Here is a 144179-nt window from a genome sequence, read left to right on the forward strand (position 1 = left end):
TGTCTCAACACGCCTACTGTGTGAGCGGAAAGGCCTCAGAGAGGCAGCGAGCTGCTCTGTCAAAGAGCTGACACACTGGCAGAGGTGGATCATTGTGCTCAGGTAATACACTAAGTGTGTATAACTATGTGTAGCACTGTACAGTGTGTATACCTTCAGGCACAACTTTCCCAGTATACACACGAGTACACCAAATTACGTATGGAGGTCTCTTAATACCCTCTAAACTCGGCAACACCATCTACTATGAACAACACATTTAAAAGTAGATGAAAGAATAAGAACAATATTACAATCAGTCATCTTTTATGGATTTCTGTTTTCTGGTTGAGAGGATGCAAACTAAGAGCCCATTACAGAGCAATTAAAAGCAAAAGCAAGTAAAAGTTGGTCCTGAACTCTTCTAAAATCTAATTTCCCTGAGGTCTTAGTTGTAGAAGTAGTAACTGTTCATTGCACTATACATATATATATATATTTATATATATATGTATGTATGTACAGTATTCTGTGTTACCTTGTCTAACCTGTCCTTGTTTTAAGTGTAGTATGTCAACTTGTGTGTCTGTACTTTGAGAGTTAAGTCAAATTCCTCGTGTACCTTGAGGTGCTCTTTGGATGGGACACATGCAGCCAAAAACAGAAGAAAACTCCAGGGCACTCTCTTTAAACAATTAAAATGCCTTTATTGTTTTGGCATGGTCATGTTAAACCTCAAAACAAACTCTGACACGTTTTGGCAAATTTCCATTGTCAGGGAGTCAAACCACCACCTTTCTGACTCCCTGACGAAAGCATGTTGCCGAAACGCATCTGATTCTGACCAGTTGGACATTCATCCTCCGCTCTGGTTTGCTCACATTTTTGCCTCTGTTGTGACTTCAGAGGAAAAAATTACCACTTTTTAAGACTTTCCCCACCTCAACCCTAAGAGCATGCACAGGCCACAAACTTGGAACTCTGTGTGGTGTCTTTAGGGATTCGAAGCTCAATCCAAAAAGGCAACTGGACTTTCTGGACGACTGGAAGTTCTCTGAGAAGTTTCACATCTCACCTGAGAGGTTCGGTTCTGATTAGGCTTCAAACGCCATGAGCTGGATGACTGAGGACCTTCACAGACACATGTTTAGCAGTTCACACATGCCTGATTACAACTTGAATTCTGTCTCTAAAACATACTAAACATTTAATGACTTATAAATAGGAAACATTACTACTACTCATCATTTTCCTTAAATGGCTTTAAGGTTGTGAACTCAATAAAACAATACCAATAGCATTATTTATCAGCTTGTTCCATTTCTTCAGTGAAGCTTTGTTATGTTTGCAATGGAATATTTCAAACCCCTGAAATGGAAATGTTATCTAAATCATTTCATACACAAATCCCCAAAGTTCAGCCGAGCATGTCTGATGTATTTGCAAAGTTTTACACCTGAACTTTAAACTAAACTCTGTGGATTTGAACAAAGCTAAAACTGGTCTGAAAACTTTGAACATTGTCCTCTAAGGTCCAGACTGCCTCTCTCCCCTCCCCTCCTCCCGTCGCTCTTTCATGTGAACGGGCCGCTAACTGCTGCTGGCTCCATCAGAGGGCCCACTCACTGTCCTCTGAGGGTCCTGCAGGTAACATGAAGGGGTGGGGGGGGGGGGGTCGGGCCAAATGGCCTCATAGGATTAGCAGCATTGTCAGCCATTGTCAATGCTACACCCCTGCTCTAATCTCCTGATGTGTTCTCAATACACAACCGGGGCTGCCAGGAAGGGGCCTGTTTGTCTGCTCTTCCATCCCCCCCAGGCACGGCCACACTCAGCTCACTGTCCTTCAACTTGGGCTGAAGGAGGGTCAGACTTTTCTGCACTTCAGGCCTGATAAATACAAACCGTATGACTGGGAGAGCATGACAAGGTTAATCACAATCAAGTCTCAGGTACATTTTTATGCCTTAGTTGTTTTCAACATAATAGAAGACATTACCGTTCTTGTTTTTGAGTCCCTAAAAGGCTGTTCACAGTTCACCCATAAAACTAAACAAACTGTTAGTCAAGCAAATGTAAAATAGAGACATTAAAGTTTATTTGTATGCCCCCATTCAATGATATATCACTGTTACCTCTTCAAAAGCCTCCTCATTAAACATCTTTTATGGCCAGTTTTCTCTGTGAAAGCAAATGAATGAGAGATGCTGCAGGTCTTATACACACAGAGAGGGAGCCTTCACTCCAATGCATCAGCACTATCATGGCTCATCATCATGGTATCGTACAAAAAGACACTCACGTCTACACACATTGCTGTAGAATGGGGACGGAAAGATATAACTACACCCAAACATCAGGTAATAGTCTTACCTGCCCCCTCTCAGTCTCCCCCAGACTACACCCCCTCTGGAAATTTAGACCCCGCCCTCTCTGTGATGACCAATCAAGTTCAAGGCTCAGATGTTTCAAGGATAGAGACCCCCTGATATGTCTGACCCCAGTGTGGAACACCTGAAAGCAGCACTTTGCAGCGTAAGGAGGACAACATGCAACACTTCTCTGGTAAGTCTGATCTCACTATGACGCAGTCCGACACTGGACTTACTGTAGGTTAAGAAGAAAGCTGACACTGGACTTACTGTAGGTTAAGAAGAAAGAATACTGTTGCTCATTATGGGTTTTAAGTAAAAACATTCAGAAGCATTAAGAATGATTTGTGTAGTTTTATTTGCCTTACTTAGAATTACTTTCTCTTGCATTGCATGAGGAATTTTGCAATCACCAATATTTCACCATTCTTAAAGAGTTTATATGAAGTAAGACTTTAAAGGGAACTCTGCAATATAAACTGCATTACAAAAACAGTGTTAAATTGGTCTGGTTTTGCAGAAGCGTTCATACATGTATTTGTGCGTCCTCCTCACAGACTCCAAATTGAATCCCAACATGCCCCGGTCTCCTCCAGCAGCTGACTCGTACCAGCAGGGCTGCATCAGGATGACTCTGGAGAACGCTGGTCTCTGGAAGTCCTTCGACAACATCGGGACAGAGATGATTATAACAAAGCATGGAAGGTAACAATGTTACAGTTAATTACTTAAATTAGGTTGTCTGACAAAATTTGTTTTACCTACAAGAAACTGATTGTTCCAAGTGTGTCGCCATTATGTGATCAAACTCATTCTGAATGTGTGTTTCAGGAGAATGTTTCCACACTGCAGCATCAGCCTCTCTGGCCTCCAACCTTTTGCTAATTATGTCGTCATGGTGGACATGGTTCCTGTAGACAGCTTCAAATACAAGGTAAGCGCAGCAAACACTGAGTACTGTGTGCACTGTTACACTTCCCCGAGTCCAGACTCATTTTTTCATTTAGTACGAGGATTTGTTTTGCTTGCTTGGGACCAAACCCAGCAGCTTACAGTATGTAAAACGCAGCAGTCTGCAGCCAGACATCGGCCTGCCCACTGTGGGCCGTTCACCGCTGCATTTCAAAGCCTTTCATTGCTTCCTGTTTGTGCGCTCTCGGCTGGAGGCCCAATCAATTAGCATCCCTCCTCATTCACAGTCCCTGAATGAGGAGCAGTCGGCAATCCATACACTCAACGGCTCTTACAGCAACTGCTGCGGCCCATTTGGTCACAGATATGGCTTTTAGCGGGTACTTGAAAACAATGGAGGACATGAGAGGGGGAAAGTACTGTAGGAGAGAGGTGGTGTGTTTGTAGAAATGTGGGATTTTACAATAAAAAAAGAAATGAGCATAAACGACCTGCAATAAGAAGAATAAAAATCCTGCCAAAAACCACAGCTTTAATTAATCATTATAAATACTTTTGATCAGAAAATTCCTCAGGTCTCACAGTTGGTAACCTTTCATGCATCTCCTTTCTGATTTCTCTGTAGTGGAAGAAGGATCAGTGGGAGGTCGCAGGCAAGGCCGAGCCCCAGCCCCCGTGTCGGACATACATGCACCCGGACTCCCCCGCCCCAGGAAGCCACTGGATGAAGCAGTCGTTGTCTTTTCTCAAGATGAAGCTCACCAACAACACTTTGGACCAGCACGGCCATGTAAGACGCCCTCATACCTGCATAATTAAACTTCAGTGCTGTGTTTTCCCACCTTTACTGGATGATGGTTTTGCTCACTCTGCTTATTTTTTATTCCGACAGATCATCCTGCACTCCATGCATCGCTACTACCCCAGATTTCACGTCACCCAGGCAGACAGTCCTTACACGGTCCGCTGGGGCCCGTTTCAGACCTTCTCCTTCCCGGAGACCACCTTCACTGCGGTGACTTCTTACCAGAACTCAAAGGTATCCACTTGTGGAAAAGTTTTTAACAATAACCCAGCAAGGATGTGAAAGTGTTCCTGTTGTACGACCAACTATTTCATAACTTTTCTCTACTTTTGTCCTCGTTTAGATCACCAAATTGAAGATCGACCACAACCCCTTCGCTAAGGGATTCAGGGAGGGAGGCACCCACTCCCACAGTAAAAGGTAGGAGTTTGATTTTTTACAGGGATTTAATGTTTTGCAAGGTGGTTGCAAGCGGTGCTGAGACTGCATTTCTTATTTTTCTGTAGTCTTTGTGTTATAAGAAGCTAAAATGTATCTGTTATTTTTTAAAATTTCAGACAGAAATTTATATCTAAAAGGGCAAAAAGTTTTTTAGCTGGGGGGAGCTGTGGAACAGAGGTAAAGTGCTCTAATCAGAGGGTTGGTAGTTCGATCCCCAGCCCCTCCGCTCTACATGCCGCACAGTATCCTCAGGCAAAATATTGAACCCCAAATTGCTCCCTGAAGCATAGACTGCAGTGTGTGTGAAAGGGTTAATGCTGACATGTGGTGTAAAAGTTCCAGAAGCCTAGAAAGGCACTATATAATAGTATTTTATTTTTCATAGGTGTCGTCCAAGTGGAAGCCCTCCTGCAAAAAGAGCCGCACTGGAGAGGAAAGCTCTTTTCAACAGTCCTCCTTGTAAGTTATTACACACTCTCAATCAGCCTGTATGAAATCATAACAAATATAAACCTGGGTAGTATTCCTTTAACTCAATACAGCAACGATTTTACACTTCATGCAATAAGGTCCAATTAAAGATTGTATTTCCCTGTCAGGCCTGCAGAGGATGCCCTCCACCTCTCAGTCGGTGCAGTCAGAGAAGAGCCAGACGTCCGCGCAGCCGTCAGAGAAGGGGGGCGACCTCTCAGCCTGGGCTCTGGAGCAGGACCCGTCTGAGAGTCTCCACGCTGAGCCCCTGGAGCTGCACGAGAATGACTACGGCTGCGAAGAGCAGATGGTGCCCGCCTCTGTGGCATACCAGCCTTACAGGTATGATAGATAGACACCCAGGATAAGAAATATTAATATATGAACATTTGTAGTAAGCAGTTATTGTGATCACAGGCTGCAGGAATGAATTCAAACATTTATAAACTTATAAATGCTTACATACATTAGCAGCATGATAATGCAGAAATATTAACCATTGCATCACTTTCTTTCCTCCAGATCTGTGGAGTACCCCAGATACTCATTACCCTCCAATGACATAGATGTAACACACAACCCTGTACACCCTCCACCTCACCCGCTCGCCATGGCCGAACACAACGCCCAACAACATGGCTACTACAACCATCCTCACCACCAATCCCATGCAGCAGACTGGAGCCAGTACCCACTCTTCTCCTACTCATGTTGGTGACCTTTGACCTTGGACAATGACGTATTGGAGCAATATCTTAATTGCATATAATGGACCAGTTACTGACTGAAGTATTTTGTGTTAAAAGTGTATAATTGTATATAAAATATACATCCTAGAGCTCGTATGATACGTGAGGGGTCACTTTAACTTTTGTCAGTTTTACTGGACAAAAATCATTTTTCATATGAAGTGGAGGCTTGTGTTTCACACATGCTTGTTCAGTCCGACCTTGCACAGTTGTCTGTGTTAAAATAGAAGAAGTGTGTGTTTTGAGACACTGTACGCTGTATATGATGTGCTATATCCAGTCAGCTGGGAAATAACTTAAATTTAATCTGCAGATGTGATGAAAACACGCCCATATATACTGTACCAGACCTTTAAAGAGGGGATATTATGCTGTTTCACATTTTCAGACATATATATAATTTTACAATGCTGAATGTCCAGACTAAACGTGGGTGAAGTTTCACATCTGTAGGTAAAAGTATGTTGGAGTAATCTTCAGATGCTTCACTTTGTGATGTCACAAAGTGGAGGAACTCTATATATGGGCATCTGCCCGAAACACAACCTCCTGCCCCTGGCACAGTTCAAGGACACGCCCACCCACCAACTCAGTCTGCCTCGGAAATTTTTTCACTCCACCACTCTGCTCATCGGCCCTGCTCGTCAAGTTGGCCAATCAGAAGAAAGCCAGCTTGTAGCGGCGGGGTTTCTTAAAGAGACAGAGCTGACTGAGTCATTTCAGGCAGAGGCTGTATGAGGGCCTGCACAGAGCACCAGTGTGAGAAACCAGTTTTTCTAACCGTAAATTATGCTAAGCTACTCCACAGGTATCACAAAGTGAAATATGAAGCTTAAAATTAGTATAATACCCCCCTTTAATAAGGTTTTTCCTCTCATATTGCTAGCAAAATGCTATAATAATGAACTAGAACTGTATCTAACCCCAGACTGTAAGATAAATATGTATTTGAGAGTCATATCAGGTGAGTCGTATGGTGTGAGAACAGGTTCTAATTAAAAAAAGTGACAAAATTGTATATTGTGTTTAGTTTTATCCCAATAAATGAAGATAAACAAGTAAACGTGTGGCCTTTATGAACAATTTCGGATGTTTTGATGGACCTGAGAGAAGTAAGACATATTGGCTGCGCTGAAATATATTGTTATAAAAAAAAGAATTTAAAGCCACATTAGCATCTCTGTGATGCTTCATTTTGTGACAGTGGTGCTTTGAGCAACACACTTACATCAGCATGCTAACACGCTCCCAGCCACAATGCTAACATGCTAATGTTTTGCAGATAAAAGGTTAATTGTGGCCATGGTCTCTGTCTAGCATGTTTACATTTAAGCATTTTTTAGCGTTAGCATTAAACCTAGCATAAAGAATTGTTTTTTGTTCCCTACTGGCCCAATATTGATAGTTATTTGGTTGACGGAACAATAAAGTCGTTGGGCTACATTTTCCTTGTCCCAAAGAAACCCTGTCCTAATTTTAAGGTTATCCTTCTTATGGAAGTTGAAATATTCCACTGGATAAGCTGCTAGTTTAGCGAGTAGGAAACTCTTCAAAATTTGCAGAACTCATCCTTGTGGAGTCATGAATGTTCATGGCAATCCATGCAATAGTTTTGTTAATATTTCAGTGTGAATCAAAGTGTTGGAGCAACCAAACAACCAGCATCACCGCTCATAGTGCACAGAGCTAGTGTGGCTAAAACCCAGCGCTAACATACAGCTCTCTATTCTTATGACCCTGCTGCTCCAGCAATCTGCTGCTTCAATTTACTGTCAGTAAATCTATTGGATGCCACAACAACAACAGTTTTCATCAACCGTATGTGGATCCTTTGAGCCATCAGCATTACACAACAGAACATTTAGAGGCAACAAAGACGGACAACGATGCAGCCATGAGAGGCTGTCCTGGAGCAGCGAGTCTGACCCGATAAAGCCGTGACAGACAGCTAGTGTGGAATTACCATCACAGTCTGGCATAGTTTCCCCAGCAGAAGGCAGGAGCGTCTGTGCTGTAAATGTTTTACGAGAGAGAGGGAAGCCATATCTGGGACATTCATAAAGCTTCAGGGAGCACACACTGCAAAGGAATTTTCTAGAGCACATCAAATGACGTGTTTTTGTGTGATACACTTTTTTAACACCACTATAAAAATATATACAATGAGGGAAAATCATGAATGGTATCAAACTGGGCGCTGATTTAGTTTCAGTCAATTTGTCTCTAAAGGAAACTTCAGACTCGATAATAACATCGAACATCAGACTCGTCGGCTGTAAGGACGTTTCAAAGTGTGACATTTTGATGACAGCACGCTCGTTCTCACCTCCAGCTCTTCCTGAGGTAGCCTGGGTCATCTGGGTCACCCACATAGCTCATCCTGGATTCCTCTCACCTCGCTGTAAAATGAATTATGGACCGCAGAACGGGTCAATTAGTGTGCTCGAGTTATAATTCCAGCACCACAGGGCATGTGATCATTTCGTCAAGGTTTCATCCAGCGTTTTTTTCTGTTCTGTACCTGGACAATATCAATGCAGAGGTTATTATTATTATCTTGATCTTGGAAAATGGGGCCTCTTTCCTTAAAACTCAGCGCACCTGAAAGCCTTCCTCTTGCACAATATAGCCTTGGAGGCACGTTTGCAATGTCCAGCGACAAAACGCTTTTTGTAAGAGGGCCCTGAAGAAAAATGTCTTCTGATACCTGTTTTTGCACATTATTCTCACCGAGGGCATCATGGCAGAGGTGAAGAGACCAAAGGGAGACAAAAAGCGAGGAAGCTAATACAAGAAATAGAGAGCAAGAGGCTGGACGAGAGTAAATCTCAGACTGACTTTTAAATCGTTGGTGAGAGATTGAATGTGCCAGTAAAATGACCAAATTGTGTTCATCCAAGTATTTTTTCAGTCATTATGAAAAGTGCACTTGTTTGGGGTGTTCCATTAGATGGTGTTAGAAGTGAATATCTATGTATCATGACTACTTAAGCCCCTTTCCCACTGGTCATAAAACCTGCTAACACCCGGCTTTTTTGCTTAGTGGGAAAGGTTACAATCGGCATTCAGACCCGGGTAAGTATCACCTTGGCTTCTATCGGCATTGATGGGAACACAAAACCTGTGTCAACACGCTAATCTCCGCCCCCTTTCCGGCGTGATGCTATGCTCCATCTGTAACTTCTGCGACTCCTTGTCATCTCAGCTACAAATTCCGCCCGTCTCCGTCCGGGCAGCGCCCAAACATCATTCCAAATTTGTTGTGCGGAGTTTGATAAAAAGACTAAATGAGTAATAGATGGAATAAAGACCTACACACCGTAACATCTTCACTGTTTACTAACCCTGTTTCGGGCACGTTTGTGATGTCAGACGGTGATGCAGCAGAAGAGAGACATAGTATACTTCACTGGCAATGGGAAAATAGACAATTAGCATATATAAGTGGGTCTTCCTGGGTCTGAAAAACCTGCGTCAACGTGCTAATTTCGGTGGGAAAGGGGTATTACTAAACAAAGGTTAGATAAAAAAAATGGGGGTCTTTAAACACATTTGCACACTGGTTCAAGGACAACATTGATGTAGGCCTCAAAAGTCAGCATGTAGGCTGATGTAGGTTGATTGTCTACATGTAAGACTCCACGCTCATTAGCACAGTATTGATGAGCACTGATGGTGTCAGTCTTTCTCTGTGTGAGAGCTGTTGTAGCTCCTAAGTCACTGAAAGCTCAGCAGGTTCAGGACATAGAGAGACGGTGGGTTTATGGTCAACACCAACACAAAGGTCGCAAGCTCACGTGAAGAGGCAGTGGTTACTGGTTACTGTGGTACTGTATTGTGGGTTTTTTATATATATATATATGTTATATATATGTTTTTAATATATTTACATGAGTTTTATTCAGTTACATTAGTCATCAGTGCCAAAATGCTTTTTAAAGAAATGTAGACTTATCTTTTAAAAAGTGAATAATCTATCTTTTTAAAGCTTTACACTGCAAAGATTCACTGCACCCACCTCTGTAACTTCAGGCCAAAAACTCTACATCATTGCAGCTGCCATCACAGATAGTTCGAGGGTGGTGGTGGTGGTGGTAATGGACTGTAGGAGGGCCTTCATCGACCACGATACACATCCGTTTACACACACACACACACACACACACACACACACACACACACAGTGCCCTGAGGAGAGGTCAGACTCAGCTAAGTTTGATTCATTATGGTCATTCTCACTGCAGCCACACGGCCTATCACAGCCCAGAGGAACACATCGACTGGCTTTAATGGCAGTTTAACCACACACACACACACACACACACACACACACACACACACACAGAGCAGGAGCATCCAGAGACGAGGCTCAATACAGTTTTCCTTCATCGTGGTACACTTCATAACATCAAACTACTGACACATAGATCAAAACCTTTTGATGATTTTCTTCGCCTTTTGACGTTTTGGTGTGGGACACTCAATCATATGCTGAGCTACAGGCAGAGACAAATACGAGAGGTTAAGGGTGAATATAAAATAAGTTACAAATACATCTGTTTTTAGTTTCAGAATTTAGAACTAGATCTTTTTGTTTTAACATCCTGGGGATAAAGCCCCTGAAACATGTCATCTTTTTATGATGTGGTGGTGATGGATAAGCAAGTATTTCTAGGCTGCTGTATCATCAGAGTGAGCAGGTGCAAACTTTTAGTGTATGAAGGGAGAGGACTATAGCGAACTGCAAAGAAAGGCAGCATTCAGTCATACATTTACTGCCTGTATGTCAATGGGAACAGTTGCATAACTGAGGGTCACTGTGAATGCTTGGCATTATCTTACATTAAAGTGTTGCATGTGTGACGTCCACGGTTGGTAACTCTTGATTTTCCTCGCTGACGGTCACTTTCCTTTTTGGACTGTTTGCCTTCATCTGAGCGTCCAATTTGTTTGTTTTTCTTTGGATTTTCACTTATTTTAGAAGTTGTATCTGTAGTCATCGATCTTTCTTTGTTTGTTCAGCCATAGTAGATAACTGTTTACTCGCAACACTTGCAGAGACTGGAAAAGCAGCCGCATAGCTCCGCCTACCCTCTCTGGTAGACCAACCACTGCTGGGTGATGGAAAATGTGTCGCTAACTCGGCGCTGCTTGTGATTTTTTCAGACACCCAGTCCATAATACTTTCCATCCTAAAAGGTTTCCATCAGTGGGACAACGGCTCAATCGCCATTGTGTTACCTCATCTGGCGATAGATAATACTTAACCGACATTTAACAGAAAATCTTGGAGATTATCACTTTAACATGCAAACAGCTGCATAACCACATATATAAAGCCCAGTGGAGGGTCACTGTGAATGCTTGGAATGATCTGCCATTAAGGTAAAGCACCTGCTTATAATGCTACCTGTAAAACACCAGAAGCCTCTGAGCTGTGATTCATGCCCTGCAGTAGCTGAAGTTGTGATTTTAGTACCTGCTATGAAAGGTGCTGAACAAACAGACACAGAACATGCCCATCTGAATACATTGCCCTTGAAAAGTTTTCCGTTCCCCATCTGTAGGTCAGCTGACTTTCTTTTATTAGCACTTCATTAACATTCATTAATTGCTTCCTTTCTCCTGGGCACAGCCAGAATCAAAACTGGAACTGTCAAAAATTAGAGCAGGAGCAACTGTCCTATGCTCCAGATACACAACCTGTGACGCCAGGCTGCCGCAAACACGTCCACACACACACCCCCATCTGTGCTAAAAACACAACATGCAGAGAGAGGACAGAGCCGGAGCGAGGTAAAGAAGTAGACGTAAATTTTATTTACTTGTTCTGTACATAAAGGGTCAATACCAGCACAGGTGTTAACCATGGGAAATATTAACACATGTAAATGGTATAAGAAAATAAAAGGCACAATTTTCAATTCTTAAGTAACAGACAGGCTTTCCTAGAATATGAGAAGAGAGCACAGTAATACTGTTAATGCCATTACAAAAACAATTTAGAAGCATGAGAAAAGCAAGTTCACCTGAAGGAAAGAAAGAATCAGGGTGTATTGCTTAATTAGTAGATTTCATTACGTTTGATGAGGAAAAACCCACGCCGGCTGGTTTGCGCAGACCAGGTGGGATTCAAATAAAACAAACCTTTATTTAATTATGAAACAAATGACATTAAGCAGCATTTGGCCTGGTAGAACCATCTCCCCAGCCAAGAGGTCATGCACAGAGGCAACCAGCAGGCATTTTTCCCTTTTGTAAATGTCACCATAGGTACTTTTTGTTTATCAACATCACTCATTGTTAACAAAATTGCTTGATTTAAAAAAAGCTGACTATAACCTAGCAAAAAAAAAAAAAGTATACAAAGCTGCACAATATTACTCTGAGTGAACGGCTGTCCAATGGTAACAGAAAGCACTGGGCGAGACGGGGTGAAAGTTCATTTTTACAGCAGGAATCTCGGCGGTCGGCACTTTTTTTTTTTGCACGGTTCAATCCTCGGCTGCTACTCATAAAATACAATTTGTTGCAGCACAGTTGAACAAAAATGCTTTTCACTACTCCAATACAGTCCATTTGCATAAAAAGAGACATACGTGGTGCACAGACCAAAGGAATAAAGCTGGTTGAAATCCTAACTTGACGTGGGTAACATCCAAATAAAAAGTTAGAGAGGGCATGCGCTCGAAGATGCGTTCATGTTACCCTCTGAGAAAAAGGCATTGATGGGATCTCATTGGCTTCGCTGAAACATTTCCTCCTTGCTTGACCTACGCCACTGAGTGGAGTTTCTCACCCCAGTGGAAAGCCCTCTGTCCTCGTGCCTACACTGCATTTTAAGCTAGCCGCGTAGTCAGATGCTTGCGGGAAGTGCTGGCCAGGGCTACTGCTGTTGCTATTTGACTTTTGTAACTGGTTCAAAGCTTTGCAATCCTATGCAGAAAGTTGAAATTTATCTTCTAGTGCTTGGTGCTGTTGGCACTACAAACCTGCTAATCTCTAAGCAACGTCCTTTCAGCTGAACATACTGTGAAGGACAGTTAAGAGAGGTACAAATGGGACATGCAAAGTTACCCCTCTACCCAACATATTCTGCATGAAACAAATTAAAAAACAAACACAAAGAGAACTTCTGTTGATCATGTGGCACAAAGAAGAAACCTGACCTTGTCGTGTCTTATAAACAAAAGATAAATAACTCTTGTCAGCCAGACTTGTGCCAGGTTAAAGAGGGAATCGTCTCTCTTGCTCGATCCAGTCAGACATCACATACACGTCAAGAAACCTGTCAACCTGAATAACTCGTGGCCGATAAGTATGTGTGTGTGTACGTGTGCGCTTCTGTCATGGTTAAGGTACAACAGTGACTTGATTGTTTGGAGAAATAACATTTGACGGGCTGGTTAGTTCCACGTTGCCTCAGTGCTCTCCCAAGTCCATAGGGATATTGCTTTTCCCTACTTCGTACAAATATCCTCACATCAACAAAACAAACACACACCAACACGTTCCAAAGTCCCCACGACTTCAAACATAACTAATATTCAAAGTCATTAAAAAAAAAACAGACATGTGATGGTGAATATCTAACGTGAACACACACACACACACACATGCACTTATTCACACGCACACACAGACACTCACACTGATGCCCAGTGATCTGGAAATGAAAAGGACACTAAAATGCAAAAAAAAAACGCTGCCCAGCCTGGAACCAAGACGCGGGAAAAGGGGACTGGGAGAAGTGGGGTCAGGTTTTAGTTTGGATCCGATGTCCAAAGCTGTAAACAGTCAGAAAGCCTTGCAACGGTTGGCAACAACAGAGGGGTCGCTATCATTGTACCGCAACAAGCAGGCAAGCACGTAACCGTGGTGACGCTGGCCGGGAAGGGTGGAGGCAGCCAGCACATTCAGGTACGGGTGGATACTGGCTAGAGGGTCCAGTCGGACTCTAAGGTCAGTCACTCTCGTCGGGATTCTGGGGGTCTATGATTTTGACGTGGGTGAATGGGAATAGACCCCTCCGTCCGTTCACCTCTCCCTCCCACTGACCGCTGATGTTCATCCGCGTCACCTTGACGATGTCGCCAACCTGAGGAAACAAGGACAGGAGGAGATGTTAGAGGACGTTATACAGCAAGCATTTTAGTCAAGCCTTTGGGTATGAAGGGAGTTTAATCACACAACAATGACATTGCAACATTTAGGGGCTACATATGACTGAAGTGTGAATGTAAGACAAGAATTATTCTATACCAACACGTCACTAAAATCTCCGAACAGCACAGGACATTAACATTTTGAATAAGTCAGAAGGAAACAACCAAACAAGCAAATTCCACATGATGCAACAAGCCAAGTACAACCATGTCTACTTCTCTCTTCCTCCTTTAAACTCTGTGATTTAAATCCTAAGTCAAGAAGACCTTGAGTCAACTCTCACTTTGCCAGTCTGTACTATTTTTTTTAAAGCTGCATCACCGGACAGAGCAACCCAGGAGCAACCCAAATGTCAGGCTGTAAACTTCAAAGAACCTCACATCGTCACCTTCAATGCTGATCATTCAGAAGGTTTTTAGCGGGAGCCAAATGATCTGCATGTGACACAAACAGACCTGGGGAATAAAACCCATAAAAACACTGAATAAACTTGTTTCACAGTAAAAATCTCTTCTGTGATGCTCTTCGGTAGCGTCAGGAGGGTGTTCAGACTAGGGAGGGGCATTTCCAGTAACCTCAATATTTGAGTAATCTAATTACTTTATCAACGAGTAATCGAGTACTCGCAAATGATATTTTTTTTTTTGTTAAAAACATACATACGTCCGACAAGGACCTCCCGGCCCGGAAATAGCATGCCTGTAAGAGATCATTACTATCTAACGCTTTTACATTAATGTAAATAAATAGCCAACAATGGAAAACAAGTGCAATTACAAATGCATTTATTGAACAACCCTCACAGGCCCTTCAATTAGGGCGCTGGTTTAGCTCAGTTTGTAGAGCAGGCGCCCCATGCATAGAGGCTGTAGTCCTCGACGCACTGATCGCAGGTTCTCCTGCCGATCCATATGGTGCATGTCATCCCCCACTCTGTACTCCCCACATTTCCTGTCCCTCTTCAGCTGTCCTATACAATACAATAAAAAGGCAGAGAAATTCTCTTTAACAGGCTCTTCAGTTAACATCGTTGTAACATTCTGTTGTGAAATGACACAGCGGTAGCGGACTGTATGGACTTCTGTTCTGTGTTGCTGAACAGGTAACTCTAAATCAACAGACGAGTCAAACATTCCAAGCTAAAATAAATAACTTAATTTACAGCAGTTTTAGCCGCAGTAACCCTCGGAAATTAAAAGAAATAACATCACGCAATGATGAGCTGTGTATAATATGTTTGACTTAATGGTGACGATAATAATAGTAGGCTTACTGAGCAAACTAACGCTTTCCTCATACATTTTTTCCACTCTCGTAGCTGTTGTCCGGCGTGATGGTGGCTTGTACTCCGGCTTGTACTCCTTCCACAACCCTTAATGGGAGCATATCTCAAGTCACCATGTTCGTTATTAGCAGGTTAATCTTCTCCGCTCTGGTATCATCACAACAATCTTGTGCTAACAGGGCTAGCAAATAATGTAATGCGAGACTGCTTGTCCGCGCGTGTGGTGAAGCATCGAACTAGTATTTCTATGATCTACAAGTTTAACAGCACATATCTTGCACAGCACGTTATCGCCGTCTTTTTGTCAAAGTACTTCCAGACATGACTTTTCCTGGTCACAGCTGCCATGCTGCATGTTAGCTTACTGAGTTAAACAACTTTAGCCAGAAGCAACACATGGGCACGAGTAGTGTGACGTTATTCAAATAACGAGGTCATCAACGAGTACTCGTCCCCATCCCTACTACAGACTCAGCAACAGCTAGCCTGTTTATCACTGCTCAGCTTGCTGTTAGGAGCTGAATTATATATAGAGGAAGTCTCATCCTCTCCAAAACAAACAGACTTGGTAATTAAAACTGGTAAACACACACAATGAAGCAGTTTCATGTTAAAAATCTGTTTTTACAACGCTTCGGGGGCTTTTAGTCGAGCTCCCATAAACTTAAACTCACTAGCTGACTTAAACCCTTCACACAGATTGATGATGTACCTGATAGCTGACCTGTAAATAACAGGAACAATTAGCCAAAGCTCAATATTGATTCGTCGGGTTCAGCCCTATATGTAACTCCTTGTCACGGATTCATTGTCATAGCAAATGATGTAGTGCAGCAAACATAGTTTGTAAACACAATTCTCACAATGCACCTGCTGATAAAATGTCAAAAGGGTTAACTGACCTACATGCTGGTGGTTAACTGTAGCACCAGACCACATTGTGATGATACACCCAAAAAGAAACATGTAGCAGCAGTGAGATGTTTTCATAGCCAACAGATAAAAATCTAAATGCACTTGGCACATAGCCAGCGTCTATTTTAAGACCTGCACCAAACTAAAGTCTGTATAAGCTTATACAACATCCACTAGTTGTGATGTATTAATTCACACCTATTAAAGTAAGTTATCACAAAGTTTATCAGATCATCACGTCCGCGTTCCCCTGTGGTGCACACACATGACAGAAGAGCACGGAGCTTTCACTCAGATGGGTTTGTGACACCGATGGTGACCCCAATCTGTGAAAGCCATATGTTCTGTATCAGGATTAGAAGAGAAAAGTCTCCATCATCAAAACCGTGATTGAAAGCAGAATGTGAGGACACGCTATTTGTAGCTTTAACTTCTGAAAGAGGCTTCAAGGACATTTAGTCCCAGACATACTTGTAACAATAATCTTTCCTGCCGTCCTGGAATGACGAGATTTTTACTGAATGATAAAAACACCATCTGTCAAAGAATTATTAAAAACTATTTACTATTTTCATCTTTGAATTTGTGTGTTGAATAGCTACATTATCGAATTTATAATTGTTGTTATGAATGCAGGTTCTACTTCCTACCATTCTGTAAGTAGAACTACAACTAACTAACACACGAGTACAAGAAAATAAATACAACATAATCAATTAAAAGAAAGTCTGTAATAGAAAGGAGACATAAGAAAAACAGCCTGATATTGTGTTATATATATATATATAGATATATATATCTATATATATATATGTATACAAAGAACCCAGCATAAATATCAATAACCCGATTTCATTTTGTTGTCGACTGCCCGTCTCTGAAGTGAATAAATAATGAGTCATAGCTTCTGCTTCTTGGACCCCAGAGGACCTAAAAAAAAGCCACAGTACAAAACGAAAGGGCTTTTGCTGTAAGCCATGATCTATGCTGAGCCAGAGACCGAGACCGATAGAAGAGACATGATGAGACGAGGTAAGGTATGCGCTTAAACAGTTTAAGATGATTCACAGGAAACAAGTTTCTTTCTAGGGACTGGTGTCAAGGGTGGCTTCCTTTCTGAACCAAAGTAATTACGAAACAAACTAGCAATCATTGCTCAAGTGCAACAATGGGGATTTTGCGCACAAAATTGGAGCTCTAAACGAAAGCTCTTTTTGTTTATGGGCCTTGTTTCTTGTATCACAAAGACATGAAACATTTCCATCAATACACAATATTGAAAGGCAACTGCCAAGATGCTGCTAAATTAGTAAAAATTCTCAGAGGAAATTAACACATTAAAGTGGAATAAAACTATCTCCTATAAAAACTAAGAAGAAACATAATTGTGACACAGACAATGGATTTCAATTCCACATTAGGTTAAACTGAGTGAGGGGTTTAGGCTAGGGTTGATGTGAAAGCAAGTGAGGAACAAAGGGATTCCAGAAGAACAGCAATTGTACCTGCATCTATTTCCTACTCTACAGGGACCATACAGACACCTCACATGACTTTTCAGTAAAATCTTTACTGTAGCAAGTGACAAAGAAAAAGCCAAAAGACATTCTCAGCAAAACTTGAACCTTAAAGTGATAATCTCGAAGATTTTCATGTAAATAAATGTCTGTTAAGTCACTATCTATCACCGAATGAGGTAACACAAAGGTGATTGAGCCTATGGCCCACTGATGAAAGCCTTTGCATTTGCAGTAAATAGTATTATTACAGACTGGGTGTCTGTGGCGACATTAGTGGAAAAAATCACAAGCGGGGCCCAGATAGTGACACGTTTTCCATCAGCCAGCAGTGGTTGGTCTGCCAGAGAGGGTGACGGAGCTAAGCGGCTGCTTTTCGGGTCTCTGCATGTGTTGCGAGTAAACAGTAATCTACTATGGCTGAACAAACAAAGAAAAGATCGATGACTACAGATACAACTTCAACAATAAGTGAAAATCCAAAGAAAAAGAAACAAATTCGACGCTCAGATGAAGGCAAACAGTCAAGGAAAAGGGAACAAAACAAAAGCGGCCGTCAGAGTTAAGAGTCAAGAGTTACAACCTCGGGACGTCGCACATGCAACACTGTCTGGATATCTGGGTGTGTGCTCCCGTAATTACCAGTGTATCGGCATAGGAGCCGCCAAAGAGAACGAAACTGAGATCTTCGAGATTACAATTTAAATGGGGCTGTTGTGGCATCAATTTCTCTCAAATAATTTAATACTTAGTTCTGCCTTAAATTCAGCCAAGACTAGTTGAGATCAGGGCAGTGCCAAAGAACAGGCCTGCAGTCTTAACATAGACATCAAAGCTTCTGTTTCCCTCTAAATAGGTTGACAACAGAGCCTCAGCTACAATAAGTTTGGATGAAGTGCGTCACTGCCAAAATCTGCAGCAATTCTAAAACATGGAACAACTTCATCAACAGCACAGACAACCAAGAACCAGAGCAACCAAAGCCAACTACAGAACTCAAAACGTATGACGGAAACAACAGTGTGGAGGGTTGGCTATTTCTTATCAGAATGACCATTTGTTTAGATTGAACTTTAACATGGAGTTCACTATAATAAAAAACAAATAGACCTTCTACAGCATATCAACGTGTTTGAAAGGCTATGAAGTTAGCGTTCGCAGTCTGAAACTGTTGCAGTAGTATACATAACAGTTTTCACAACTGTGGCACATCTGAGGTTTGGTAATGTTAGCCAGAAAAATGTGTCTAAAAAGGTGGCAACGTGAAGACCTTAACAGTTTAGGTCATTGATGTACACCGAGTTTGCCCACACATAAAGAAGAGCATCCAGTGTTTTAAAGGAGAACTGTGGGGAACTGTTTTTGACAGCTGGCTGAAATGGCCAACATCAAACAGAGATTATAAATGGATTTAATCTCTAGTTGTCCATTAAAAGTCTCCAGTTTGTAACTGTACTTCCATGCAACTGCTACACCAGTGGATTACAATAAATTGCATTACGCAAGTGCCAAATAAAGCCATGTTTCAGTTTCATTTGTGCATCCCCGCCTCGTTTTTCAGTTGTTAAAAAGGAGCCTTAAGTTTAATGGTAAAAGAGGCACATTTTCTGTGGTGAGCAGCATTTCCAACACAAAGATCTTCAATTGGAGGGCGGCCCAGGTATACCAGCCGCCCAAAGTATATTTGGGGACCCATTCAACACAGCATCCTGTAAGGTATCGCTGAATTACATCCCCTCACATACCTGTGTGTCACAAGAAGGGTCTCCCGTTAATCAAACATGCTCTGCACAGAATCAGAGAGCGGGACACACATTCCCCAGCACCATGTCCCTCCTGTAAGAGCCCTGATTGCAACGACACCTCTCCTGTTTAATGCAGGCCCTTGTTTTTTAAAAGCTTGTTGGTACCAATGTCATTCTGTGCCACGCTGATTTGATCGTTTCGATACGCTACATTTTTATTTTCAATATGAACTAGTGTCTTGTGCCGACCCCAAAGGTACACTTTCATTCAGTGGAAAACACTGTTTGTTTACTGAAAAGGCCACAGAGTAGAGAAGACAGGGCGAATGTTTTTTTAGAGGGAGCTGAGCTGTCTAACCTTTAGCATTCACCATGGTTGCTCATGGTTGATGTGTAAGAGTCATAGGGACGATATGCATCACTGCACCATGCTCCAACAGCCTAATTTACTTCCTACACCCACTAACGTACTCTCGTGTCAGTGAATGGAGGCAGCGATAGGCCGAGATACCCTTCATATTCATCTCTCCCCTGGGGGCATCACTACAGCTCAGTTTGCTATCCGAGTGGAGCATTTTGGAGCCCTCAAAATATCTATGTGAAGTACACATTAAGCATTACATCACATGCTTCAACATGTTGACACAGTTAAAGCAGATTCGTATAAGCCAGAGTACGACACTGAGGAAAGCAGCAGGGCTGCTGACAGAGCTGCTGCCTGTTTAGCAGCTAGCTGGCTAGCACAGGAATCAATGGGGCTAAGAGACAACTAATATATATGGGCTTGACTCGCCTCTAGTGAAAATTGAGTTACAATGTGGTCAGTCTAAGTCCCAATTAACCCTCATTAACAGCTGCCAAAGCATAGCTTGCATACAATTTGTAATTGTGAGGAAAACCCTGTTGTGTTTACTACACAAACAACACAGGTCTCCAACAGCTGCACCCTGCCCCACCATGCCTTCCAGAGAATCAGTGTCTACTTATCTAGCACCAAACAGGAAATTCGGCTGGCTTTAATTCATTTTCAATGAGTGATGGCGAAGAGTAGCATCCTAGTATCACAACATCAGCTTGCAGCATGATGCCAGTGACCAGAGCAAGTGAAAGCTGTCACAGAGACCTCCTGGCAACAACAGGAAGCAGGGGGCCCCGAGTGGCTGCTGTTTGGTGATGAATGTTTTTGTGTGACCACACACTAAGAGCTTAATCTTAGACGCCTAACAGAAATGGTAGAAGAGTTATCTTAAGACGCTTTCACACATTGAACCACCAAGACTTCTGTGGTAACTGAAGGCAGAATGGGTGCTTTTCCCCCACTGCCATTGCTCGCAAGTGACAATTGCAATTTAAATGTAGAGTGCAGTTCGACCTTACAAGAATCATTGCAGTGTTACAGTAATCACATTTAGGTGAGATTTGGACATATTTAACTGGACAGTACAGCTTAACAGAGGATGCTAAAGCCCCTAAAATCATGGTGATGTACAGGTAGACTTCCTGACCCTGTAACATCATATTAGGTGTGGTTTAAGGTTCAACTGACCCGGCCTAACTACAGATGTCAGAGGTGAAACAGGAAGTCAAATTTTAAACCAGAGGGGGCAGACAAACATTGATTACCAGCCTACTGTTGACAGGTTCTTTCAGTCGAGAAGCAAGCTGTTCCCCTGGCATTTGTTTGGCATAAGGATCTACTGTACGTTTTTGCAATACAAAATCCTAAAGTTCAATTTAACAATAACCCAACACTATTAGTTGTGTAAAGAACAATGAAATTATTTATAGCATGCAAGATTGAACTTGTCTCCAGACTTTAAATATTGTAACCAAGTCATGAAGACCAAAGTTTACTACAATTCTTTATCTCCAACAACAGCAGCAAGCCATCAAAGCGTATTCATAAACACAAGTTAGGTCAATGTGATCTTCCAGACAGACAGGGGAGAAGGAAAAAAGAGAATGGACGAAAGACACAATTATAGATAAATGAGCGGTTAAAGTGAAATACTACTAAAAAATACCTCTAGAGCAAGAGCTGTTTTGTCGTAGGCGCATGGCACACGTTTCTGGATGGCCTTTGCCATGACGGGGCCGTTCTGCATGGACGGTAGAGGGCTGATAACTGCTCCAGGTGTTCCAGGGGGCAATGGAGTAGGTGTCTGTGGCTGAGCATAGGCATGGACAAGTGCGTGGGAGGGCTCTGGGATTCCATAGCTGTTAGAGTTGCGAGATCCATGGGAAGGCTGGCCTGGATGAGGGGAAGGTCGTACCAATTTCTCCACGTAGGGCACGGGGATCATCCCGACACGCCCATCTTTACTCTTGGCGCTCCACCACTGCTCCTCAGGCTTATCCAGGATAATAAGGATCTCCCCCTTCTTGAAGGGAAGGTCCTCTGCATCGCTGCCAGTGAAGTCATATAGAGTCCGCACATACTCCAGGTTCTCCTCAGGGCCACCCATGGGCTGAATTGGACAACTCACTGTGCTTGGGTACCTAAAAAGATTATAATAATGAGGAAAAAGGAGAAATAATGAGGTTATTTTAGAAAGAAGGCTACACAGTTAATAATGAAAATTAAGACTGAACCAGGGACATGTTTCCTTCAAACACCACATCATTTAAAGATAGAAGGCGATAAGACGAATCTAGACCTCTTGACAGAACATTAAACAGTGGGTACACATTACGTAAAAATAAAATAAAGGCTTTTATAAAGTAAAGATCCAATGTCTAAAATGAAAACAACCACATTTCAAGAGATAAACTGTCATCAATTTTGCAGTAGCAAGATGTAATATCTGCATGTAAGTAATAGAGTACATAAATATATAAATAACAAGTACAAAATGCATGTGCTGGTGTAAGCATCAGTTTCAAACCTGGAAAACTGTATGCTTAATGCCATAGGGCACTGCAGTCTGACTGAAAGTGGGTTAGTTTAGATAAAAATAGAGGCCCCTTGTTAACCTAGATTAGTGTGACACATCCTGGAGGTGTCATGCTATTTTATCTTGGTGTACATCTTCTTACAAAGAATGTAGTTAGTGGAGGGATCTTGGCTGACTTCCCTACCTGGGTGCTGGCTCGATGAGCGTTGTTGTATCCAGGTAGTGGATCTTGTAGAAATCCAGTAGAGCAGGAAGATGCTCAAATTCTTGATCGCCAATCTTAAACCTCTTGCTGGGCAAAGAGTTGATGATATAGTGAGACACTTTGGAGTTCTCAGATACTGACAGCACGTAGTCGCCAGGGCAGGTCGACGAGTCTCGAACAAGAAACATGCCATGTCTCTGTCCTTGTAACCTATTCTGTGCCTCTTGTCGCGACACGGGTCCAAAATACCAGGCGGACCGATCAGATGACTCAAACCGAGCGGTTGACATTTCTGTTCAAAAATAAGTTAATTTCAGTCTACAAAAAAAGAAAGACGAATATTGCAAAACAGAACAGACAATAAGTTAAAACGCGTGTGCGTGGTTGGAATTAGCCAATCACAGCAAATTGGGGGATTTGGAAGATGCAGGGCAGGGCACTCGTCGCCCTGTGAGGTTTGAGAGTGATCTATGCACAGACACTGCAGGCTCCCTCGGTTTTAAAAGAAAAACACCTAACACAAAAACAACCTGACGTTTTCAGAGACAGGCTGCGACTGGCTTGATCCAACTTTGGAGCATAATGTGGTTCCTGTGTTCAGCAGTCAATGGCAAAGTGATTGTTTGAGCGGCCAAAACAGAAATGTTAAAAACTTACGACAGACAATCATCGACGGAGAACGAAGCAACAAATGATCAATGAAGCTTCCCTTTTTTGTTCCGCCTTCCGAGAAAACAGCAGGCTTCTCTTCAAATAATGTGTCTCCTCCAGTCAGTGTCAGCTATGAGAGCGGAAAAGGTGGCCTCAGTTTTTTTTAAATCCTCATGTCTGCAAATTGTTGCCAGTTGCCGCGGGGTCGGGAACGAAACGGTAACTTTGTATCTTCTTGTTCTTACGGTAAGGCACGCGTCATGAAAAAGCGTTTCTGAATCCTCTTTCTCGAGTCGGAGCAGACTTTTGAGGCAGCACAGCAAAAAAATGGCGGCCCGCAACACGTCTTCACACAAAAAATTATTTCACAGCAGCGGCTTGTCTCCTGCGCGTGCATCTCAGGTGCTAGTTCGTTAAACTGTAGCTCCCGCGTGCACCCCTGACCGCTCACGAGGGATTCCGGCTTAACGATGCAATATTTTATACTTTCCCTTATTTCTGCTCGTCCCCCCCCTTACCCGAGCCACCAGAAGTGCGAGTACGAGACCGAAAAATGGCGTCGGGAGGGCAGGTCCCGCTTTCTATCTGCACGTCACTGACGCCTGGAGGGGGAGGTGGGAGGAGGAAGGGGGTGGGCGGGTGACGACGCCGCGGACTGCCCCCCACCCCCATGTAGAGAGCTAGGTGTCAATCATGTTTCCATGACACAGCTACAGAGGAGAACATTTTGTAAGACAAACGATAAAGCAGTGGTGATGTAAAAGTAATACAAATTACAACATTGGCCTATTTATAACAGCAGTATGAGGCTGTGTTGTTTTTTTCCCTTTCCCGCTATGTTCTGTATTTTTTTCTTTTCGGAGCAATTTTTAAGCTTAGTTTTAAAATGCTAAAAATTACTTACTTAAAAAATGTAGCCTATAATATCATAATCACAACTTATACAAATATAAAATATGTGTGGTTGAAGGCAAAACCAGAATAGGCTACTTCAAAACAACTAAAGGTCCTGCATTTAACTAAAACTAAGCAGCAAAATAAATAATATAACCTATATCAATAAGTATCAAAAAGTAAAGGCACTGGATATGCGAATGGCCCATGTGACTATGTATTACCGTATATATTATTGGAGTGTAATATTGTAATATTGTGTAATATTTAATTTTTCTAATTGATTTGTTGATGTATTTTTTTTAATCTAACTTTTAAAATAATTACTAGAGTTCATTAATGGCATTAAAATGTATAAAGAAGGTGTATAAAGTAGCTCAAAATGGAGAGAAGTGAAAAACTGTATGTACACATTTCAGAATAAAGGCCAAACAGTCAAGATCATCAAAGTCCCATTCCTCAAGTGGAATAAAAAGACTTATATTGTTTTCGAATGATAAATAAGTGTCTGTGAAGTAATTCTTATAACTCATTTTCTCAGATGGGTTCCCCGAGGGCTGTCCCATTAAACATGTACATGTGCTAATGTGAATTTGCAATATTAATGACAAGATTTACTTTGTAGCCCATCATATTCGTGACTTTGAGTTCAAACAGTGAAGTAGGCTGCAGTATATTTGCTCAGACAACAGTTATTTCATGCCACCAATTAAAAGTGTGACATATTTCCCTTTTTTCATTTCCCTTTATTTCCAACTTCCCCTTCATTCAATCTCATAAGAATTATCTGGCACAGAACTGTGACACATCGATTTGGAGCTCCCCAACCTACCCACCCAACCCACAACACAATATGCTGAGAGAGTGAGAGTGAATTTAAATGCAGTGGGCAGTGTCTAAAAAGAGGTCTTAATAAAGGGAAAAACAATCGAAGGAATGTGTTAGAAAACACTGACACTATTCACAACAAGCCGTCCGATGTGGCGGAACAACTTCCGCTCATTTGATGGAAGTAAAATATAGAAAGAGGTAGCTGTGTTCCTCTGGTTAGCGAGGTTTCAGTGACCGTGCCTCACCAGGCTGCAGCTGGCACAGAGCAGCTCTCATCACTGCAGCACTGTCTGAATGTTAATAGATTTGAACCCTCTGCTATGCCTGCCAATTCCCACTTTTCCACAAAGACGCAGTGATGCAACAAAAAAACAAAACAAAAAAAGACTTCTGCTCCTAAAAAGTTTAAGCAAAAATGCTGATATCTAAACACTTCAGTAAAGACTTTTGGTTAAGGTAAAACAATAGTTAAACCTTTGTCTAGGCCACACATTCTGATGTTGTTATCACATCACAAGGTATTAAAATTGATCGTTTTTTGGAGGTCATCATTTTAACATATTGATCATTTTTCCACTGTCCTAAATACACAAATTTCATGCTGAATATGAATCAAATAAATACAAACATTACTATGTTGTGTGATTTTGGAAAGAAGCTGAGGTTAGTACCTGTATGTAACCTGCTACTGTCAAACATGTGACTTTATGGATACTCACTGAAGAGATTCTTCAGGAACACCACCATCTAGTGGGCACAAAAACAGTAAAGTTTCTACATTTCCTGTCAGTTTAATCTGTTTACTTTGGTCAGGAGATGAAATGTTACAGGAACTGACAGACAGAGCTGACAGAGCTGTAGTCTTGTGCAGAACCAAGCTTTAACTTCACCGACTGCTGTATAAAGACTGCAGTATGGCCTTGGCCATGGTTGAGTGATAGATTCAACTCTACAACAGAAAACACACGACAGCTCAGGGATATCAATGATTATTTTTACTGAATGTAAAAACATGATCCTGATTGTAATATTGTAGAAAAGAAAATCAATTTGCACTACTTCTTACTATTTCTTAGAGACAGACAGATTGTGTTGTTGAATGTATTAATTCTTACAGGTGGTAGAGGTGGAGAATGCTAAGCCATGTTCATGCTGGGAATTGTCTGCCCCGCCTGGCTGCGTGCAGTTCTTAACCTGCCCTGTGTTGTTGCACAACTAGAAGCTAATATGCGCTAATGTTATGAAATTATACCAGGTGGTTGAATCTGTTGACTCTGATGTTTACACCACTGCAGAGCATAGTTATTGTGCTGAGGGAATTGCATTAGTCAGTTATATATAAAGTTGTGTGAGATTTAAATAGTAGGCCTCTGAATGTGTTACAATACTGTTGCACTGATTAGAACAGAAGGTAAAAAAGTACCTTTGAGACTAAGGTAAACACCCACTTAATTATTTCTCAGTTTTCAGTATGATATATTTTATCTGTACGATACTTAAGTAAATACTTTCTCGTAGTTGCAGCCATAAGTATAAACGTTCCAAATTGTGCATGAGTGTATTCAAAGGAATGGAAACAGCCTTATTCGACATGATAAAAGAAACCTAATCTGGGAACACAACATGAAGCGACATCTATCTGGGACAAGACAAAAACACAAGCGCAGTGGTGCTTTGATTTAAGATAATTTAATACAGCTTTGTATATTGGGCCGAGTGGTACTGTAGGTGCAAGACTTGTAACACTTGGTCAGTACAGTGCTCAATACAATGCAATCTAAACCAATACAAAAAGTGCCTGAGAAATAAGCCTATTTGTGACTTCTGTATTATTTATTCCAATGTGCTGTAAGATACTTATCTTTGGTTGTTTGTGCCGATGTAAGTTTTGAATACTTAGCTGCTTTCAAAGTGACAAGTGATCAGTTAAGCTATGTAGTTATAGGATATAAACCAATCCTGCCATCATTTTGGCAGAATAACAACAAATGTGCAGCGAAAACTAAACTAAAACTCCCTTAGCTAAATATCCTGAATAATCCAAATGTCCTTAAAGTGATAATCTTGAAGATTTTCATGTAAATAAATGTCTGTTAAGACACTATCTGTCGCCGAATGAGGTAACACAATGGTGGTTGAGCCTATGGCCCACTGATGAAAGCCTTTGCATTTGCAGTATATAGTATTATTATGGACTGAGTGTCTGTGGCGACATTCGTGGAAAAAATCACAAGCGGGGCTCAGATAGTGACGCGTTTTCCATCACCCAGCAGTGGTTGGTCTGCCAGAGAGGGTAGGCGGAGCTAAGCGGCTGCTTTTCCGGTCTCTGCACGTGTTGCGAGTAAACAGTAATCTACCAAACTTCAAAAATAAGTGAAACTCCTAACAAAGGAAGCCAATCAAAGTGTCCTCCTGCAATTACAGTTTATTACCAAAGGCGCTGTCAAAGAGAACGCAACTGAAATCTTCGAGATTAGCCCTTTAATGTTTGGTAAAAAAAAATAAATTGAGTTTACCATTCCCAGTAAAAATCTAAATCCGAAAACATTCTCTCCATGCCCTTTTGTGCAAATAGTAATAGTAGTTTCTTTGCCCATTATAGCCATCTTGAAAAACAAAGGCCATAAATACTTCATAAGGATATCCATAGCTAAGAAAAATGAACTGTAAAAGAACAATTGGTTCTTGTGACGAAGGTTTATTTTTAATAGCCATGAAAGTTCTCCTGAGATGGATTTAGCTGATGCGATGGCATCCTGTCAGTGCACTGTCCTTTTGAAGCGGTCTTTCTGCACAGCACGTGTCCTCCTCTGTCTCTCTGCAATGGTGGAGCTGAGGCTCGGTTTCAGTGCTGGGAGCACCACGCCAGACTGAGAGGGTCCAGTCCTGGGACAGCAAACATATGTTGATCAACTGAGCTGGCCAACGTGGTTTTGTGACATGAGTTGCACTCATAGTCTGTATAAAAAGATGGACGACATGACAGCTCCCTAAAAGCAAGCCAAAACATTTTGAGCGCCCCCTGCTGACTGGCTGCAGTATAGGTCATAAGGCCCGCCTCCTCCATGTTAACAGATGGGACATGAGTCTATAAAATCAAAATACCCGTCAAATACATTTTTCTCAATCATGGTTTCTATCATTATACTTAGTTGTTATCATGCTGATTTACGTCCAAGTGTTCATTATTCAGAGAAGTTTAGTTTGAATTAGTTATTTGATGCTGTAAAAAGAATGTTTGACAGATCTGTTGACATATACGGCCCCTGCAGCTGATCTGTTCTGGATTAGCAGAGTGGAGGACGAATGGCGAGAGGAAACGTAACTAAAACAATCACTACAGTCATTGAAGTTTCCATATCTGTGAACGTTAACCTCAGACCAACACAAAGAAGCTGTTCTGCTGTTAAACAAGCTGGCATGTGGGATCCTTAAGTGTGTGTGTTTTGGTTAGCGGAAGTGGCTACAGCATATTTCTACTGAGCAGTTCTGGCTCCAAATGATGTCACCATCGCAAGATGGCAGCACCTATTACGGGGGCTATTTTGTCATCAATTTCATACAATAAGATGGAGACGTGTCTTCCATCTTTATATACAGTCATTGGTAGCGCTGTAAAAGGCCTTGTTACAAAGTGCAGGTGATGCAGTTTGATATAAAGGGAGAGACAGGTTTACATACGCTTTTTCCGGAACTGTTTGAAGACCAAGTCTTGGAAATGATTTTTCTTCTGAAGATTTGCTGAGAAAAACAAAAAAAGAAGAAGAACCACATCACAAGTGTGCCAGTTGTTTCAAGGGATACTGCATGTTGGTGAAGATAAAAATAAGGATATACTGCATCACTTTACCGGGTACCATCAACGAGGTAGGCCTTGGTCAGAATGTAGTTTTCTGGTGTGATTTTCTTGCTTAGAACAATATCTCTCAGCAATGCCTTCACACGTATTATCTATAACAGAAATAATAGTCATAAAGTTATGTAATATTTACACACAGAATAATTTTATTTAATTAATTAATTATTTCACAAAGCTGGGAAGCATATGTATTTTGAGTGACATTGTCTGATGAGGCACACTTACTTCCTGAGACTGTAGACTGTTAGCACTGTAGAGCTGTCGAATGATGACCTCACACTCCTGCAGTGTGGGAGCACGGGGTGGATGCGAGGGACTGCTGTGGATGCGTAGAGGCTGTAACGAGGTGATGAGGCCCCCCTTCACCTCCGGGCCATGGTCCTGCCTGGTAGATCCCATAATTTCAATGCTGTCTACAAGACTTCTCCCAAGTAGTCAGTGAGATTGTAACAATGATAAGAAAACACAGACATTTTTTAAGGCAGATTTGTTGTTTCAACTAATCACTCTACATCAGTGTTGAGGTAAGTAGGCTGGTTAAAACTGAATAAGAACCAGATGTAGCTGGACGGGGATTCACCTTAGTGCTTGGTCCTGTGAGGATCGCAGGTCCTGTAGCTGCTCCTCCAGGTAAAGCCCCGAACGGGCTTCACTTCCCTGAGTTGGGGGTCTAATGCCTCGCTGACTGTGTGTTGTTCCTAGTTATTTCCAAGGAAAGAGGACCCAAGAAGAAGATAGATACAAATTGTTAACTTCTCTGCACTTAATGTTATTGTTAGTTATACCTCATTATAACATCTAGTTGGGCTTACATGGGTTACTTACAACTACAAGATAGATTTCTGGGGATGCTTTTGAACTACATTAATGTTAGAGAATATGATGACACCTCTATAGATAGTTATATAAAGCATATATCGTGATAGAACATTTGATCCATGCGAGAACATTAATAAACAATATTAAATCTTACCTTTTCTACCTGTCCTGGGAGGCTCCATTATCAGCTTATACTGCAACTCTGCAACAACCACATTAAGAGGATTTTAGCGTATGATATACTGTAGGGAGGCACATAAGAGGCACAATCTTGTAACACAGCCCCAGCAACGAGCCCCTGTTTCCATGGGGGCCTGTCTGCTGTGATGGCGCGAAGACAGATGACTGGGGAGTCTCCTGGTGGGTGGTGACATGGGGTTATATTGAACACCATGTGCCCTGTTCAGAAGCGTGACACCGGATCTCTGTCCACCTCCCACTGAGAGCCCGTAAAAACCCTGGAGTTGCCATGCGACCACCGTACCTAGATTGAATGTCTTTCTTTTCTGCACCTTATCAGAAAACAGCCAGGTCTTTGGCATTAACTTAAATATATTACATAAAAGGTGTGGACACTACAGCAGGTTAAGTAGTTAAGCCCTTGTACATGAGATACAATGGCATGGCTTAGGGATGAATTTGTTGCCCTCCCGGGACATGTGTCACTTGTCCTTAACTGTATCAAATTCCCTGATGAATGCCATATTTCTGATCTGGATACATAAACAGAAGGAGTTTCTTCTTATAGTGTCTTCCTTCTTTCAAGCGTTGAGAATTTGTTTTAGAAAGTTAATAGTTAATAACTTTTTACTTTTTACTCTTGTGATATCAGCATGATTGACAAAATGCTGTGGTCAACGTTATTGACCTCTATTTTAATTCTGAACACTTATTACCACAATAATTTGTGATTATTCTAGATTATTAGGTTTCTGATTGAAGTAACCTCCTTGCTTTACAAAACAGTTTAAGTATTAGTAACAACAGATAACTGGCGTTAATTCTCCAGACATTTTCCACCTCAAACTAGTGTCTTCACCTTTATTCTCCCGTCTGAGATACTCTATCTCTGCATGCAGCTTCTCCAGAGTCTCCTTGTGTTGTTGCTGAAGGAACTGGATATTCCTCTGCATTGATGCGACGCGGGGGTCGATATTGCTGTGACAGGACACCTCTGCTGCTCGCCCCGCTCCTCTGACTCTGTCCTCCGGCGGGGCAACAGGCAGCGGCGGCAGCTGGTTTGGAGGTAGACGCCGTGGAGAACAAGACTTCCCTAGGCGCCCTGCTCGGGTCCACTGTGGCAAATGCCGCACCGATGGAAGGTTATTGCTTGACATTGCTTTGCTTCATTCAGCTAAGGGACCATTCTGTTAGCCTTGTTTGCTAGCAAGGCGGCGGCGACTTGTTTCCGTACAAACTAACTTAGCTGATTAGCGAAAAAACTAGCACCTTTAGCTAACTGTGTTTCCTCTGACCATTACCTAACAGTTTGGACAGGTCAGCTAACATACTTATCAACAGCAACAAACTAACGCTAAGGTAGTCCGCTAAGGTCTGTGGGTTGTTAACAGCTCAAGTACCATTGAATTACTTTTGCACTCATCTGACATGCGCTCCAGTCATACACAACGTTGCCGTGGCAACGAGGTCTTCTATTTTTTCTTTTTGCCCTGACTTAAAGCTCTGCAAAAAGTCCCGCCCCCTTGGTTTCGATTGGAAGCGGTATGGGTTAAGCGTTCAAACAAAGACATTTGATTGGTGGAGCGTGTAAGGGGCGGGACCTAACTCGGAAGAGATGCCTTGCTGGGTTAACTCGAGGCATTATGATTTTGATGTGTTTCAAAAATGTTTGAGCATAAAATTAATTTAGATTTTCTTTTAAAGCTAAATAAATAAAATAAATGGTAAAGGAAATGTTATAATTTAAAATATAAGATTAAAAACATCACATAGGGGAACAATTAAAGTAACTGGAATGAATAGAATCCACTGGCTTCACAGAATGTCAAAAAGTCTAAAAAAACAACAGTTTGTTAAAAAAATATATATATATATACAGCTCTAAAATACATTGACCTGTGATGAATTGTTGAAACCATGCCAAAACACTGGTGTGTTCCCTTAAATAGACTTAATGTAAAGTCTCTGGTATCCAGTTTAATTGGTTTTAGCAGCGGGTGTAATAGGTCAGCACGGAGAGTGGCTGTCACTACCTTGCCAACCTCACTTGTGCTGTGTTATAAAGGTACTAGCAACAAGCTGATTAAGAAGGCCGGCTCAGTCATTGGTTGCAAACTGGACTCATTTACTGAGGTGGCAGAGAGGAGGACACTGAACAAACTCTTGTCCATCACCACATTATCAAACTGTTATCCACCTTTTTATACATAGAAATATCTAGGTTTACACCTAGATGACAAGTTGGACTGGTCCGTTAACACAGACGCACTCTACAAAAAGGGCCAGAGCTCTTTTTCCTAAGGAGGCTCAGATCTCTAGACATCTGTAGTAAGATGCTGCAGATGTTTTATCAGTCTGTGGTGGCAAGTGTTCTGTTTTATGCTGCAGTCTGCTTGGGAGGCAGTATAAGACACAAGGATGCAAGGCGACTGTACAAACGGGTAAAAAAGCTGGCTGTGATTGGAGCCAGGTTGGACTCACAGGGGGATGTGGTAGAGAGATGCACACTGAAGAAGATTGAGGCCATTCTAAACAACATGGATCATCCCACACCTTGATGGACCAAAGAAACAACGGTTGTGGACGGCTCCTCTCTCTTCGCTGCAGGACGGAGAGATATAGAAGATCTTTCGTACCCACAGCCATCAGACTTTTTAATTCTTCAGTAAATGGTAGATGAGATGCCAGACAAGTGAATTTACCTTTGGATAAAGTTATTGTTATTGGTATAATGGATACCCCTGACCACCCTCTCTACCACCTGCTGGACAGACAGAGGAGCACCTTCTCCCACAGACTGGTGCGTGTCTGTCACAAGGACTGTAACAAGGACAGATACAGGAAATCTTTCCTGCCCAAGGCAATATCTCTGTACTAACAGCTCACCTCTGTCGAGCAGGGGACTCTCACCCTGATGTCTCATTCAAACTGCACTCTGTTCTGCTAACTTGCTAATTATTCAAACTGCACTTTAAGCTCCTGCTAAAATTTGAACGATTCATTTTACTGCTAAACTTTGCACATGATTCATCTTGAACATTTATTACCACTTAATCAGTGTATTTGCACATTAACATCTCTGCACACTGTAATGGCACATTAACACCTTTAACGGGACAATCTGTCTGTCTGTCTGCTGGAACTAATAAGCAATTATTGGTAAATGTTTAGTTACAGTAATGATAATAATTATTAAGTGATCTGGATTTCCCAAGGCCAGATTGAGCGCTGTGAGGTTTATGATAGAGTAGGGTTCAGGTTCAGGTGTTTAGGATCCTACCATTTGTCACAGTTCCGAGGAGCTAGGGTAACACTTGAATCTCCATGAGAGAGGTGTGATTTTTTAGCAAAGGAAACTCACATCTATATAAGAAATTGTACCTTTCCTTTCACTTTATTCATGTTGCAACTCTCAAACAGTAAAGGTTACATCACAAACAGGGACACTGAATAGTGTGGCTGTCATGGATATGACGACATTAAAATGCTATTGCAACAGCAAGAGACGATGTGGAAGATCAGCAGAAGGCCTGTTCTTTGGAAATGTAGGTGGTAAGGTGCTTTTCTCTCCACGCCTGCAGCATCCTTTACACAAAAACAATAACTTAATATACATTATTTACAGGTAATACAGAATAAGTAGTGAAAACACAACATGAGAAACATTCAGGTATGTTCCAAGCAATGATACAAAAAAAATAATGACACATCTAATATGGGAGTGCAGACAGAAGAATCTTCATGTGGGATACACAATGTTATCTTTATGTCATACTTGCCCTGGAGCTGAAAGGGAGTCAGTATCTCGCTCAAGGACACTTCAGCAGAGAGGATACTTGATTGACATAGGCCACTGTTCCAGCATTTCCTACAATAACCTGCCGTTTATCATCACTATTCTCCAACTATTTAAACTGCTGCACAATTTGTGGATGGTTGATAGCGATGATTATAAAATAAGAAATGACACATGCATCAGTTTTCATGTCATCACTTTCTGCTAACTATCTTTAGAGGCATCACCACTACATGAGTTGATATTAGGAATGTACACTGAAATAAACTGTATAAACACAGAATACTCTGCTTAAAGAAGAATCTACGGCAATTTAGAAAAAATTCTTTGACAAAATACAGAAGGCCACAAAGCGAATACACAAAATGTATATTTAGAGAAAAGCCTCTCCTCCATTCTGTTCTGCCGACCTTGCTACTATATTGGCTTCTTAATCTAGAGTAAACTATCTTCAGCTCTGACCACACACCAACAACCTTGTCAAAGTTCACTCACAATCTTCATTAAATAGAAAAAGGCTAAATACACCTTGCAGACAGGAAGTAGTACTGGACGTGGCGGTTGGTTACATCAGAGAAACTCTTGGCTTCTTTGGATGTTTTTGTTTCATATGTGAAACAAACCAAATTCAACAACATCCAAAATCATTCACATCTTGCTACAGATCAATGTCTTTAGTTCTGTACAGAACAAATCCAACTCCATTAATACATTGAAACACCATCACTTCACGCATGCATGCATGCATGCACACAGGCTTCTCTTCCAAACGCAACCATCCCAGATTTGACCCTTTTTCCATTGGCCCACAATTTAAGAAAGTAAAGGCATCATATTGGGGTGTATGGCTGAGGTCAATATCAACGATATCAACAAACTATTTTTTTTTTCAGGTAAAACACACAATTTAAACTAGCAGTCCAAAACAAAGCTACACTTTAAAAATCACACACGATCATCACACACTGGCTACTGTGAAACAGAACACAACACAATCAATGCAAATTAATTTTGCAGTGTAAAACAATTTTTCTTGTCCTTTTTCTTCTTAAAGATATCTTTCAAAGGTTTCATAGCTTATACCATCTTCGTCAACATTCTCACACCCAACATACCGTTTCAACAGTAACGTTAACACAACTAAACTGCAATAAAACTATGGGTTTTAAAATCCCTAAATAAGTAAATATGTCTAGGTATCTACAAAACTGGACCTTTCTATACAGTACTTAAACAGTGCAAAAACATTCAGACGTTTGCCCCGGAATAAGACTAAAACTTGGTTATCCAGCACTTGGATAATAGCAACGCTGTTTCTTTGCCGTCAGCCCTACATTCAGATTTGATTATACTTGCTGAACTCCAGACATGATTGATTGATGACACATACAAATACATACATAATATGGAATCGCGTGAAGAAATTACCAGCAACAGCAGCATCTAAGCTTCTATATCCCTGAAGAATGCATCCAAGGTTATTGCAGCATCTTTAGCATTAATGTGATCAGGGATGCTAAGAGACCAGTCTTAGTCCATCTTGACTTAAAAGCTGTATTTTTCATGCAGCACGGGGGTAGCGAGTGCTTTTTTGACGCACTCTTGAGCCCGTTGCTGAAACACCTGCAAACATTTAAAAGTCTAAATAACAACATTGTTTCAATTCTGGGTGATTAAGCAAGTATAGCATCAGTAAAGTGTCAAACACAGGCGGGGGTTCTTCCATAATTTACCTATAGTAGATCTTAAATAAAGTCTAACATAATTTTGGCAACATTTTTTGTAAGAGTTTGAACACACTTCCAGCCACCAAATGTAGCATTGCGATTTATACTTCCCTTCAGCAAGCAAGTAACAATATGATAAGACAAGAAAAAATAAAGCCAGGAAAGCAAACAAGAGGTATGAGACAAACGCACATTTGATGAGAGAGATACTCAACACACAACCTTACTGTTTGTGTACAGCAGATACTGTACCTTCCCTTCAGCTACTCGTCTTGGTAAAAGATAACATTTTGTCCTTTGAGTTGCTATTGCAAATTCGTCCATCTTAAAACACTATCTATTTAAGGTTAGATACGTTCTGTATGTGGGTATGTGACTACTTGGCAACAATGCTCCTGCATGTGTTATGCCTGGTGAGGGGAATCTTCTTCTTGGCAAAAAAAAAAAAAACGTATCTAGTGCAGAGAGCAAAGTCCTCTCACGCTGACGAGAGTGTTGACATTCTTTCACGGCACAAGCGCTTCATGTCCAACAAGGGTACACGTTTAGTGTCGGTGAAGTCGCAGCCGCTGTCCCAAAACTTGAGATGAAGGCGAGCCATTAAGAGAGCTCCTAATGGCTCTTAACCCTCGCTGAAGATTCAGTGGAAACTGAAGTCTTGTGGTTTTCTTGTGAAGCATTTCTAAGTGAAAACCATGACGTGGGTTGAGATCTTATCTGTTGAAAATGTGCAGGGTGCAAATGACATCAGATCCACGCTCCGAGAAGCAGCTCAAACACAGAGTCCTGACTGCAAAGCTGTGAGGCGGCGTTCAATGCATTCCTTACCTGCACATGCAAAAGAAAAAAGATGAAGAGAAAGAAAAAATAAAGATGTTGGTTTCCTCAGTTGCTATGATTTCTAGTCTGAAGACGTGCATTATTTTTTTGGCTTCCTTCCCAGACAGAAACATTGATTTCGAATTACTTCGTAGACTGAACATCCTCAATTCAAAAGAATGGAAATTAGATAGCAAATGTGTTTTGAAAAAGGAATCATAAAAGAGGATTTTTAGCTGACAGACACACTCACATTTGCTAACAGTGAGGAGGTCGTCCTGTTCAGTGAGCAGCAGCGACAGGCCCTCCATCAGCAGGAGAGCTTTTTGGTAGCGTAGGGCGGAGGCTTCCCCTTGGTGAAACACCTCGTCCAGCGCAACAGCCTGAACCTGAGATGATAACAGAATCCTCAAGTTAATATAGAATAATAGTTGGCAATAGTCATGATTACAATTAGGGATGCACGATACTGGATTTGTTGCCGATAAGCCGATATTTTTCAACCCTTTTTTTGATCCCGATATATTAGGCACGTGTTTTTTTCCACCTAACTGCAGAGAACAACAAGTTTCCACTGTAGTGGAATTGATATAGTGCCTACTCTTATTGTAGTGGCCAAAAACTTCCATACCGCAGACATCTTGCACCCTTCTTCACGCTTGATGGAAGAGGCGTTGTACAAAAGGTCACGTGTCTGAGCGCTCACGTTTCTGAGCGCACGCTCCCGAAACAGGGCAGTGAGGGAGACATGCCCGGACATGTTTACTGCACCTAATACGGAGACATGAGTGATCGCTGACGGACTCTTTTTATCGTGTGTGCGGCCATGAATGTGTAAGTTAGTGTTGCATCGATGTTTATGTTACACTCTGTTAGCGTCGGCTTTGGCCGCAAGTGTATTTTCAGCGTGATAGATGTTGTTAAGTCCGGTAACATGACGTAAACCGTTAGCTAGTTAAGAGTTGAGGAAGTTGTTTAACTTCTATTCATTGGCTCGAGTTTCTGTGACTTTTTAGTCTTTATTTGTATATTGTCGACAACTTTGCGCAGGCAGTGCACGTGCATTACGTCAAGCTTTTTTAGTGAGTCGTCGAGCATTTGGGCAGAATTAAAGCGCTGTTTCATTAGCGGAAAATATCAGCAGAAAAATTACATATCTGCCGATGCCAATATGTCATTTTCAAGCCATAATCTGCAGATACAGATATCGTGCCGATGTTGTGCATCCTTAATTACAAAATTAATATAATGCTGCTGGGACACGCAAAAGGTTCCAGAATTTCCAACTTTGCTTTGATTGTAGCTCTATCCTGAGCTAATATACAATCCAAACATACACATAAGACATTACTCTCTTATTATCCTCCCATTTACCTTAGTGGTTTGTAATAACTCTGTCACCATAAAGAAAATGCTTGGAGCCTAACTTCAAAATAGAATGAGGAGCAACAGGTGGGAGATTTTGGCCCTACATGCACTTGAGTTGGTAACAAATGCTAGAGCTTATCATTTACTGCATGCCCACAGAAACAGTATCTGACTCATTACGCTGTGGCCTTCTGGTCAATAAACCCCGTTTCCTTCTGTTCTTTCCAGCTGTCTAATTCTTCCTCCAATTTACCATCTGCACAGTGTGGCTGAACAGCAGCCGCTCAGCTGTGATGGAGGGCATTTGGTCCATTAGACGGTGCTTCCTGGAAAAGAAGCGCTCCAGACGAGTGCTGAGTGAGCGGCAGGACGCCACGCTGGACTTGTACAGCTCGTTCAGACTCTTCACGACTGCACGTGGACGGGACATTTGAAAATAAATAAATAGTTAATGGTGCATTCTGTTAAAATCTAAATTACACATATAAGACACTTAAACAAAATATCCTCCTTACAAAATAAAATGGCTCATACCTTCTTTGACTGTAGTGGATGGGTAGAGTTTGCCCTGTTTAAATCGCTCCATGGCTGTGTGTAAGGCAGTGGACAGGAGTTCTGCAGTCTTCAAATAGAGGACCAGCTGTTCTGCATGACTGATGAAGGAATCACAGACATGAACAATGCAATGTTGGCATTAATGAATGTTAATGACTTGTCGTTTTTATAGATTTGTTCAGCATATAGACATATAGGCGGGAATTCACTAAGAATGAATTGCGGCTGCTGATAGCACCATAAATTGTGCATAATTTACCCCCGCTATCTGCTCCGTTTCAAGGTCTGTTTCACAAGGCAAAGTGCACTCATGATATTGAAGCGCAAACTCGCCCATGAAGTTTCGCAGATCCGTTCAGTTTGCTCTTGTCGAGTGTCTGATTGTGGAGAGGAGCTGTCTGCACCTCCACTCTGCTGCACTCTCAGGCATTAGTCGAGCACACACTGACAGATCTCATCTCCATGCACAGATCGATGATGAGCAGGGAGAGGAAGGGGCAGCTCTTTTATCAGTTTACTGTAAAGTCCAGACTCGACAGGTGTTTGCTAGTTTAACTGTCTGTAACGCAGCTTCATTTTGTTAAACAGCAGCTCATCCATATAATAATCCCCATCCTGCGTAATGGCTCCAGACCGTCTCCACACATGTGGATAACTGTGCCCGTGTACCGGGATTGAGCCTTACACACACTATAATAGTAATGACAATATATTATCAATAGACTGTATTTACAGATACATTTTTACAAATACATTTTTTGATCACACCAAAGGTGAATTGTCCTCATGATTACTAGAAACTCTAAGCGTGACAGCCCTTGTAATACTATGCCGCAGTTACCAACAGTTATCTGCAGACGGTAATATTTTCACTCTAACTGCGCGGTGCTGTTAGCGCTGGTGTTTGTGAATGCCACGAGGCTCATTTGCATAGAAAGTTTACCCTGAATGTCTGCATAATGACTCATTTAAATAGACGCAAACGGCCCCGGAGCACAGAGACGCTGTTTGCTTTGCAGCGCACTTTGGGGTGCATTCAACCCTCTGCGTGTGCTTTTTGTGTCATTTGCACAGGTTTAGCGGGCGCAATCCTTTAGCGAATTCCCCCCTTTGAGTTATTCAACAGTCAAAGGCCATCACAAGTGAGGGAGTACATGAATGCAATTGGCGACTTGATAATAACTTGCATGGTGCATACAGTATCTCGGACTAATTGTCATGCTACAGTTAAAGCGGCTCAAAATCTCTGTGCAACCTTCCTCTGTGTCTATATTTATATTTATGGCAGCATCTCCATGTTTACAAAAATGCATTCAAGCGTTTAAAATCAATTTTTTCACAACCTACCTGATTTATAATTTGAATTGATTTTAATCCCACTTATATTTTGCATTTCAGAAGGCGTTAAGATGCTGTGATATAAAAATGTGTGTTATCATCCAGCTCTTACTCAAGCTTGAGATTTACAAAGCGATCGGCTCTACAGATCTGCTACTACAGCAAAAGAGTTTCTTACACATCTTGTTGCTCAGTTTCACAAATTAACAGCTGTTCTTTATCTTTTTTTTCAAACTATGAACGCTATCAACAAATGACTACGACGACCTACTGTAGTTTACGTGGTCTTACCTCCACTCTCGGCTCAGTGAGCTTATCTGATCTGCTACCAGGCTCTGCTGCTGAAGGAGGGATGGATGAGAAATGTCAAGCTGCTCCTCCATCACAGCAGCGCCTCTCGCTCCAGCCACCTCCATCAGACAGCGGGCGAAATCCAACGTGAAGCGCAGGCTTTGCACCGTGTCTGTGTGCTCCTGCTGCACTCCGATAACACAGACAGATTGAGAAAGATGGGAGGAGAGATGGTTTGGTGATGGAGGACACCAAAGTGTGATTTCACATTCAGTCAGGAACAGCTACTCAATGCATTTTAATAATCCAGTCTCAAAAATCCACCTAAGGCTATTTGGCCGCTGTGACTTTCAACTACATGAATGAACCCAATTGATGTACACAATACTTGAAGTCAGAGGCAGAGCATGTGAGTGATGACTCATTTTTCGCTCCTGTCGGTTCTTCTCACCTCCATCAGCGTCTCCTCAGGCAGCTCGGGAGGCTCGAAGGTCACATGACCTCCCATGTTGGCTGTGATAGGATCAGTGAAACTGAAGCGAGGACTAGAAGGAGCCTCAAAGCCATCCAGATACGTGCCTGCCTGGGGGAAGCGGCTTGTGAAGGAGCCTGCAGGGCTGACTGACGTGAAGGAGCCTGCGGGAGTCAAATGTAAGATATTTCATTTTTTATCGTGTTTCACATCAATCAGTTATTTAATACATAACTATGTTTTACTCAAGTGCAATGCATTTTCATTCTTGTATAATACATAGCAAAATCAATGTTGCTTGGTCTTTTGGCATACAGATTAGTTACTGACCACTTCACAGAGAGCAGATGCGTTCCAGTTAATGATCCACATGCGCCAGAAGCTAAATTAATTGTTCTTTTAATAAATACTCTAAGTGCAAATTACCAACTGGAAAATTGTGTTTTTGGAACAACAGTCATTTGGGTGATTACTCCCTAAATGGAGCGACGTCTCTTTGTAGATTTAATCTTCATAACTCCGTGGCATTGAATAAAGTTTCCACATCAAGAAAATGGCTCTGTATGGTGTGCAGAGAATAACACTAATGCTGCTGGGTAAGTGGAATTTGATTCTCATCTCATCCCTAAGTATTTAGCTGCGTTAGCATGTGTGTGTGATACCTGAGTATTTCCTCTGCCTGGAGGTCTGAGGTGGGGTGCTGCTACTGGGAGGAGAACCCACAGTGAAAACTACTTGCGCAGGGCTGATGGAGCCAGGAGCAAGGCCTCCCCCACCACCAGGGGGCACTAAAGGGCAAAAAAGAGCACCAATTGAAGTTGGGGAATGCGATACCTTACAGTAATTCACAACACAATCTCTTATACCCCCATTCCCACCAAAAATTTCAGACCCGGGAAGACCTGCTAATATGTGCCGATTGTCTCTTTTCCCATTGCCAGTGGAGTATACTCGTCGGTCTCTTCTCTGCTGCGTCACCGTCTGACGTCAGAAACGCGCCCGAAACAGGGTTAGTAAACAGTGAAGATCTGACAGTGGTTAGGTCTTTATTGTATCTATTACTCATTCAGTCTGTTTATCAAAATCGGCGCAGACAAATTTGGAACGATGTTGGAGCGCTGCTCGGACGGAGACGGGCGGAATTTGTAGCTGAGATGACAAGGAGTCGCAGAATTTACCGACGGAGCATAGCATCGCACTGGAAAGTGGGCAGAGATTAGCGTGTCGACAGGGGTTTCGTGTTCCCATCAATGCCGATCGGACCCGAGGCGATAATTACCTTGGTCTACTGCAGAGTCATTTGACTCGGGTCTGAATGCTGATTGTAACCTTTCCCACTAAGCAAAAAAGCTGCGTGTTAGCGGGCTTTTTTGACCAGTGGGAAAAGGGCTTCATTCAGGGGCTGCATCCCTCGAAGGATGCAGGCGTGAAGGATGAGTCATTCGTAGCCTGCGTAGAACGCTAAGGCTGAACTGAAATGACACAGACTGGTCTATGGAGGACTTCCTGTTTGTGACGGAAGAGTAAGGGCGGGAACAGCTGGTGACGCAAAGCGATGCTCCTATCAACTAGCAACAGGTGGCTAACTTGCTAACTAGCTAACATAACAAATTCAGAATGAATATGAATTGCAACGTATGGCAATTTATTCTCTTGCCATTTATAAGAGACAAAATAATAGGTGGAGTCACATATATCAAAAACTGGTACATTTATTCATCTATTCCTAAAGTAAGCTTGTCACATGTCAGAATAAACCACCTAAATACACTGAAACCCCAAAGTACATACATATGTTTGTTAATGTAGGTCAACAAACATTCCCACCTGTTATGTCTATGGCTTTTTCAGGGATCAGGTTCTCTGAGCTGCCTCGGTCTCCCACTAGTCCAGCTGGTCCAAAAGCAGCCATGAGCAGCATGTCAGACAGACGACCTGCGCTCTGAGACCTGCGTCAAAGAGACAAGGAACAGAGGCGCAGAGCAGAGAACACAGAGGGAGAGAAAGCGGTATGAATTATAAAAATATCCCCATTTAAATACATATTTGAACCTGCTGGCTTTTTCCTACAAGCTATATTTAACAGGCCTTCTCTCCACTCACATAAAACAAAATGCAATATGTGATAAAAGTGTAATCAATGTGCAATTCAAGAAGGAGGAAGATACACGCAGCCCTGTCTCTCAAGTTCCTCCTGGATATCCAGCATCAGCAGGGTAAACAAAGCAAATACAAAACAACAGCAGGAACAATAATCTCACCTTCCAAAGCCCTTGTTTTCATTATTCAGTCTGTGGATGCAGTGAGCAGGTTGGGTAACTTGTGCAGCCACTTGTTGTCCTGGGTCTCTGGGCTCTGTTTGTGCAGTCCTGCTGCCAGGCGAGCCGATGACCAAACCCTGCTGTGTCAGGAAGGTCACAAGGTTCGGAGAGCTGGGGGGTTTGGGGAATTCAAATGGAGGGATGGTCTGAGGACAGAGACAAGAGGGACAGGAGAGAGGGAGTTTGTTTATAGTGCTTGGTAGTCCTTTCTGGGATTCTCAAGAGAATGAGACTTCTCTCTCTATCTCTCTCTAACATACACACGCACAACTGACTCACCCTGGAGGGGGAGCCGAGGATGGTGGGGAGAGGGCTACGCTGCATCAGCTCACTGAGTCTGGGGGAGGAGTGTAGAGGGCGGATAGTCATCAGGCCTGCTGAGGGAGCCACCAGCGGGTCGGAGTGCTGCTTCCTGATCTTTTGCCTGCCGCCCCCACTGGCACACTCCAACAAACAGGGGGCGCTGTGGAGCCGCGTGCCCAGTCCTGTCGCGTGTGGGTGTTGATGAGAAATCGGCTGGGGAGCTGAGGGACAGAAGACGGTCAGAATATTTCTGCTTTCAGACAGGAGGTGGCAGCGCAAAATGAAATGTCAGACAAGACAACAACACAACAAATGTTCTGAGAGACTGCAGAGAGGGACAAGTCCTGTCTAACTCCCCCGCTGCCCCGCTGGTACATCCAGACAGCTGAGAGACAGTGCCAGTGTGAGGTACGCAGCAGGAGGGAGAAATTGGTGGTGAGGAGAGTGTTTGTGTACGTAGGAGGAGGATTGTTCTTTTTCTTAATCAATAACTTTCAAAACTATTGACCCGGGCTGACTCAGAGATTCATTCGTAAATGTCAAAAACACTTTATTTCCGTGCGTCTTCAGGCACCTAAAAGAAGCCAATCGTCTTTCGAACACTTTCTGCACAACAAATCTTTTATAGTTCACGTTTATTAGCTGATGTTTTTAAATTTCAAAATTGACAACACATGTGCTTTTGCTACCTGAAAAGGGACAGATTTTCTCAGTACTATAATGCTATTATGGGGAGCTAATGCCATTATGGTAGGAAAAAATGCAATCTCGCTCTGTGCCTTTGGAGGACGCTATCCGCCTCCCCAATGGGGCCTGGAAAACCTCCGGCAGATGACGCGTTTTCCGTAGTCTGGCAGAGGTTTTCCAGTATTACCTAAACTGTAAACATCCATCGAGTTTACAGACCGACTTAGATATTTTCATGTTTTCCTGTGCTTAAAGGGCCAGTTCGGTGATTTTCGACCTCAGTCCTATCTTGCTATTATGGGGAGCTAATGCTGTTATTGTATATGATTATAGGGCTTTGGAGGACACTCGCCGCTTCTCCAACGGGCCCTGGAAAACCTCCACCAGACTACGTAAAATGCGTCATCTGGCGGAGGCCAGGGAGCTCCCCGAACTACACTTCCTCAATCTACGACGCCCGCCTCCGATGTCATGTCTCGTTCAAAATCGTCAGGTTTCAAATGTAGACAGTAGACCTGAAGATTTTTTAGTCGATCCATCTGTCCTGCTCTTAGCCATCAATGTCCTTGACTGGAAAACTGTACTATTTCACTCCAGTGTCTCTCGCTGGGTCGTTCCTTTCAGAGGGAGGGGCGCAATGCACGCTGGGTGTTGTAGGAATGTAGAATGGGCAAAACCACGAGCTGTTTGTACAACTTTCCAATTTCGAATATTATTGCTTCTATCGATTACAGAGAACACCAGCTTTGACTGACAGTGGCTTTTTCCAGGGACAAATTGCTCCTTCAAGAGTGAAATGCAATGAATCAGAACCAGAGACTGCTGAGTGTTTCCACTTCATAAATGACAGAAAGGATAAATTGATATAGCTTCAAATCAACTTATCTAGTGTTCTAGGACAAATTGGAGGGTTACAAGATGACTAAAGACATAAAGAACAAATACAATACAGTTTAGTTTTTCATACTTTAATCTAATCTGGGCATTTTTCTCATCTAACGCACAATACTTTCAGCTTAAAGTGTTTTAACAATACAGGAGCCAACCCATCAAGCAGTTAGCTTCAAATTGATCATGCTAAGATATCCACATTCATTCGACATGTAGCTACAGTATGGAATAAGCTGTGAACTGCATCTGTGAAAGTGGGTCACAAAGTGAGGAGCCTCTGAGCTACCTTGAGGTGAGAGCTGGAAAGTCCTGGCGCCTCCCAAGGAAAGTCTGCGATTGGTGGTTACAGCTCCCTGCCCGTGTGGTGGTGAAGGCCCGGTCCGCGCAAAGCCCGGCAAGCTCCCACTGCTGCAGCGCCGCACTGGTGTCGACAGCCTACTGACAGAAAGATCACGAGTCACTGCAGTCCACTTAGGAAATGTAAATACAAATTTAAATTGGCAGCAGTTGGGTTTCTGTGTGTGTGTGTGTGTGTGTGTGGATACAGACCGTGCTGAGCCATCTTGTTTGGGTGAATGGAGGTTCTGCTCCATGCGCTGGTAGTTCTGTAGCTGAGTGGGGACTGGGATAGGCAATGACTGACCACTGTTTCCATAGTTACCACAGTTAGCTCCAGAGAACTCACTGGGCCTGCCAACAACAGTGAGAGGACAGAGAGTGCCAGCGGAAACAGTTAGACAAGAGACGAGAGTTAATGTGTGCGTGTGTGTGTGTGTGTGTGTGTGTGTACGAAGTTAACAGTTTTAACAGGACCACCAATTATTTTGGAGTACAAATTATCTGTTACTGACAATCCTGCCAAACTTGTACAGTGTTTGTGTTGTAGGAACAAACATGAAAGTAAAACTAACTTGTTTGGACATGCACCGTCATGATCGCCATTGCAGCCCCCACCCTCACAACTATCAACGTTACCGTAGGCTGCCAGCTACCGTTAGCTACAGCACTGGTAGCTCACAGGATTTAAAATAGATGGTAGGCTGTAATTTGTGTGTGTTTTGAATGTGTTAAAAATGAAAAATAAATTGGAATAGTGTTGAAATAATTTGTATACATGTTTAACTTTTCACTGGTGGGGGTCTTTAAACATTAGGGCTATTGAGCTCTTAAGAACTATTCCAAATACCATACTTCAGCGTATTTCATCTCTTCCGGCTACTCCAATTGCTGCTTCTCCTAACGCTAAGCATTTCCCTATCTTAAAGTGCACCATATGTATCTGTCAGCCCAGCGTTCAGCTTTGTGCTCTTACCTGACAGGACAGGGAGACCCGCTGTAGGAAGGTGAGTGTGGCGGTGTTTTGGCTTGGCTGCACAGACCAGCAGAAGCAAGAAGAGAGCTGATTAACCAGGAGAAGGAACACAGAAGACACATCATCAGGACTTTCCGTGTGGAAAGGAATACAGCACATGATACAACTGTTATATGTAACACTGTCACACAGCTACATGACATAATTCTATCTATGAATAATCAGTCGTTGCTTCTTACCCGCTGTTCATCAGGCTGTCCTGCAGCACTTTACTCTCACATGTCAGCTCACCTGCTGGAAAACAAAAACAACAACATAAAAATAAGAACAGCAAAGTCAAAGTAGAGCATTTGCAAGGAGCAAGGATAATTTAAAGCTACAGTAGAGGACATTATTTCAGAAGAATTTAGTTAAAATGACAAATTGTGATCATCTCTTTTCCCTAACAATATTAAATTGAAATAATGTTGATGGCTGATATGTGACTGTGAGCGCCAGCCCCTTTGTATTTGGTTTGTCAAAAAATTCATCCGGTCTGAATCAAACAACCAATCCGGGTTAGCTTTCCACGTAACTAGCCAATCACACGTGACTTGTGTCGGCAGCGTGCAATCAGCGGTTGTCAGTCAGGGGCTGTGGCAACTTGCAGTAAATTTCCTGTACCTCCTTTGCTGACAACGGCGTAGACTGCCGATCGGAGCCAATGCGATAGACTGCTAAAGAAGCAAAAAGGAAGAGAAGAGCTTGGAGGAGAAAGAAGCTACAAAGAGGACACTAAATAAAAAGAGGGATCAGACGAGTGGGAGTGTGAGGGGCTGAAGAGCGATGCAGAGGTTGCCACGTTCCTTCTTGACAGGTAACGGTAGCTTTTACGCTAACAGCTAACGGTAGCACAAAGCTACAACACCTAGAGGTAAAAGGCGGTCCACACCAAGAATCATAACTATAAAGATTGTAGTATTTGAACATTTTGCCAGCAATAAGTGTACTTTTTTGAATAAACAGCATCTCTCCTCTCTCTCTCTCTCCTCGCCTCAGTGCTGCAGAAAGGCTCACAGCACAACGGCTGCACAGCACACACCAGTCGCAAAATGCGCGTGCATGTCTGGCATAGAGTATTACAGAGAGGAGGAATGTTTTTTACATTGGAATGTGCATGCTGCTTACTGCCACTTTAACACATTTGAAACATAGACTGAAAGCATTACGTTGAGAAAGAGTCGAGCTCCAGTTAACGACACTTCCACAGAACCAGAGCCAAAGCTAAGACTACGCACAGCTAAGCACATTAGCATATTTCTTTCATTGGGGAAAAAAAAGCTTCTTACTGGTGAAGTTAGCAGGCACCATCACAAAGTCATCCGTGTCACAGGAGGAGGAGTTCTTGCTGCTACCGCCGCCTCCAGACGAGTCCTTGAGGAGAAAACCAGTGGCCTCCTGGGTAGGGGAGGCCAGAGCTTTGGCACGCAAATGCTGAACCTCAGCGAGAGACTGCTGCAGAAACAGGGAGACAGAACGTAGTAGATAAAGAAACGCAGAGGGTATAAAGGAGCAAACAGCTAGGGAAGGCCTTAATAGGCGCACACTTGGGTGGGATCTGTGACTGCACATAAAACACAGCCTCATTACTGAGGCAGAGACGGAGAAACGGAGAGAAATGAGGTTTTTGCAGAGATTAAAAAACATACCGGTGGAGAGGCGAGGTGAGAGGTGGACGAGCTGCTACACGAGCTGGCTGAGGCAGAGCTTGGAAAGCAGGTCATGGACACAGTAGGAGTTGCTGTAACAAAATGCAAAACATTCATTAAGCCGACTCCGAATACACGCAATGCGGTTTGGTGAGAAACAGTGAATGTAAACAGAAACTTTCTGTGTACAAGAAAGGTCAACAGGGCCCCTATCATGTGATATATTTATGTTTATCTCACAAAAAAACAACCCTTTTTAAATGTTTGCAGCACAACCTGGCTGGCTCCATTTGTATAATAGAACAAGTATAATTTAGATGAAAAATGAAGGCTCGACATCTTATCAATGCGGCATTATTTTAAGGGTCACATTGTATTTTGAGACGTGTGAGTAAAATACAGATGCAGTCCTGAACTGAAGTAATACTGACAATTATACAGCCAAGCTCAATAAAGAAGCGGATTGTTTATTCTTACTCTTTTTCATGGATGAGCTGGCCTCCAGGAAGGGATGAGAGAACACATCATCTAGCAGCAACACAAGAAGAAATAGTATCAGTAGGAGGCAGTGAAGCAGAGCAATATTTCCTCCATTAAAAATCTATGATGATCACAGTGTTGTGCGTACAGTAATAGAAACAGACAGACACAGCCTTTCTCCGAGGGTCTTATTTCTGCATGCAACACTTCTGTCTCAAAAAGGAACACTACTGTCACGAGAATACAGGTAGGTTATCCATGCAGATTTGCATCAACACCAAATAGTGTTTGATTCGTTTCTATGTACTCGCTGTTCACTTACCAAAGTCCATGCGGTCCTTGTGGTTTCTCTGCAGCAGACCCATCAGCAGGTGCCTCAGATGGTTGGAAGTCTCTCTGGGGATGCTGTGAACAAATAATTCCACAATGAGAGAAAAAAATGATTAGACGTATAATACAACAGAACAATGGAAATACAGCAACACTTCTATCTTCACGTGCTTGCTATGTATGAATGGTGCTATAGAAATAAACTTACTGGAAACATAATTATATTTAAATATGTATTCCTCTGAAAGATGGTGATTAGGGCCTGTGTCTACAAACGCCGCTCTTTGCGCTGGCAGCACCCACAACCTCAATTTCAGAGCGCTTCTCACCAGCACTTACTGTTGCTAGGTTACGAAAGTGATCTGTCTGCTTTTAATCACTCTGTATGCTGAATATTTGCTTTAATTCAACATAATTTTACAAAGTAAACATGAAAACGATGGCAAGGAATGGTGTCCTGGCGGCTCTACACCTGGAAATTGTACCCTTGGAAAAACCAAAATGATCCGCTTCTCGTCCGCCATTGTTGTTGACAAAGTTGATGTCATAAGTCCCGCCCCTTCTTGATTTTGATTTGTCAGTGAGGGAGAAGTGACATTGACGAGCACAGTGGTGTTCCAGTTCCTATTTTGGAACAGCTGACGCCGAGGGCGTTTTAGCGCTGAGGACACCGAGTGGCTGAAAACACTGAACTACATTGATTTTGTATGGAAATAGGCGCTGCCAACGCAAAAAATGCAGTTAGTGGACACAGGCCCTAACATTTAAAAAAATATTCTACTCTATCTATAAAAATCTATTCTGGTTATCAACATTCTGGCAAACTGCAGCAATGATGAACTGAAATGTTAAATCTTTACAGACACTGAGTGATGAAAGAGAGTGTTGTTAAGGTTCATTTGGGGCTTTTCATCTCTAATTGTTGAGTTAGAGTTGCGATAAGAGCTTCACTTTTTTATAGTTTTTTTTTTTATTCATCAGATTTATTGCAGCAAAGTTTTATACAAAATCTACTTAATTAATATCTTAGCGCGACTCCTTACTTGGGGCTGAGAGTCTTGTTCTTTTCGTAAAACAGCCGGAGGTCCTGGGGACTGCTTGCCTAAAGATGACAAAAAGCCACAGAGAAAGTTGAAACCACATGAACGCTTGAACTGAAGTTTAGTTACAAACATGATGCCACTGTATGCTGCGACTGCACAGACTAAACCCCAAGCCAGACACTGTTAATGACACATCACCACATGTTATAACATGCTTGTCAATGAATCGAAGAGTGAAGCTGCTCTGAGAGTTTCAGAAATGCCGCAGGACCAGTTTAAATACGGTGTTATGAAAATCTAGTATGTGTTTCATCTTTTACAGCATCACTGAAGTCAGCTGAGGCCAACTGCTGGGTTTTTGTTCCAGCTCATCTTTCACATGATCTGGAGACAAGAGATTGTTTGTGTACTTCTAACAAACAGACTGAGCTGAAGTTTCTTGGAAAGGATGAAAATGAAAACATGACAAAAAATTTCTATAATGTTCACACAATCGTAATGTGGAAAAACCAGAGAAACTAGATACGCAACCAGTCTCCAAAATAATGTCAGAGATACATCCATACAAAACTGTGCATATAAATACTGTATATAGTATTTACACAGTATAGTATATAAGTACTCATACTGTGTAAATATTCAAAAAGCTGTCTCTTACAGAAATGACAGCAAAAGATAAGTTTACGTGATCTTTAGCCTGAAGCATATCTGATATATGTTTGCTGTTTGTTTTGAGTTTTGGTGGCCCATTTCTCAACTTGTGAAGACAGCGAAAAAAACATGAATGCATCCAGAACCTGCAGCCCTGAATCAATCTTCTTACAACCTGTCAACGTAGTGTGTTTACCTGAAAAGGAGCCTTGCCAGTCAGACACTGAAACACTATGGTTCCTATGCTCCACAAGTCAGCCTTGGCATCATAGTTTTGGGACATGATGACCTCAGGAGCCTAGTGAGGAGGCAGGAGTGAGATGAGATGTGAGTATTATTGCTGTATTGTTTTAGCGAACACTGTAAACTAGATCCAGGCTGATGAAAACATTGAATTGACAAAGCATCATCCATTTTTTTTCCCAAATCACTAAACTTTCTGAGCTTATAACAGACTTTGTCAACCTCTGCTCTGAGTGAAAACCGATGTGTATCACAACCAGCCAAAACGTTTCATTTTGTTGGCATTTTTTCCACTCGTATCTACAGCTGTGTCCCAATCCAGGAGCTGCAGCCTTCGAAGGAGGCGGTCCACTAAGGATGCGTCATTCACATCCTGCTTGGACCGTTAAAGCCCAACTGAAATCAGAAGTCTGGTCTACGGAGGATTTCCTGTTTGTGTCACCAGCTGTTCCCGCCCTTACCCTTGCGTCACCAAACGCCGCTCCTGTCACCAAGCAACAGGTAGCTAGCGGGTTAACTAGCTATTATTTTAAAGATAATTTGTTTCAATTTGTTTTTGTAAACATGTGTAATGCTAGCTATTCGATTGAGTTGAAACCAAAAAGTTGTACATTTTAAAGTGTTTTCCTCGAGTCCGCCATCTCGTTTGAATTGCCGCGCAATGAATCTTGGGATACGTTAGGAAACCCGGGAAAAGAAAGATGCATTTGTCAGCCGCACCTGAAGGAGCCTTTGAATTGGGACAACCTTTGATGAGCTGCTGTGATACACTCAGCCTTCGCAGCCCCTGAATTGGGACACAATCTATAAGCTCACCATATACATAGGAGACCCGCAGAGTGTTGCAGCCATCATGTTGTTCTGAAGGTACCGGGCAAAGCCAAAGTCCGCTGCGTAGAGGGAAAGGAAGGGAGAAGGATGGGTTGCAAAACAAACGAAAGAATGAAAAATAGCATGAGGTAACTTTGGGTGCCAGAGGCAAATGCAGCTGTCACGTCAAACAAAACTTGTTCATATCCTGAGGACAACTGCAATAATGACGAAAAACTTATGAAATAAGAAAAGCAAATAACCAAGAGGTTGAAAACATCAATATGTCAAACTGTTACTTTAAATCTTCTAACAGAATCACACAGCCTTTTGAACCATCATGTGTAAGTAAGTAAGTAAACCAGGCCACTATGCATTTGTGTGTCTATATAGGTGCAAAGAGTGTACAGTATGTGTGTCTGTTCATCCTACGGAGCTGCTTTTCCCACACTCATGAGGATTATAACATTCTGCAGTGACTGGGACAGGCACGAGCCTCACACTTTGCTCCCACACGGCGACCAGCTCTCTCCAGAGGAACAAGAATTAATAGGCTTAGGGATTAACAGAGTTTCCAAACAGCTGAACAAACACTCGCTCTCTGTACTTGGTCTTGACACTTATCATTCTGGTGATTGCGCCTTTGTCAAATTCAAAATTGCTTAGACACGAACATCGTGTATCTGTGAAATGACTCGCTCTTTCTTGGTATTTTTGTGTGTGTTATCTGATGAAGAGTATCAACACTGCAGAGGGAAGATTTGGGATTTCATCAAAACTAATCAGTTTCCTCCAACGAGTTTGCAATCTAAGTGAGATAAATTACCTTGGGGAAATCATTATTAGGTCCTGTTGCGTAAAACTGTCTGTAAAGAGGTTGATTATAGCGTGGGGAATTCTGTGCTGCTGCATGAAATACGATTAGTTTATGCTCCTGTAGATGGTCCTGGTGCTTTATTATAGATACAAACCCAAACAACTGCCTCATGTTACAATGTTTGTCCTTTTTAATTCTTTATATAATCGTTATTTCCATATGGATTATTAGACATTTCAGGGTAGGACGTCAGTTCTACATAAAAACATCACACATTTCTTCATGCTCACAGACTCTCACACCTACCGATCTTGATGCAGGTGTTGTTGGAGTGCGACTTGCGTCCTGCTGGGTAGGAGAGCAGAATGTTCTGGGGTTTGAGGTCTCTATGGATTATGCCTTTGGCCTGCAGGACCCTCATGGCTCCTGCAATCTGCTGCAGGAAAACCCGAATAGTGTCCTCACTGAGCGTGCCTTTAGCTGCAGAGGAGCGAGAGGTGGATAAATTAACGATAAGGAAGTACACAGTAACTTTTGCGTGTGCAGAGTAATTCTTATGACTTAAAGTGCATTTGAAACTAAGTATTGATGTAAGACCATGGTTCTCAACTGATGGGTCCGGACCCAAAAGTGGGTCGCGGAAGTGTGCTTGAAAAAAAAAGTTGCAGCAAAAAGTCGATGCTGCGCTTTTATTTTGAAGGACATGGGTTTCCTATGACTTGCATGCAGTAAAAGTGCAATTTATTCACACTCCATGTATCCACTGATTGGGTAATCCCAGTTACAATATTTTCCTCACACTGCTACAGCCTGGTCATTTTGTTTGACATATAGTGTTTTGTAATGTTGACATACTGTGATGTTTCGTTCCTTCTCAGGTCCAAACTGCATCTTTTTTCATTAAATTAATTTAAGTGGTTGAAAAATGTGGGTCGCGATCTGTCATTTAGGAGGTGGTGGTGGGTCGTGAGGCTAGACCAGTTGAGAACCACAAGTGGGAGAATAGCAGACACTCAGGCCCTGAAAAACTTTTCCCGACATGTTTTAGTCACACCATCTCATTTTCTTCTAAAAATACCTGCAAGAAGTATTTTTTTCCCTCTGTCCCCTCACATCACCCCACTGACACCTCCTGCTCCCTGTACTTTCCTTCCCTCCAATCATCTCCCTCATCTCAAGGTGGTGCTGTACAGTGTCATGTCAGTGTGTCCCTCCCATGTCTTGGATTTCTCTCCGGCACCGCCACCCTTCCAGCGGACTTTCTAAAAGCCAGGCTCAGGCTCGACTTGGGCCAGGAAAATACAGCTTTGTGTGTTGACCACAGCGGGAAGTGAGCCCAAAATCCACCACGCAGAGACTATCATTGGAATGAGTATCCTATTTAGACTCTGGGTACCTGACGGACAAAGATGGTCTGAACGGTGTAAGTTGTGGGTCATCTGGAGGAATTGGGACTTTATTTTTACACCATGATTCTCCCAGTTTGTTAGCATAGTGTTGACCCAAAAGAATGTTTGCTAGAGGAGGTGTACTGTATGCATGTCTCCCATATTTTATGTGTAAACACAGAAGAAAGCAGCATGTTCTCTGTGTTGTTATTACTCTATAGATCAAAGTCTATTTCAAGCCTTAGGTCCCGCAAAGCTCCTGAACACATCTCTCTGGGAGCAGGGCCACAAATATAGGACTGCTTCAGCACTGGGGTGTATATATTACTGTAAAGTTTTTCCCTTTTATTTGCATCCTCTCAGTATTTTTGGTAGATGAATAATTGGTCTTCCTCTTACTGCTTGAAGTCTAAGTTTATTTTTTAACATCATTATGCAAGGAACCAAGAAATGCTTGTTAGATTTTTCAGGATTGGATTTTGTATCCAGGTCTTAACTGAGTGCTTGTAGCATGTCAATCAGGAAGTGGCAGATTATTCTACTGGTGGACATTGTAGCTCATTGTAAATCCGTCTTGTTGCACTTACAGTGTAAGTAGTCGGCAAGGTCACCCCCATTGCAGTACTGGGATAAGAAAGAGACAAGAAGAGAGGAGAGATGGAGGGGTGTAAAAAAGAGGCAGATGAAAAGGAGTAACATTAGAAAACACCGGAAACATGGACGGCTCGTGTGTTACCGTTAACCGCTCTCTGTCGGGACGAGAAAGCCAAGGAGATCGGGGCATTGATTTGCTGAAGAGAAATGTGTTTACAGATTGCTTCTATTCCCAGCATCGATACGAATGGAGCCCGGAGAGGACAGGGTGTGCTATGAAAGGTAGTCATTTCCTTTTCTATGGCGCTGAGATAAGCAGGAACAATGAAGGTAATAACAAAGGGAACGAGTCAGGTAAATGTACCTGCAGTCCCCTTTAAGCATTTTCACATCTCTCACTCAGTACTAAACAACTTTAATACTGCATCATTATTATTATTTTGGATTTGATTTATAAAACATGTCCTTTTGAACTGTATTTGGACCCCAGGTGGCCAAGTACAGGAAGCTACAGGGGATGCAACTAAAGACCCAGACAGATGATTCTCACCATGCAGGTCTGATAAATATGTATGAAGCATGATTTTGAGCACAGTGACACACATGTTGGACATCACTGATGATCTCTAAGTTTTGTGTTACTTCCTGCTTCTCAGGTAAGCAACGAAAAAGCAGAAAAAAATCAAAACATCCCTAAAAAAGAACATCACTAAAGTTAAAGTAGTAGAAGTTTACGTTACCTGTGGCTCTTTATAAAGTAAATAGTATAACGCCACAGTACAAACCTAGCAGCATTTGGATGTTAACAGGAGGGCATTTAGCCCCGGTTGATGCCTGAGGACAAACCTAATTATAGCCCCGGCCTTGTCTGCAAAATTAGACACAAAACAGTGCTGAGCAAACACGGCAAACATTCAAGCAAAGCTTACCTCCATTACCAGGTACACTGAGCTGGCAGTTTCCTAAAGAGGGAAGAGATAAGAGTGGGGGTAAACAAACACACGTCAGAGACAGACACAGGAAGGAACAGGTGCTGCTGCTGCTGCTGCTGCTCACAATAGTCTATATGGCTGCAGAGAAATCAAGGATTAACTGCGAAGACAAAAAAGACCTGGAGTCACGCCTCAGAGATGCAGGAAACAACAGGTGAAAGCTTTCCACAGAAGCATTTCACATTAATATATGCAGTTTGTAAAACTGAATCTTTCCCAGACTCCTGCGCCAATGTTACTTTCGTTTCTGTTAATATTTCATTCGTTTTAAAAAGTAAAAGCGTGCCTGAAAACATTAACAATCTGCTGTGCTACACTGATACTGAGCCAAAAACCATCAGAGGATCAGATGGTCGGCTCTGCTGTCAACAAGAGCACAATGGAAATCATGGATAAATCACAAACAGATCGCAAACAATCACAAAGTGAGAGACACAAAAGTAGTCAACTGTCTGAAATACCCTTTTCCCACCAAAATGAATGCGTTGACGCAGGTTTTTCAAAACCGGGAAGACCCACCTATAAATGCTGATTGTCTCTTTTCTCATTGCCAGTGAAGCATACTCCTTTCTGTCTCTTTTCTGCTGCGTCACCGTCTGACGTCACAAACGCGCCCGAAACAGGGTTAGTAAGCAGTGAAGATGTTACGGTGGTTAGGTCTTTATTGTATCTATTACTCATTCAGTCTGTTTATTAAACTCGGTGCCGACAAGTTTGGAACGATGTTCGAGCGCTACTCGGACAGAGATGGGCGGAATTTGTAGCTGAGATGAGTCGCAGAAGTTACCGACAGAGCATAGCATCACGTCGGAAAGGGGGCAGAGATTAGCGTGTCGACACGGGTTTTGTGTTCCCATCATTGCCAATCGGAGCCAAGACAATAATTACCCGGGTCTTCTGCAGAGTCATTTGACCCACGTCTGAATGTCGATTGTAACCTTTCCCACTCAAAAAAAGCCGGGTGTTAGCGTGTGTTAGCTGGTTTTCTCACCAGTGGGAAAGCAGCTAAACTCACAAGCTCCAACAACAACCCCAACAAACACTAAATAGCTTTTCATTTACTTAAACCTTGGAGATGTTTTGATTGTGGGATTCAGAGTTCCAACAACTTTCCTAACATCTGATCTCTACTTCCTTTTACGACCCCCTCTCTTTCTCACACGACCTATCTGAGGCACAAGTTTCGTAAAGCAAACACAGCGCGGCCTGCTTGAAAAAGGTCTTATCACATGGCAACAGATGACTACAGGCTCTCGCTCTGACCTCAGTATCTCGCCCCATCCACCAGTCAGAGGCCAGACTGTTTTGTGTAGTTGAGCTGAGTCAGGCCTTTTACACTCAGTTGTCTTTGGCCCTATTGAACGTGGACAGCAACCACACAGTCAGCCAGTTTCAGCCAGAGTGCCAAGCGTCTGGTTTCCACAGGCTGTCTCTCTGCTGCATTTATTCAACAGTGACAGCACTATTCTTTTTGTTAGATAAAAGATGTACACAAACATAATGCCATACAATACTGAGATCACCAGGTTACTCCTGTACTGGAGACTACTTTCTGTTTCACGAGGTGGAGTTTCCTCAATCACGGGAGCCGTATGTCTCTCTATAAGTGTATTTAAATAAAACAATGTACCAACTACTTCTGGATGAATGGATTGTCCTGTACAATGTCTAATTTACTCAAAACATGCAGCAAAGCCTTACATCTGAGAAGCAGGATGAAACATGGATGATTTAAATGTAAAAACAATTTTTAATCTATCTTTATATTTGCTCTCTTTAAATCAGGGAGGAAAAAGGAGTTGGCATTGAGACTGTCACACTTGTGTTTGCCTGCAGCTGTAAGACAATCAAGAACAACACAATGAATCGACTCTCACACTCATTATAAGTCACTTTAGGTGGACAATCAGATCAAATGTAGAAATCAGAGTGAATGCATCTCTCTGGTGTTCAGTGTTTGGTTTCACTTTCCTCCTGACCTAATTAGATATCTGGATGGTCGGATCCCCTGCTAAGGACTTCAACACCGTCTGCTGCTGTGCAACAACAAACCGGTAATCTTAGAGCCCAGCTCACCCAGCCCTATCTTTGAGGCCCAGAGAGAGGTGCCACTCTGAGTCAGTGGGAAGATAAGATATTGGAATATTCTTGAGTTCTGCATGGCCAGAGGCAATACCTCTGGCTGCAAACACTCCTCGTTTCACTTTTGTCAAAGAGCTTCCAGGCAGAGCAGTTAAACCCCCATTTTTCCAACCATACAAGGTGACTGTGCTGGGGCGGCTGAGCAGCCAGCATTACTCAGCATATGATTGTATGCATCAGTGGTCAGGGCTTTTTTTGCAACCTTCTTTGCATGATGACTAAGCCTGACAGAAACAGATAAGGGTGGAGGATGAAAGGTCGACTTGAATCAATAGAAAAAAATGTCCAGGTCTGGAAATGAAGCCTACATTATCTGCTCCCACCCAAAATTAATATGCAATTGTCAAATATGAATATCTCGAAACTAAGCAAACAGTGAGACCAGAAAAATGTTTGTCAATCTGTGGCAAGACAAGGATGCATGTCAACATACCCACTACATGTTATGCAACACTTGTAGACATGTTAGCATTTTTTCCTCCCAATATCATACCTATACTTCAGCATAAGCTAATATACTGAGTACCCCTGTGATACAAGTGTGATTAAAACATATACATAGTGTTGCTGCGAGTTTTGACAAACATTAACCCTCTGTTGTTCGTTATTGTCGCATGATAATTCACCTGAAACCAGTTGAAACCATCACAATAGCACAGAGAGAACTGACCGCTCTGCTGCAGAGTCTGTGTGGCACCTGCCTGTAAACACACACATACTCACTGGTACATCACAGATAATGTCGTGTGTATTGCCGTGATCAGCGGCACCTCGTCCCGGCGCACGTTTAACGCTGAGGCTACGTAAACGGGCTGGCAACAGAGCAGACGTGCAGGGGAGTGTTTACTCGTAGCGGCTACTCCTGCAGTGCACACACAGCATTAAGGTTGCACGTTTGCCAACAGGAAGTAGGATACGGTGACCTTTACCGTCACGGGGCAGATCATGCTGATTGTCTCTGAACCAAGAGTGATAAAAATAGGAGGGGTTTTTTGTTTTGTTAGGGGAGTCCCAGTTAGTAAAAGTTAGTAAAAGTAAAAGTAAAAGTAAAAGTAAAAGTGATCGTCACTTTTTTCCAATATCGTGCAGCCCTAGCATTGGAGTGCTGCTTTGACTGGCATGGTCACCAACACCTGATACCACATTTTACCTCAGTATTAGAGACTGATTCGATATCAGCATCGCAACAAATCTCATCACTTGTATTATAAAATGTTGTAAAGCTTAGACAAAGACATCTGTTCCTTATGAGTAATACATTACAACTTTCCTCTGCTCATTAGTAATCTACTGTCTTTTGCGTTATTAAAGCCCATCAGGTGTTGTGATTAGCTAAATCTGTGCGGTACATGTTTTTAACCAGATGGCCGTGTGTCAGTCATTGACCAAAAAGGAAACACCTGGCGGGGTACGTGCTCGTGTCAGGGCAGGGGGTCGTGTTGCCACAGTGTTAATTAGAATGGTTTCTAGGCTGCAGGTAAGAGTGTTGCTATGACAACGGATTCTAATTCAAGTGGTTAATACGAGAGATGCACCGATCAGGATTTTTAGGACTAATACGTTACGTTCAGCGATTTAAAAGCATTTTTCCAACCTTTCCAAGAATATAAAAATCATAACACAGAGAGAGAAATTAATACATAGGTGCACGTATGTAGACCTATAATGCAAATAAACAAATATATAGGCTATCAAATTTGAAACCTGTAGGCTCTGCAATCATATTAAACAGGGCTCTCTGTATCAACTCTGTCCACAAGAGACAGCTCTAAAACACTGAGCCTGACAATGTTAAAGAAAACTAAGGAGAAATTAATAATAAAACCCAAATGCGTAAAAACCTGAGAATGGAGAAGTACTCTGTGTTCATCCAGTTAAAACGACTAGTTTAAAGAAGAAATGAACCCGTAACCAACAGCAATATTCCATCAGGGAGTCAAAACATGGTAAGTGCAAACAAGGAACTTTAACAACTTTAACAGGCTCATGTGTGTGTAATGCCTGCAGTAGGTGATCTCATCTAATTATACTTCCGTCAGTGACGGATTTATTTTTAACAACGATGGAAAAATATTAAGTCGTCCTTTGGTTTGATAAATAAGAAAACTGAGTTCAATCTAGTATTTTTAAGTCATTCACAGCCTGTCCTGTTGGTTGAGTGTGAATATTATCTATTTATTTATTTTATAGTGTTTAACGGACTGCTGTCTTTGGAGCGCGCCTGTGATGTGATCACTGCGGGTCACAGAGCGGAGACGCTGCACCACTGAAACAGGAGGAGCGCATGCTGCAGGATTTCCTCCTGGTAAAGCGAGTGCTTGCATCCGTTGAGTAAATCTTGCTAACTAACCACTTCCCTGAAATAAATGTTGCCCAACTTCTAAACTTGGGCTGAAGTGGCGCTGGTAATCCCAGCAGAGCGCTGGTTCAGCCTCAGAACATGAGACGTTTTCGGTCTGATTGTCCGTTTTGGATCGGCGTCCCCAGTTAATACTGGTAGTAAGCACGCACAGGTTGACCAGGAGCATATCACCTCATCTAAGCCCTCAGCTGACAGCGTGTTCCCGGAAAAGGTGATAACATGTCACTAAGAGACACTACACCTCCCAGAAAGCCTTACGACAGGAGACCAACAGAAGCAGGCCATGTGACTGTAGACAGAACGCAAACAGAGTGGATGATGATGATTGAGCTCAACAAGGCAGAAGTATTAACTGAAACTTTAAAGGGATTTGCTGAACATGGGAGAGCGGAGGAAAACATGCCTGAACAACAAGAAACAGAAACGATTTTTAGGAGCAAACAGATGCAACGAGGCTCATTTAACAAGAAGGGCAAACAAAGCTGCATGAGGCAGAAGTGGGTCATGTGGAACAGACACATCTAACAACCCAGCTGCTCTACTTTGTGAGCATAGGCTGATGGGATAACTGGGACAATAAGAGGTGTGATAATTACATATGTAAACAGCAGACTTGACACTGAGCTGTCAGCCTGCTTCTGACATGATCTAGACTGTTTTTGTGAGTGTTGTGTTACATACCTGAAAGTCCAGTAATGCAACTATGTTCTCATGTTTCAGTTCCTGCAGACAAGACAAAGGAAATCATTATTGGAGGGTAATACTTTTTTTAAATTTATGTTTAACTCTAACTTGACTTGTTTAGTCCACACTTTGGTCTCCATAGAGTCTGCAGGAAACTTAATAACATTTACTTTCACTATGAAATCCCGCAATGTTCACGGAGATGATCATTGCTCATATTTCACTCCACACTACTCCATCTCTAAATCCTAAATTATTCACTCCAACAAACCACTGTGTAAAAGGTATAATGAACACTATGAAACATCAAGGGGACACACAAGTGAAACAGCAGAGTGATTCTGAGAAAATACTACTGCTGGTGGTTAAAAGAAAGTGCTGTCTTCTTAGTGACAATTATACAGATGTTTATTTATTTGCAATATTACCAGGGGGGCAAAACATGTGGACCGTGCATTCACCCCATTCAGCCAATCAAGAGAAGCCTTAGCTAGCTGTCTGCTACCCTCAGATTCATTTGTGTCAATTTGGTGGCAACAACTGCAAAGTTAGCATTATAATGAAGAAGGGGAGAATCTTTGGTTGCAAAGACCTTGTGGTGAAAAAAAGGGCAATCCTGATTGTTTGTATTATTATGCACTCAGGGGGGACTTAGGGGGTTACAAACCCTGTGCTGTGCAACACATAAGGAATAGCAGAAAGACAGGAACTCCAAATTACTACATACTGTATGCGTTTCTTATCAAAATGTTCGAGGTTCATATAATAACATTATAACTGGAAACCTATTTGTAAACAGTTCTTTCTAACTTACCTTTAGGATTTTGATCTCTTTCCCCAACAGTGTCTGGGATTTGGCCAAGTTCTTCTTGTTTATGCACTTAACCGCCACCTCCCAGTCATGTTTCTGGAAGGAAACAAATTCACGAGTGGTTAAATGTGCAAAGCAGTATTTTAAGTATGTTTGGCACAGTACCTTTGAATGGTATGCAAAGATCTACTGTCTTTGCTAGTTACATATGCATAGACTATATAGTGTTTTGACAAAGTCCAGAATTCCTGCATTTCTATTGGACATGTTTGGTCTCCAACTAAAGAATATAATTGTGGACTATTGTTAAAGGATGCTCCAGCTGTTCATGCTATTGGTTAGAATAGTTTCCTCATGGAATTTGGTACTGATTACTTATCACCTTCTTCAGCTGTAATCAGCCAGGCGGGCTGGTAACTGTGGTAGTTGTGTAGAGCAGCCAGTGCCTCTTTACATATATAGTACATCTCCTACAACCCAATGCAATGCCCTTGTCAGTGCATTTTCTAAACTTTTAGCACATCTATATGAATTCTATTATGTACACAATGTAATTTATGTTAGGGTTAGGGTTAGATTCCCTTTACCGCTATTACCAATTTGTTAAAGGAGCAACAAAGATGCTAAGGGCCTACATTTTATCTTACTTGTTTTATAAATCTAACCAAATGTGATGTATTGAATTACTAGTCATTTATACTCAAAGATTCCAGGGATAGGACATGTTTGAACATGTTCAATAATGCCTCAGCATGGAGCTCCCTAATGAAAACAATACATCTCTGCTGCTCCACATTACAATTTGACACGATTAAGGACGTGCATCATCCTCTTTATAACCCTGGGGAGATATAAAGTCAATCAAAAATGACAATCTATGCACTGAGTCAAGGTTTTACAGGTATTTAAAAAGTATTTCATCATTTCATCCATAACTGCCAGCTTTTTTAAGGTACATCCTGTATATGCTCCCAGGCCTCTTAAGGCCGTACAATGAAAACAAACGCACCACACGGACCATAATACGCGATTCTCGGCTAATAATTCAACTAAACCATCAAGCGACCTTTCCTTTTGTCTGTGTTTGCATTGGGATACATACATATATGTTTTTAAAGCAATATAAATAGTGGACGAGGGCAATACTCACCTCTCTGTGTCTGCCTTTAAAGACGACAGCAAATGCGCCATGTCCTATAAGGTCTTTGCGACTGAACTCAAATTTTCCCACCGTCTCCATATTGAGCCAAAGTCTGATATTGTACTACTTAGACTCGGACAACTAACCAGGAGACCTCAGGTGAGCCTTCTTGGTAGAAAGTGCTCCTTTCCTGTGTCAAATGAGGGCAGCAGCAGGGATGTTCACCCCCTACTCCACTGGCCATGGGCTGCCTTCCTGAGAACAAACTGTCCTCTGCTCTCATGTTCGCACGCAAATGGTTTTTAGGAGTTTAACTCCTAACAGAGCCGTATGGTGATTTCCATCGCTGACAACGCGACTAACATAAAGTTAGCTAACTTAATAAACGGGAATGGGACGAGTTTGGCTGCAGCTGTCTTTGACGTGCCACCTTAAAACGGAGCTCGCTGCGTTTTGTTTATATACAGAGGATCCTTCCTCTGTCGTCTGAAGCGGATCCACTGCAAACAAGCACTAACTGCAAACTTGAAATAGGTTAATAATGTCTAATAACCAGGAAAGACTGCGAATATTACTCGATATCTCTTGCAAGGCAGCACAGTCGCCGAAAGTCCCAGCATCGATAGTTCCAACAAAGCAGACAGCGTCAAGCCTCCGCATAAAATGCGCATGCGTGCAGAGCAATTACAGCTGTTTCTTTGACGTAGGAGGGGCAGGATCCTCGAAACGTGTAAGTTTGTTTTAGCTTCATTAAAATAGTTTAGTTAACTTAAAATTTTTAAATTGGACTCTTGGTTATAACAAGGTGAAAAAATGCATCATGATACAGCATGTACCTTTCGGCTTGTATCTTTGTAAGCTGAATAATGAAAGTTGGAGACGTAGGCCTATGAAAAAAAGAGATGAACATGCCTACGTCATGACGTCTATGACGTTTTAATAGTAAAATGGCATGTATTAGTATAAAAATATATATAAAGATATATATTTTCTTTACACAAATACTATTGTGATGTGAAATTTTTATGATTAATAAAAGTAATTGTTTTATAGTATAATACAATTATTCTATAGACCTTGCATTAAAGTTGTAAATGTTGAGCTCAATTTAATTTAATCATCATCATCATCATCATCATCATCACTGTCTTAATGCAGGGCATAGGAAGCTATCAACCCCATATTTAAATTAGCTTTCTTTGTTGTCTGTAGGAGTGTAATAGGTGCATAATTATTTTTTTAAGTTTTTAGGGATGAGAAAAAAAACAGTAGAATACAGAAAAGGAGATGGGAAAAGGAGAAATTTAAAAAAAAATGCCCTCATGAAACACAAAGCTAAAGAGATCCACATGTCCAAAGGGAAGAATAAGCAGGAGAATGTGACAGTAGAAAGCAATTTCCATCCTCATTTGCCAATTATGGCAAGTGAAGTGAGAGGGAATGAGGAGAGGGACAACTGTTTCATGTCTAAATGGAGAAAAATGACTGGTGAGAGGATGAGACAGTAGCAGAGAGAGGTTGAGATGATAAGAATTGAACACAAACTGGGGGAATCTGGGAAACGATGGCATCAGAGACATAAGGAGCAGTGGCAGATCATCAAAGCAATTAGGAAAAAAAAAACGATAGCAAAGCTGCTGACAGCAAGATCTAAAGGGCTTTTGTGAGAGGATACCCAACACTTACATTATGTGTGAAATATATATCCAAATTGTTCCAGTAACCTCAATTAGTGTCTGTGTCCAGATTTATGTCAGCTGTGTAATAACCGTTTAATCAACACTGAATTCTTCAGAGCAGGCAGCTTTCCAAGGGCTCTTTTTAAAGCATAAAAAAGAGGCTATTTAAGCAGAGGATAACAGAAGTCTGACATGTCTTATTCTGCTTTCTCTTCATTCATTTGTGTAACAGGCCAAATGTAACTGCCTCCCTATGGGTGCAATATTAATACGTCCATATTTCCTTTATTCCAATCTTTTTACCTCTTGACACATTTGTTTGAACTTTATATTCACATTACTCTGGGTTAGTGTCCCTTTTCTGTAACGTTAGTTTGCTTTGAACCGCCATTGAACTCACCCAATTAGACGTAGTTCTATGCTTTAACCATCACTGTCTATGTTACAGTACAATAAACATTCAGTTCACCCACTTAAGTGCCCTTCAGTGTACTCATAAATGCAGCGCTCCACTTGTTGTTAATTGGGTCTCTCGAGAATTCACTCATTTAATGAGAGGCTAAATCTAATGTAGGATGTATTTGTTTCTCTTTGCTCTGACTTGACTCATCTCTGACAAATACAACTTAATCACCATGTCCTTGAGAGGAAAGTCTTTTCAAAGTCAGGTGCAGATGATAAATGTGCACATTGTTCAACAATGCAGGGATAGCGAAAAGCCCGCAATATGTATGCAGAACACAAAAGTCGCGAGGTCAGTGCGCTTTTCTTCTTATAAAAGATCTTTGAATAAAAATGGGTCATTTAATCAATATTTGCAGATTCTTTCAACACAAAAACAAAGCAGTTCATCTGTGCAGCTTAGTGAAAGATGTGTTATGATTTGTACATGAAAGTACCAGAAGAGGGCGACAGAGGACTGCAAAAGACTGCATGCCGATGACACTGTGATGGCATTGTTCTTTTTTTTTTGGCTCAAAAGTTAGTAAAAAAAAAAATGTTCTGAGAAGTTGCAGTGGGAACATTGTTAGCTCATTGTCACATATTCAAAGGAAGATTACTTGTTAGGAGTGACATTTTTCCAGATGTTTCGCACCCAGCTGAGGAACCTGTAAGATCACCTTAATCATACGCTCAGCCTTCTCTCACTGGCAATCTGAACTGCTGAACCCCTGCGTCTTGATTTAAAGTGAGATGGCAGCCCAGCATTGTATAAAACTGGTGCTGTATTGTCCTGGTGCATGCCATCATGAATTAGTCATAGCGGTTTTTCCCTGTGCCAAGAATCAGGCTTCATTCACAGCACTGTGCAGAGCTGCATAATGATGCTTCTCTGACAACAGGCTGCAGACAGGCTGATACAGTGATGTATATAAAAATATGTTGAGTCAGATTTAACTATGCAACTCTTCACTGAGTCAGAAAGTTAGACTATACAGGACAGTTGGTGTATTTTGCTGTGAGGGCCCAACAGCTCCCGTCACAGGTGTCCACTCTGCAGGGGTGTGCTCTGGTTCTGAATATTTTAGCGGCTCTGTGTTTCCCTTTGGAATGATTGATCGGTTCTCTCTGGCCCAAATGAAGTCTCTGCTGGTGACAGCTGGTGCAAAGGCCTTCAGGAGTTAAGTCTGGTTAGTGAAGAGGCGCCATAGCCAGCAGGGTCTTAATATACTTGCACACTGCATACAAAACTAAATGCAAATTATCTGTTAAATTACACTTCTAATTGAATATTATAACACTCCACAACGTCTGCAACACACATGTACTGACACCTACTGATCGCACATACAGAGGAAGTGCAACTCATCACGCCCATGCAAGGGCATAATGACCTGTTTTATCAGTAAACGCTATGTTTAATACATTTTAACAATGTAAACCTTGTAATGTCCCCTCAAGGACTAATATGCATGTGAATAAGGAGATTAGCTCATGAATACAATGTCATTGTATAAATAGTATTTAGTCACATTTTCTTGCACAAAAGCCAAATTAACATTGGTTGACTTTTTATTCTACCTTTTCATCTAAAATGTATCATATTGTGTTCATCCGTACGTTCTTTATCTGGAATAGAATGGATGAAGGTCCTTTATGTGTGGAGGGAGAGAGAGACACACACATGCACACATAAGGTGCTTTTCGACAGCAGGAACTTTCCCCAGGAACTAGAAACTTTTGAGGAACTTTGCGTTTTGACAGCAGGAACCAGGGTCTAAATTTAATTCCGGGATAATTGATTTACCCCCTGAAAAAACTTTCCAATTGTCCAGGAACTGTCAGGGCGGGGCCTGCAGTGCTGATCGTTTCTGATTGGTCAAGTACTCGCCATGTTTAAAAGACTGCAGCTGCACGCCCTCTGTTATCATCGTGCTTCGAGATGGAGTCAGAGAAGAAAGTCTACGACAGATGGACCGACGACGAGGTGCAGGCCTTTCTGAGCATTTATGTGGAAGAGGACATCCAGCGAGAATTGGAAACAGCGACCCGAAACGAGAAAGCGTACCCCAAGATATCTACACGGTTGTCTGAGCTCAACATGTCCACACCGCCGAACAAGTCTGAGAGAAGCTGAAGCTGGACTACAAAAAAATAAAGGACCACAACAACCGCAGTGGCTCAGACCAGCAAGTGGTTAGACCGCCTCAATGCTTTGCTTGGGCACCGGTCGGCATTCTCTGGTACAGGAACAACAAAGGATTCGGCCACTGCGTTACTGTAGCTAAAAGCTAAAGGTGGCTACATGCTAAAGCTAACACTTGCTAATGCTAACCGCTAACAGTGCATCACCGTGGTTTGTAAGGCATAAAGGACATTAAGGGGACTGCACCAGGAGGACCAAACACATAGTCTCCAGAAGGTGAAGCCAACTGCTTAAGGTTATGATTTGCTTTTTAGATTTTAGAAGATTTTCATGTAAATAAATGTCTGTTAATCTTCGAGATTGTCAGTTAAGGGGGCTCTCACATTAGGGACCCGGGTCTGGATCTGAGTACACTTGACTGAGTACCCAAAGTCCGGTTTGTTTGATTAGTGAGAACACACTCAAGCATGGTTCGTTAATCCATGCCTGGGTCCACTTGAAAAGGTGGTTTTGGGTACTTGGGTACGGTACACATGAGATGTGAAAGCTAACCGTACCAAACCACGGAAGTGGACTGCTTTTGATAAGGCCTCCTCCCAAATCCACGTATGTGTGCAGCACCGCCGATATCATCCTCTGAACTGCCCGGCCATGGCTGATACCGTAAGAATGTAGGTGAGAGGGTCGTTCTTGAGATTTTCTTTAAAATATGAACAATCGTAGGCATAGAGTGAAGGTCGGCTCTATTGTACGGGCTTGGGATCATGTGATTTGCACACTTTTCGACACTGGAACGACAACATAAACAATGTTCCACAGTTGATGATACTCTTCTTCTCTTTGTTTTTTTGGTGCATTACCGCCACCTTCTGCCTCAGAGTCCTGCTCTAAGTGTACTTGGGTATGGGACGAAACTACTAATGTGAAAGCTGACTGGCAGGAGGGGGCGACCGTACTCGGGAATGGTACAAAGCAATCGTACCGAATATTAAAACACCCTAAGTTTAGAATAAGACGTGTTTCAATGAGGCGAGGGTACAATACAGCAAGGATTAGCCTTCAGGAAAGGAATGGCAATTTCTCCAAAATTGAGAGGAGCAGAATTGCTTGTGTAAGTGTGTGTTTGCCTTTCTGATATTACTCTTTCTTCATCTCCTGGTCTTTTCATGCAGCTTAAACTGATCAAGCTATGCAATTTATCTCCCGGCTGTCTGATCTCTGAATCAAGTAACACTTTTAAAAAACTTTAAATGTTCACTTTTTCTTTTGCAGGCAAATCCATTGAAGAAACAGGTTTAATGAATGCACAAATACATGTTCCATTTAAAACATTTCTTTCCTGCTGTATTCTCTTGTCTCCTCTTATCTTAAACCACTTGGCACCCTGTACATTTATAGCGTTATAATTTCATGAATCATGTTTATTATGAAGGAATGTACCTCCTTGACCGAGGGCTAGGTCGCTCTCCACTTAGCTAATATCAAGTGTTGTGACATTGTGCCCTCTGCATCTCTTCAGTCTCACATCACACCTTATACCCACTAGGTAAAAAAAAGCCGCACGGCTGAATGGTAGCCAGATTCTTCATGTAGATGGATAGCTACGAATCTCGCCGTGAAGGTCACTACTTTTTCAAACCCATCAGCGCGCTGAAATGAACTTTTAGGACTTGATCAGCATAATAGTTTTGTCTGCAAACTGCATTGCAATGCTCGCGCGTGTGATCCCAGCCAGTAGGTCATGCCAGATAATTAAACTGAGAAGCTGAGGGAAATTCAATACACTCTATTACAACTGAGGGAGTCTTGGACTCCAGGGAGACTTTGGTATTCATAGACTGGATATAAAGCTTTTTTTAAAGCATCAAGTAGCTCTGACTTCCAGTCAGAAACACAAGATATTAAATGTGCCAGATCAGTGGTGTCACATTACAAATCAGAACATTTTATAATAGCTGGGAAGGAACAGTCTGATAAGTGCTGCTGCTCATTCTCCTGAACCTTTTACTTCTTGTACCGACTCCTTTCATTCATTTTACATTTTTACGAGCATCCTGATATGATGAAAAGGACAAACTTACTTCTTACTGAATCAAGGATGAGGCCATGCGGGAAACACAGTGACAGTTAAATGTGTTTAATATTCTCAATAACAGGAAATTGATTTTAACAGCTAATTTCAAGGGCTCTACAAACAAGTACTTCAGCCATTTATCAGTGAACTCCTGTGACATTGATTTTAAAAAGAAAAGATCACAAGCAATGCAGCAGAATCAGAGATAACTTTATTTTTATTGCATCACATTCTTCTTTCTTGAATGAACTTGAAGCCTCCGTTACCCATAATGCAGCTCCAACACAGAGATTGCTTGGCATACCAACAGTGTAACTTCTGGCTACTGTAGCCTCAAGCTGCTGGGATAAGGAGGTGTGACAACTTAACGTTGACTTAAAGACATCACTTGAGGCGATGATGTAAAAAGTTGGCTTCAGTCTCCACAACTAGCGAACTATTTCGGCGTCAGCCCTCACAGCCAGAACCTCCCTAATCTCTTCGTCTCTCCAATTTGCAGACATCTTTGCTATTGTTGTCTTGTACATGATCCTCGTCCTTCAACCTTGGATGTTTTTAATCATCCTGTTACTGAACTTAACTTCCTGTTTGTGTTGTTGGAACCTTTTGGACATTTATTCATTCAAAATTTGGACAATAATCGGTCGTTCTGTGTGATTTATGGAACTTATGAAGCTCCATTGATATATTTTTAGCACTAAGTAGCAGGTATTGTGCTCGCTATGGCTGGGTTGTTTGCCTGTTCGGTGTAACAAACATTCATTTAATCGACGGCCAGTAAATAGGAGTCAGAAGTTGTTGGCTTCTGCCCGGAGAGATTACAGTGGACCGTAGTGATGACTATTTTAAGTTTCCCGTTACCTGTCGTTCACCCGCTGCTATCTCAGCGGGCGAGCGAGCGAGTGTTGAGTCTGCTACTTCTTTAGTCTGATAAATAAACACCTGCAGTCAGTCACCGTCACAAACAGAATCTCCTCTGTGGGAAACACAAAGTTAAGCTAGCTCATTCATTATTTATACAGTCTATGGCTAATAACTGCTAGCTACACTGAGAAGCATATAGCCTAGCTTCATAGCCGTAGCTGGCCTGGTAGCATCGAGCTAAATGGGCGTGTTACAGCAACAAAGATTCACGCGGCCTGCCCATAGGCCTCAGCTCATTCCGCCTCTTTGCCCGCCTCTGGATTAGCCGGCTCTGGCATTTCCAATATGGCGACCGCCAGCGCAATTCGGGCTGCGAAACGCTTCTTCAGAAACCTATGGGTGACATCACTGAGACTACGTCCATTATTTATACAGTCTGGTTCACACATCGGCTCACCCTGACTTCTTGCAGACATTTTACTAGGAGGCTGGGAGGAAGAAGTCCTCATAAAGATGGGATGAAAGATTTGGCCGTTTGCGTTCACACGTGCAGCCCACCCAGACAATGTTGGGAGATTTTCAGCAGTGCCGTGCATGTGTGAAAGGGGCTAATGCTGCTCTCATCACTTTACCTTTATGTCATAATAACATCATCCTGAGTATGCTCTTCACTGAAACTGTTGCAGGATAACGATGAAATGGCTCACATTAGGTGAAACATTCCAAGTTTAGACAAAGGAAATGAAAAATAAAACATAATTTATAGTCTATTCGACTGGTCTTGCTTAAATATTCCACACATGTTCCATCAAGGTGAATCTCCTCGTCTCCGGGCACTCAGTCACACCAAGCATCAAGATTGAAGGTGATGCTTCTGCTCAAACTTTGGAGAGGAAATGAACAGGCTCGACCTTCATCCTGCAGAATCCCTCAGCCTGTGTGGGCAGGAATTGAATTGAATTTGACCTTTTGAGGAATGTGAAGCCAGGCGGCTGCCAGAGTCCAGTCTGACAAGTCTACCAGAATATTCTCTCACCCTGCAAGTTTGAAGCCGCTCCTTCTGCAGACCCTCCCCTCAACAACATGGCCATACGTCAACTTGGAGCCGGGCTCTTGACAGCATCACTTCAGTGGAGTGACTGTGGGAATGGCTTTGCATCGGCGCGTGCATTGCACACTCACAATTACATATACACTCTGTTTAATAAAAGCACTCCACAGGTCGGTCCTTCTGCAACAGGGTAACACCCTGCACTGCATTTCAACAGACTCGTACCCAGAGTCTGTGACTTTGGCTAGCTCAGTGTGAAACGTTTGTTGCAGCTGCAGAACATGCAGCTTGTGTTTGGCAGCTCCGACCTCATCGCAGATTATTTTACATGCAGAGAATAGAGGAGTGGTGAGATAAGATCTTAATTTCTTTAGGTAATTAAATAAATTGATTAGTTGATTTATGCACGTCTCCCTGCTTAAACCCAAACCTCATTATCACAGACGTATCAGTGGTTTCACTAATGTCACAGTTCTGCATCACTGCTCACCTGCCCTCTTCCAGTAACTTTCCACTCACCCCATATTGAGTGCTAACCTGGTTCTGGACCTGCTGCTTCCCTGACCACGTCCACTGTTGTGTGATGGTGTTTAAGCCACCACCAAAAAACGCTTTCATTGGGTGGAAACGTCACCATAATTTTGTCTTCAAAGGAGAAAATGAGGCAACATCGCAGTACAGTCCAAGATGCGCCTTCCAGCTGTGAAAATGCTGTCATTATCCAAGGACTCGACATCTAATGTAAAGAAACATTTACGATTATAACCGCTAACGTTAGCTGCACAGAATTCCAGTTAAAAATGTTTATGTTTATGGCAGTTCACTTGAAGTTTGAGTATGAAGTAGTGTGAACAGCATACTTAACAAAGTACATCTAAATGCGCATAATTATCTCTATTAATTTAAACCATAGACTGTATTAAAAGATGGACGGCATGACAGCTCCCTAAAAGTGAAGCCAAAACATTTTGAGCGCCCCCTGCTGACTGGCTGCAGTATAGATCATAAAGCCCGCCTCCTCCATGTTAACAGGTGGGACATGACTCAAACTATAAAATCAAAATACACGTCAAATAAATGTTTCTCGAACATGGTTTCTGTCATTATAGTTAGTTCGTATCATGCTGATTTGCATGCAGCTGTTCATTTTTCGGACAAGTTTATTTTTAGTTAGTTATTTGATGCTTTCAAAACGATGATTGACAGCTCTGTTGACAAATACGGCTCCTGCAGTCGATCTGTTCCCACGAACAGAGGATCAGCGAGAGGAGACATAACTAAAACAATCACTACAGTCATTGAAGTTTCCATATCTGTAAACGTCTGCTTCAGACCAACACAAGAAGCTGTTAAATATGCCAACATGTGGGATCCTTGCTGTTTTTCGGTAAGTTAAGTGTGTGTTTTGGTTAGTGGAAGTGGCTACGGCAGCGCAACCGCAGATCTCTACAGCGCAGCTCTGGCTCCAGATGACGTCACCATCGCAAGATGGCAGCGCCTATCACAGGGGCTATTTTGACACAATTCCGCACAATGAGAGCAGATGGAGACGCGTCATCCCTCTATATATACAGTCATTAATTTAAAGGGACATTTGCGCATTAAAAACGTATTGAAATGTCTTTTCTCTTGTCTTTATTTGCAGATTTAGTATTGAAGTAATCCAAAAGTAACTGAAAGTTATCAGTTACGTTACTTTAAAATTGTGATACTTGGATCAGGTTACTGATTACATTTTTTAACAGGTAACTTTATCGGAATACATTTTTAAAGTAACCCTCCTTACCCTGTTTGTAATGAGTTGGGATTTTACCGTAGATCTTCAAACATGACTCAGTGACAGTTCAAAGGCCTGAGATGACACTGAAAGTTGAACAATAAAAAGCTGCCTGTTGTTCGACAGCCGTGTCACTTAGGACCAAGTCAGGTTGTGATGCCTTAATTAAATCCAGTGAATGTGGAACTACTGATAAAACTGAGAGGATTTCAGCAAAAGCAATAACTTTAAAATAAGCAATTATATAAAGAAAATACAATTTGAGATAAAGCTCGTAACACTTCTGCCATTAAAAAACCTGCAACACACCTGTTACATTTCTAATTTCAACAATTAGGTTTGGTTTGAAGCAGCTCAAACAGCATCAGTGTGACAAAGTGCTGAAAACTGACCCGTCCTGCCGCTTGCTGCCCCCTGGGAGCAGGTGCTCTCTCAGTGGCTGCCGAGCCACACTAGTTAATTAACACCACTCAAGTGTGTCAAGAGGAGGGAAGAAAAATTGCCGCCCTGGCCTGCAAGACGTGACAAAAGGGAGATGCAGCGGGAATAACAATGAAGTCATTTTAAACTAACATGATAACAAATAAGCAGAGTTTGAAAAAAAGGTATATTGAATAGGGGAACAGAAGTACAAGCTATTACAGCAAATAACAAAGGCAGTTTGTGCATGTAATCTGGGGATGCAGAAAAGAAAATGAAGTAGTAAACAGAATAACGCGCAGGAGAGTCATTACAACAGATGTAATCGCTTGTGCTTCTTTCAAATTAGTTTACCTGAAAAATGAGAGGGATTTGGTTGTGCATGTTCTGCTAAATGTCCTCTGTAGCCTCTTGGTTCATTAATCTGCTTTTATTTTGAAGTGAGGGTTCAGTGTGTGATAGTACACAACGTTCCTGCGCTTTTTAGTTGTTTGCCATACACAGTTCACTATCTCTCCAGCTCGGCAGCATCTGAGCGTCGGAGTATTTCTGGATCAGGTGACCTTATTTCTCTGATTTACTCGTAAAAAAAAAGTGTGTGTATATGATCCTCTGCCAGCAAATCTGTTCATAAAGAGTGTGTGTGGTTTGATTGACACGATGTGTCTTCCATTCCTGATGAACACCAGTGACCATTATGAGAGGAAACACGCTTAAGAAGAACATCAGAGCAGCTCCCAGTTGGTGTCTGCAAGCTGTCATGTTACCTTCATCTGTCTTCAAGGCCGGGCTCCGTCTCAATTTCACTGAATAATTACACCCTCTGAGCGCTCTGGAATCAAATTCATGTCAGCACAGTTAGCCGATAAAGTCATTCAGATTCATTTATTTTTATACAAAAATATTTTACATTAGAAAACACACCTTGAAATTTAATATACACAGTCCACTTGGTTTTGCAGTAACCATGGAACGTCTCAAATATATCTGTGTCTATATTCAAACTGTAGGTAAATATATCAGCGAGAATAAATGTGGATGATTTTCACCAGAAAGAAGGAGCTGGGATTGATGACGGAAATCAGCTGGCGGTGAGGGAAAAAAGGCTCTGTGAAGTATCATTTAATCAATGTGGAATCACAATCTATCCATATTTATTACAAAAATACAACAAAACAGATACTGCCTCTGGGAATGCTTCTATAACGGGCTGGAAAAAGATGACTTCATGTTGAAAAATGAGCAGCTAGTTCAGGTGAGGGGGTTTAAGATGTGATCGTGGCATTAAGCGACATTTAGAAACTTTGATTCTTGATTTGCTGTCTTGCAGGAATTCATTAATTTGTCTATCGTTGTGCCCTTTTCTTCGCCTAGACGGATGGCATCGGATGGCACGGCTGGATGGCACTCTTCCGTCTACCTGTTTACAGCTCGAGTGCCGTTCATCTTGCACTCGACTTCCCAGCATGCCATTCATTTGTCTTCCTGTCAGCATCCCATTCATCTGTAAACCTAACAATCTATCTACACTACATCCCCAGGTGCTCTTCACCTGTCTGCCCAGATACATGCCGCGGTGTCAGTCACCTGTCGTACTACAGTATCTATATCCTGAGATGTCATTCTTTCCCCTGGTTTGAGTCTTTCAGCGACTCATCCTGTCGGGCTGAATTTAAATACTGTCTCTTTTTCTGTTACTGATCATTGATGCAAAACCCAACCATGGACATAACAGCAACAATATCGAAAAAAACAGTGACTTAAACATAACCTTTGATTGGTGGAGGATGCTAGGAGGCAGCTAGCAGCCCGACAGGAAATTCTACCTGCTGGATGCTCTTTACGGCAATATTTCCACATTTCGGGAAGTCCATTAAAACGGAGCGTTTAATAAAAATAGAAAAAAGATCAATACTATTCTCAAATCTGTATAGAAAATATCAGCCTACAGCCAGGGCCTGGTTAGCTTAGCTTAGCATAATCTCTATTTGCAGATTCTACATAGAAATGTAGAATCCGACCTCCATTCAACAAACAAGCATTTTAAATGTATTTTTCTTCTCCTCTTGACGACAGACCTGACAAAGCTTCATTTTTACTTTTTACTAATCTGCATCATGATGTTGAAATTTCGGCAAAGGTAAGACCAATGCAGCACACAGAAAAGGAAGTAGTTTATCGCTAACCGCCGGCATACATTCCGGCATGTTCACAGGTGTGCCCAGAGGCTATGTCGTCGTCAGACTATAGCCGATGGGATCCGAGATTGAGCTTAGCAGAATGAATAGACACGGGTGGAAAGTGCTAGCCTGACTTCATCTAAAGGTAACAAAACCCACCAGCTAACACTTAACTGCCTGTAAATTACATAGTTCAATTTAACACACTTTTTTGTCACCATGGACAGAGCCTTGCAGAGTAGGCTGTTTCACATTTTCCAGCCACTATGCTAAGCTAAGCTAAGCTAACCGGCTGGTAGCTCTCACTCAATATTTACCAGATGGACGTGAGTGTGTAACTGATCTTTTTATCTAACTCTTTGCTAAAAAAAAAAAAAGATAAGGTGTATTTATAATCTGAAATTATTGAACTGTTTCTTCCAAATAAAATGTTAGCTTTAACCTGTAAATAAGGAACGACTCAGGATGCTAATGCCATTTTCTCACTGACCTGCATCAGTCCATCAAAACCATTCAGTATTGCTGTCAACTTTTTATACATGAAGAAGAAATGACTACGGGAGCTGATTAAATGTTGTTTTTCATGTGACAATATTTGTACTAAATTAGCTTTCTTGCACTAATAAGACAGTTTAGCCATTCAAGAACTAAAAGATAGAACGTGTGGTTCCGTTTAATGCAGCTGTAAAGCATGAACTAGCAATGTTACTGTCAGTGGACTACTACATGTTCCCTTGTATGATAATATGCTAATGTCTGTATGTATTACCCATACTGCAAGGCGCTTTAAATGACCATTAAATGGCATGTAAAATAAATAACAGCAAGAAATTAACAAAAACATATCAATTAATATTTATATGAACAAAATGTTCCAGTTTGTATTCAGAGTCCTCTGGCCCCCCCATCAAAGAGTCGCTTTGTCCCGTGCTTTGGCATCATAGCGGTTCAGAGCGGAGGGCCAGCAAGAGCGTCCAGAGAGGTGGCAGCAGCCACAGGGGAGAGGGGGAGGGCCGGGCACCTAAAGGCGAGGCGGTGTCAGAGGTGCAGGAGCACACCTCGTATCCGTTCTCCGCGTGGTCCGGGTGATGGTGCACGTTGCCTCTCGTCTCCGTGCTTTTGGGCTCCGTGTCCGGAGAGTCCGACTGCATCTCGGTGCACAGCAGCCAGTCTTTAGCGATGAGGCGGGGGAATCCCGCCTCCACCTCCATGTCACTGCCCGGCACTCGCCAGTACTCCTTCCCCTTGAAGAAATAGGACGAGCCTTCAGGGAGAGAAAGCAGATTTAGTTTATTAGCTGTGATATAGAGTAAAATACTAGAGAACAGCATGGATCTGATCAAACTACTGACTTCACTTTGTTTGTGCCCTTAAGGTAGAAGAAAACACAATGTTGATGCAAATTAAGTATTGATATACAGCAAACATTAATATATTAGCAGGATTATTGAGAAAGACAAAGGTATAACCAACAAAACAGATGTTGTTTTGCTTCCTCCTACAACAATTTTCTTCCCCTCCAGCATTCTTCCCATCACACCATCTCTCTCCTCCTCTCGGCACATTTTTTTATCCAGCTCTAAAAAGCTGTGATTTCTCCATCGCCTCTCTTTCCTTCTCACTTACTCTTCACTGTGAGTTGTCACCAAGTCTTCTTCATTTTTCACTCCCTACATCTTCCCTCTATCTCACTGTTCTTTATCCCAGCAGCCTAAAGGCAGATAAAGGCTTTGATACGTCTCCAGTTCCTCGGCCCGAAAGTGTGTGTATGTGAATTTCTCTTGTCCTTATATTTTTGTCTTTCTATAGGATTCTGGATTTTGTTGGGACAGTCTCCTTTTTTTGTTTTCTGAGTGTTCACACACACACACACACACACACACACACACACACACACACACACACACACACACACACACACACACACACACTCACACACATCAAAAGGCTTGGAGCAGGACCTCTGAAGCTGGCGGAAGCTCATACACAACACAGACCTCTAAACACCTGACAGGGAAAAGAGCCTCCACGTGTTCAGCTGGGAGATGCTGCAGGTGAAAGAGGTGATGTTGCTCGCTCCCTCTGAGAGCGGCCTGAAATAAACTCAGTGTACCTGCTGCTAATTAGCTGTTCTCGTGCCAGATTTGAACATCTACAAGTGCTTTATCAAAGCCTAATCTGCACAGCCAACTGGTGGAGGCATTTCTTAAAGAGGTTTTTCCCGGTTAAGGCTGCCAAAACAATGCCAGACAAAGTAAACATTATTCGCTCCTAAGGGAAGGTAATAAGTTGAAGCATTCAACCTTTTCTAATTGCTTAGGAACAGAAGGCAACCTTTCTCAGGCACCTGGGGACTCACTCCACATAAGGCTCTTGTCTAGTCAAAGGAAATGTCAGGACCAAGCTGCTATAAACATTTGAAAACAGAATTAATTTATTGTATTTCTAATGTTGGATGTTTTATATGGCATACAAATTAGACTAATTATAGCAACACTAACATGTTACAAGGCTGCCAATTAAGAAGCACTTGTTAGAGAAAAATGGGGTCTTTATTATTAATCATAGAACATTTTTCTTAACTACCTCGGAAGCTTAAGACCAGTCTAGCCAATAGCCAATCCAATGGGTTGCTATGTTAGACGCATGACTTGCCGCCCTGGTCGAATGAATAGGCGGCCTCTCATTTAGCACCGCCGGCCTCTCAGTTACCAGCGCTGGCTCTTCACAGCATGAAGTTAATCGCTTCGTCTGACACCGACCCCCTCGCCAGCAGTTTCAGGCATTAAAAAGAACTATATAGAAATAATCAATCTTGTCGCTGATGGTCTGGTTTGCTTTATAGAGTCATCAGAATAAATTTCAGTCTGTTTCATAACCAGTGAAAAACTCCTCACAGGAGCTTTAAGAACAAGGCCTATGATACAGTATAGCCACTTTCCCACTGGTCAAAAAACCTGCTAACACCTGGCTTTTTTGCTTAGTGGGAAAGGTTACAATCAGCATTCAGACCCGGGTCAAATGACTCTGCAGTAGGCCTAGGTAAGTATCGCCTCGGCTCCGATCGGCATTGATGGGAACACAAAACCTGTGTCGACATACTAATCTCAGCCCCATTTCCAGCGCTCGAACATCGTTCCACATTGGTCGGCGCAGAGTTTGATAAACAGACTGAATGAGCAAAAGATACAATAAAGACCTAACCACCTTAACATCTTCACTAACCCTGCCTCTGGCGCGTTTGTGACGTCAGACAGTGACGCAGGAGAAAACAGAAAGAAAGGAGTATACTTTACTGGCAATGGGAAAAGAGACAATCACCATTTATTAGGGGGTCTTCCTGGGTCTGAAAAACCTGCGTCAATGCGCTCATTTTGGTGCGATCAACACTAATACAAATCAGTTTGTGAGTCTAACTAAAAGACTGGACGTAACACTGGCAGTGAACCTGCACTGTGGAATCATTATTATAAAGAACATGAAGGTAAAATTGCTGATGGACTTTTGAAATATCCACTTTTACATGTGTTTCTTCTACATTCAAAGCAATGGAAAAACAGGGTCCTGCTGTTCATTACTACTTCTATTTAAAGACTTTGATTGATGGTCTAACAGCTGCCTTTTGACATATTCCATATTTTGTGACTGGTTAAGTCTCGTAATCCCCCCACATCCTCCCGTGCCGCACAGCGTTTAAATCGAGTTATGAAACAGGCTCTCAGCTTAAACCTATTTAGGAGTCTAAATCACACTGCGCTTATTAATTTACTTCGCAATGTGGCACGACTGGGCGAGAAACGGAGTAAAAACCATAAGCTGTGGAGAAAGATTGCGTGTTATAAACAATATCAAAACACAATGAAGAACATTTCGTAATAAACTTTTCAATAAAACAGCTTCTGCAGAACTCACCCCATCTGCACAGTATAGCTCTTATGCTAAGCTATGTCCATACAGTGTAATTCTAACTGGCACATTGTGATTATTTTCACTTATATCGCTGTTCATTCTTCAGCACACAATAATTATGACTCATCATAAAGGGCAATGTCATGCTTATGCCACACATAATTACACAGGGCCAGCTGTGCGCTCACACACACACACACTCCCGCTCCTGTGCCGTATATGCGTGGGGTTTCATAGCAGACACTAGACATTTAATAGAAGCTGAAAGAACAGACTGTTTTACAGGCGCAGATGCACATAGACTGTAAAGATTACTGACATGGCAGATTCAGGCGTGACATGCTCCAACAATGGCCACATTACCCAACAGCCTCGTATGAAGCGGGCCCCATGCTGAGTTGTGAGATGAGTACAAAGGGAGGGGAAGGTTATAGCAAAGCTTTAAAGGGGAAGCACAGAGAGAGAGAGGAAACACACGCATCGACAAGCACACAAATTGAATAATATAAATTATATATGTTTTGAAATAATGCATTTTATTTGTGTATCAGTTGTTAATTTAAACTGTTGTGTTTGAATATCACCTTGGGCGCTCTTTAATGATCGGCCCAGTTTTATTGACAAAGCGATTTCACTGAGTTGGACGCTCTTGTGTTTGCCTGATGGCAGTATTTTTAAATGGGGGAAATTACAACAGCCAAATACTAAATGTAAGGTAAGCACTTTGTTTTTAAGAGGGCATGTACTCTCTCCTGCGAATGGTTCTATTATCTTGATCATTATGTTGCCATTCAGTATTCTGTGAATGTTTTTGCACTAGATTAAACTGCTTCCTTCCAACCACTTCAGCTTGTTAATTAGAAACATTCAACAAAGGCAGGTAAAACACGTGTCCCTGCTCTGAGGCCTGGTGTTAATCTCTATTCAGTGTATAACTCACGGAGTCGGAAATCTATCCAGATCTGCACGTGTCACGCTGTCTTAATTCAGAGGCTGCATCCTTCGAAGGAAGTTTTTAAAGTAATAATCTCAAAGATTTTCATGTAAATAAATGTCTGTTAAGTCACTATCTATTGCTGAAGGAGGTAACACAATGGGGATTGAGCCTATGGCCCACTGATGAAAGCCTTTGCATTTGCAGTATTACAGACTGGGTGTCTGTGGCGTCTTTTGCAGAAAAAATCACAAGTGGCGCCCAGTTAGTGACGCGTTTTCCATCACCCAGCAGTGGTTGGTCTGCCAGAGAGGGTAGGCTGAGCTCAGCGGCTGCTTTTCCCATCTCTGCTTCGGCTCAATCAAATAGCCAGCAACACAAAAAACGAAATGGGCCTTGAAACGTCAAACTATCTCTAAAATAATCGGTTAATCTACATGACGTTAGTTATGTTAGCTAGTTACCAAGCTAGCTATCTGTTGCTAGGAGACAGGTGTGTCGCTTTGCGTCACCAGCTGCTCCCACGCTTACTCTAGCGTCACAAACAGGGAGTCCTCCATAGACCAGACCTTCTCATTTCAGTTCAGGCGTAGCGGTCTACGCAGGCTACGAATGACTCATCCTTCACGCCTGCAAGGACGCAGCCCCTGAATGAAGCCCTTTTCCCACTGGTCAAAAAACCCGCTAACAACTGTTTTTTTGCTTAGTGGGAAAGGTTACAATCAGCATTCAGACCCGGGTCAAATGACTCTGCAGTAGACCCGGGTAATTATCACCTCGACTCCGATCGGCATTGATGGGAACACCAAACCCGTGTCGACATACTAATATCCGCCCCCTTTCCGGCGCAATGCTATCGTCAGTAACTTCTGCGACTCCTTGTCATCTCAGCTACAAATTCTGCCTGTCTCCGTCTGAGCAGCTAAAAGTTTGATACATTTGCTAATTTAGGTGGGAAAGGGGTACGAGACACAGCTAGTATCTAAAATTCCTTAAATACATTTCCCCCTCTTTTCATAGAATATTAGTGCTTTCTCTGTATACACAAGACGTGCCAGAGCTGCACTGACAGGTCAAAGATCATAAGTGGCTGATTTATGTTTGAAATGTCTTCAGTGGTGGGTGTGAAAAAGGTTCAGTCGCTTACTGGGTCAGTGATTGGCCTTGTGTCAAAAACAAGTATGAGCCAATGTGTGGTGTTTAGCAGAGAACAATGCTTGTCCATCTGGCACTGACACTTCTTCCCTGATGTGTTTGAGAAATTTCACACACTACAATCACATCCGGAAACATGTTGGGTTGTGTTTGAACAAAAGGAAGTGCCCATACTACCATGACTCTTAAAAGGAGAAGTCCTGGCTCTGGTCACTGAGGATGAGTGTGTGAGGATGGTGCTCAACATTTCAGGCTGAAGGTTGAGATGAGCAGAGACAACTCTGGAGCCGGATAAAATGGCTGTTTTTTCTAGCTGAGGCTGACAGAATGCCCGAGCTTTTGTGCATTTTATTTCCCGCCAGCACACTGACATAATGGCAGAGAAATCATGGGGACACAGATATGCAATCACACCACAAATAATGCCGTGCTGAAAAGGTTTGACTACTGAAAGCTGCCTGTAGCTGGATCTGGATTTTAAGGATATTTTCAATTTTTTGATCACCACTGTTGTTTCTGCATGTGGGAGTCAAGCATGAGTCGCCTTATGTACTCTCTCCACAAACGTAATTGCTAGTTGCTAGTCTGCAATCTAAAGCTGGGCAGGTAGATTGCTGTTGTAGAGCCTTTTCACTGGAAACTGCTGCCTGTTACATCTGAAAACCAGGTTGATGAAAGCTTTGAGTGTGAATCTAACACTGAAGTCACAAAACGTCGAGTTTAAGGATGCTAAAATGCTCTGTAGAGCTGAGAGGAACCAAAGACTGGTTATATTCCCCGTGGTTGGGTTTGGGACTATTATACCTTTTTCCCTCCTAAATTTAACGCATTGACGCAGGTTTTTCAGACCCGGGACGACCCACTTATAAATGCAGATTGTCTCTTTTCCCATTGCCAGTGAAGTATACTCCTTTCAGTGTCTTTTCTGTTGCGTCACCATCTAACTCATTCAGTCTGTTTATCAAACAGGGCGCCGACAAATTCAGAACGATGTTTGAGCGCTGCTCGGACGGAGACGGGCAGAATTTGTAGCTGAGATGACAAGGAGTCGCAGAAGTTACCGACGGAGCATCACGCTGGAAAGGGGGCGGAGATTAGCATGTTGACCCGGGTTTTGTGTTCCCATCAATGCCAATCGGTCTACTGCAGAGTCATTTGACCCGGGTCTGAATGCTGATTGTAACCTTTCCCACTAAGCAAAAAAGCCGGGTGTTAGCAGATTTTTTGACTAGTGGGAGAGCGGCTTTAGGGACACACTTCCATATGACAAGATGTCAACTGCTGGTTGAGAAGTATTGATTTATGCTGTTTAAATCAGGCAAACACATGTCTGCATAAATTATTGAGTAAAAATACATGTATGTTAAAGTCGATAGTGTTCTAATTCAGAAAAGAAACTAAGCTAAACTAATAACAAACACACAACAAAACTCAAATATTACTGGAATGATCAGCTCAAATTAGTCTCCTTTTGCATACTTGCATGTTTATTTAATGCAACATGGTTACATTGCATCTGTACATGTGTGTCTGTGTGTTAGAAAGAGGCACAATGGGATGGTGCTAGGAGGGCTGGCTGACGGCTGCAGGGAAGTAGCTGCTGCTGGTCAGACAGTGTGAGGACTGATGCACTGAAGCCGTACGCCAGTGGGCAGTCTGTAAAATGAATACCTGCCCAATGGGGTCAAATCTGAACTTTCTTTTATGTACTTTTTTCGTGGTGTTGCCTAGGTCTTACAGAAGACACCTGCAAGCTGACTGACTGCTCAGACTTTGCTTTTATCTTGGGGCAGGAAAAGGCAGAGTGCTATCAGAAGATTGATCTGTAGAGTTTAATACAGGAGGGGATTTATGCATTAGACCTTCCTGATTAGATTAACCATCTTATCATCTCATCTTTGTGGTTTTTCATAAAGTATGCCGCCCATGAATCCGGGAGTCCACTGGCTCACAGCTTGAATTAGCACCGGGAGACCGGCTTGTGGATTCATAACACCCAACATGATTCTCCAATGTGTGCAGTGTAAAGGTCAAGGCTGTTGTTGGCAAGCCGAAGTGCCAGTCTTACAAACTCTTCCTGGTACACTGAGTCTGTGTCTTTAATTCATAAAGTTTTTTGTCTGGAAACTTGAGCATCTTGCATCCCCTGAAGGCAAACGTACAGCTGTAGAGTTTCCATAACCAGCTCCATAACCAGCGTACTTTTTACGCTCACTGATCATTTCTTACTGAGTTTGTACACATCATACTTTCCAAGAGCCAATGCTTCTGTATGCCCTCCGGTGTGGTGCGAGATTTCAGAGCGAGACTTCACAAAAAGGATCTTACTCTTTAAAAAAAGTCTTTGTAGGGATCATTTCCGTAATGTTGTCGGACACCTGGAGTAACAATCTGAGCCTGTCAGTGGCAAGAACAAACAGTGGACGTACTTTGATCGGGCGCAATTGCCCCAGGGGATTATGTTGCAGCCATTGTGGCCGTTTCGCGGCTACGGCAGAGGACATCTACTGGACCGATTCCAAAAGTTTTAGTTCCTTCGAGTCATTTCGACACCCAAATAATAAAATAAAAAAATAGGGCCCAGGTTTAAAAATACCAAACTTCTCCTTTAAATAAACAAAGCAGCGCTCTCAGTTTCATTTTGTGCAACATTCAACCTCATGTACAAATTTTGCATCAAACTAAGACTTAAAATTAGGTTCTTAACCTGAATTTGGTACACCTTTGCATTGTTGCATCATGGGTAATTTCAGTCTGTCTTTGGGAGTTAGGTGGATAGGGTGTCGGGCTGTACAGCGTCGCTGTTATGGATGTCTGACTTGACGCTGGACAAGGATGGGGAGTAGCGACGTTACTCCTCCATCATGCTGCACTTTGTGCTGTTTTTTCAGCTACTTGAACAAGTTGTGTTGCTTTGTGGCGCAGACACCGGTTTCATTCACTCTGTGCATATTATTTTTTCTTTCTGAACACCACTCAACCTGGAATAGCTCCAAACAATCGATGATGAGCTGTTTCGGGGGAACAGTGTTTCGGTTTAACAAGTGACTTGCTCTCTTCCTGTTTTGGTGTAACAACAAGCTGCGTTCAAAAAGTGAGCGTTAGTAACCTACATGACATGTTTGCACAAACAACATTTCAAAGATGTGACAGATAAGTATATTTTGAGCTTGTAATGAAAAACAACAAAGAGGCATTCAAGAGGACATGTAAGTATTCTCTTCCTGTTTTCAACAGCTGCTGTAACAGCCACAGTCACCAGTTAACATGATCACTGGTTGAACCAAAACACCGGTCTCTGTTGTTTACTCTTCCACTCTTGACTGCCGCTGCAGGGTAGGCGCTCATGCCAGCTCCTCCAAAAGTGAAGCCAAACCTCTCCATCGCCCCCCGAGGGAGTGGCTGTTAGTTTTGGGAGCGCTTGATTTGTTATGCAGCAGAGTTTTCTGTGGGCGAAGCAGGCATTTTAAACGCCAATATAGTTTAATCCTGAGGGTGATCTGGATTAATATTTGATTAATTGTGCAGCCCTAGGTTAGTGAATAATTTTTATATGTCTTTGATGCTGTTTGTAAGAGTCACAAAAAGGGTCACTAGTGTCAGTAAAAGCTTCCAAAATGTTCCTGCAGGTAATAACATGGGTTGAATTCAAAACTGTTTTAAAACTCTGTGGCATTCGATCGCTGGATTTTACCCCCACCTTACAACAAGCTAATTTAGCCCAGGTAATATGAGAAGTACAGACAAATAGGGTGATCATTTTCATGGCTACTCACCATCAGACCACCTCATGGCGTCGTCCAGGTTTGGCGGCAGCCCCTTCCACAGCGTGCTGTCTTTAGGGTAGCCCAGGTCCATTCGCCTCAGGTGGTCGTCGTAGCGCCAGTAGTTGCTGTCCTTGAAGAAGTAGGTTTTGTCGTTGTGGAGCCAAACAAAGGCGGCATCCACGCCCTCCGAGGGGAGGCCAAAGTCACTGATTGGACGAGGGTATCCCTCCTCCACATTATTGTCCTTAAATACCCAGTACTTCAGACCTGAAGAGGGTGGAAACAGTGTCTGTGTCAGTTGGGCTTGTAGGAAGAAGAATCCAAACAAACAAATACAAATGGAAAACAAAAGAAAACTAAAATCTAGCTGTGATATTTACCTTTAAAAAATACTATCTTGTGGTCCCCAGGCCTCTCGTACACAGCGTCCACACTGTCCAGGTTGAGCGGGAGGCCCCTCCAGAAGCGATGGATCTGAGCCGGGCGCAGAGACACCAGGTGCCTCTCTCGTGTTAGTCGCCAGAAGTACTTCCCTATGAGAGACGGGGGCAGGTTAGAGCTGAGGACTTCTCCAGAATATCATTAAAGGGTGCCCTACATGAGGAAAAGCCAGGTTTAGCAGCCAGGTCATACAGTCTTAATTCTTTAAATAGACTAATTAAGGCTCGAACCATCACCAAACATTATGTAAGTTTTAGTCTAACCTCATCTGGCATGTTCTGTCTATGAAAGCTCTCTTGTTTTGTATAATAAACTAACCACAATGGCCCATAAGCCGAAAAGATCTGGCTCAGCAGATAGGCAGTATACAGCAGCGTCGGCCCTATGGGACCACTTTGTTTAGACCGCAGAATATGTGACAGTGTGAGCGTTCGTGATACGAGCCCCGGGGAGCCACACATGAGCTGTCTTTCTATTGATCACTGGAGCCAACACTCGTCCAGCCCCCCCGTCCCTTCCGCTTTCCCTTTATCTCCTCTCTGTTCGCCACTTTTCCTCTCCTCTGTCTCCCTGTCACTCTCTATCTATCTGTCTGTCCATCTGTCTCTCTTGTTTACTTTCTCCTCTTAGGCTTGAATACCTTTGAAGAAGAAGGCCTCCCCTCTTATTTGCGCCACTGCATCAAAGTGACTGGTGCATCTGTCGGGGGCATCTCGAGCCAGCCTGAGAGGGGGAAGATATAAGACGGGAGGAAAGACAAGTTTAAGTCAACAGAAAGCTGGAAGAAAAAAGTTGTCTTTGTTAAAATGACACAAAAAGACATGACTGGTAGATTAAAGTTCTGAACAATGAGCATTTGTGGCTGTATCTGACTTTCTGTAAAATATGCAGCGCACAAAAAAAGAGGAAAACCAGCTGAAACCATTTGCATACAAAAAGAAAAACAACTGTGTGATAATTAGAGCCACCTACTGAGAGACAGTTTTAATGTGTGCATGTATGTGCATGTGTTTCTTTCAATTAAATAGGCTAAACATTAGGTGAAATGCTCTCCCGCTGACACGATGAGGTCCCCCAGTGCAGTTCTCCCCGGGGCTAAGTGATTTAAAGCACTGACGTGGTCGGCCTGCCAATGATGAAGCCATTAGCACCACAGGGCTGCCACTGTGAGTGGGAGGCCGCCACCCTCGTTTTATCAACAAAGATCTCCATTCAGAGCTCTATTAACACGGCACCTCGGCCTAGCGGTCAGCATTCGTGACCTTCGTCGAGCCTAATCCAGCTTTTCCACGCGTCACGACCAGATGGAGGTGGTGAAAAATGAGTAATGAGGCCGCTGAAAGGCCGATACTCTTGAGAAAAAGGAGGTTTTAAATGCCTGTTTAGTTAAGAACTGCTGCATGTTAGTGTGGGTGTGTGGGCAGAGGTCGGCAAGCTGCCCTCTCTTAATCCTTTTAAAATAAGAGACCATTAAAACACATTTAATCCATTAGCAAAGCAAGCAGACTGTGTTTTTGTTTCATTACAACTAATACATCCAAATTCATAAGGTTAGTTCCCTGGAGTGTTTAATAAAATACGAAGGACTGTTATTCTGTGCATACATGTTCAAAATATTCATATTCATATCATTCAAAAAATTCATATCCCATGCTGGAAAGAGATGGATGATTCTCTTCTGCCCTGCTCGTTGATATGAGTTATATTCAGACATATGCGAGACCCAGACGCATGGATCTAAAGATAATACTAATAAGACACTTCCTGGTGGGGAGGAGAGATACTGAGTCTGGATCGTGCTGTAGGGAATCATGTGAAAAAGCAGATAAAAGTCCTCCTGAATCCAGGTCATCACTCAAAATTCACTTATGATTTATGTGCTGTGTTGTCTGACTGACACGCTGCACGGCTGCGAGTACAGGGTGGGTCTGTTTGTCTGGCCAAGTCTATTCTTCCAGATTTAGATGTCATTACAACTACAGCACCTTGTAATGGGTTTTTTGTTTGATTGATATTCAAGCTGCACAGACGATGATCCCAATTATTCATGTGGCCATCACCTCTACTCAAAGGTTTAATAAGTAGGATTTTCCTGGAAAAATAAAATATAGACTTTTACATATATAATATAAATCATCACGTATGGGCCTCTATACATGTGTGTTGGTGAGTGTGTGTGCAGACCCCAGTGAGACCCTTCCCTCTGCATCGACTCTGTTGTTTTGCTTTGCACGGGAAGTTTTCAGGAGGGGCGCTGTCGTGGTTCCCTGAGCCAATCCCAGCGTATAGGTGAGTGTGGGCGTGGTTTAAATTAGCAACTGTGCCCCATTCAGCCCGGGGAACATGGAGAAAGAGTGATGCAGAGCTGGCCTTTTTTCTGTCGGACAGGTAGGTGCCTCAAACCGGGTAGGACAAGCTAACAGGCGTTAATATGCTAGCGCAAAGGTAACTGGCGGTTAGCATGCTAGCGCAAAGGTAACCATGATGCTGTCGGTGTTAGCTCGGTGGGGTGGGTGTGTTCTCGCACAAGAGAGTGAGCGTGAGCTTCTGGTGACGAAGAGCCCAGGAGGAGGGGCCCAGTTTGAATGTGTTGTTGAAAAAAATGCAAGGAAAAATCCTACTTATTATACCTTTGAGTGCCACCCTCATATCTAATGGTCAACCAAGGATGAACCTGTACATGTCCACTTGGCACATCAATGCATTTTTTTTTACGCTGATAACTCTCGCTCTTTTTACCGGCCTCACACCAAATTATCATCAAATGCCAACATGGTCATAAAACGTGCGGCAGGAGGATGAAACCTAGTTATTGTGATGATCAAAGCAGCACATTTCCATTAGACTGAGCACACTCACGGTGAGCACTGTCTGGAGATGAAGGGCCATTGACCTGTGTGCGTGGAAAGCTTTAGCTAATCATTTCTGATCTCCCAGAGCTGCGAGTCCCAACCGGGTACTTGGAACAAAGTGGGGTACTACAGATGACAGGGAGTACATAGACAAGATGCTCATTAATTTCATTACATATGAAAAAAAAATCTCCTTCAGCTGTAACCTGAACACTAGGTCCAAAAAGAGTGCAGAAACAACTAGTAAGAAGTCTAAACACAGAAACTGTTTAGGTTGAAGTGATGGATGCAGCAAAATCTGATGGATGATGGTTGAAGAAGAAAGCTAAAAGTAATGGATAAATAGCAAAGTCACACCTACAGTAGGCTAATAAATAAGCAGTTTAGACGGTTTATCTTAAATGTTGACACAGTGAGCTAAAGGAAAGGCATAAAAGGCTGAATAAGCTAAATGGATGGACATAAACATATGAAATAGTTAGCTTAATTAATGCAAAAACAGTTGCAAAAATGATAAATATTTAGTTAAAAACAGTTCATGTAGTTGGCTAAAACATTCAAGCACAGATCGATGATGAGCAGGGAGAGGAGGGGGCAGCTCTTTGAACAGTTTCTTGTAAAGTCCAGACTCGACAGGTGTTTACAAGTTTAACTGTCTGTAACGCAGCTTCATTGTTTTAAACGAGCGCGCAACAGCAGCTCGTCCATATAATAATTCCCGTCCTGCGTAACAGCTCCAGATCTGCCCGTGTCCGTCTGCCTCGCACAGCCCCGGACTGATTGGTTTCCCGATTCTAATTATAATGGCAAGGTTTTATTGACAGATTGTTTTTACAGACAAATACATTTTCTGATCACACAAAAGGTGAAATTGTCGTCATGAATCAGTCAGTGAATTCCCCCTTTAAAACATTGTAACTTGTTGCCAACATAATAAATAAAACCTTTCTAAAAGTTGATTAAATGTAATAGATTAATAGTTTGGGCTCGTGCTGTCGCCTCACAGCTCAAGGGTTCCTGGTGCGAATGAAAAGGGCCTTTCTGTTTCCATGTTCTCCACTTGCTTAAGTGGGTTCCCTCTGGGGTTCTCCGACTTCCTCCCACAGTCTAAATAAATGCTCGAAAAAGAGGGATACCAGGTGCTCACAGTAGCCAGGTGTTAAACTCCAGGTGAATGCCAGGTGCTCTTGAAGGCTAAAAAGTAATCTGATGAAGGAGGGAAGCCACTGGGCTTTCTTCAGGCACACTTGCACCGAGCCAAGGATGTAGTTTAAAATGCCTTTATTGAATCAGGGCATCTCTCGTGAGAAACATCAATATCAAAGAAATAAACGCTGATCGGTTTGGACTAACAGGGCGTGGCTAGGAAGAGTCATGAAACAGAATGTAAGATGAGCTTCACTGATATATTGTCAAGTGGCCTGGAGAGGAATTTTTTATTTATCAAAAACTTTTTTGTTAATTATATTATAAACTCTTGAATCATATTTTCTATTTGAAGTGATTGTGATTACAATAATCATTAATGTTACAAGTATTTAACTTGCTGAGACTATTTATTCCTTGTCCAATGTTTTCCTATTGACTATTTATAGCAACACTTGTTTTTCAGAATGATGACTTATATCAAATATTTATGGTATCACTTTTGTCCATGTTAACTATTTATTGTCTCTTCCTAGCCCTGAGGAAGACCCGATGAGGGTTGAAACTGTTGGTGTTTATTTCTTAAATGTTTTTACGAGAGATGCTCTGATTCAATAAAGGCATTTTAAACTACGTCCTTGGCTCGGGCTCGGTGCGAGTGTGCCTTGAAGAAAACCCAGTGGCTTACTTCCCTCGACAGTTTACTAAATAATTGCTTGTTAGGTTAATAGAACATACTGTATAGATAATGGATGAATGGATAAATAGTTGAAACTGTAGTTTGCTAAGTTTAATCAATTAATAGTTAAAATAGTTAGTTACAACAGGTGAAAGTTTGTGAAATGTAATGCATATAAAGTGTTGAACTTGTTTAAATAGCATAGTTTTAGTAACAGGCTAAAACTTCTAAATAGTTAGCTAATAATAAGAAATTAGGGAAGCCCTTAGCGGACATGCATCACTACATTTTATAACGACAACGAGGGATCTCAGCTTATTTATGCGTTATCTCAAGATAACAGCGCTGCACCATAAAAGCACAAAGCAAACAGGCTCGACTTACCTCATTAGTGTGGCCAATGGCAGCATGCCATGTCCTGCTCTATAATATCACACTGACCAGCCTGTTGTTTTGAAAATGATCCTGTGGTTACAAGAAATCCAGCCTTGTTATCTCGAGATAACGAGAAAAATAAGTCGAGATCTCGAGATAACAACCGGAAATTATGCCAGGAAAACAGAGTAAATAAAATGTATGGATGCATGCTAAGGGCTTCCGTAAAAAATAAATAGTTAAAATATTTTTTTTAGTGATTAATAACTAGCTAACCATGCAGATACCGCGACAACTGACTCTAACAGTACTTTTGAGTTAATCTTTTGTATGATTGCAACATCCAGATTAACTAGCTATACTACTAGAACTATTACACAGGCAACATTTAAACATTGTGTAGTTTAAAATCAATTGCAGTGAGCACACAGGAGAGATTGTCTCAATGAAAAGGCTCTTGAGTTTAACAGGACTGTGGTGGAGCCTCTTTCTAACAGACAAAGTTTGGGATCCCGGCCCAGAGGCTGCACGCTGCAGCATTTAGTAGGTCTTTTTCCTTTTGACTGTTTTTCTGAGTTCATCCATAGGGGGTATTTATTACAGCCTCTGCTCCAGCATCCGCTAAAGCAGTGGACAGAGTACTGGCCAGGGGCGCTCGGAAAAAAAGGAACCATGAGTGTGTGTTTGAGGAGGCCAGGATGAAGAATTATTGCTGTGGACAGAAAAGCAGTATATATCTATTTGAGGAGAAAAGAGTTCTTTGGGGACCGTTGAATTCTACTTACAGGAGGGTGGATCTGTTTTCAGGGAGGTCCAGCAGGACGGGAGGTTCGGCCGTCTGGGAGGGGATGCCCGGACGATTTGTGTGGGACACTGAGTCTCTGACACCTAGGGAGGATGTGTGATAAAAATAAAAAAGATGAACACACAAAAGAACACAAAAAGTGTGCTGTGTACATCATCATGAAACTCTTAGTTTTGTTGTAAAAGTCTGTTTAATTCATCCCCCTCCCTCACAGTCCCGGCCTTCAGCAATCTTTCCTGCACTTCATTCTCATCTTCATGATCATTAGTCTCTCTCCCACAGTGCTACTCTCTATATCAGGCTGTAGTGTGATAAGGTCATATGCTATAAAGAGGTCCAATTAACTCACTCCATGTTTTCATTAATCAATAACCTTTCTCTACAGACCTCATCAATTGCTCTCCCTCTCTTTCTGTCTCACACACACACACCCAGAGCGGTGGAGAGATATTCCCTCGTACCGTAGAGCTGCCAGACGCGGACCTTGTCTTCGTAGGGGAGGTCGTACTTCAGAGGGTCTCCCACAGGACCCTGGTAGTACGGCCGCATGATGGACTCCATGGCTGAGGTGTGGACCAGGCCGATGGCATGACCGAACTCGTGGACTGCGACCGCAAACAGATCCATCCCGTGAGAGTCTGAAGGAGACACAGAGAGAAACAGAAATCACCATTGTATATTTTCTGGTGTTTTCTGTGTTCAGCTATATTGATTATATTGGCCTTTAGTTGAGATATTCCAAAAGCAAACATCAAATAATCGTTCTGTAATGCACTTGCATTAAAAAAAAAGAATATTTGGAATTGGAGTAAAACCCTCCAATTTTAAAAATTGCATTTTGCCTTCCTCATTTATGTGAGCAGTTCAATCAAAGAAGCAGCTACAGAATGCTGCACACACGGCACATTTTCCTGTCCCACAATCTTTGCTGTCCAGCCTAGTAGTAAATTACTTGACTAGAAAATTGCTCACACAAAATCTTAAGACACAGCTCCTGATTCCTCCCTTCACGACGCTTCAAATAAATGAATCTGCACCATTTTGGGGCTGTAAGAGGAAACAGCAGAGAGGCAAATATTCCATGAATCATCAGCTTGAGCGTTGGCAGAGATCACCTCGCTGCATAAAGTTTGTGACTTCTGTAGAACCAACACAAACCCTGTTTGCCTGTTTATCCCTTTTAGGAGTGAACTCTATAGGTTGCAAGTTAAGAGGCGTGACAGGCAGCTCCGGTGGCTGCGAGTGCTGTTAGGCATGTGCAGAAGTGAGATAACTATGGTAATACTGCCTGAGCCTCTGGGCTGCCAATCAAAACCTGAGTGCGGAAAGACACCTAAAGGGGCTGCAGGCTATTAAAGCACATGTCCCTTGATGTACAACTGAAAAAGAAAAGGCAAAGCCTCCAAAAAGTCCTTGTCTGGCTCAGCTAAGCAAGACAAAAACAGGGGTTTAGAGGTTTAGATTTGCAAAAGTGTGAGTGCTCGTGTGTCGAGCCAAGCTAGCTTAGAGTTCCTTGGTGGCCGGGCTGAAGCCCGCTTTCTGTTAACCTCATGTTGGCCTTGAGGTGGGAACATCTCAGCATTGGGCTCTGTCAAAAGACAAAAGGACGATTGGAGACATGCACTTGTGCTCACAACGCCGGGGATTTTCTGAAGCCTGATGCCAAGTCTAATCTACAGGAGCACACGGTGCAGAGAGGAAAGGTGGATAAAAGAGGGATCGAGGGGGAGAGAACAGGGATTCAGAACAAAGTAGGTACCATGTCATGGTATTTACAGTCCATCTGAGGTTGACAGAGAAAAATCCTAATGCCCGCGGACAAAGTCAGAGCCGAGAGATTTGGCTGGATGAACGAGAGTCATCGAGTTAGACACCCGTGGCAGAAAGACAGAGAGAGAGAGAGAAAGAGAGAGAGACACACAGAGAGGTTTAGACCAAAGAGACAGAAGAACTACTGCATAGTAACCAACCAATGTTTTCATGCTGTCATATTACATAGAAAGATCTCATCACTTTACGCTAAATATAACATGTTAATGAGTACTTCTAGCTTGAGGATTGCATGATACACCCACAATGCTACAATCGTAGCCTGCAGTACTGAATGAATAGTTTAATAAGGATTGGTAGCGTATGGTAGGTGGAACACTGTTGGCCTCAGGCTATCCTTTTCTTTGATGTGAAGCCGTGTAGTATCGTGACCGTGCTCTACCTCATACCCGATGACTCAAGAATCAATGTTTCTATCAGAATGTTTGAGGAGCATTATTGCTTTTTGAGATGTTTAATGCAGGTCAAAGCACGCTGGAGCGAAACAGCACGTCGACTTCACTTGATGACGCAGCAATTCCAGCTTACTCCCTCCCAGTTTGAATCACAGGTTTAGAAATATGTTGGATTTTAATCATTTAAAGTATGACGAAAACCGCAGTATGAGTAACCGTGCTTGCAAACACGGTCTTCAAAAAATCCTATTTTGCAGTGACACAAGGTGAGCAGCCGCTTTAGAATATTTTTGAAAGTTTTTGGAAGTTTTTATTGAAAGAATTGCTCAGGCAGAGAAGGTGATGCTTTGTATGATCTTTTTCCAACACTATATATTATGAGTTCAGTAAAAATCAATTAAGGAAAGAGGTGGAGGTACTTCAACCAGGCAGCACAGAAGATCCATACAATCACCCCAGTTTCAAGGTGGGCACCAAAGCTTAGTGTCACTAATTTAGTATCTGACCAAATGTGAAATACGGTCACAATGTCCCCTTCTGTTCCTGAGGCGTTGAATAATAGCCAGAAAAGTGTTTTTGCTGAACATTATACTGTCAAGGAGAAGTTGACCTTTGATCTTTTGGGTATAAAATGTCATCACTTTATCATCTTATCCTATTTTGTCATTTGTCATACAGTAATTAACGTATGAAATCTTTGGTTGTAGCCAAAAACTTGTCATGTGTAGTCACAGGGACCTTGACCTTTGACCAACAAATTCTGATCAGTTCATCCTTGAGTCGGAGTGAACGTTTGTGGCAAATTTGAAGAAATTCCTTCAAGGCGTTCCCGAGATATCACGTTCACAACAATGGGATGGACGTGAGGGCACAGTAACCTTGACCTTTGACCGCCAAAATCTAATCAGATCATTCTTGAGTCCAAGAGGACAAGTGTGCCAACTTGTATCATAATTAGCGTAGAACATATTTTTTGCGAGGTCACAATGACCTTGACCTTTGACCTTTGACGACCAAAATCTAATCAGTTCATCCTTGACTCCAAGTGAACAGTTGTGCCAAATTTGAAGAAATTCCCTCAAATCCTGGTACAGACCAAGCATGGAATTGGGGCTGGCAGCTGGAGAGGTGCCAGTTCCTCTCCTTGGCACCGCCGAGGTGTCCATGTGCAGCCCCCTCACTCTGACATCTGTCCATTAATACATGTCAATAGCATCCTGTTTGTTCATGTCTGTATTCTGGCCTTTGTGTGTAGCATGTATGTACTAACAGAGTGAAAAAATCAGCGGGGTGAGAAAGTAACTAGTACTAGTACTTTTTAAGTGAGCGACTTTTACTTCAACTTGAGTAGAACATTTCAGTACTCTTTACACCTTTGATTATGGATTAGTTTACAGGTACAGTGAAGGTGTAATTTGATATCATGCCCCAGAACAGCTCAGACCCTCACATTTATGTGCCAAAACGAATTTAAGAAGACAAAAATATGTCAAGAGAAATGAAAACACTTTGCACTTTGAAGTATCTATAAAAGTTTATTGAATTGCATCTACGCCCAGAAAGGTGTAACTAAAACAGAGGACTCTCATTCTTAAATTATGGGGTCATGGTACCTCAGATCTGGGATGTTTTAATGTTGAAATATGTTCTAAGCGGGGCATTTAATATTTGAGCACCCTCTGGTGGACAACCATATAATAGCCCACATGTCAATGGGGCTCTGTTATTAACTGCTTTAACTTTTCAGCTAGTCTGTATGTGTTCCGTGACACTTTCCCTCTCTGTTATATTGTCCTGCCCAAGGCAAAGTAGATACAAAGAGCTATTATGTCATGTCAAAAATTAATTGAGAGGAATGGGAGTCTGCATCAGCTCCTTTTGTGAATATTGAGAGTGTTAAATTAGGCAAGCTGGAAGCTCCAGAAAAATGATCCTTTAAGCCATTCGAGCGACTGGATGGCTGCTATACAAAACAGGAGATGTGGGACTGTCACGTCAATGATCCACATTTAAATAATACATTTTGAGCGTGCGACAATGAGCAACAATCAACATATAGTTGCATCTGGCTCTTGGCCATCAGTGGGTCACGCTTGGAAAGAAAGAAAGGATTCAACGTGTTGGATTGTTCAGACTCAGACAGCATTTAATGACGACAGAATAATGCTTCTCTTGTTTTCACGACGGTTTAGAACGTATATAAATCAATTGTTCTTTATTGTCCAGTTTAAGTTTCAAGGAATCACCAACACTATCAATACGTTATGTTTACTTTGAGTCTTTTTCACCAGCCTGCGAGTATATACATTTTTATTTATTTATTTATTTCGAACATGTTTAAAATGACAACATAAAAGAAAAAGAAAAAAAACATTCAGGCAAATCGCAACAACCACATTCTTTCTAAAGAGTCTCAATTTATAACTAAAGTCTGTTTGGAAAGAGTGTAGGATGAAGTGATCTAGTCCTACCCCTTCTTTCTATAAACTATATTCGGTCTAGGCCGAAGCATACAAAATAACACTCAACAATACAGATTCCTAGCTAACCAGACAAAAAAATGTAACAAGCAAATAATATTAATTACACAAGATACACAGTAGTGATATTAGTCCAGTTAAGCCTTTTGTTCTTCTGTTCTGTATCTGTTCAATATGTTAGTTTTAAAGATTTGTTTAAACTTGCTTAATGTTTTACATGTTTTCATTTCTTCACTGCAGCTTTTCCACAGATGAACCCCCTTTGTTGTAACGCAATGAAGTTTAGCACTGGTTCTAACTACTTGTATGTTCCTCTTAGATTGTGTTTAGTTTCCCTCAGTTGAAAAAACCTCTGGATACAGTTTGGTACCTGTTCATTTGTTACCTTGTACATGATTTGAATAGTTTTGAAGTCAACCAGGTCCTTGAATTTCAGTGTATTTAGTTCGATGAAGACTGGGTTTGTTGGTTCTCTATAATTTGATTTATTAGTGATTCTTATGGCTCTTTTTTGAAGGATAAAAATTGGGTCCGTGTTTGTTTTGTAGGTGTTCCCCCACACTTCCACACATTAGCTAATGTATGGTAGTATGAAGGAGCAGTACAAAGTATAAAGTGATCGTTGATTTAAAAGATCTTTCACTTTATATAATATTGACATTGACTTAGATATTTTTGCTTTGATATAATTTATGTGTGATTTCCAGCATAATCATCAGTTTCTTGCTTGAATTAATTGATCGATGTCCGAATATTATAAATTTAGTCTTGCTCAAATTTACTGTTAGCTTATAGGAATCAAACCAACTCTTCAGTTTCTTCAGTTCCTATTCTACTGTATCCAGAAGTTTTTCTAGGTCATCCCCACAGCAAAGTAAATTTGTGTCGTCTGCAAATAAATTACATTACATTACAATATGAACAACAATTGCCCCAACACTGAACCTTGAGGAACCCCACACTTAATCGTCATCAGTTGTGATTTAACCTGATTTATTTGAACATATTGATTCCTATCGTGTAGATAACTGATTAGCCATTTGAGTGCTACTCCTTTTTTTCCATATTTTTGAAGTTTTATGATTTATAAGTTGTGGTCAACTGTATCAGATGCTTTTTTTTTTTTAGATCCAGGAAGACTCCTAGAGCATATTCTTTTGTTCTATGGCAGTTGTGACCTCTTCCACAAATTCCATAAGTGCAATCGAAGTAGTCCTATTTTGTTTAAATCCATATTGCTGATCATACAGTTTAGTGTGTTTAGTGATAAAGCTGTTTAATCTTAAATAAAATATTTTTACCAGTATTTTAGAGAATTGTGATAGCAAAGAAACCGGTCTGTAGTTAGAGAAACGGTGTCTATCTCCCGCCTTATATATGGGTACGACCTTAGCGGTTTTCAATTTACTTGGAAAAACACCTGTTTTCAGGGATTGATTGCAGACATATTTAAAGGGTTTCACCACACAGTCAATTATACCTTTAACCAATGACGTGTCAATATTGTTCCAGTCCATAGAATTTTTACTCTGAAATTGTTTGACAATGTCAATAATTTCTTTTTCATCTGTTCCTTTTAAATACATTGTCTCTGTTACATGTTTATTTTTACTTTCTACTTCATTCCTAATACTGATGCTAGCAACCTCTCTTGCCAGACTAGGACCAACACCAACAAAAAAATAATTAAATTAATTTGCAACTAATAATATTAATAATAATAATAGTGTTAGTGTTTGGATTGGAAATAGTTTGGGTATCCTGTTTTCCCTGTTCTTTTCCATAAAATTTAATTTAGCACTTTCCATGTGTTTTTTATGTTACTGTTGTTTTCTTCTAGTAAATTACTGTAGTAATCCCTTTTACTGCTTCTCATAATCTTTATCAATTTATTCTTATATGTCTTATATTTGTGTTCAGCTTCATTTGTTCTCTTCTATAAAAAGTCTTTATATAACAATTTTTTCTTCTTGCACGCATTTAATATTCCCTTGGTAAGCCATGGTTTTTCAGCAGCTTTCTGATTGACTTTCTTTATTAGAGTACAGTGTTTTTCGTAAAGAGCAGTGACTATTGACAGAAACTTGTCATATGCTTCATCCATGTCTTCCACATAGACTTCGTTCCAGTCGTGGCCGATCAAATCTTTTCTAAGTGAATGAATTGCCTCCTCAGTTTTATGTCTAACTATTTTTGTTGCAGGCTCTTCTTTTGTCCCTGTGGAGCTCTGTATTGTTGCAAACACCGGCAGATAATCACTTGTGTCATTTATAATTAGCCCACTATTTACCCTCCTATCAATTACAATTGTAAAGATGTTATCAATTACTGTGGCACTGTGTGTTGTAATCCTCGTTGGGCCTGTGATTGAGGGGTATAAGCTACACTGTACATTGAATTAATGAATTCAGTAGTGTTTTCTTGTTCCAGTGGGTTTAACAGATCAATATTAAAGTCTCCACAAATGAATAGCATTTTCTTGTTATTTGTATTCTCATACATATCTAGCAGCTGATCTCTAAAGGTGTCGATACATGACCCTGGAGTTCTAGACACACAACTTATCATTATATTTCTGGGTTTATTTATTTCTATTTCCACTGTGACACATTCCATAATATTATCCACTACTAGTGACATACTTTCAGTGCTTTTACTTCTGTATTTTTTGTCGATGTATAGTGCACCTCCTCCACCCTTTTTTGCCATGAGGTCTGATAAAAGAGTTAGCCACTTATTTTCTTATAAAACTTTTCCAAAGCAGACTTGAGCATTTGAAAACCTTTGTTTTAAACCATCTATGTTTATAACCAAGCAGTTTTCTTGTTTCCTCCTTTTTTGGGGGGGCATTCCTGCATATTTTGGTGTATTACTGCCAGTGGAATTGTGAGATTCCACCAGTAGGAATAACACTACCAGTGTGCCTCCTTGTGCCCATGCTACTACTTCACTGGATCTGCTACATTTCAGTGTGCTGGTGCCCTGACCACCTAACAAATATGGACACTTCACAATATGTTTTTATGTAAGCCTGGAACATTAGTCGGTTCGCTCTGTTTTATCTGTGTCCAGTAGGGCTGCACGATATATCGTTTAACCATCACAATTAGTGATGTGCGCATGTGCAATAGTCACATCACGTGCATTTGTGAGGCAAATTAAGTGAAACACATCAAGCTGCTACTTTGTCGTTTAGTGCAAAACGAAAAACTCGTCAGTTTCTGGTTTCCCATCACTAATCTACAGTAAAAGTCAGTCTGATATCACATTAGTGCAGCTCTTCAGCAAAGCACGGAGTGAGCTGACTGCTGTGCAGTAGAGTCTGTGTGTCTCCTGCCTGTAAACAGTAAACATGCATGCGATGCTGCTGCCGTCACAGATCCTGTTGGCAGGATGATCGAGGCAGACGCTCTGTTACGCAAGGTGGCTTATAAGTGAGTGTCTTCCCGTTAACAACGGCACCTCATCCTTGTGCTGGTTAATGCTGTGGTTACATAAACAGACAGTTCACAGAGCAGACGTGCCGCTGATTGTTTACTTTTAGCTGCTTTCCTATAGCGGCCACTAGTGATAGACCGATTAATCAGTCGGGCCAATCAATCGGGCCGATTAATGACATTTTGACATTATCGGCATCGGCCGATGTCTGCGCTCACAAGGCCGATTAAACAAAATATGTCTGCATACACAGGCAGCCTTGTCTGTGTGGCTGGCTTGAAGCATGCGCTTCACGGAGTCTGTTGCAGGTCACTACACAGTCTACACTCTCTTTCCATAACAAGCCTGCCAGACGTCACATGACGTTTACAAAGTTGAGTTTTTTTGATTACCAGTGGGCCTTTATTAATTAGATATATATATATTTTTAAAATAAGTTCACTGCAGACAGAATGCAGAACTACTTGCAGATAATGCAGACAACAGTGTTAAATCATTCAAGTTCGGCAATTTTGTGTCTCATTTGTTATTATAATTAAATTGTTGCATTTTATCAAATGCAAAATAAGTAACAACATGATATTGGCCTCATATATCGGCCATCGGCCGCCCTGCCTGTTAAATATCGGCATTGGCCATTGAAAAACCCACATCGGTCAACCACTAGCGCACACACAGCGTGAGGTTGTGTGTGCCGACAGGAAGCAGGAGACGTGAGCTTTAATTTCCAAAAGTAATCTTCACAGGTCAGATTGCGCTGAAGAAACATACATTTCAACACTGTTAGAAACTGTAGATGACGTACCGTATAAGTAACAAAACGTCAGCCTACAAGTCTAGTATTAATTTTAAAAAGAAACGTGTCGCTCCACCTGAACGCTCTCTACTTTTTAATGAGGCTGTCAGAGTCACTGAACCAAGTGTGATAAAAGAAAGAGAGAAGTTTCATTTTGTTAGAAGAAAATAGATTGTTAATTGTTCATTCTTTATATGTACATGAAAACACACTGCGTTTACCTGGTATAGTTTCCTGTATTTTTTTCAATCACAAGAAAAATCGCAGAACATAAAGTTATCGCAGTGTTATTTTTAATTAATAATAATAATAATTTATTTCCAATATCGCGCAGCACCAGAGTCAGGCGATTTATTTATATTTGTATGGGCCATGTGGTAGTAGTCACTCTTGCCGCTGTTATTAAATTAAATTGAGTGCTAGGATAACTTTTAAATGGCTCTACCAGGTACAATTACAGCGCACTACAGGTACAATTATTTACCATCTAGTGAAAAAAGCGTGGCTGTCGTGGTTTGCGCTGGCGCGGACGGAGTCCAAAGACATGCTAATTAGGTTCATTGAAGACTCTAAATTGCCTGAATGTGTGAGTGTTAGTAGGTTATCACACATTATAGATGAAGTAGATTAGCATTACTTAAGCTTACTATTTGCAACCCGTCTGTAAAGTGTTGCCCATTTCTCAACATGTTGATATTTATTACATTTTTAAAGTAGTACATTAACATTTCTGGGATTAAATGACACTTAAATATTCTAAAAAAAACAACAAACATTATTACATATTACAAAATGTTCATATAAAAAAATTAAAATTGACAACTAAAACAACTACTTATTTTCCCTTGGACCCACTCAAATGACAACCTTTGACTCCCTTGTTCTCACTACATTGAAAACCTATCAACATCACTGGTTGTATAACATCCACAGAGAGTAATGACTCTGTAGTTACACTCAGCTCTACACAGAGTCTCAGGGTCTGTTAGCATTGTTATGGTTTTATTGGTCACAACTTGATCTGTTTCACCTTTGTCACTCTCATAAGTTACATTTTGGTGTTGAAAAAGCTCTAAAGCTTTAAAAAACATTGTGTACTGCCTCGTCAGCTCCACTCACAATGGCAAAGTTTAAACTATCAGAATGGAGAATCAATCATTCTTAGAGCGAAACTTTTTCTAAGGAGTTAGAAAATAACTGGAAAGCAAACATTGCCAGCAAGGGCAAGCTCAATTATGGTAGCGATAGCCTGCCATAGCACATCTAGCTACCGTGACCTGCCGGGACCTGCCAGAGCTGTAGTGGCACTTCTGGGGACTGCCAGGAACTGTTGGTAGCTACCGTGACTTGCCAGGAACTGCCAGATCTGCCGCAGCAGGTAGCTACCAGACTATTATTAGTTCTATTATTAAATGATAATTAATTATATTATTAATAATAGTCATAGTAATAATTATAATAATAGTAATAATATAATAATAATAATATTAGCTGTTTGTGCTATGCTAGCTTTGTTCAGGGAAGCTCTGGGGGGCAGCTGCCTCTCTAACAAGGAGCTTAAACTGACAGATTGCCATTGTTGCCATTGACTGCTGTTTGTGGGGGGGCTTCCACTGACTGACTCTGCAACACCAGCGACAAAGACAGAAGCTGCAGTGGGCAAATTGACAGTGTGTGCCTTGGAGCTGTTAGTATCCAGTGGACCCAGTGCCTCGAGGGTTTTGCATCCTTCGATGTATTTTCTGCCCCCTAAGTTGAAGTTATGTTGCCTACACTATAAAAACATCAGAAACAACAAAAGCATTGGCAGAGATACAAGTGTCACAGACTGTAAGAAGCACCTTCTCTTAAGGTTTCCTTACGTCTCGTCTCCTGACAGCATTGTTGTCCTTTGGGAATAAAGTCGGTCTGGTGATGACAGAAGACGAGCTCACCGCTACCTCTTACACACCTGCTTCACTTCCTGCTCGAGCCCTGCAGGCCAAAAACTACAGCCCAAGCGCCCCATCATGCGTGTTCACTCTGATGCACGCTCTTTCTGATACGCGCAGAAACAAAAGCACTCACACGCTCACACACAACAAAGAGCTATTATGATTCCTTAAACATAACCTGTGCCACTGACAATCATGCTCACAGTATTAATTCAGACTGTCCAGTGTCCATTAAGCATGCAGTAGAGAATATAAAATAAATAAACATATATGTTTACAGCCGACATTTCTTTGATATTAAGCACACAGAACGTCCGATACTGTCGGCGTGTCTGCAGATTTCTATGAGAAATTAAGTGGCGCTGTTGGGCGTCGTGCGTAGATGTACATGGCGTCTGCCTTAATTTGGAAAGGTACTCATCATTTCTGATGTTATGGGATTGCTTCAGCGGGTATAACTTCAATCCCAGCATCAGCATATATCTGTGTATAGCTGTGTGTGTGCTGCGTGGGGGCACGATGAAGAAGAGAAGTTATATGAGCAGACCAGAGCTAAGAAGGAAGGCTGTAATCCACCATGGGAGCAACGCACCTGATTCAAACACGTATGAATAATCAAGCGCATATTGTGCGCCACTTAACTAGCAAAAGGTAGTGGGATCAACCTAATAGACTTTGCACCATGCGCTTTAGACCATGCGTGTTAGATCGCTTAAATAGGGCCCAAGATCTGAAGTTACCCAGATGCTGTTGGCTATTATTGTTGTCGGTTTTAGCGGTTCATATATCGATTATGTCGCATCTTGACCTACTTTCGGAGTGCCCCGAATTTCCAAAGTTTGCGAGGACATTCAAGATAATTTTGGCTTCATAACAGCTGTGAAATAAATATCTTACCAGGTTTGAAACAGTTGTTATGTCTTTTGTTGTTAATAATGTTTTAAATCAGTATTTGTTATTCATCTACCACCTGATCGGTTTATTCTACCTGAATATTCCTACTGATTATAATGTAGGACATTTAAACACATGGGAAATAGTAGCGAAAGGAAAAGGTAGCGAACTGTTCCAAGATCCTGACTCAAAGTTGCGTCGGGATCTTGGATCTCTGGCAGGTCCCGGCACCTACTGGCAGTTCCCCTGGCAGGTCCTGACTGCCACTAGAACTGCCACAACAGCTCTGGCAGGTTGCGGCAGTTGGAAGTTTAATTAGGCAAACATTTCTCAACAAGTCTACTGTATCAACTTTTATAATATCTATAACATTCAGCACTTCAACCGAGTAGCATAAAAAAAAAAAAATCATCTAATGAAAAGAAACAAGTAGCAGATCTCAGATGTAGATCAGAAGGGCATGCAGAGGGTTATTTCTACTCGTCGGCTCTTAGTGCTGTGAAATGACCTAAATGTCAGGCTGAAACATTTGAATAGCACATTGCTCTTCAGTTACACAGTTAATTAAGCAGTGATTATCCTTTCGAACGCATGAGAGAGAAAGAGAAGATTTGAAATTGAACAATTAGGACCTTGGCCTGGAGATAAGTCCCCAATTGCTAAAGGAATTGAGAAGAGAGTCTCAAAGCAAGAGTCTGGGAAATATTGCAGGGGCAGTATCTTGTTTTTATAGCTTACTAAATGATGTTGTCCCAGGTATGCTATCTATATTTGAAATCACATAAACCCAAATTCTGCTGTAATAGAATGCGACAAAATCAAAGGCAGCAGCATACAAGGCAGGGTTGTTTTTACTGCCATTGATTGGACATAAGAAACAGAGAGCTTTAGTGCCATCACAGACAGCTGAAGAGGAAGAGGCCATCGCTGTGAGGGAAAGTAACCTTGAAAACAGGAACATCTAACAAGGTGAGATGATTCACAAGTTGCTTCTTTTCACTCTGTTTTTAACAATATGGCTGTAATCCATCAGACTACCAGTGCTGTTGAGTCATTGATGTCTGGAAGAGAAGTCTTTGCACTTTAATTTCTTCATATCTCTGTTTTAATCGTAGTTTGATTTTCAAGAGAGAAATAGATTGGGCTCATTAACCAAACCAACTTCTACGCAGATGATTCTGTAAACTACTACAGCTTTACGCCATCATGACAAGAAAGTTGTGCAACATGCTGGGAGGTCAAACTGAAACGAATTGAACTGCTGTTTCATATAATTCACAGCTTTTTCAGAGCAAATGCAAAGAATGGAAATACACACAGGTCCAGTCTGCATCACAGATTCAGCAATTGGTACAGTCGGCTTAACCTACAACTCCTGCCACAAGCTTTATGCTGCGTCTCTAGGGAGCAGGACAGCATAGTGAGCCTTCGAGCCCAGAGAAGCCTGTTATGCAGCTTGAGGTCTTTCTCACAATCAGGAGTATGCGGCATGAAGAATTGTGGGTTTACCAGAATAAAATCAAGTGATCACTGTGGTATTGCCATGTAAGGCTCAGTTTTCTTGCCATAGAAGCTGTATAAATACATGTCTCATCTGCGTAAGTGTAATACATTAAACAGAAAAAGTATTGTGACTCTTAACCACTCTCAGGGAGATCTTTTAGAGTATCTTGGAAAGGAGAAGTGTCCAAACCCCACAGCTTATCAACAGGGGTGCCTCAAGGGTCAATGCTCGGTCCCCTTCTCTTTTCAATATATACCTCACTTGGTGCAATCATGGTTTCTAATACCATTGCTATGCGGACGATACCCAGCACTTCCTGTATTTCCCACCAGACAACACTACAGCCTCAGCATGCCCGATCGCACTTTAAGCTGTTTGTTTGGACTTACTGACTTTGTCTTCTCCTATCTTGAACGTTGCTTGTGTTGTATTAACTCTCAGATGTACGTCACGTTGGACAAAAGGGTCTACTAAATGAAATTGTAACATTGAAAAATCGTAACCTCATGGAGATGTTGGACATTTTGTAAGATTTTACTAATAAGCTCTCTTGCTAAGATCTGGATAATCTCTGATACTACGCACATGTCTGTATGCCAATTGTGAAGCTACAGCTAGCTGCTAGCTTTGCATCAAGGCTAGAAAGAGGTAAAGAAAACCATATTAAAATGTTTTCTTTGGGCAGATTCAGGCTAGCTGTTCCCACTCTTTTACAAACTTTGTGCTAAGCTAAGTTGGCTAGCTGCTTGTAATAGGTTCAGATTTACTGTACAGCTAAGTCCATCTTCTAGTCTAACTATTTTTAAGAATGCAAGTGTATCAGTGTGTAGCACTTTCACAGTGTAAAAACACTTCACTACAAATTAGAGTGGTGAAAACTGTACTTCAACAAAGAAGGTAAAGAAATGGGCTATCAGGTGCACAAATGTGTGTTTAAAGTAAAATTGTGCTAAGTATATTATATCATGCTACATTATTAGGATATTTTGTCTCTGAATAAATAGCATTTTGTAGCTGCTTCAAGTGTTGCTTATTTTATTTATATTTTAAACAGAGCCGTGAATTTAATAATATATCTTGTGTCAAATCTCAATCTTGCAGCTACTACAGCTGTCAAAAAAGTTCCTATTTACTGAAAAGTAGTGGGGAGGAAGTACAGTTAAATGGAAATACTCAATACTTTATTTTTCTCAAGCTTAGTACTTGAGTAGATGAACCCTCCACCACTTCTCCTTACTAGGAAGGCAGACTGATATTTCTGCACCAAACCATGTATCCACAACCCTGCAAATATCATCACTGTGTCATTTTGTCCAAATCACTCTTTTATCGATTGCCATTGGAGCAGCTGTTAGTTGTCATCACAGATTGTAGTGTTGCTTCAAGGTCTGTAAGAGGCATTTTCCTTTTTTCTTTTTATCGCTATAAATCAAAGGAAACATCTTTCTGTAAGGTAAAATCACTGAATCACTTGTATCATGGTGCTTTTCTCTCTTTTTTCCCTTCCCAATCATTTGTTTAGAGATGTTAAATCCTCAATTCTGGCAAAAACCCTACGGCATAATTTCAACAACTGGAATCACTTTAGGTCAGTAGTAAACTTTGATTTCTTTTGCGTATGGCTATAACCAAGAATATATAGGCTATCAGTGGCATATAAGAGTATATTGTGTTTGGCAGGTGGCAGTAATGAAAGGACGCCATTTATGCCTCCTAATAAGCTTGTGATTATAATCACCACTGCTTGAGTCACAACTCTGAGACCTCAGATGTTATATTCATAGTTCTAACATATTAAATATTAATTACAGAATCTGGAACATGAACAAAGGGTACTGTAGAAGCACAGCTTGGCTCCAAAATACAGTTAGTGCTCTAGTTTTGGATAAAGAAGTCTTGGAGAGTGTGACAGTTCAAAACAGCTTTTCATTTTTTACACACTGACTGTTTCAGTCTTCATAGTTATCTGCTTCGTTCTTAGAAATGATACGTTGAGATGTTTCCAACAATGTCACTTAATATTTATGCTACCCCATCATTTTTCAGTCATCTACCCTCCGTTTGATGTAGGCACACACTGTGTTTCAATAATTAATTATCTACATGCATATGCAAGCGCATGTGTACAACACTTGACACTTAAAAGCAAAGTTTGTCACCTGGGGATCTGAAGGTCCAGGCCTCGTCATCATCAAAGTGCGTATCCCCAGCTGTGAACCTCTCTCCAGGAAAAAATGCATGCGCCACGGTGCCTCCTGGCCCGTCAAAGGGATATCCATCATCGTGGTCCGCCTTTGTGAAGTCAATTTGAATGTCTGCATCACTTCCTGCCACCTCGTGGAAGTTAAGTGGTGCAATGTCGCTCCAGACTTTCAAAGCGTAGTACATCAGGGCTCGAACAGTGTCCCTGCCCAGTAAGGCCGAATCCTTAGGGAAGGTTCTTACTCTGAGAAGAAAGGGAGAAGAAAGATGCGTTACATAAGAGAAAAAAAGAAGAAGAGGTAGGGATTTTCGGTCTCAGTTGTGTTGTTTGCCTCCTCAGAAAGCCCAGCAGCAGTTTTGTGCATCCTTTCTGAGTAGACACCATTTTACACTTATCGGAGCAAAATTCCCAGGAAAGTCCCCCACACAACAACACCTTTCAAGTTACCTTAATCGACCTTTACCTGATAAATTATATTTGAAACTATGCCAACGCATTGTTCGCCATGTAACAGAAAGTTGATGCTTAACATACTCGAACATTAATGGCACTTGGTAGACATGACCCCAGTGGGGCAAAGGGAAGTTTGATGTGGGCTTTGTGAGTGGGCATGGCTGAATTGCTCAATGGCACCCCCCTACAAATTTATAGAAATTCAGCCCCTGCAGCACATTAAACCTTTATGAAATTATCCCATGCGGTAACGCCAAAGGTAATACTTAAGAAAATACCTAAAGGATGAAATGTTCATGAGCTTGTGTACAATCCACAAAATTGAGTGGCCGTGGTGGCTCGCCTAAAAGTGATGTCTCGCCATAAAACAGGAAGTTGTTGTCTTATCATCATTAAACTTCACATATTTTTAAACAGTCTCTGCCTGAACAGATCTACATGCCAAAAGTCAGTCTTTATCATAGCGCCACCTACTGGTAACAAGTTGTCAGCCTTGAGTGATGTATCATTCACTGAACTAGAAATTATACTTCGTCGTCAACACTTGATGTAGTGTCCAAAACCCATGACAATCAAGAGCAATTTTCACTGTTCTGTGTCTGAAAAACACACAATGGCTGCAGCACACTCTGCGGCTGGATCACGGACGCTTCCTGATGTGCGCACACGTGTCAAGGGCCCGCTCAATGCTGCTTGCAACTAGACTTTAGTGCCCTTTGTGGCTCTAAAAAAAGGCCAGTGCAGCTTTGACAGAGATGATTACAATACATTTTCTGGAAAATTGACTCACTGACACGTCAGAATTAAGTGCTGCTCGTGAGAGAAACTTGCTCATTTGTATTTGAAAAGAAACAGTCCAACACCATAGGTTAGATACATGTGAGTGTTAAATAAAGCTCAAAACTGACAAATAATTGGTCTGTCGATTGTAATCATTCAGTCTTTGAAGTATGCATTTCATTGAATTTCTTTTACTTTGAAAATGAATTTGACAGTTACTTTGCTTCCTGCTTTGATTTAAGTTGAGACTCGTACCTGTACTTCGCTGTTTGATTCATCAAGGACAACACTCTTCAATAAAAATCAATATGTAAATGTAACACATTTACATAGAAGCGACTGCAGTCGCTTGGAAGGTTGATGTTATACATTTCTTTTGTGTTGTGTGTATGTGTGCTTTTCAGTTTCCCAATCATACATATTGCTTATTTTTCACAAGAACATTTAGAAGTAGTAGTATAAAAATGAACAACTCCTAATCTGCTGCAGAGCAGAGGCTGAGTTAAAGATGACACAGTCCTGATGTATCGTCCTCATTGTTAAATGACTCTGCTCCCACAGCCCACTATTGCAGATGTTCATAGTTATGCAGATGACACCACAGTTTGTGTAGCTTTAACTACCTTTGTCAACATGGCATATTTAGTGGACAAGCGCACCGACTTCTGGCGAAACCTGCATCTGAACTTAATTTGAACTTCATTGAAAAGATAAACAGCTCTGGATGTGACCCTTCAAGCTCTACTATCAAAATAAACAAATATCTTTTGTTAACGCTTTTATCCCGATGACCTGCTGAGTGTTTCACCGCCTCTGAGGATCATTTCAGAGTCAAAACAACTTTTGCCACGAGCTACATTTCAGACCTTTCATCCCCACATGAGCCAGACGGCAGCTGTTGCTACGGCTTGGCTTGTAGCGGCGGTTGACCGGACCTTTACTGTCAAAGTCAAACTTGTGAGCACCTGCCGGAGGAGCTCACACCAAGCCAGATGTCTGTAATCTTTTAAATCACTACTCAAGGCACTTGGACGAGTAAGTCATGTGTGGTGTAATCTGTTTCAGTTAGGCTCTGATTCTTCACTGCTTTCTTTTTAGCATTTCTTTATCTTAAGAAATAATATTAACAAACAATTATATTATGTATATATATATATGTATGTACACACACACACACACACATACGCACACTTATATATACAGTATATATATATATTTATATCCTATCTCACCTTGTGAGGCCAGCATTTTCAATTTGCTTTTACATTTCCGATTCTTTAAAGGGATCCAAGCCCTACAAGTGTCGGGACATTTTTTACTACAGTAAGCTTTTTGTCCACCTCTTTTTTTGCGCTCACTTAATCAAACGTCATAGACGGTACTTTCTTGAACCACAGTGGCAAATTATTATATGACATAAAAGCAGCTTTTATATTTGATACAATAAGGTAAATAGACAGAGGCAAACCTAAGACAAAAGATGTCTTTTGTAATTTTGTTTAACTTACAAAAATAAAACATTGTTTATTTCTTGACTTCAACTGTAACAGTTAAGAGTTAAAAAACAAGTTTAATTTATGCGGAATAAGAAATACTTAACTTAAATAAGGCCAGCTACGTCTGTATTTATCAGAATCTTATATAAAATCATATTTCATATCATAATCAATTCAGAATTGTAGAAATTAGGAATTGCGATTCTAACATGAATTAATTTTTTTCAGCACCCCTAATATTTTCAGAGTTACAATGTGTCACTTGGCTGCTCTATTGTGAAACAAGTCAATTCAATTCAATTCAAGGGAGCTCTATTGGCATAGGAAACATACGTTTACATTGCCAAAGCAAGTGTCAAAGGAAAAAAAACCCATACTAATTCAATAAATACAACAGACCGACGAAGTAAGTGAAAAGCTGAACATAGTGGACAGTAAGGCTGCTAACAAGCCCTCTAACTTGTCAGGAGTTGGTGGAGAACAAAATAGAGGTAAAAGGAGAGTTAACTTAATATTTAACGTCATTTTGCTGTTAGTGTAGACAAGCAAGACTCTGAATGAAGACTGACTTTGCTCTGTATGTGCTTAATGGATAAACAGGTAACTTTTTGCTAACAGGTCATCATAAGTCAGTGTTAGTTTAAATGATGTCAGCAGTTTAAGCTTGTCAGGCTGTCACACTCCATAGTACAACTATTGCGACTATTGCTACACATTAGACAGAATAGAAGTGTATTCTTATGAACCTCTTTTATGCTTGTAAAAAACAGTTGGAGATGAGCATAATGATATTTATTTATTCCCTACTCTGTAAAACCGTGGCCTCCCACATCACTTTTCTCCGTTTTCCAAGGTAATCCTGGTCGCTAACCTCCGTAGCTTCAGTATACATTAGCGGATATTTCCCCTGCTCCTCACTGCAGCGAACGCTTGAGCTGCCTGTTGTTCATGAAGTCTTTAACTCACCCAGCGATGCAAATGAGTTCATTAGAGCAGCTAATTAATGTAGTAAGTACCGAATATGTCTCTGTCAACATGTTGTCACAAAACACATGGGTGGTATTAGCAGCGTTAGCTTAAACCAATAAGTAAGTGGTAGTTTTAAAATGAGATTTACCTCATTAGGATGCAAATGAATGCAGCTATGGGCACTTCAAGTCTAATCAGATCACTTGCTCTGTAGGGAGACCTGTAGTGTACATTTAGTGGGATTATTTTCTTGCCTTGATTTGCTCACACAAATGTGCCTACACAGTCCACTTATTCATACTGCCAGAGCGCCCGGCCCTCGCTCCAAACCACAGTTAGCCAAGGTCACTGCTAATGGCTAAACCTCCACAGACAATTCACCTGCTTATTAGTCTTAATTCAGACGGACGAGGGTGGGTGCTTGTGTAAGTTTGTGTTTGTGTGTGTTTGGGGGAATGTTGATGAGGTAGAAAGATGGAGAGGCACGGTGCTTAGTTTTGTCAGTGTGTAAGTGCGTATGCGCATCCAACAGTGTGTGTCAGCTTGCGAGTGTGATTCGAGGCAAGTCCGCCAAGGTCAGAGCTTTCCTGCCATGCATATCAGATGTACTGAGCGGACCCAGGGAGCTGCTTGTGTTTACATACAAGAGAGTATAGATGCATTTAAATGAACACGGTGTCATGTCCCTGAGGTGTTTCCTGTTAAATCTGGTTACAGAGCAAGTCAGGGATCTGTCCATGTGTCAATCTGGCAGCTTACTTTAAACAGCCTAATTGATCCTGTTTTAATCAGGCGACCAACAGGGGTCAGATTCAATGTTTAATTAATGCTTTTTTTAAGTCTTTAAGTCCAGTGTAAACTATATAAGCTGTGTCTCAATTCGGGGTCTGCATCCTTCAAAGGACGCGGTCTATTGAGGATGAGTCATCCGTAGCCTGTGTAGACCACTAAGGCCGAACTGGTCGATGGAGGATTTCCTGTTTGGGCCACCAGCTGTTCCCGCCCTTAACTTTGCGTCACCAAACGTGGCTGCTGTCGCCTAGCAACAGGTAGCTAGCGAGCTAACTAGCTATCATAACTAACATCACGTAACTTATTATTATCTTAAAGATAATTTGAAGTTTTAAGGCCCCATTAGTTATTTTTATCATTTTTATCGCTAGCTATTTGATTGAGTTTAAAACAAAAACTTGGACATTTATAAGTGCATTATTGGCCACTTGGGAGTACGCCATCTCATCTGAATTTGCAATGAATCTCGGGATACATTGGGCCACGAAGGATGCACCCGATGGATCCTTCAGGAGGACGCATTTGTTGGTTGCATCTGAAGGAGCCTTCGAAATGGGACAGCCTTAAAGCTGCAGTAGGTAAGATGGAGAAGAGAGCGACTTTTTTTGTCATTGTTTTCAATGAGAGGGACGCTTTTTTGAGGAAGCGCCTCAAGTTGAAAAAACTTTCAACTCAACGCAGAAAAGCGCCCAATGTCATTGCTGTTTTTTCTCATTGTTCAATCGGATGAATGTAGAGGCGGACCTTCTGTCAGTTCACACTATAACAGTTAAGCAGTAACAGGTAGCTAATTATTTTGTGGTTGCCTTAACAACAGTAGAAAAAAAGCCGAAGCAAGCTGCTCTTTTTTTTAACCGTATGCCTCAACAAAAAAAGGCAGAGCGGCGCGCCTCACGTTTTACAGCCTGCAAAACGCGTTCTGTCTGATTAGGCCCTTACTCAGTATCATTTATAATGCTTTCAGGTCCTGTAGCTCTCTCCACCTCAGAAATTTCGCTCCAATGTTTACTCTCGTTTCGTTTCAGTCTCGGTCCAACTCTATCTTTTCAGCTCGCCTTTTCCCTTTTTTTTCTCCTTTGGTTAAACAGTCCCAGAGTTGGCATTGGAGGGATGGGCAGTTTTTCATTCCTGGTGGTTGTTTCTTAGCCATTGTGGACGCAAACCGGCTGATGCTGCGCACACTGAAGAAATTCAGCTTGACCGTGCGAGCATGCGCGGAGGAGTGGTGCTGCGCAGCGTGTGATTGACAGCAGCCAGAGAGACTGCTCGGCTCTGATTGGTTGTTGTGTTTCCGGAGCGTTGGATTCTTACAAATGCCATTAGGAGCAGTAGGAGGAGCCAGAGGAACATGATTTTTTTTTTTACAGATTATCTGTCTCATGCACTACTGCATGTTTAAAGTGACAGTTTGAGCAAATATGACAAAAAGTTAGTTTTAATAATGTTACCCACTACAGCTATAAGGCCTTTTCAGATGGGGGGCGATTGACACGCTTAATGATTCACTTTCAAAGAGGGGCAAGCAGGTAGGTAGGGAGGCGGGGGCAATTTGACAGGCAGAGTGACTAAGCGACACGCAGTAGCAAAACTCACAGTGGATGAGAGACTGATCCTTGTTGTATGTGAGTTCACGGAGATATATAACCACTTTGTAAACAGTTACCGGGACATAAACAGCAGGGCTTTTGCATGGCAGAGCATCAGCGCAAGACTGGATGCATCAGATAATGTAACGTACAACTATGCTAACTTAGCTAGTTGTTATAGCCTATAGAGAAAATACAGTTGAACCGGCAGGGATACAGTAGTGCACAGAAGCTGTTTCCATGGTTACCACAACCAAAAACTTTGGTTGTATGCGCCGTTTCCCCCCAATTTTAAGATCAAGTTGTTAGATAAGTGCTACAATGGGTAATCAGAGCAGGTTAATTTACTTTATATCAACCACAATGCATTGCTTTACTTGACGTAAATACACATTTTGTCAGTGAGTGAATTTAAATTTAATTTATACGTCTCGTCTTAATATGAGCTTTTCCTGAAGGATTTTCTTGACAAAGACTGAGATTAAAATGAAATTAAAATGCTGTAATGAATCAATAAAATTGTCCTTTAGGTGATTACATTTCTTTTAGTGTCATATACTAAATTACATATACAGTTGTAGGACCACAATAAACTGACACCCAGTCATGACCAGGAGCGAGTGTATCGAGGCCAAACAAGGCGTAGACTTTGTAACTGTACCATGAGAAAGGTCTGACTAAAATAATCAAAGGGGATCAGAGAGGTGAATTTTACAGGTTGGGAATTTTTCTGTTTCTTTTTTAAACAAAGAAAAAGAAACCCCAACCTGATATCAGCTTAACTATCTTTAATAAACACACCTTTTGATGGTTTATCTAAACTAGTAAATCCTCTTACCATAACATCACCGTATCACATCACCGTATTTAGGGATGATTTAACTTCCACTGAAAGAGGATTAATGTGTATTTTTCTAGTATATAAGTATCTAAAACCCTGCGTGGGAAAGATTGGCTGATTAGGACATTAAAACACACAGGCACTAGGGTTTGTCAAAGTTTCTGAAAAGTGCCTAAAAGTTATTTGATCTGTTGCTGTGAATCACAAAATCCCCACTCCTATAGGAACACTGATGTCTTCTAGTCTTCATGCTAAGTTAAGCTAACGGCATGCTGGCTCTAGCTTTATATTTACTTTACAAACATGGAAGTCGTATCCAACCTCACATCTGACTCTGGGCAAGACACTGAACATTCATATAGTTTTAAGCCAAAGTCTGCTTACTCTTTTGTTACCACTAGCCCAACATCATGCTAACACTTGCTGCTAGCTGCCACCGCTGCTAACAGATATCCCCCACAAATGAGTCTATGCTTAACTTAGCTGGTATATTAGGGTCAGTCTGCACTCCCTCACTCCAACATGGGAGGGACACGGTCAACAAACTTTAACTGTGCACTTGGGTTGGGCTGATTGACGATGCCATCATTCATCACTTCCCTTTACCATCGTAACCTCATAATTTAGATGCCATTCAACTCTTTTTCCTTTGATTCATATCAGAGCAACACAGTCCTACTTTAGCCCACAATAGTATATTGTATAACCTGTGACCAATGTTTTAATGCCTTTCTCCTTCATCAGTGTTAGGCTAAAACACCAGAGGGAGATCATAAGACTGGATTGCAACATAAATTGCGCATCATGGTGTGATTGCGGTTCAGCAGGTCCGTGCAGTTTGCTCTTGTTTTGTGTCTTGTTTTGGAGAGGAGCTGTCTGCAACTCCACTCTCTGGAGAGAGGCGCTGTGCTCTCATGCATTAATGGAGCTCCAAACTGAGGAGGCTCATCTCTATCCACAGATCGATGATGAGCAGGGAGAGGAAAGGGCATCATTTTACCAGTTTATGGTAAAGCCCAGACTCTCCCAGTGTTTTACTAGTTTCACTGTGTTTACTGAGCTTTGTTCTTTGAGCAAGCCCGCCATTACTGATCATACTGTATAATAACCCCTGCGGATGTGGGAAAAGTGTGCACATATATGTGTGACTAATCTTCTAATCATAAAGATAATAGCAAAATATTATTTTCATACTGTATTTACTGACATTTAAACATTTTCAGTCACTCAAAAGGTGGAACTGTTGTCATGATCACTGGAAGAGCGTGACAGCCCTTATAATGCTGCGCCACAGTTACCAACAACTCTCTGCAGGTGGTAATAATTTCACTGTAACTGCACAGTGCTGTTAGTTAGCGTGTGTGAATTAGACATTTTTGCAATACGGCTAATTTGCATAGAGAGGGTCAAAATTTAGCTGCATAATAGCTATATACACGCTAACAAAGCCGGAGCACAGAGACGCTGTTTGCTCTGCAGCAGTCTGCAGTGCTTTGAGAATGAGGCAGCGTTCACAAGGATTCAGGTAGACGGTAGACAGCAGGCGGATAACACCTTTTGGACGGCATGGGAAAAGCAAACAAACACTCCGACAAAACGGCAGGGCGGCAAAAAGTTGTTGTTTTTTTACTTACCATTACCATTGCCGGTAAACAGCCTCACCTCATTTTACCGTCGTGCTCTTGTCCACTAAAATTATATCTGATTCGCCGTCTACCGTCTGCCTGAATCCATGTGAACAGGTTTTTGCGCAATCCTTTTGTGAATTAGGCCCCAGATTTCCACTCAGCCACAGGAAGTAGAAGTGCGTGTCCATCTCATATCCTGATATAAAATCCCAGTGCCCAACATCCTTTCAGATAGCAGCAGCATGTTGTAATGTTACGTTTCAAACGTCTGGTTCAAAACTGGTTGAGCCGCCTTCACAGATATTCATCAATCACCGGAGCAGAGTGTCAGAGCAGGCTTCACACTAGAGATGTGCTGCCCTGCCGAACCCTTTTCTCCGTCTCCATCACTCTTTCTGCTTCGTACACTGTGGTACACTTCTGCTTTGTGGCTTGTGGTCTTTTTGAGTCTTAGTTTTCAAAGTCAACAAAAGTCTAAGTGTTCACAGTCGCTCTGGTTATCGTCATAATCCATCCTTTGTAAACTGTCACTTCAGTGAGAACAAGTAAAAACTAAAAAAACTTTCTGCTGCTTTAGTCAAAGTTGTAGTGAAGATTTTGTCAGCAGCAAGGAGGTCAGAGGTCATCAAACTCCCTGGTTTTCGCAGCTCAGGAATAAACTTGTGGCTGATCAAGGTGATGGCTCTGTGATAATGTTTATTCTCTTGAAGTGTCATGACCGTGACTGATGAGCAGTTATAAAGACACAAGCACATGAGCCAGCAGAGTTTGAAGAATAAAAGTGCAGATGTAAGAGTTTCAGGCTGCAGCGTAAAGCAGGAATGATCAGCCGCTCGGTGGCTTGAGGGCTGTTTAGTAGCATCAGAGCTCCTGAGTGTGCATCATTGACTCACAAATAAATATCTGAGTACAGAGTGTACTGTCAGACGTTTTCCACATCAATCAAATATAATACCTCCATAAAGAACTGCTTACATCAAAGAACAGGCTGACACTACTGAGCAGGCAGAGCCGGGCAGAGTGTGAATCTTTGGCTACGGTGCTTAACTGACAAACAGAGGATGGAGGAAGAGAAGGAGAAAAGAGAAAGGGATTGTTATAGACGGATGGGAAAGAAGGAGCGATAAAAGAGAGACTGAGCAAGCAAGAAGAGAAAAAATATGCAATTTAGAGTCACAGTTATCTGGATGATCTGATAGAAAAGCAGGGAATGAAGATAATAACTTGTTTTAATTTAAAAGTAACAGACTAATTGACGTCTTTTAGAGCTAATTTCTAAGAAATTGGATTTGTGAATGCGTTAGGCTAAAAATTAAATCTTCCATTCAGCAAGTTGTAACTAGTTTAAACAGGTTTAAGAGACAGCTCACCTTTAAACCAATAAAGGGAGGGAAAAGTTTGAAAAGAATCCATGTGTAATGCATTACGAGGGCACATGACTGTCCTCCCATCCCAACACATCCCAAGTCTTCATGAAGCAGCAGTACATTCAGGGACAGGGAGAATACACCTTCACACATATAACAATACAATACATTATTTGAATAGGCTGCAATTCTATTGCCACATCTGATGAGATTCACACGAGTCAGGATAACGGATGGGTAGAGATCTTCTTCACAGTTACAGCGCGACTGTGTTTTTGGAAGTTCTACATCTTCTCTGACACATTAAAACGTCCTTTACTGAAAAACGTCTGTGAAACCATCTTTACAAGGTCATTAGCCAAACTATGTTATGAATATGAAATGAGGGAGGAAATGAGATTTTCCACTCTATTATGCAATGTTGCCTCGCTGCTTCAGTACACCTTTAGAGGATTGACAATTTTAGACCATTAAGAAGTTGTTTAGGTTTTTTTCCTGAGTGACATTTAAGTGATTTTAAAGTATTTGCGCACAATTCAGCACCTCATTTGAGATGGATATACTTTTATGAAAGTTCGGCTCTGTGCCTTTGGAGGACGCTATCCGCTTCTCCAATGGGCCCTGGTAAACCTCCACCAGACTATGTTAAATGTGTCATCTGGCGGAGGCGAGGGAGCTCGCTAAACTACACTTCCTCAATCAGGGACGCCCGCCTCCGATGTCTCGTTCAAAATCGTCAGGTTTGAAAGACTGCAGACCTGAAGATTTCTTTGACGATCCACCGGTATATTCTCGTCGTATTTCGTATTCTGTACCGCTCTTGAGTCATTGGCTGCAGCGAAACGGTAGTATTTCACTCCAGCGTCTCGCTGGGCCGTTCCTTTCAGAGGGAGGGACGCAATGCATGCTGGGTGTTGTAGGAATGCAGAATGGGCGAAACCACGAGCTGTTTGTACAACTTTCTCCACAGCTATGGCTCCAATATCAAATATCATTGCTTCTAGGGCAGGCAACACGGCCAAAATCCTTTATCAGGATGTAGGATTTTTCATATCTCGATAACAATATCACGAGACATCATGTTTTCTGGTAATTGAAAAAGTAACTAGTTTATATGAAAGAATCACATGGTAAAGCCCATTTTTGGATAATTCTGTGTAAATTAAATAGTCCTTTTCTGGACTGGATTGCAAGGATTAGAACGTAAAGCGTCAAAATGACGTAAAAATGCTGATCCCAATAGAGACGAGATAACAAACACATACAATAGACGTTTTCAAATTGTTTTAACGATATATACTGTCATATTGCCCAGGCCTAATTGCTTCTGTCGATTACAGAGAACACCAGCTTTGACTGACAGTGGCTTTATCCAGGGGCCAATTGCTCTTTTAAGCGAGGTGTCAACGATTCAGAGACTTTGGAGAGGAATAAAGGAGCAGGAGACAAAAGAAGGCACGTATTTGAGAGCGTATGGGATGTTTCTCCACCTCACAAAACAGTCATTCTCAATAAAACAACAGATGGTATCTATTTAGTAATTAAGTAGGAGAGCAAGTCCATAAAAAGAAAGCAGAAACATTTTCCACATTAAACAAAATACCTGTATTAAAAACTGCTTTCGTTAAATCACTCCGAGAGACGCAGTTCTTACAGAATATCGATGCTATATACATTGTGATAAACAACACCATATGGAAACCTTTCCAAATGTGACTGAATCAGAAATCAAAAAAATAATCCACAAGTGTTTATAATAAAACCCGTTAAATTAACCATCTGTTTCTTGGCAGGAGCTCCAGGCTGACAGAAAAACTCCACAAAAGACACGAGGTCTATATATCTTTATTTCAGTGAAACTTGGCTGCGAGCCGCGAGTGGAAAGGTTGCTTCACTGGACTGAAAAGACAGGCTGACTGATTCTGCAGGCCGAGCGGGGCCGAGCTGCAGGCGCGCACGGCGAGTGATCGGCAGTAGGAGTTTGGCAGTTGCAGAATGGAGAGAGGGGGAGAAAGAGGGAGCGAGTGATAAGGAAAAGCAAAACGTTCCAGTCATAAAACAGCAGGTCCTCACAGCGGCGTGTACGCTCGTCTCCTGAAGCAGATGTGGATTCCGTGCAACAGTTTCAGGCTGGGTTTGCTGACACGTGGTTTTCCAGGTCAGCTCAGAGCCCTCATGCAAACAAATCTCAACCGACCCCCTGTAAAATTTCTGCACCTCAGACTGAAACCTAACAGATGAGGAAGGCAGTGCCACAAGGACAAAGTCAGCGGGTAATCTGTTATCAATAAGCCATAACCATACCGCCCCCAGTGACAAGCGATTCGTCCTTTAAACTCGGCCCTCGAGCGGTTACTTTTGCTGCATCAAACCAGCGTGAAAAGGAAACTCAGAGCCCTATTCAGAAGAAACTTACTCTTCACAGTCGATGAACCAGCCCTGCACTCGGAAATATACCTAAATTGGAAGATGCTTTGCCTCTGAGAGAGAAATAAACACACAGAAGTTTCAGTTTTTGCAAGATTCAGCATGAGAGTGCAAGAATGTTAATCTGTGTACCAATCTTCTAAAATTCCCTCGCTCACTAAAAAAGACAGACATTTTTTTAACCTCAAGATTCTACATCTCATCTTCATCCTGCTGCCACAGCATCCCCACAATCTCCTCTCCGTCCGACCTGTACTTCCTCTCCTGTCCCACTCTTACAGTAACTACCGCAGCCTTCCCATCGCTCCTGCTTATCGACCTGTTTCCTCAATCCTCCAGTGTCCTGATGTCCTGCTTTCCCTCCGCATCTCGCTTCTTTCTGCTTCTGTTCTTCCCTTTCTTAAGATATATATTAGGCTACTCGGCTCATCACTCTCCTGCAGGCTGGCCGGTTGCCCGCTCTCATTATCTTTGGCTGACCTGGACAAAATGAAGTCTTTCCTCAGGTACATAAATACTTGTTTAACTACGACTTGTCCACCCAATCGATTACTGCTCCCTTTGATCGGCTCTAAATATGCATATTGTAGTTTACTTGATGTGTCTGGAAGTTTTCACGTTGTGAGTTTACAGTGCCGACACCTTTTCCATTATACTGAAGCGCTGTGAATATTTTCTTGATAAACAATATCTCGGCATCACGTATTCTGAAAGCGTAGTCAGTACTTTCACAGCCAACCTGTCTGTTTCAGTGTGTTCCTGCTGTCAGGTACGCCGCAGCTGAACTGAGAAGCCGCGCTGACCTGTCAGCAGTTAACACCCTGCTTCTCATCCAAACACAAGCAATACAACCACTTACAGTGGAGAAGGGCGGCGTACAGTAGGCCTATAAGTCCTGCTTTGTTTTGCAGAGCAGGATCAAATGTTGCTATGGTAACTTCAAAGTGACAACTTCACTTTCGGTTTCATGTTACATTTGATTACCAAACTGTCTCTTTTGCATAAAGATATTTATACGATCTGCAGCTGTTATGTGCAAAAGTTTTAGTCATAGTATGAAGCAGCTTTTTTATGTTCAGTTATACACTTTCATTTAATCACTGGCTGAACAACCACAACTACAAGCCAAAATAGTTTTGTGTTGCAGCTGTGCAGAATGTTGAATGCCGAAATAAACTGCAAACTATAAGTTGACTGTTCCTTGATATTCATCGAGACTGACGGGCGAGTTAAAAAAAAAAGGGTTGCAATGTGTTTAAAGCTCCTGTGAGGAACTTTTGGTTTTGGTTGATTTTGGCGCCCCCTGTGGACAAAGCTGATTTTGTCCTGTACATGCTTCAAGGACCAGTTGCCGATTTTCAACCTCAGTCCTATCATGCTATTAAGGGAAGCTAATGCCATTATGGTAGGAAAAAAATGCGGTTTGGCTCTGTGCCTTTGGAGGACACTATCTGCTTCTCCAATGGGCCCTGGAAAACCTGCGAGATAAAGCGCGTCATCCGGCAAAGACGAGGGAGCTCGCTAAACTACACTTCCTCAATCTAGGACGCCCGCCTCTGATGTCTGCAGTGTTTAGTTGAATAAACCACACCACACCGTAAAACGCTAGTATCTCATTACATCGTCTCTCGCTGGGTCGTTCCTTTCAAAGGGAGGGGCGCAATGCACGCTGGGTGTTGTAGGAATATAGAATAGGCGAAACCACGAGCTGTTTGTACAACTTCCTCCACAGCTATGGCGCCGATTTCAAATATCATTGCTTCATCGATTACAGAGAACACCAGCTTTGACTGACAGTGGCTTTTTCCAGGGGCGGATTGAAAACTCCTCACAGGAGCTTTAATGTCCCTTTCTATGCAAACAAACCTTATTCCAAAAAAGGAAAATTAACAAAGACAGTTGGAGTAAAAATTATTGGCATCTCTGAAAGTTGGTGGTAACAAAAGGGCAGCACTTATAAGAGGTATCACAAAGTTGTCCAAGCCTCGACCCAAGCATGCTAGGGGCTGCTTCTTTCAGATGTGTGGACGAGGTCTGGAGCCGGCACACAGGATGGTGATGAGAGTTATTTTATCTGGACAGCCTGCTCTCGCTGGCTCGCCTCAGGGAGGAAGCCGTGTTACAGATGGTGATGCTGGTATTATTTCCGATGAGTCCGGGCTTCGCAGTAAACTGGAAAAAGAGCTGCCTCCTTCCCTCACAGCTCACCATCTATCTGGGGGTGAAATTGACCTCATGTCAGCACGAGAGCGCGGCTCTCGCAGCAGAGAGCAGAGCTGCTGACAGCTCCTGTCCACAATCAGACACATAACACGGGCAAATTGCCCAGTTGCAAATCTTTATAGGCATGTTTGTGTCATGTTTGAGCCCTGCTTAGTTTGGTATTTAAAATATTCTAATGCTTTCATTTCCTGTTTAATGCTGTCCTTTCCACTACCTCTTCTTGTATGATGTTCTACTTCCTGCCTTTGTGTTTTCCCACTTCAGTGAGTGTATGTGCCTCGCCCTCATTGCTTTCACCTGCTCCTCGTTAGTCGCATCTGTGCCTGATTACTCTCACCTTCCCAGTGTATTTCCCTTACCCTGTCTCTGTGCAAGTTTGTTCATCTTACCTTGGACTGTGTTGGGATGCTTTCTTTACGTTTTTGCTAGTCTTCCCTTTTTTCCTTTTCTTCTATTGGATCTTTAATTTCCCCGGACTCATCAATGTAAGCCTTTTCTTATTTCTTTATGTGTAGAATAAATTCTCGTTAAGTCTGCTATTGGGTGCTCCCCCTATTTTATTTAAACCTTAACGTGACAGTTTGTGTGTATCTTATTAGTACAATATTCTTTGTGACTCGGACCTAAAGACGAGGCAGGTAGCAATGGCAAGTGAAGCAAAATTCATGTTATCTGCTACTCAATCCATTCTTTGGCCCTATCCCAATCTCCACTCAAGGACTTTGAGGTGCGTTCCTGGTAAGTGCATAAGGGCTCTGATGCAGATTTAACAACGCCAAATTCTGCACTTTCCGTGAGTCCACATATCTGAAGACTTTCCTGTGTTCGTAGTGAATTTATTGATTTATACAAATGTTAGCGTGGACAGTGATGGGGAAAACTGCAAGTAAGTCTATTTTAAGTACTTAACCAATCAGATTTAGTCTCCATTTCTGTCAACCAATCATCTGCTGTCAGATTTTAAATCTGTCCTCCTGTCTCCGCAGACCGTTTGTCGTATCAGCTCGATCATTGCGACCCTCCTTGTCCCCATTCACCTCCAATCCAACTCATCCTCAGCTCATCCTGCCATCTTCCTTCACCACCACCGCCAGTGACTAGAGTCCATCGGGGGTATCCTATCCTGCTCTCGGCCTCACTCCCCCTCCAAGTACATGAAGACGTCACGATGGGGTCTAATCGCTAGGAGATTTCTCATCTTTCCAACTTGTAAAAAAAAAGTTGTTCACTCATAATGAAGTCTCTCTGATTGAAGTGTTGTTAATCACTTTTGTGGTTATTTATAGCACGTATGTAGAGTTGTTTGTCTTTCACGCTAATATTGTCAAAGGATCAACATTGACTTTTGATAGTTTGCTAAAATATGTAATGTTAGACACACATGTACACTGGAGGTTGCTTTTTTCTTAATTATTTAATGCCGCATTTTGTTTCCAGGCAACGTGTGATGTCTTAATAATGTGTCCCATTCCTCATTTTTATATCACCTCAAGCCCTCACAGGCCATGTCTAAACGCACAGGGGTATTTTTCAAAACTGAGTCAACTCATTCAAAGAAAAGGAAAATCGCGGCTAATCAAAAGACTGAAAAAATCTGTTGCTGGAATTAGTGCATCCCGACGCCTCTGTTCCTCAATATAGTGGACGAGTAACTGTACATATGTGTAAACATGTAATAAAAGTCCTGTTAGCAAGGTTAGAAGCATCACTGCTTTTGTCACGTTCGTCATTTTGCAAGGAGCGGCGCCTCACAAAAGAGATAACGGCTTCACCTTGGCCGGAGTTTTACAAAAAGACTCACACACCGCACTCCACTTTAGGTTTGGAGGATTGGATTGGGCCGGCCCCTGAGAATAAAACATGCTAACAGCTCTTTAAAGCTAAACTGGGACACATCAGCATTTTGAGCTAAATGCCAACCTACGAGCTCACAATCACAAAGCTAAGTTGTTATTTATAAGTACACTATATTAGTTAAGCGTGTTAGCATGCTAATATTTGCTAAATAGCACCTTACAAAATGTAGCCGTGTCATTGGTTATGCAGGTATTTTGTCCCAACCCAAAGTTTTTGACTTGACAAAGGCATCAGATTGAAAGTGAAGACACCATTGAAGTTATAAAAATGGATCTTGAATACCAGACTCTTTGGGAATCTATCCAATAGTCCAGCAATAACCACAAATGTGTGTAGTACGGCAAAGTCAGGGAATCGCAAAAGTCATGAAGATCCGTCCTCTCAGAGGAGCACACTGTTAGGCTCAAAATAAGTGGTTTATTTCTCTTTTATCCTGGTGACCGTTCGATCAGGATCTTCAGCCTTCTGCCAAGAAAAATAAAAAAATTTACCACTTAAAGACGAATCGTGTTCAGATCTACTTTATGCCCTGCAGTTATACAATTTTCCTCTGGGACATGATCTTAGTCCACACTTGGTCCATTTTCATATTTCCTCCGGAAACAAACTGACAGGCTGACACTGCATCTGTTGAACCATACACCGAGCCAGTTTCGTCTCTGGCTGGGCTGTTGGAAGTTACTGTACAATGCTTTGCTTTAATTGGCAATAAGATAATAAGTGATCAGTCCCGCTATTAAAAAAAAGCTACTTCAAGAACGGACTCCTCTCCTCGCAAACAGCACAGCCGGCTAAAGAGAGAGGTCACTGCCCATGACCCGGTCCAGAGAGAAGTGGGGAGTGTTTATCAAAAGTTTTGCTCACACTGTCGTGCCTTGTGTCTGGTTCCTGGCTGACCGAGCAGCACTGACCCTTTACAAACACGACTCTCCAGCAGGTAGAGAGAACTCCTCCTCCCTCGCTGTGGGTGCGTTTCTGTTTCAGTGTGTGTGTTCCTCTTTATGCAAGCAAGCAAATGTAGCACACGTCTTTGCTGCATGTTTGCATGTGCTTGTGTTAAATTTAGTGAATTAATGTTTGGGGTGTTTTTTGACGAATGCACTCACACATATCGCACCAACTAGCCGACGCACCAGCTTAGCTCATCTCCTCGTTGAATCACCCGTGATGGCGTGTGAGAATCAGCGCAGGCCAGCCATATGTTTCACTCCCTCTTCCTCTGCTTTCTAACACTAAGCTGTATCCCTGACAGATGGTCCAGCTGCGCTTAACATGACCACGTTATTCTGTCATGTACAGTATAAACCGCAGCATGACTCTGTGACGAAGCATTTTATCCTACAGAAGCACAGAGGTAAACCATCCCATGCAGGGCTCGACAGGAATGTATTTCTTTGTGTATAATCCAAGAAGGAGGGCTTAATGTCTCTTCAAGCAGCATGGCGCTTTAACAAAATGCTCTTCCTCTCAGCAAAGTCGATCTTTAAACTAAGTTTTCCATCCTGAGGAGGGTCGCTTAATCTACCAAAGGCTGCACAGATGGAGAGTGATTCATGACTTCTAGCTTGAGAGTCGGACTGAGCAGAACTGTGTAAGGCTTAGACAACATGGTCTTCTTTGACAGAGGTTCAACTAAGCTGAAGCACTGAAAGTCTGTTTGTATTTCTTCAATAGCATTCTTACTGTGTAATATTGTGAGTAGTTCATTGTATCTTTTAGGGAGGGGAGTTTGAAGAAGTCCCCTAACTCGACCATTGATAACTATAAATGATTAATTGTTATCTTTTTATATACTTTTTTTTTGCCTATGAGAGGAAGTATTAAGGGGGGAATTCACTAAAGGATTGCGCTGCTTTTGCGCCCGCTAAACCTGTGCAAATGACACAAAAAGACTCATTCTTGAAGCACACGCAGAGTATTGAATGCATCTCTGGACAGCCTGCTCTCTCTATTAAATGCGTCTCTGTGCTCCGGTGCTGTTTGCGTGTATTTAAATGAGTCATTATGCAAACATCCAGGGCAAATTTGGCCCCTTTCTATGTGAATGAGCCTCGTGACAAAAAGCACCTAATTCACAAACACCAGCGCTAACAGCACCGCGCAGTTAGAGTGAAAATATTACCGTCTGCAGAGAGCTGGTGGCAACTGCGGCGCAGTATCAGAAGGGCTGTCACGCTCTGAGTTTACACTGATCCTGGCGACAATTCCACCGTTTGTGTGAATAAAAATGTATTTGTAAGTAAAAACAATCTGTTAATAATGCCATTATTATTATAATCGGGAGACCAATCAGTCCGGGGCTGTGCAAGGCTCAACCCTGGCACAAGGGCACAGACGCTGGCAGACGTTCTGGAGCTGTTACGCATGACGGGGATTATTTTATGGACGAGCTGCTGCTTAAAAAATGAAGCTCCGTTACAGACAGCTAAACTAGTAAACACCTGTCGAGGCTGGACTTGACGGTAAACTATTCAAAGAGCTGCACCCTCCTCTCCCTACTCATGAGCGATCTGTATATGGAGTTGAGATCCGTCAGTATACGCTCAGCTGATGCCTCAGCGCAGCAGAGAGTGGAGGTGCAGACAGCTTCTCTCCACAATCAGACACGCAACAAGAGCAAACTGCACAGATCTGCATAACTTTATGGCCGTGTTTGCACTTGAATATCGTCAGTGCACTTTGTGAATCGGACCTTGAGACGGAGCCGATAGCGGGTGCAAATGATGCGATTTGTGGTGCTATCAGCGGACGCAATTCATCCTTACCGAATTCCCCCCTGAATGTGTTTTTCTTAATCAAATCTTTATTTTCACGCTTTCACAGCCTCAACCTCAGGATCAATAAAAGATTCTCTTTAACACAAAGACAATAAAAAAATTGCAGCGAACAAGACGTCCTCCTATTTAAAGAAAGTACAATATATCGTAGTACTATATTATAGCTGTGCTTCATTCGTCTCCACCATATGATCGAGTTTGTTCACAAAACTACTTTAATCTGCTCACCTTGCTTTTCTTCAGTTATTTCTCCACACACACCTTCACCTAACACTTAACACATATTTCTAAAGGAAGAGGATGATTATTTCTAAAGACTTGGAGAAACACTTTTAGATTTCTGAGTTGTTTGTTCATAATGCAGTGCTCTTGGTGCCCAGACACTTTTGACTGTTAAGGCTTACATTATCACGGTATGTGATTAATAGCTTTTGGTCTGGTAGCCAAGCAACAGCAAGATGCCTCTCACAGCCAAACAACAAACCATAGTAATCAGGATAAGAACTCACTTTGGGTCCCTTCACTCAATGGCGTCATCCACGTGAAGCCCCCTTCAATTACTACAGACAAAAGTGGTGAATGTTCTTCAAGATCTCATTATTATTAGGTGAAACCTTTTTAGTATGTAGAGTGTGTATTTCATATCTCCCTACCTCCATGATAGATGCCTCTTATTCCATTTGTTCTGAGGGTTCAAGGCTCGTTTCCTGCGGCCAATTGTCCCCTCTCCCTCTGACACATCTGGCAGAGAACATCTGGGTGTTTTCATTAGACCCAGAGTGGCTTGGTCTACAGAGCAGAGGAGAGATAATGTGATACTGATTAATCAAGGCACATTAATTAAACCTAATAATAAAATAACACCACGAATGTAACTTTAATAATCTGGCTCTTAATTGCTGGAAGGCAAATTTACTCGACACAGGAATACAGATTATGCTCAGCATCATCACACTGTATAAAACATTTCTGCAGTAGAAGATACGCAACACTACAGTATGTCTGAACAACTGTTTCTAAATGGCTGTTTTAGTGGCTGTAATTCACACTCTACATGCTCATATACATACGTATGTGCATTTACAGGAGGGTATGAGGGGCTGTTTGGGCTATAAATCATACAGGCTGTGCGCAAAACCCTCTTACATGCACAATCACACTCTCACACACACTGCTGTGCGGGCCATAAATTATACATGCTCTCACACACACACACACCCGCCACTGAACTCTCTTAAAACCATTCACACACAGTATCGCCTTTCTATCGTTTGCAGTGGGCATGTGAGATGCAGCGGTGTTTAACATAAAGACGATGCTGTTTGCACCAGAGAATTGTTCGCTGTGTGCAAGTGACAATATGTACAGTATAGTGAGGGAGAAGAGCAGAAGGTCTACAAATCAATAAGCTGTTATTGTGTTGTACACTGTCATCAATCACAAAGTGTACAGTGCTGTCATTCTGCTGTGTGTGTATGAAGGCATGAATGATTTATGCTTACATGGTGTCTAAAGGTGTGTAGTAGACACATGGACTTTGTTATACAGAACAAGAGAAGTAAAGTAAATATACTTTAATACTTCAATGGTTGTTTGGTCAGAGGGACTTAGTGACAGTTTCGAGAGCCATGGTTAGTCTTTTTGTAACTTGAATTGCATTATATTGTAAGATATATTTTGCTCCTTCACTTTTCAGACTGTAGTCACACACAAACTAATCCTCCCTTTTCAACACAATCCCACGCTCCCACATACCGAAGACTCCGGTCTCCTTCAGCCCTCCGAACTTCTGCATGGCTTTGATGGCCTTGGTCAGGGCCTCCTTGGTCTGGAGCTGGCCAGTCACTGGGTCAGGGGGCGGGAGGTAGCCAAACTTGCTCAGCCAGTCCTGGAAGGGAAACGGTAGACGCAGAGTTCAAAGGTCAACCCAGGCATTTCAAGGACTTTAAGTATCCCAAAGCTGCTGAGAAAGCCTGACACCTGTTCATGTTTACAGTCTGTGGATAGCGTGTTGATGCCCACATATGCTTAAGGAGGTTCTGTGTGAGCTTTATATCTGCATGCAACCATTTGTACACATATTTGCTGAAGTGACACCCTGTCAGCACAATTCTAAACCCTGTAACCCCGGTGCTGTGCATGGACTCATGCTTTACTGGTGCACTTAAAGTCGAGCTGAAACGGCATTTCGAGAGCATCTAGCTTCCGTATCGTGACGTATTTCCGAGTGAAACAGGACGTGCAGGCGGGACATATAATTAGAGGGATTTGATTTGATTGTTGAGAAGTGGGCGTAGACAGACGTTCTCCACAGCGCAGGAGCTAGCTAACTGACCGAGCGTTCTTGGTGCTCTGCGGCTAAATGTTGCAGATTGATTGGTTGAAATTGTTTGGTGCTAACTTACGTAAGCACGCGTGAAATTCAGTTTTACCGGAAGAAAAAATGATTGGATTTTGATATAATAATATATAATAATTTTGATTTTCTGTATTTTTTTTGGGAGATGCACAATATTACCGGGGATGTGATCTAAAAGGATTAAAATGACATTTTTCATTTCACCTCGACTTTAAAGGAGCAGTTCTCCCCTGGAAAAAAACACTGTCAGTCAAAGCTGGTGTTCTCTGTAATCGACAGAAGCAATAATATTTGAAATTGGCGCCATAGCTGTGGAGAAAGTTGCACAAACAGCTTGTGGTTTCGCCCATTCTATATTCCTACAACACCCAGCGTGCATTGCGCCCCTCCCGCTAAAAGGAACGGCCCAGCGAGACACAATGGAATTAAATACTACCGTTTTCGCTGCAGGCAATGGCTCAGAGCAGAACAGAATCTGAAATCCGACGAGAATATACCAGTGGGTTGTCTACAAAATCTTCAGATCTGCAGTCTACATTTCAAACCTGACGATTTTGAACAAGATATCGGAGGCGGGCATCCTAGATTGAGGAAGTGTAGTTTAGCGAGCTCCCTGGCCTCCGCCATATGACGCGCTTTACGTAGTCTGGTGGAGGTTTTCCAGGGTCCATTGGAGACGTGGATAGCGTCCTCCAAAGGAACAGAGACAAATTGCATTGTTTTCCTACCATAATAGCATTAGCTCCCCATAATAGCATGATAGGACTGAGGTTGAAAATTGGTGAACTGGCCCTTTAAATAGAGCACTGTCAAAATAAAGACTGTAATACCATCTCTCTTTCAATTATGACAATGTATAAAGCCTAAAGTGTTATTTATAATGACATATAAATTAAACTCTTGTCCACTTGTAAAAATAAGTAATTACACTTTTCGATTTGGTTTAGTTTTCAATTGTACATCAGCAGTAGAAAAGGTAGGGGGGGGGATGCCTTGCTTGTTATCTCAGTAAGCTTTTTAACAGACTTTTATCACACTGAAATGTGACTTCTATAATTGTCTAAAAACGAATCATCTTAACAATGATTTCTTTCTTTGCGCTTTTCTTCTTCTTCTTGAAAAATGTCAAAAAGTCTGAATACTATGTGTTGATTTTGCTTGTTGCTTGAAGTTGAATTAAAAAAGGGTTTTTTATAACTCGTGCTTCAGAGTCTCTTCTTTGGTTGCTTAAACAGTTTGGGATTTTTTGGGATATCTCTCTTCCTTCCTGTCTTTCGTTCTCTCTGCACTCCATCTATGTCAGCTCCACCACCACACGATCTGATAGCCGGTCTGTTTTTTAATGGCTTTTTGATCAGCACTCAACACAGGTGAGTGACACGGATCAATAGCAAGCCTGCTGTTCCCTCGTGACAACACTGGGAAAATTCCATTAACTGAATAATTGACCGTGGTTCTTACAAAGCTGTCCCCTCATCCTCGGCTTGGTTTAGCGAATAGGGAAAGTTAATAGAAAACAGGTGACCTCAAGTGTCATGTGGGATGATGAGGAAAGAAAAACTATTTCTGAAGAAGATTGATAATGTATCGTGAGCAGAGGACAAAGACTCTTTCCGTCTCTGACAACAAGAAAGGTTAATTATTTTGGTTTTTATTTCTTAAAAAGAACACAATGTACCTGTATTCATCTGATTTTCAAGGTGGGGTATTGTGCTCATTTCAAGCCTCATATTTCATTGTGTGATACCTGTGGAGTAGCTTAGCCTAATTTACAGTTAAAAAACTCTGTGCAGGCCCTCATACAGCCTCTGCCTGAAATGACTCTCCTTTAAGAAACTCCGCCCCTACAAGCAGGCTTTCTTCTGATTGGTCAGCTCTCTGAAGCCTGCCGAGGGGCAGAACTCAGTGTTCGAGGCCCGCCTCCTACCCTGTGACCGTGTTACAGAGTTGTCAGCAAAGAGTAAACTTCACTTTTTCAATTTGAAGTGAATGTTTGCTGCTCTTGTCCGTTGGAAAAGTAAACACTGATGTTTTTTCCTTCACAGCCAAAGAAACACTTTCTCTAAGATATTCCGAACCAACTTGACGAGCAGAGCCGATGAGCAGAGTGGTGGAGTGAAAAACATTTCCGAGGCAGACTGAGCTGCTGGGTGGGCACGTCCTTGAGCTGTGCCAGGGGCAGGAAATTCTGCCGTGTCTTGGGCAGATGCCCAAATATGGAGTTCCTCCACTTAGTGACATCACAAAGTGAAGCGTCTGGAGGGGTCTGTCTGAAAGCAGACTGAGACTTTTTTCGTATGGGATTACTCCAACATACTTTTACCAACAGATTTGAAACTTCACCCGCGTTTAGTCTGGACATCCAACATTGTCTTAAAATGTGAAACAGCACATTTTACCCACTCTTTAACTAAATCAACAAAAAGCTTTATGCCCTTTCTTTTATCAGAATCCCTACAGACTGTGGAAAACAGGAAATACAAAGATAGGGAAATAAAAGGGATGTAAACAGAGTTGTTTACTGTGCACACAATATATGACCACTGAATTATATCTCTAATGTCTACCATACGACTCCCTGTGTGATCAATGCCATAGAGACAGGCCTCTCTTCATTAATAATAAAACTGAGGTAACGCTCTGTGTGATGATATACTTTCTATGCACGTAGCAGATGGTTTAAACCTGCCTTATGTATAAAAGGTGGATGTGGGCAGGATTATGATAGAGATATTTTGTAATATAATATATCCAGAGGTTTAAAGGTTAGAAAGTGAGGAAAAAAGTAATAATGTACAAAAAGGTGATATTTGTGGGGAAACTGTAAAGATAAAAGCTGATTCAGAAGTCGGGGGTCAAACACTCACAGAATGATACAGTTGACATCTTGTATACAGTGTTTGTGGTCTGGGTCAAAGGCATTGGCATTCTGGTGCAGGTTATGCTGAGCTGCAGCTCCTAGCTAAGCACTTTAAAGTTCAAAAGCCACCTGGCCCACTTTTGAGTGGCTGAATGATAAGTCAGCATACTGAACAGCGTGATGCATCAAAAAAAGATATGAGGCAATATTGATCCATGTCAGAAAATCTCCATGTCTTTTTCTGGAGTCACAGCACACCTGCAGAATAAAAACCTGAGACTGCTCAAGATTCATCATCCTGCTCAAGATTCATCATCCTGCTCAAGATTCAGCATCCTGCATCTTGAGCATCCGTCCAGCTAGCTAACGCTTGAACCCAGTCCCTTAAGGGAAGAGAGAAATTTCACTTTACTGCACTGCTACTTCCAAATATAAATATTATTCTACTGGATGGGGTCCAGGAAAGAAAAATATGGATGTTACATCAGCAAGGGTCTGCATATCCACAGGACGGACTCTGTGTGCGTCACACAAATGCAAATGAGTGGACCTTTTCACAACAAGCAATTTCTGCTCACCAGTTGGTGTGGAAACCACTGAGAGAGCATCAGTCAGTCTTTTTGAGCAGCAAAAGGGAAGGCAATATGTTGCACAGAAATGCATTGGACCATTTACAGATATACTAAAAATATATTGAAAAAATACGGTACAATATACAGCTAAAATGAAATAAAAAGAAAACATCACAAGTACACTTTCAGTCCAGCTGAATTTAAACCAGTGTTATCTATACGAGGGCCGATATGAAGCACTTTATATTGTGTTAAGCTGTATTTAAAACAATGGAGAGCCATGTCCATTAGGCATTCTGTTACCTTTAACATTCAGCAGTAGGGATGGGACAAAATATCGATATCTCAATATATTGTGATGCCGACTGGTGTGATACAATTATCGTATCGTTGGCGCCAAATATAGATATTTTATTGATAACGCTCTAAACAGATCTCCCTGCCAATTTGAGTCATTGCATCATTGTTCATCTCAATTTGTGTCAAAATCTGACACCCAATTGCAGCGAATAATACTTTAATTCTGCACCTTTTTAGGGGCACTTTACGTTCTTCAGTTAATCAGATATCGTGATGTGTCATATGATTGGCTTGCAATATTTTAATTAATAATATAATATTAATTATCGCAGAATCGCTGTATCGTGATATTATCGTTAAAGTTAGGTAGAGCTTTGTGTCGGTCTCGGTAGTTTTTGGCCCGTGCGCGGCTGGAGCAGGAATCTCCCTGAGGTGAAGCAGGTGTGTGTGGAGGCAGCGGTCCACGTGTTCCTGCACTTCTCAGCAGATCGGTGACTAAACGAAAGCAGTATCATGATTTAAGGAGATGAGGGGAAACCAAAGCAGTCTGTCCCTTAAACAATGATTTACACTGTATCTGCACACACACTGCTTTTTCCTTATGAGTAGAAGCGCTGCTGTGCGTCCCCGTGTGAGTGACAAGCACAGACTCGTGTTGTGAACTCACCGATGTATGTCCATAATGCGCCCTCTAAAAAGCAAACAAAGATTGCACCACAGACTTCAGACTGTAGACCAGGTTTTTGTTGGTCTAAGGCGCACTCGCTTTCTGCGTCCTCTAGATAGCAACGCGCCACCCGTTTGCTTGACCACAGCTCATTTCAAAACTAACACACCCAAGCTAACGGTGGCGCAAGATCACTCGCTATTAACACAACGTGGGCGCTGGGTGTGAAAATGACGACTGCGCCAGGTGGAAGACAGCAATGACAATTGTGCTGTGTGCTTTGGCGCTTTGCGCCGGGTGGATGATAGGGCCCCTACTGTTAATCTCCCTTGCATGGATATAATTCAATGTGCATGTGCAGAGAGAAACTACCTTTTAATGGCTACTGACTTCAGTGTTACTCAGTTTTGACACATTTTATTTGGCATCTTGACACGGAAATCGACCAGAAGTGAAGACAAACAGCTTTCTCAGCCAATAAATGGCGTTTTTGTAACTGACAATAGATGGCGTTACACATCACACAGTGGATGCGTGATGTGTTAAAAAGCATCAAAACATTTCAACTTTCATTGCAACTTTTTAAGAAAGCTGCTGCGTAATCAGACATTTTTGGCCACAACTATCACAGAAAATACTGGCGAAATCCTGGATGGACTGAAAAACAAAGGAAAGAGAAAAGGTAGCTGTGAAGAAGGGCAAACATCTCTTCTATCTCCTCTCTCCTGCAGAGACAGAGAAAACTCTGCATATGATGGCAGAACTGCAGCCTCCTGTTTGAGTTTATTCTCTAAATCTGTGATTAACTGACGCACGAGGGGGCTGACGCAGATGGCTGGGACTCCGCTCTTCTTTAATCATGCATTATTAAGACAAGCAGACGCAGAAAACGAAAGCACAATGTGATGTCTAACACTCTAGTGTTCCCATATTCTTGTACCTCAAATGAGAGGGATGTTTTTCAGTACAGGAGCGTACTCTGCCAAGCCCGCTGCCACTTCACTGAGCTCTTACTCACATCTTGCTTTGTAGGAAGCTGGCAGGTCTCTGTTGCTCTGCTGTGGTTGTTATAAAAGTGTACAGTCTGTATATTTCTTGTCCAAGTTGAGCAGAACCCGAGAACAACTGATTCAACAAAAACAAGCAAACAGTGGCTCAAAAACTTTACGAGGCTCGTGACACACTTATTAAAAATGTTTCATGAGAGAAATGTCCGTGTAAACAGAGGAATAATTGTCTCTGTCACTTTGGTACAAGAAAAAAAGCTGGAAAAACAAATTATTTCAAGACTGTAACACCGATGTTCCTGATTGTTTGGTGCTGTTTTATGCTGTTACCAATCTCACATCCTTCAGCATCCCTGCAGACTAACAGGTTCATCTTCTCACTTCTTATGTTAAATTGTTTCAGTATAAATATGTGTGCATTATTGTGGCTACCACATTATTATTAAATAAATGCATTTTGGTCCCTTTTTTTGCCATGATAATAACTCTTTGAGGCTATACTCAGACCTAGTAGTGCTTTAATCAAGATGCTAATGTCAGCATGCTAACATTTTCCTGAGTATAATGCTGACAAGTTGATGTTTAGCAGGTTACTGTGGTCACATTTAGTTAGCACATAAGTACGCTTACATAAGTACAGCTCAGACTGAAGGGAACAGCTGTGGCTCAGAGGTAGAGTGGGTCACCCTTCAATCGGAAGATCGGCGGTTTAATCCTTCGCTCCTCCAGTCTACATGTCAAAGTATTGAAGATACCACAACCTGCGGGGCGGATTCAGTAGCCTTGCAAGACACTATGTTAGTGTATGAATGTAAAGCCGCTTTACCACTGGTCAAAAATCCACTAACACTCTGCTTTTTTGCTTAGTGGGAAGGTTACAATCGGCATTCAGACCCGGGTCAAATGACTCTGTAGTAGACCCGGGTAATTATCGCCTCAGCTCCGATAGGCATTGATGGGAACACAAAACCCAGGTCGTCACGTTAATCTCCGCCCCTTTCCGGCGAGATGCTCCGTCGGTAACTTGTGCGACTCCTCGTCATCTCAGCTACAAATTACGCCTGTCTCCGGCTGAATGCTGGCGCCCTGAGTGATCGAAAGACTAGAAAGGTGTTATAAAAGAACAGGCCATTTACCATTTACTGAAGGGGTGTCAAGACATTTCACCAAAAAACGTCAACCTTAAGGCAGTGCTGAGGGAACATGACTACCCACAGTGGCGTACTATGGCTGTGTGAGGGTTACAGTTACTCCTCTTCATCCCCTATGGGACATAAGGCTTTCAATGAGCTCTCTCTATTACACTCAGTCCTTGGCAGCATGTTGGGCTTCTCCCTGTGACAGGTTAATTTTTTCCAGCTCCTGGGTCACAGTTCTGCACCAGGTGGATTCGGGCCTTCCCGGGTTTTCTTTTGCCTGGTGGTGTCCATCTTAAGGTAACTCTCGAGATCCGGTCCTGCTCCATTCTCAGCACATGGCGTAGCCATCTCAATACGCCTGTGTGCGATTTCCTTGGTGATGCTTTGGCTACCTGTTTTCTTGTACAGCTGGGGGTTGAAGATTTTGTTTGGCCAAAAGATCTGGCAAATTCGTGTGAGGCATCCATTCCACTCTCCTCATACCAGTTTTGACCACTCGCCAGACTTGACATTGCTGTTGTAGAAGTGTGTCTTTGTTAGAAGGCTGTATTGCTTGGACCTCCAGATGGAGTTGGGAGAAGGCACCCTGAGCCTTTCCCAGCCTTGTTTTGATTTGTTTTTGCACCGCGCTGTCTATACTGATGAGGCCGCCCAGTTAGGTGAACTCTTCCACAAACTCAAGTAGGCTGTTTGAGGGGCAGGGGCAAAATAAATAAAAAGGGCACCAGCTGTACGCCACGCAGAAAGCTGTGATGTGAAACAGTGCATGGTGAAACCAAAGCCTGGTTTGGATTAAACTATTATTATGTGAGTGTAACTGCTGCGCCTTTGTAAAAAAACACACGTCAATTTGCATATGAGCAGGAGCCCTGTTCACACCAAAAGCGCATTTCTCCATACTGGTCAACAGGCAAATCTGCTCTTCTGCTTTTTCTAACCACAACACTGATCTTTATCGTGTGTCATCACTTTCTCTCTGTCTGTGTGTGTGTGAGAAGACAGACACACTTTCAAAAGATACATTCAAAACTGTACATGCTAACTTTTTAACAAGCTAACATGCTAACTAACTCCAAAAGCCTCCAACTAGGAATCAAAGGGAGGTAGAGTCATGCTGCCACACAACTGTTGTCTGAAGGGGTATATTTAAGAAAAACAACAACACACAAACAGGGGCATCTTCAATTATAGAGGCATCGCATTAGGGCACATGGTCAAAGATGTAGCAGTGTGTGGAGGCCAACTCATTTTCCGACATGTATCATTTATCCACTGCAAAGGCACCCAGAGGGCACTTTATGAGGTTTTAAGCATTGGGAGGGCACCTGAGAGGGTGCTTTTTATCTACTACAGGGGCATCCATGAGGGCACTTTCCCCTCCTTTAGTACACCAGTGGCTACCCAAATGTTGCCCTCTTTAATGACTTCCTCGTGGTAACTATTTATGTAGTAACTTACTACTTCTAAACCATGAGTGGTATGTTTTATCAATAGAACGGACCCCTTGAAAGTATCTCCATATCCGATTTATTTACAGCCGAGTGCAGGAACCACTTTGACCTTTATTTAACAAGGCGGGAAATCAAGAGTGTGGAGGTCGAGACAAAACAGACTGGCCCTGAATGTTAAGTACACGGACATAATTTAAAGTAACGCAGAATTGAATACAAAAAATCAACATTCTGTCCGTCGTTAAGGTGGTTTATTAGCCAGTAGTACCTTATTGTGGTGTGTGTTTGTCGATGTGGATGAAGGTCGTTCTTCCACCCTGTCAGGAATCCGTAACTCTGTCATCTATCTAACTGTCAGAGCTGCGCACTGCTCACAAAGGTGACTGTACATGTGCGAAGGAGGATGTGTGGAAGCAAAAGAAAGTCAAGAGTTTAACCCCATAAAACACCTCACTCTGGGGAAGCCGTAGAGAGAGACACGGAGGGAGACCTCTGATGAGAAAGGGCTTCTGCAGTCTTAAGATCTCCTCGTCCTCCAGGGAGCCGTCTGTTGTACAGCCTTGTAAACATCAAACCAAACCGCTGACTATGATATCACACACCGCAAGAGAGAAGCAGGGAGGGTGTAAAAGGAAGTCACGCATGAGCTGCATGAAAAAAGGGAGAAGCAGACGACACAAACACACATAAAGTAGCTGCGATGTTTCCTGTTGGCCTTGTTGTGTCGCTCTCTTTTTATAAAGGATATTAGTTAGGACAGTGGGTCAGTGTTGGACAAGTAGTTGTATTTCCTTTAATTTATTTTTGTACCAACTTTAATGGAGACTTTCATTAATAAAAGTGGAGTGTAGGTAGAGTTCATTGCCAGACTGGTTTTATAAGCTCCTGTGGACAACCCACTACATTTTTACAGTGTAAAAACAATGCTCTCTATTTAATTTTAAATTGATTCAAGCTGTTTAGATTTTTAACAGCCGCTTTTTAAAGCCAAAAAAAGGGAAAGTTTTCATAAAAAGATTGATCAAATGGTAAAGCTTTTAAATTTACAATGTTGCTTCGCCATATCTTGAATATAAATACACCAATGAGGAACTCTTTAAGGAGTTTTTCTGGGTTTACAAAAAGCCATCTGTGTTTATTTTTTAAAGAATTTCATTATCAAAGAATGGGTATTGATCAATAACGTTAAAGCTATGCCACTTATTGTGCCTGAGCCAATAAAGAATGAATGAAAAGAGTCTTGTGTAGCAATGGAGGGACCAATCATCTTAACAGGATGTTTCAATCAGCTGATGGATGGATTCTTCGACATAAGAAGATTTATGGGGTCATCATGAAGACGGCCCAGCTGAGACTGGGGATGTGAGTGAGGGATTCTTTAAGATCAACAAATGAGGAAAAATGTGTGCACCAATATGGGTCCAAATCGTTGCTCACTTTTAAGTAATATATATAGCATTGTGCATCTGTACACAACAATGTCTGTTTGAGGGATTACCCTTGTATTTTGTACAGATGTTCCCAGAGGAAGGATCCTACTGACTTTAGTGATCCTGACTTCTTTTAGTGCCACCATGAGTTTCACTTCTGTGGTTTTAAAGATATAATCTGGAAGATTTTCATGTAAATAAGTGTCTGTTATAGGGATAGACCGATTATCGGCCGGGCCGATATTCAGCATTTTGACGCATATCGGCATCGGCCTTTTTTTTTTTTTTTTTTATCCGACGGCCGATAAGAGATCAATTTAAAACTGGGTTCTTTTGGCTCTGATGCATATGCTTAAAGGCATTTAAACAAAGTTAAGTGTTGGAGTTTGTATAATTCAAAATTTTGACGCCAATATTTTCACTTTTACTGCAAATGAATATCGGCTTCAAATATCGGTTATCGGCCTCCTTGACTACCAATAATCGGTATCGGCCCTGAAAAAACCATATCGGTCTATCTCTAGTCTGTTAAGTCACTATCTATCGCCGAATGAGGTCACACAATGGTGATTGAGCCTATGGCCCACTCATGAAAGTAGCGCTGGGCAGGATGACTAAAAATCTACCCACAGTGTTAAACAGCACCGGGACGAGGTTCCGCTAATAATGGGGATGCAATCACTGAAAAGCCGACTGCGTAACTGCGCATCTGACTCAATCATCAAGCCGACATTTTACACAGCATCGCACGCATGTTTACAGGCAAGTAACTCACACACACTCTCTCTGTGTGCTCTGTGGAAGAGATGCACTATGTGATGTGGACTTTTCCTGTAGATAAGTTATGGAAAACGTCTACGAAAACCAAAACGTTTGTGTTTATCCCCGTACTGACGGTATTGCAAAATCCATGTCGTAGCAGAACGTGACACCGGTGACGGTATGAAACAGGTATACCACGCAGCCCGAGATGAAAGCCTTTGCGCCCAGTTAGTGATGCGTTTTCCATCAGCCAGCAGTGGTTGGTCTGCCAGAGAGGGTAGGCGGAGCTAAGCTGCTGCTGTAAGTGTTGCAAGTAAACAGTAATCTACTATGGCTGAACAAACAAAGAAAAGATTGATGACTACAGATGCAGCTTCAAAAATAAGTGAAAATCCAAAGAAAAAGAAACACATTTTGACGCTCAGATGAAGGCAAACAGTCTAAAAAGGAAAGCGACCGTCAGCGAGGACAATGAAGAGGTACAACTGTAGCCAACCGTGGACGTCAACTCCTCCTTATCACTCGTAGGTCAATTCTTGTATGAGAACAAAGACAGTGAGTGATTGTCAGCAGGGATGGATGTGCTGTGGTAAGATGTAAAAATAGCTGTGACATGTACAAATCTGTACTCAGAGGGAGCATTATACCAGCACAGTGAGACTTACAGTCTGTGAAAATAGATGGATTTAGAATAACAGTAATAGGCCTCTGTTGAAAATAAACAGCATGACGCTTTCTTTCTTTCTTATTTGCATAATAAAGCGTTACATGCTAAATGAATGGGGTTGAAACTCTCTGCATTCCCTGCGCAGTGTGTGCTTAAAGTGTGGTTGTCGGACATGTTGCTGCTTATTGTGGGATTTGTATCTGAGTCTTAATGAGACACTTTGATCTGAGTTGTTCTAATTAAGAAATGGAGCATCCAGAGGAATTTCTGCTACAGCGTGGGAGAGATGAAAGAATGTGGATTACATAAACACACACAGAATCAATGGCTTCAACAGAAAAGTCTACATAATCAAAAAGAAAGATATTATAATTATAGGTTTTAAAATAGTGAACAGGACTGGTCTGTCTGTTTCTTTATGTCTCCCCATACAGTTTTCTAATTGGTCTTGTTAATTAGTCCATAAATTTCCTATTTGCATAGATCTAAATATTTGTGTGTTCCATGTGCATGATATCAAACCGGTTAGTTTTCAGATTAGTTACGCAATGATACTCAATTTAAAAGGATTAGTAAAAGCAGTGAGTGTCAACATCGTGAGTGAAAAAAATGAATACAGTATTCCCTGATAAAGATGTTGATTATATAACATCTTTATCTGAATACTTTCCACTGCTTCACTGAGGTTCAATCCTATTTACACACTTCATTGCATTGGGTGGCTGTCACCCACGATGCTACAATACCTCACAAAGCCTGTCAGGTTAGGTCAAAGACAAGCAGCGTGTAAGCATGTCGTATTGGTATTTAGTTCTGTCTTTCGGGTACATCAAAATGGGATGTACACTAACAAAGGGCTGATACATTCAGTGTGTTGGCTAACCATGTCAGAGGGCAAAGGTATTTGTTGAGGATGCACGATATTGGTTTTTTTTGCTGATATTTTCCAACCCTTTTTGCCAACTGCCAATTTCGATACCGATATATAAGGCACGTGTTTTTTTTCCACCTAATAGCAGACATCTCCACTGTAGTGGAATTGATATCATGCCGACTCTTATTGTAGTGGCCAAAAACTGCCATGCCGCAGACATCTTGCACCACTCTTTACACTAGAAAGAAGAGGCGTCACGTGTCTGATCACTCACGTTTTTGAGCGCGCCTGAATGCAGCATCCCCCCCGAAACAGCAATGAGGGAGACAAGCCCGGACTTGTTTACTGCACCTACTACGGAGACTCTAGCGATCGCCAACAGACTCTTTTTATTGTGTGTGCGTCTGGGAATATGTAAGTTAGTTTTGCACTGATGTTTATGTTACTCTCTGTTTCAGCGTGTTTGATGTTGTTAAGTCCTTTAAAATGACGAGAATGTGAGCTAACTGTTCGCTAGTTAAGAGTTGTGACAGTTCTTTAACTTCTATTCATGGCTCGACTTCTTTGTCTTTATTTGTATATTGTCGATAACTTTGCACAGGCAGTGCGCGCGCACATTGCGCCGAGTTAATGTTGTAGCATTACGTCAAGCTTTTGTAGGAAATATTGGCAGAAAAATGACATATCGTTATCAGATACCGATAACGTGCCGATAATATCATGCTTCCCTAGTATTTGTTCTTAATGGCAGCATTAGAAGGCAGAGAGAAAAGTTGGTAAGCTGATACCCTTTAAATACAAGTATAACGGTGCACATTCCCAGACTGTCTCCTGAGTGGTACACCTGTCTTTACAAGATAAAAATGAGGGATCACAAGATGATTATCAAAACACAGTAAGAAATATGGGGAAAAAATGCTTTTACTCTGACATATCGTACAGTGTTGCCTCTTCTGGACTTAAAGCATTATACAGCATGAAAGGGGGGATTTATTTTTTGTCTCAAAAGTCCCAAATTTTTTTACTTTTTAACCCTCCAAAATAAGACTTAGATCAGTAAATAAGAATGAGCTTATTGAAATAATAACCCAACATCATCATTGTAGTGGCTTTTAAACAAACCAATATATCTAAATAAGACACTGAGGTGTGGACGGGTGAACAAGTTTCAGACGTGTGTTCTGGGATGAAAATAAATCAATGCACGTGCGGTGTCCTTGCACCGTTCATCTCTCGATTCTGTGATCAATTTATTCACCTTTCTTTGTTCAAACATTCAAACAAGATTTCAGTGTCCGTCATATCGCTGCGATGTTTCCGTCCATCAAACATAAAGCAAGCTGAACCGACCGCACACGACACACTGACAGTAACTAAAGACTGTTTGCCTCCACATAAACACGCTCCTCATCACCGGGGGATTACATATATGCACTCCTATCCATGATGCTCCACCTGGTGTTCGATATCGGAACAGCATGATAATATACAGTCACTGTGTTAAACATAAAACCAACCAAAAAACTACATTATGGCTACATACTGTACATATACAACTGACCAAGAGCGAGAAATGGAGCTCCTCCTGTCCATGGGTGACGATGGAGAAGCGACGACAAAGACGGAACTGGAGGACGGAAGCGGAGATGAAATGTGAACCGTTATCTGCAGCTGGCGCTTGCTTTGCACCCCTGCCACTTCAACCACTTCGGAGCGCATTTTTTCAGAAGCTGAATTTAGTGTAAGTAAATCGAGAAATTCACCCCGACGTCGTACACACACACATACATTCATTCTGGACCTTATGTAGCCTTAGCCATTGAAACAACCCTGAAAAGGCCAACAACAACAATCAAAGTGAACACAGAGTGTAAAACACTCCTGAAGCCCTTAATGCAGTCCTGAGGTACTCTGTTCAAGTAAACAACAAATCCAGTTTATCCTCACTTCTTTGTAATAGGAGCTGAAAATCAATCCCTGCAATATTCTCACTTTTGTTCTGCTATAATTTAATAGTTCTCACACACATACGTATACAAACTGTCTGCTTCTCAGTCTCTCCCATAAACTCATACAATTTGTCAATGGCTATTAAGGTGGGTATTAAATCAGCTGGGCTTTTGTTTGTTCCATTTCATGCCGCATTATCTGTGAAACAGAATTTGTTTGCACTGAAATGCCAAGCCTTGGTCACTGTAATCCTATTGTACAGACAGGACTTAAGCAGGTAAACGCCTGCAGTAGATGCGTCGTGTTTTGTTTCATCTCTCCATCTCTTTCTGCCAACCCTTTTTCCTAATTTCACCATTGTTTTCTTATTTTCACTTCTCTGTGTTTGTCTTCATGTACCCGTAGCCTTCCTCCTGACTTTTACCTTTCTGTTTTGGGTAATGCTTCATGTGCATGTTCTGAGGAAAAAGAAGAGTAACCAGGAAGCATCTCGAGACAGAAAGACACAAGTGTCTCAGTGAACTCAACTACATTCCCTCATCTTCCTGTTGCTAATCAACGTCATTCCAACATCATACAACACATCCTGCCAGATGGGACCAACTCTGCTCCCAATTCCCCCAAAAGGTTAAAGGTCACCCTGCCATCCCTTCATCCTCTATATAAAGCTCAATGTGCTTCATCCTCCCTGCTTGTGAGCTCGTCGTCTGACAAATACTCCCTCTGTTCAGCCCCCTCAAGGAACAGCTGCTCAGCCCCTTTCAAACTCTTGCCTTATTGACATGAAACGAGCCACCGGGAGCCGTTTAACCCGACGACCTCACCGTCAGGGATCTGTGAAGTAGCAGTGGCCACTTTAATGTTTACATTGTTTTAAAATTCCTCAGGGAGGAGGGCAGACATTTACTTTCCTGTCTGTTGAAAGGTAATGACGCTGATACGAAGCAGGCGGAAAATGGGTTCATATCAGGACGCACTTTACAGAATCGCAGTCGTCTTCGCAGTAAAGAAAGTTTATGGAAATAGAAGATGCAGCTTCTTCCTTACAGCAAAGCGTAGAGCTGCTAATAAATCACACGTGCCTGTAATAATTCTGCAAAAGCATTTAAGAATTTTATGTACTTTATACAGAATCATTAATATATCCGGGGGCTATTACAGTGCCCCCTGAAGTTTTCTTGTAAACAAACCAAAGTTATGTCTTCCTTTCCAAAAGAGCTCGGTCTTACAAACGTGCGTGTTTACTTCCTGAAAACATTCGCCAGGCTACTCTAAAATACGTTTTGTTGGAATCAATGTTTACTTGCAGTCTTCCTCCTCCTCATTTTGCTATATTTGTTCGTGCATCAATGCAATCAGCTGTCAGTCTGTGGAGGAGAAATATGGCCAAAGTGGATACAAAAAGGGAAGCCCAACTGGAGAAAATGTGAGACAGTCTTCTACCACAATTGCAAGTGCACTTTAGGTAAAAGAAAAAGCGTAAGCAAACTGAATGCCGGCTTGAGTATTGTCATTTGCACTCCTGAGAGATGCAAGAAAGTGGAGTGAAATCCTTTATGCAAAGTGCATTTAGAACCAACGGTTTACAAGAAAGCAGCAGCTGCATCTGGTACGCTACAGCTGCCTGACTGATATTGCTTTATTAGTTTTTCTTTATGAATGTTATAATTGCAGTCGATCCAAACCGTGTTTCACAAGGCTGTGTGCTGTCTTATACCCAGATCTAAACGCCGTGTCTTATATGGTGTTATTCCAAATGGCAAAGTGTACATCCAAACAAATACCAACAGTCACACATACAAGATTGAATGTTTTGTTCCTTCTCCACCGAAAAAGCGTATTTAAAAAATCCCTGCCCCTTCTGTGTCACATCAATCAACACAGACGCTCTGCTCGCAGCCAAGCAGACTCCTCTAACCGCTCCTCTCCGTAACACCCAGGGAGTGTACGCAGAAGCTGCAGCGATGCTATCATTCTGCAAAGCAGTTGGAGCGGCTTTCCATTTTCTATCAGCAGCTTATTTGGAGAAATCCTTTACTTAAAGCATTACACTGGGATGATATAACAGGCGGGCGATGACAGCTTGTGTGTTTGACTAAGGAGCTCATACAAAACTGAAACCAAACGCAGACTTTCAGAGCAAAACACCATTTCCTGAAGAAATGGAGGATTTAGTCTCACCTGTGCAAACAGAGGAGGTGTGAGAAACAGAATAGAGGAAATAGCGGGAGAGAGAAATTGAAGGCGATACACAAGCATGGTTGCACAGCCTTAGAAACATGTTCGATCACACCCAAAAATTGCTGCCATATTGCCAGCCGTAAAAGTGAGAAGTATCTTACACCTGGATGTGATCTGTTGTCTGACCTCTCACAAACAAACAACGTCCCATTTTTTTGGACTACAGAGACGGACTCTTTAAAACAGATGTATTAGATTTTCCACCATCTAAAGAGCCAGGCCGCATCTGTTATTTAACACCCTGCAGATTACAACAAGGATGTTTACAAGCTGAAGTGGAGGACTTACAGGATCTCAGTGGTGTAAATATAATTCTTTCTCCGCGCCGACAAAAATGAAGAGATTATCTGAAAATAAAAAGTCACCCATGTTCCAGTAAATGGCGATGGACCACTTGCATTTAAGAAAAGGCTCGATACGTCTAAAAGAACTTGGTTTGTCATCAATGGTGTGATACTGATCGCATGATATGCATCTAACTGAGCTGTTAGCGTTTGCAGTGAAATAGGAGTTGGAGCATTTTGAGCTCCTGTAATGTCACGTGTTTCTGACAAATACGCAAATCTTAGATGTTCAAGTATTAACTTCATTGTAATTCATTCCTGTTATGCCGGGATCAGACTACACGAATTCAGGCCGATTTTTACACAATTTCGTCGTGGCCGACAAATTTCCAGCGTTGCGCGTGATTATGAACGTCGGGAACGATGAACGGGCGTGTGGTGTAACATAACTGAAGAACAGAGATGCTGCATTCGGGACGCTCCACGACACCCTGACCAGAAATCT

The 144179-nt window shown here is 41.9% G+C and overlaps 5 protein-coding genes across 6 annotated transcripts; 1 reads left to right on the plus strand and 4 right to left on the minus strand.

The window, feature by feature from the left end:
* Nucleotides 1–2477: 2477 nt before the first annotated feature.
* On the plus strand, nt 2478–5705 carry LOC138602354 (T-box-containing protein TBX6L-like). Its single transcript, XM_069673834.1, has 9 exons — nt 2478–2544; nt 2909–3056; nt 3183–3285; nt 3889–4053; nt 4156–4302; nt 4412–4488; nt 4895–4968; nt 5109–5322; nt 5503–5705. Exons 1-9 carry the CDS (start codon nt 2529–2531, stop codon nt 5696–5698), a joined length of 1140 nt encoding a protein of 379 aa, XP_069529935.1. The 5' UTR covers nt 2478–2528; the 3' UTR covers nt 5699–5705.
* Nucleotides 5706–11526: 5821 nt separating this feature from the next.
* On the minus strand, nt 11527–23644 carry crkl (v-crk avian sarcoma virus CT10 oncogene homolog-like). The gene is made up of 4 exons (XM_069673761.1): nt 23114–23644; nt 22436–22748; nt 21382–21856; nt 11527–13827 (listed from the first exon to the last, which is right to left on the minus strand). Exons 1-4 carry the CDS (start codon nt 23124–23126, stop codon nt 13693–13695), a joined length of 936 nt encoding a protein of 311 aa, XP_069529862.1. The 5' UTR covers nt 23127–23644; the 3' UTR covers nt 11527–13692.
* Nucleotides 23645–27193: 3549 nt separating this feature from the next.
* Nucleotides 27194–31004, minus strand: ccdc74b (coiled-coil domain containing 74B). Its single transcript, XM_069673791.1, has 7 exons — nt 30550–31004; nt 29665–29712; nt 29272–29389; nt 28917–29076; nt 28683–28783; nt 28514–28573; nt 27194–27718 (listed from the first exon to the last, which is right to left on the minus strand). The coding sequence occupies exons 1-7, from the start codon at nt 30845–30847 to the stop codon at nt 27592–27594; spliced, it is 912 nt and encodes a 303-aa protein (XP_069529892.1). The 5' UTR covers nt 30848–31004; the 3' UTR covers nt 27194–27591.
* A 2061-nt stretch (nt 31005–33065) lies between these two features.
* On the minus strand, nt 33066–62346 carry ulk1b (unc-51 like autophagy activating kinase 1). Of its 2 annotated transcripts, XM_069673208.1 has the most exons (27): nt 61756–62346; nt 60609–60701; nt 59792–59833; nt 54544–54576; nt 53608–53644; nt 51939–52112; nt 50822–50895; nt 49959–50060; nt 49112–49170; nt 48061–48143; nt 47736–47786; nt 47259–47350; nt 46899–47064; nt 45810–45864; nt 45571–45657; nt 44808–44948; nt 44545–44693; nt 42657–42901; nt 42318–42523; nt 41884–42005; nt 40719–40844; nt 40036–40220; nt 39585–39769; nt 37935–38053; nt 37654–37811; nt 36286–36421; nt 33066–36041 (listed from the first exon to the last, which is right to left on the minus strand). In XM_069673208.1, the coding sequence occupies exons 1-27, from the start codon at nt 61843–61845 to the stop codon at nt 35986–35988; spliced, it is 3066 nt and encodes a 1021-aa protein (XP_069529309.1). In that variant the 5' UTR covers nt 61846–62346; the 3' UTR covers nt 33066–35985. The 2 variants fall into 2 exon arrangements, with proteins under 2 accessions (XP_069529309.1, XP_069529310.1); XM_069673209.1 differs by lacking the exon at nt 54544–54576.
* Nucleotides 62347–74963: 12617 nt separating this feature from the next.
* On the minus strand, nt 74964–126921 carry LOC138602139 (matrix metalloproteinase-17-like). Its single transcript, XM_069673541.1, has 9 exons — nt 126867–126921; nt 125765–125900; nt 105872–106158; nt 90903–91079; nt 90422–90524; nt 85225–85307; nt 84524–84676; nt 84153–84410; nt 74964–75642 (listed from the first exon to the last, which is right to left on the minus strand). Exons 1-9 carry the CDS (start codon nt 126904–126906, stop codon nt 75317–75319), a joined length of 1563 nt encoding a protein of 520 aa, XP_069529642.1. The 5' UTR covers nt 126907–126921; the 3' UTR covers nt 74964–75316.
* Between the last annotated feature and the right edge of the window lie 17258 nt (nt 126922–144179).

Source organism: Semicossyphus pulcher, unplaced genomic scaffold (genome assembly GCF_022749685.1).
Source record: "Semicossyphus pulcher isolate SPU_LCO1_2020_fin unplaced genomic scaffold, fSemPul1.0.p SCAF_22, whole genome shotgun sequence".
Taxonomy (NCBI): domain Eukaryota; kingdom Metazoa; phylum Chordata; class Actinopteri; order Labriformes; family Labridae; genus Semicossyphus; species Semicossyphus pulcher.

Coding starts and splice junctions, on each gene's coding strand:
- ulk1b (XM_069673208.1), bottom strand. CDS start 61,845: ATGGAGACGGTGGGAAAATTTGAGTTCAGTCGCAAAGACCTTATAGGA. Junction 52,113..53,607: donor CCTTGCCGACTACTTACACT/GTAAGTGCAACA, acceptor GCTCCTCTGCAG/CTAAAGGCACGCTCAGTGAG. Junction 50,896..51,938: donor CAACACCTGCATCAAGATCG/GTAGGTGTGAGA, acceptor CCCTCTACGCAG/CGGACTTTGGCTTTGCCCGG.
- ccdc74b (XM_069673791.1), bottom strand. CDS start 30,847: ATGTCAAGCAATAACCTTCCATCGGTGCGGCATTTGCCACAGTGGACC. Junction 29,713..30,549: donor TCTCAGACGGGAGAATAAAG/GTGAAGACACTA, acceptor TGGTTGTTGCAG/AGTTGCAGTATAAGCTGATA. Junction 27,719..28,513: donor CAAACAGTTCCGGAAAAAGC/GTATGTAAACCT, acceptor TTGCTGTCCCAG/GACTGGACCCTCTCAGTCTG.
- LOC138602139 (XM_069673541.1), bottom strand. CDS start 126,906: ATGCAGAAGTTCGGAGGGCTGAAGGAGACCGGAGTCTTCG. Junction 85,308..90,421: donor GAAAACAGATCCACCCTCCT/GTAAGTAGAATT, acceptor TCCCCCTCTCAG/GCTGGCTCGAGATGCCCCCG. Junction 84,677..85,224: donor GGAGGCCTTCTTCTTCAAAG/GTATTCAAGCCT, acceptor CGTCTCTCATAG/GGAAGTACTTCTGGCGACTA.
- LOC138602354 (XM_069673834.1), top strand. Junction 3,286..3,888: donor TAGACAGCTTCAAATACAAG/GTAAGCGCAGCA, acceptor ATTTCTCTGTAG/TGGAAGAAGGATCAGTGGGA. Junction 4,054..4,155: donor CTTTGGACCAGCACGGCCAT/GTAAGACGCCCT, acceptor TTATTCCGACAG/ATCATCCTGCACTCCATGCA.
- crkl (XM_069673761.1), bottom strand. Junction 21,857..22,435: donor CTCATCGAGCCAGCACCCAG/GTAGGGAAGTCA, acceptor TAATCTTTTTAG/GTACCCAAGCACAGTGAGTT. Junction 13,828..21,381: donor AAACAGCTCTTGCTCTAGAG/GTATTTTTTAGT, acceptor TTGTTTCCTCAG/GTTGGCGACATCGTCAAGGT.